This window comes from Tachypleus tridentatus, chromosome 2 (genome assembly GCF_004210375.1).
Source record: "Tachypleus tridentatus isolate NWPU-2018 chromosome 2, ASM421037v1, whole genome shotgun sequence".
Lineage (NCBI taxonomy): Eukaryota > Metazoa > Arthropoda > Merostomata > Xiphosura > Limulidae > Tachypleus > Tachypleus tridentatus.
In genome coordinates this window covers 12,655,779-12,766,961 of record NC_134826.1, presented here as the reverse complement: position 1 = coordinate 12,766,961, position 111,183 = coordinate 12,655,779, and the positions used below count along the sequence as shown (strand labels likewise).

The following is a 111,183-nucleotide window of genomic DNA, read 5'->3' as shown; positions in this document are numbered from 1 at the left end:
AGTATACTTTAATTAATGTTTTAAAGGAAAACCGACTAGTCTCAAAGTATGCTTTACTTAATGTTCTAAAGAAAACTGACTAGTCTCAAAGTATACTTTACTTAATGTTTTAAAGAAAACTGACTAGTCTCAAAGTATACTTTACTTAATGTTGTAAAGAAAACTGACTAGTCTCAAAGTATGCTTTAATTTAATGTTGTAAAGAAAACTGACTAGTCTCAAAGTATGCTTTACTTAATGTTGTAAAGAAAACTGACTAGTCTCAAAGTATGCTTTACTTAATGTTGTAAAGAAAACTGACTAGTCTCAAAGTATACTTTACTAGTTAATGTTTGTAAAGAAAACTGACTAGTCTCAAAGTATACTTTAATTAATGTTTTAAAGAAAACTGACTAGTCTCAAAGTATACTTTAATTAATGTTTTAAAGAAAACCGACTAGTCTCAAAGTATACTTTACTTAATGTTTAAAGAAAACTGACTAGTCTCAAAGTATGCTTTACTTAATGTTGTAAAGAAAACTGACTAGTCTCAAAGTATACTTTAATTAATGTTTTAAAGAAAACTGACTAGTCTCAAAGTATACTTTAATTAATGTTTTAAAGGAAACCGACTAGTCTCAAAGTATACTTTAATTAATGTTTTAAAGAAAACTGACTAGTCTCAAAGTATACTTTAATTAATGTTTTAAAGAAAACTGACTAGTCTCAAAGTATACTTTAATTAATGTTTTAAAGAAAACCGACTAGTCTCAAAGTATGCTTTAATTAATGTTGTAAAGAAAACTGACTAGTCTCAAAGTATACTTTACTTAATGTTTAAAGAAAATGACTAGTCTCAAAGTCTCAAAGTATGCTTTACTTAATGTTGTAAAGAAAACTGACTAGTCTCAAAGTATACTTTACTTAATGTTTTAAAGAAAACTGACTAGTCTCAAAGTATACTTTAATTAATGTTTTAAAGAAAACTGACTAGTCTCAAAGTATACTTTAATTAATGTTGTAAAGAAAACTGACTAGTCTCAAAGTATACTTTACTTAATGTTGTAAAGAAAACTGACTAGTCTCAAAGTATACTTTACTTAATGTTGTAAAGAAAACTGACTAGTCTCAAAGTATGCTTTACTTAATGTTGTAAAGAAAACTGACTAGTCTCAAAGTATGCTTTACTTAATGTTCTAAAGAAAACTGACTAGTCTCAAAGTATACTTTACTTAATGTTGTAAAGAAAACTGACTAGTCTCAAAGTATACTTTACTTAATGTTGTAAAGAAAACTGACTAGTCTCAAAGTATACTTTACTTAATGTTCTAAAGAAAACTGACTAGTCTCAAAGTATACTTTACTTAATGTTGTAAAGAAAACTGACTAGTCTCAAAGTATACTTTACTTAATGTTGTAAAGAAAAAAGAAAACTTACTAGTCTCAAAGTATACTTTACTTAATGTTTTAAAGAAAACTGACTAGTCTCAAAGTATGCTTTACTTAATGTTGTAAAGAAAACTGACTAGTCTCAAAGTATACTTTACTTAATGTTGTAAAGAAAACTGACTAGTCTCAAAGTATACTTTAATTAATGTTTTAAAGAAAACCGACTAGTCTCAAAGTATACTTTAATTAATGTTTTAAAGAAAACTGACTAGTCTCAAAGTATACTTTACTTAATGTTTTAAAGAAAACTGACTAGTCTCAAAGTATACTTTAATTAATGTTTTAAAGGAAACTGACTAGTCTCAAAGTATACTTTAATTAATGTTGTAAAGAAAACTGACTAGTCTCAAAGTATGCTTTACTTAATGTTGTAAAGAAAACTGACTAGTCTCAAAGTATACTTTACTTAATGTTGTAAAGAAAACTGACTAGTCTCAAAGTATGCTTTACTTAATGTTGTAAAGAAAACTGACTAGTCTCAAAGTATACTTTACTTAATGTTGTAAAGAAAACTGACTAGTCTCAAAGTATACTTTACTTAATGTTGTAAAGAAAACTGACTAGTCTCAAAGTATACTTTAATTAATGTTGTAAAGAAAACTGACTAGTCTCAAAGTATACTTTAATTAATGTTTTAAAGAAAACTGACTAGTCTCAAAGTATACTTTAATTAATGTTGTAAAGAAAACTGACTAGTCTCAAAGTATACTTTAATTAATGTTTTAAAAGAAAACCGACTAGTCTCAAAGTATACTTTACTTAATGTTGTAAAGAAAACTGACTAGTCTCAAAGTATACTTTAATTAATGTTTTAAAAGAAAACTGACTAGTCTCAAAGTATACTTTACTAGTCTCAAAGTATACTTTACTTAATGTTTTAAAGAAAACTGACTAGTCTCAAAGTATACTTTAATTAATGTTTTAAAGAAAACTGACTAGTCTCAAAGTATACTTTAATTAATGTTTAAAGAAAACTGACTAGTCTCAAAGTATACTTTAATTAATGTTGTAAAGAAAACTGACTAGTCTCAAAGTATACTTTACTTAATGTTGTAAAGAAAACTGACTAGTCTCAAAGTATACTTTACTTAATGTTTTAAAGAAAACTGACTAGTCTCAAAGTATACTTTACTTAATGTTGTAAAGAAAACTGACTAGTCTCAAAGTATACTTTACTTAATGTTGTAAAGAAAACCGACTAGTCTCAAAGTATGCTTTACTTAATGTTGTAAAGAAAACTGACTAGTCTCAAAGTATACTTTACTTAATGTTGTAAAGAAAACTGACTAGTCTCAAAGTATACTTTACTTAATGTTGTAAAGAAAACTGACTAGTCTCAAAGTATACTTTAATTAATGTTTTAAAGAAAACTGACTAGTCTCAAAGTATACTTTAATTAATGTTTTAAAGAAAACCGACTAGTCTCAAAGTATACTTTAATTAATGTTTTAAAGAAAACCGACTAGTCTCAAAGTATACTTTACTTAATGTTGTAAAGAAAACTGACTAGTCTCAAAGTATGCTTTACTTAATGTTTTAAAGAAAACTGACTAGTCTCAAAGTATACTTTACTTAATGTTGTAAAGAAAACTGACTAGTCTCAAAGTATGCTTTACTTAATGTTGTAAAGAAAACTGACTAGTCTCAAAGTATGCTTTACTTAATGTTTTAAAGAAAACTGACTAGTCTCAAAGTATACTTTAATTAATGTTTTAAAGGAAACTGACTAGTCTCAAAGTATACTTTAATTAATGTTTTAAAGGAAACCGACTAGTCTCAAAGTATACTTTAATTAATGTTTTAAAGGAAACCGACTAGTCTCAAAGTATACTTTAATTAATGTTTTAAAGAAAACTGACTAGTCTCAAAGTATACTTTAATTGTGTTGTAAAGAAAACTGACTAGTCTCAAAGTATACTTTACTTAATGTTGTAAAGAAAACTGACTAGTCTCAAAGTATACTTTACTTAATGTTGTAAAGAAAACTGACTAGTCTCAAAGTATGCTTTACTTAATGTTGTAAAGAAAACTGACTAGTCTCAAAGTATGCTTTACTTAATGTTGTAAAGAAAACTGACTAGTCTCAAAGTATGCTTTACTTAATGTTGTAAAGAAAACTGACTAGTCTCAAAGTATACTTTACTTAATGTTGTAAAGAAAACTGACTAGTCTCAAAGTATACTTTACTTAATGTTTTAAAGAAAACTGACTAGTCTCAAAGTATGCTTTACTTAATGTTGTAAAGAAAACTGACTAGTCTCAAAGTATGCTTTACTTAATGTTGTAAAGAAAACTGACTAGTCTCAAAGTATACTTTACTTAATGTTGTAAAGAAAACTGACTAGTCTCAAAGTATACTTTACTTAATGTTGTAAAGAAAACCGACTAGTCTCAAAGTATGCTTTACTTAATGTTGTAAAGAAAACTGACTAGTCTCAAAGTATGCTTTAATTAATGTTGTAAAGAAAACTGACTAGTCTCAAAGTATACTTTACTTAATGTTGTAAAGAAAACTGACTAGTCTCAAAGTATACTTTACTTAATGTTGTAAAGAAAACTGACTAGTCTCAAAGTATACTTTACTTAATGTTGTAAAGAAAACTGACTAGTCTCAAAGTATACTTTACTTAATGTTGTAAAGAAAACTGACTAGTCTCAAAGTATACTTTACTTAATGTTGTAAAGAAAACTGACTAGTCTCAAAGTATGCTTTACTTAATGTTGTAAAGAAAACTGACTAGTCTCAAAGTATACTTTAATTAATGTTTTAAAGAAAACTGACTAGTCTCAAAGTATACTTTACTTAATGTTTTAAAGAAAACCGACTAGTCTCAAAGTATACTTTAATTAATGTTTTAAAGAAAACCGACTAGTCTCAAAGTATACTTTAATTAATGTTTTAAAGAAAACCGACTAGTCTCAAAGTATACTTTAATTAATGTTTTAAAGAAAACTGACTAGTCTCAAAGTATACTTTAATTAATGTTTTAAAGAAAACTGACTAGTCTCAAAGTATACTTTACTTAATGTTTTAAAGAAAACTGACTAGTCTCAAAGTATACTTTACTTAATGTTGTAAAGAAAACTGACTAGTCTCAAAGTATGCTTTACTAGTTAATGTTGTACTTAAGTAAAAAACTGACTAGTCTCAAAGTATGCTTTACTTAATGTTGTAAAGAAAACTGACTAGTCTCAAAGTATACTTTAATTAATGTTTTAAAGAAAACCGACTAGTCTCATTAAGTATACTTTACTTAATGTTTTAAAGAAAACTGACTAGTCTCAAAGTATACTTTACTTAATGTTGTAAAGAAAACTGACTAGTCTCAAAGTATACTTTACTTAATGTTTTAAAGAAAACTGACTAGTCTCAAAGTATACTTTACTTAATGTTGTAAAGAAAACTGACTAGTCTCAAAGTATACTTTACTTAATGTTGTAAAGAAAACTGACTAGTCTCAAAGTATGCTTTACTTAATGTTTTAAAGAAAACTGACTAGTCTCAAAGTATACTTTACTTAATGTTGTAAAGAAAACTGACTAGTCTCAAAGTATACTTTACTTAATGTTGTAAAGAAAACTGACTAGTCTCAAAGTATACTTTAATTAATGTTTTAAAGAAAACCTGACTAGTCTCAAAGTATACTTTAATTAATGTTTTAAAGAAAACCGACTAGTCTCAAAGTATACTTTAATTAATGTTTTAAAGAAAACTGACTAGTCTCAAAGTATACTTTAATTAATGTTTTAAAGAAAACTGACTAGTCTCAAAGTATACTTTACTTAATGTTTTAAAGAAAACTGACTAGTCTCAAAGTATACTTTACTTAATGTTTTAAAGAAAACTGACTAGTCTCAAAGTATGCTTTACTTAATGTTGTAAAGAAAACTGACTAGTCTCAAAGTATACTTTACTTAATGTTTTAAAGAAAACTGACTAGTCTCAAAGTATACTTTACTTAATGTTGTAAAGAAAACTGACTAGTCTCAAAGTATACTTTAATTAATGTTTTAAAGAAAACTGACTAGTCTCAAAGTATACTTTAATTAATGTTTTAAAGAAACTGACTAGTCTCAAAGTATACTTTAATTAATGTTTTAAAGGAAACCGACTAGTCTCAAAGTATACTTTAATTAATGTCAAAGTATACTTTAAAGTTTTAAAAAACCGACTAGTCTCAAAGTATGCTTTACTTAATGTTTTAAAGAAAACTGACTAGTCTCAAAGTATACTTTAATTAATGTTGTAAAGAAAACTGACTAGTCTCAAAGTATGCTTTACTTAATGTTGTAAAGAAAACTGACTAGTCTCAAAGTATACTTTACTTAATGTTGTAAAGAAAACTGACTAGTCTCAAAGTATACTTTACTTAATGTTGTAAAGAAAACTGACTAGTCTCAAAGTATGCTTTACTTAATGTTGTAAAGAAAACTGACTAGTCTCAAAGTATGCTTTACTTAATGTTGTAAAGAAAACTGACTAGTCTCAAAGTATACTTTACTTAATGTTGTAAAGAAAACTGACTAGTCTCAAAGTATGCTTTACTTAATGTTGTAAAGAAAACTGACTAGTCTCAAAGTATACTTTAATTAATGTTTTAAAGAAAACTGACTAGTCTCAAAGTATACTTTAATTAATGTTTTAAAGAAAACCGACTAGTCTCAAAGTATACTTTAATTAATGTTTTAAAGAAAACTGACTAGTCTCAAAGTATGCTTTACTTAATGTTGTAAAGAAAACTGACTAGTCTCAAAGTATACTTTAATTAATGTTTTAAAGAAAACTGACTAGTCTCAAAGTATACTTTAATTAATGTTTTAAAGAAAACTGACTAGTCTCAAAGTATACTTTAATTAATGTTTTAAAGAAAAACTAGTCTCAAAGTATACTTTAATTAATGTTTTAAAGGAAACCGACTAGTCTCAAAGTATACTTTAATTAATGTTTTAAAGAAAACTGACTAGTCTCAAAGTATACTTTAATTAATGTTTTAAAGAAAACTGACTAGTCTCAAAGTATACTTTAATTAATGTTGTAAAGAAAACTGACTAGTCTCAAAGTATACTTTAATTAATGTTGTAAAGAAAACTGACTAGTCTCAAAGTATACTTTACTTAATGTTTTAAAGAAAACTGACTAGTCTCAAAGTATGCTTTACTTAATGTTGTAAAGAAAACTGACTAGTCTCAAAGTATGCTTTACTTAATGTTGTAAAGAAAACTGACTAGTCTCAAAGTATACTTTACTTAATGTTGTAAAGAAAACTGACTAGTCTCAAAGTATACTTTACTTAATGTTGTAAAGAAAACCGACTAGTCTCAAAGTATACTTTACTTAATGTTGTAAAGAAAACTGACTAGTCTCAAAGTATACTTTACTTAATGTTTTAAAGAAAACTGACTAGTCTCAAAGTATACTTTACTTAATGTTGTAAAGAAAACTGACTAGTCTCAAAGTATACTTTACTTAATGTTGTAAAGAAAACTGACTAGTCTCAAAGTATACTTTACTTAATGTTTTAAAGAAAACTGACTAGTCTCAAAGTATACTTTACTTAATGTTGTAAAGAAAACTGACTAGTCTCAAAGTATACTTTACTTAATGTTGTAAAGAAAACTGACTAGTCTCAAAGTATACTTAATGTTGTAAAGAAAACTGACTAGTCTCAAAGTATACTTTACTTAATGTTGTAAAGAAAACTGACTAGTCTCAAAGTATACTTTACTTAATGTTGTAAAGAAAACTGACTAGTCTCAAAGTATACTTTACTTAATGTTTTAAAGAAAACTGACTAGTCTCAAAGTATACTTTAATTAATGTTTTAAAGAAAACTGACTAGTCTCAAAGTATACTTTAATTAATGTTTTAAAGAAAACTGACTAGTCTCAAAGTATACTTTAATTAATGTTTTAAAGAAAACTGACTAGTCTCAAAGTATACTTTAATTAATGTTTTAAAGAAAACCGACTAGTCTCAAAGTATACTTTAATTAATGTTTTAAAGAAAACTGACTAGTCTCAAAGTATACTTTACTTAATGTTGTAAAGAAAACTGACTAGTCTCAAAGTATACTTTACTTAATGTTGTAAAGAAAACTGACTAGTCTCAAAGTATACTTTACTTAATGTTCTAAAGAAAACTGACTAGTCTCAAAGTATACTTTACTTAATGTTTGTAAAGAAAACTGACTAGTCTCAAAGTATACTTTACTTAATGTTGTAAAGAAAACTGACTAGTCTCAAAGTATACTTTACTTAATGTTGTAAAGAAAACTGACTAGTCTCAAAGTATGCTTTAATTAATGTTTTAAAGAAAACTGACTAGTCTCAAAGTATACTTTAATTAATGTTTTAAAGAAAACTGACTAGTCTCAAAGTATACTTTAATTAATGTTTTAAAGAAAACTGACTAGTCTCAAAGTATACTTTAATTAATGTTTTAAAGAAAACTGACTAGTCTCAAAGTATACTTTAATTAATGTTTTAAAGAAAACCGACTAGTCTCAAAGTATACTTTAATTAATGTTTTAAAGAAAACTGACTAGTCTCAAAGTATACTTTAATTAATGTTTTAAACTGACTAGTCTCAAAGTAACTTTAATTAATGTTGTAAAGAAAACTGACTAGTCTCAAAGTATGCTTTACTTAATGTTGTAAAGAAAACTGACTAGTCTCAAAGTATACTTTACTTAATGTTGTAAAGAAAACTGACTAGTCTCAAAGTATACTTTACTTAATGTTGTAAAGAAAACTGACTAGTCTCAAAGTATACTTTACTTAATGTTGTAAAGAAAACTGACTAGTCTCAAAGTATACTTTACTTAATGTTGTAAAGAAAACTGACTAGTCTCAAAGTATACTTTACTTAATGTTGTAAAGAAAACTGACTAGTCTCAAAGTATACTTTACTTAATGTTGTAAAGAAAACTGACTAGTCTCAAAGTATACTTTAATTAATGTTGTAAAGAAAACTGACTAGTCTCAAAGTATACTTTACTTAATGTTCTAAAGAAAACTGACTAGTCTCAAAGTATACTTTAATTAATGTTTTAAAGGAAACCGACTAGTCTCAAAGTATACTTTAATTAATGTTTTAAAGGAAACCGACTAGTCTCAAAGTATACTTTAATTAATGTTTTAAAGGAAACCGACTAGTCTCAAAGTATGCTTTACTTAATGTTGTAAAGAAAACTGACTAGTCTCAGTATACTTTAATTAATGTTTTAAAGGAAACTGACTAGTCTCAAAGTATACTTTAATTAATGTTTTAAAGGAAACCGACTAGTCTCAAAGTATACTTTAATTAATGTTTTAAAGGAAACCGACTAGTCTCAAAGTATACTTTAATTAATGTTTTAAAGGAAACCGACTAGTCTCAAAGTATACTTTAATTAATGTTTTAAAGAAAACTGACTAGTCTCAAAGTATACTTTAATTAATGTTGTAAAGAAAACTGACTAGTCTCAAAGTATGCTTTACTTAATGTTGTAAAGAAAACTGACTAGTCTCAAAGTATACTTTACTTAATGTTGTAAAGAAAACTGACTAGTCTCAAAGTATGCTTTACTTAATGTTGTAAAGAAAACTGACTAGTCTCAAAGTATGCTTTACTTAATGTTGTAAAGAAAACTGACTAGTCTCAAAGTATACTTTACTTAATGTTGTAAAGAAAACCGACTAGTCTCAAAGTATACTTTACTTAATGTTGTAAAGAAACCGACTAGTCTCAAAGTATGCTTTACTTAATGTTGTAAAGAAAACTGACTAGTCTCAAAGTATACTTTAATTAATGTTTTAAAGAAAACCGACTAGTTTCAAAGTATACTTTACTTAATGTTCTAAAGAAAACTGACTAGTCTCAAAGTATACTTTACTTAATGTTGTAAAGAAAACTGACTAGTTTCAAAGTATACTTTACTTAATGTTCTAAAGAAAACTGACTAGTCTCAAAGTATACTTTACTTAATGTTGTAAAGAAAACTGACTAGTCTCAAAGTATACTTTACTTAATGTTGTAAAGAAAACTGACTAGTCTCAAAGTATGCTTTATTTAATGTTCTAAAGGAAACTGACTAGTCTCAAAGTATACTTTACTTAATGTTGCAAAGAAAACTGTCTTGTTTCAAAGTATACTTTACTTAATGTTGTAAAGAAAACTGACTAGTCTCAAAGTATGCTTTACTTAATGTTTTAAAGAAAACTGACTAGTCTCAAAGTATACTTTAATTAATGTTTTAAAGGAAACCGACTATTCTCAAAGTATACTTTAATTAATGTTTTAAAGAAAACCGACTAGTCTCAAAGTATACTTTAATTAATGTTTTAAAGGAAACCGACTAGTCTCAAAGTATACTTTAATTAATGTTTTAAAGGAAACTGACTAGTCTCAAAGTATACTTTAATTAATGTTTTAAAGAAAACTGACTAGTCTCAAAGTATACTTTACTTAATGTTGTAAAGAAAACTGACTAGTCTCAAAGTATACTTTACTTAATGTTGTAAAGAAAACTGACTAGTCTCAAAGTATACTTTACTTAATGTTTTAAAGAAAACTGACTAGTCTCAAAGTATGCTTTACTTAATGTTGTAAAGAAAACTGACTAGTCTCAAAGTATACTTTACTTAATGTTGTAAAGAAAACTGACTAGTCTCAAAGTATACTTTACTTAATGTTGTAAAGAAAACTGACTAGTCTCAAAGTATACTTTACTTAATGTTTTAAAGAAAACTGACTAGTCTCAAAGTATGCTTTACTTAATGTTGTAAAGAAAACTGACTAGTCTCAAAGTATACTTTAATTAATGTTTTAAAGAAAACTGACTAGTCTCAAAGTATACTTTAATTAATGTTTTAAAGAAAACTGACTAGTCTCAAAGTATACTTTAATTAATGTTTTAAAGGAAACCGACTAGTCTCAAAGTATACTTTAATTAATGTTTTAAAGAAAACCGACTAGTCTCAAAGTATACTTTACTTAATGTTTTAAAGAAAACTGACTAGTCTCAAAGTATACTTTAATTAATGTTTTAAAGAAAACTGACTAGTCTCAAAGTATACTTTAATTAATGTTTTAAAGGAAACCGACTAGTCTCAAAGTATACTTTAATTAATGTTTTAAAGGAAACCGACTAGTCTCAAAGTATACTTTAATTAATGTTTTAAAGGAAACCGACTAGTCTCAAAGTATACTTTAATTAATGTTTTAAAGGAAACCGACTAGTCTCAAAGTATACTTTAATTAATGTTTTAAAGGAAACTGACTAGTCTCAAAGTATACTTTAATTAATGTTTTAAAGAAAACTGACTAGTCTCAAAGTATGCTTTACTTAATGTTGTAAAGAAAACTGACTAGTCTCAAAGTATACTTTACTTAATGTTGTAAAGAAAACTGACTAGTCTCAAAGTATACTTTACTTAATGTTGTAAAGAAAACTGACTAGTCTCAAAGTATACTTTACTTAATGTTGTAAAGAAAACTGACTAGTCTCAAAGTATACTTTACTTAATGTTGTAAAGAAAACTGACTAGTCTCAAAGTATACTTTACTTAATGTTGTAAAGAAAACTGACTAGTCTCAAAGTATACTTTACTTAATGTTGTAAAGAAAACTGACTAGTCTCAAAGTATACTTTAATTAATGTTGTAAAGAAAACTGACTAGTCTCAAAGTATGCTTTACTTAATGTTCTAAAGAAAACTGACTAGTCTCAAAGTATACTTTAATTAATGTTTTAAAGGAAACCGACTAGTCTCAAAGTATACTTTAATTAATGTTTTAAAGAAAACCGACTAGTCTCAAAGTATACTTTAATTAATGTTTTAAAGAAAACCGACTAGTCTCAAAGTATGCTTTACTTAATGTTGTAAAGAAAACTGACTAGTCTCAAAGTATACTTTAATTAATGTTTTAAAGAAAACTGACTAGTCTCAAAGTATACTTTAATTAATGTTTTAAAGGAAACCGACTAGTCTCAAAGTATACTTTAATTAATGTTTTAAAGGAAACCGACTAGTCTCAAAGTATACTTTAATTAATGTTTTAAAGGAAACCGACTAGTCTCAAAGTATACTTTAATTAATGTTTTAAAGGAAACTGACTAGTCTCAAAGTATACTTTAATTAATGTTGTAAAGAAAACTGACTAGTCTCAAAGTATGCTTTACTTAATGTTGTAAAGAAAACTGTCTAGTTTCAAAGTATACTTTACTTAATGGTGTAAAGAAAACTGACTAGTCTCAAAGTATGCTTTACTTAATGTTGTAAAGAAAACTGACTAGTCTCAAAGTATGCTTTATTTAATGTTGTAAAGAAAACTGACTAGTCTCAAAGTATACTTTACTTAATGTTGTAAAGAAAACCGACTAGTCTCAAAGTATGCTTCACTTAATGTTGTAAAGAAAACCGACTAGTCTCAAAGTATACTTTACTTAATGTTGTAAAGAAAACTGACTAGTCTCAAAGTATACTTTAATTAATGTTTTAAAGAAAACTGACTAGTCTCAAAGTATACTTTACTTAATGTTCTAAAGAAAACTGACTAGTCTCAAAGTATACTTTACTTAATGTTGTAAAGAAAACTGACTAGTTTCAAAGTATACTTTACTTAATGTTCTAAAGAAAACTGACTAGTCTCAAAGTATACTTTACTTAATGTTGTAAAGAAAACTGACTAGTCTCAAAGTATGCTTTACTTAATGTTGTAAAGAAAACTGACTAGTCTCAAAGTATGCTTTATTTAATGTTCTAAAGGAAACTGACTAGTCTCAAAGTATACTTTAATTAATGTTGTAAAGAAAACTGACTAGTCTCAAAGTATACTTTACTTAATGTTCTAAAGAAAACTGACTAGTCTCAAAGTATACTTTAATTAATGTTTTAAAGGAAACCGACTAGTCTCAAAGTATACTTTTTAATGTTTTAAAGAAAACTGACTAGTCTCAAAGTATACTTTAATTAATGTTTTAAAGAAAACCGACTAGTCTCAAAGTATACTTTACTTAATGTTGTAAAGAAAACTGACTAGTCTCAAAGTATACTTTACTTAATGTTTTAAAGAAAACTGACTAGTCTCAAAGTATACTTTACTTAATGTTGTAAAGAAAACTGACTAGTCTCAAAGTATACTTTACTTAATGTTGTAAAGAAAACTGACTAGTCTCAAAGTATACTTTACTTAATGTTTTAAAGAAAACTGACTAGTCTCAAAGTATACTTTAATTAATGTTTTAAAGGAAACCGACTAGTCTCAAAGTATACTTTAATTAATGTTTTAAAGGAAACCGACTAGTCTCAAAGTATACTTTAATTAATGTTTTAAAGGAAACCGACTAGTCTCAAAGTATACTTTAATTAATGTTTTAAAGGAAACTGACTAGTCTCAAAGTATACTTTAATTAATGTTGTAAAGAAAACTGACTAGTCTCAAAGTATGCTTTACTTAATGTTGTAAAGAAAACTGACTAGTCTCAAAGTATACTTTACTTAATGTTCTAAAGAAAACTGTCTAGTCTCAAAGTATACTTTACTTAATGTTCTAAAGAAACTGACTAGTCTCAAAGTATGCTTTACTTAATGTTGTAAAGAAAACAGACTAGTCTCAAAGTATGCTTCACTTAATGTTGTAAAGAAAACTGACTAGTCTCAAAGTATACTTTACTTAATGTTGTAAAGAAAACTGTCTAGTCTCAAAGTATGCTTTATTTAATGTTCTAAAGAAAACTGACTAGTCTCAAAGTATGCTTTACTTAATGTTGTAAAGAAAACTGACTAGTCTCATAGTATACTTTAATTAATGTTTTAAAGGAAACTGACTAGTCTCAAAGTATACTTTAATTAATGTTTTAAAGAAAACTGACTAGTCTCAAAGTATACTTTAATTAATGTTTTAAAGAAAACCGACTAGTCTCAAAGTATACTTTAATTAATGTTTTAAAGAAAACCGACTAGTCTCAAAGTATACTTTACTTAATGTTTTAAAGGAAACTGACTAGTCTCAAAGTATACTTTAATTAATGTTGTAAAGAAAACTGACTAGTCTCAAAGTATACTTTAATTAATGTTTTAAAGAAAACTGACTAGTCTCAAAGTATACTTTAATTAATGTTTTAAAGGAAACCGACTAGTCTCAAAGTATACTTTAATTAATGTTTTAAAGGAAACCGACTAGTCTCAAAGTATACTTTAATTAATGTTTTAAAGGAAACCGACTAGTCTCAAAGTATACTTTAATTAATGTTTTAAAGGAAACCGACTAGTCTCAAAGTATACTTTAATTAATGTTTTAAAGAAAACCGACTAGTCTCAAAGTATGCTTTACTTAATGTTGTAAAGAAAACTGACTAGTCTCAAAGTATACTTTAATTAATGTTTTAAAGGAAACCGACTAGTCTCAAAGTATACTTTAATTAATGTTTTAAAGAAAACCGACTAGTCTCAAAGTATACTTTAATTAATGTTTTAAAGGAAACTGACTAGTCTCAAAGTATACTTTAATTAATGTTGTAAAGAAAACTGACTAGTCTCAAAGTATACTTTACTTAATGTTGTAAAGAAAACTGACTAGTCTCAAAGTATACTTTACTTAATGTTTTAAAGAAAACTGACTAGTCTCAAAGTATGCTTTACTTAATGTTGTAAAGAAAACTGACTAGTCTCAAAGTATACTTTACTTAATGTTGTAAAGAAAACTGACTAGTCTCAAAGTATACTTTACTTAATGTTGTAAAGAAAACTGACTAGTCTCAAAGTATGCTTTACTTAATGTTGTAAAGAAAACTGACTAGTCTCAAAGTATGCTTTACTTAATGTTGTAAAGAAAACTGACTAGTCTCAAAGTATACTTTAATTAATGTTTTAAAGAAAACTGACTAGTCTCAAAGTATACTTTACTTAATGTTGTAAAGAAAACTGACTAGTCTCAAAGTATACTTTAATTAATGTTGTAAAGAAAACTGACTAGTCTCAAAGTATACTTTAATTAATGTTTTAAAGGAAACTGACTAGTCTCAAAGTATACTTTAATTAATGTTTTAAAGAAAACCGACTAGTCTCAAAGTATACTTTAATTAATGTTTTAAAGGAAACCGACTAGTCTCAAAGTATACTTTAATTAATGTTTTAAAGAAAACTGACTAGTCTCAAAGTATGCTTTAATTAATGTTTTAAAGAAAACTGACTAGTCTCAAAGTATACTTTAATTAATGTTTTAAAGAAAACTGACTAGTCTCAAAGTATACTTTACTTAATGTTGTAAAGAAAACTGACTAGTCTCAAAGTATACTTTAATTAATGTTTTAAAGGAAACCGACTAGTCTCAAAGTATACTTTAATTAATGTTTTAAAGGAAACCGACTAGTCTCAAAGTATACTTTAATTAATGTTTTAAAGAAACCGACTAGTCTCAAAGTATACTTTAATTAATGTTTTAAAGGAAACTGACTAGTCTCAAAGTATACTTTAATTAATGTTGTAAAGAAAACTGACTAGTCTCAAAGTATGCTTTACTTAATGTTGTAAAGAAAACTGTCTAGTTTCAAAGTATACTTTACTTAATGTTTTAAAGAAAACTGACTAGTCTCAAAGTATGCTTTACTTAATGTTGTAAAGAAAACTGACTAGTCTCAAAGTATGCTTTACTTAATGTTGTAAAGAAAACTGACTAGTCTCAAAGTATACTTTACTTAATGTTGTAAAGAAAACTGACTAGTCTCAAAGTATGCTTTACTTAATGTTGTAAAGAAAACTGACTAGTCTCAAAGTATGCTTTACTTAATGTTGTAAAGAAAACTGACTAGTCTCAAAGTATACTTTAATTAATGTTTTAAAGAAAACTGACTAGTCTCAAAGTATACTTTACTTAATGTTGTAAAGAAAACTGACTAGTCTCAAAGTATGCTTTATTTAATGTTCTAAAGAAAACTGACTAGTCTCAAAGTATACTTTAATTAATGTTGTAAAGAAAACTGACTAGTCTCAAAGTATGCTTTACTTAATGTTGTAAAGAAAACTGACTAGTCTCAAAGTATACTTTAATTAATGTTTTAAAGGAAACTGACTAGTCTCAAAGTATACTTTAATTAATGTTTTAAAGAAAACCGACTAGTCTCAAAGTATACTTTAATTAATGTTTTAAAGAAAACCGACTAGTCTCAAAGTATACTTTAATTAATGTTTTAAAGGAAACCGACTAGTCTCAAAGTATACTTTAATTAATGTTTTAAAGGAAACCGACTAGTCTCAAAGTATACTTTACTTAATGTTCTAAAGGAAACTGACTAGTCTCAAAGTATACTTTAACTAATGTTGTAAAGAAAACTGACTAGTCTCAAAGTATGCTTTACTTAATGTTGTAAAGAAAACTGACTAGTCTCAAAGTATGCTTTACTTAATGTTGTAAAGAAAACTGACTAGTCTCAAAGTATGCTTTACTTAATGTTGTAAAGAAAACTGACTAGTCTCAAAGTATACTTTACTTAATGTTGTAAAGAAAACCGACTAGTCTCAAAGTATACTTTACTTAATGTTGTAAAGAAAACCGACTAGTCTCAAAGTATGCTTTACTTAATGTTGTAAAGAAAACTGACTAGTCTCAAAGGATACTTTAATTAATGTTTTAAAGGAAACCGACTAGTCTTAAAGTATACTTTACTTAATGTTCTAAAGAAAACTGACTAGTCTCAAAGTATACTTTACTTAATGTTGTAAAGAAAACTGACTAGTCTCAAAGTATACTTTACTTAATGTTCTAAAGAAAACTGACTAGTCTCAAAGTATACTTTACTTAATGTTGTAAAGAAAACTGACTAGTCTCAAAGTATGCTTTACTTAATGTTGTAAAGAAAACTGACTAGTCTCAAAGTATGCTTTACTTAATGTTCTAAAGAAAACTGACTAGTCTCAAAGTATACTTTAATTAATGTTGTAAAGAAAACTGACTAGTCTCAAAGTATGCTTTACTTAATGTTCTAAAGAAAACTGACTAGTCTCAAAGTATACTTTAATTAATGTTTTAAAGGAAACCGACTATTCTCAAAGTATACTTTAATAATTTTAAAGAAAACCGACTAGTCTCAAAGTATACTTTAATTAATGTTTTAAAGAAAACCGACTAGTCTCAAAGTATACTTTACTTAATGTTGTAAAGAAAACTGACTAGTCTCAAAGTATGCTTTACTTAATGTTTTAAAGAAAACTGACTAGTCTCAAAGTATGCTTTACTTAATGTTGTAAAGAAAACTGACTAGTTTCAAAGTATACTTTACTTAATGTTGTAAAGAAAACTGACTAGTCTCAAAGTATGCTTTACTTAATGTTTTAAAGAAAACTGACTAGTCTCAGTATACTTTAATTAATGTTTTAAAGGAAACCGACTAGTCTCAAAGTATACTTTAATTAATGTTTTAAAGGAAACCGACTAGGCTCAAAGTATACTTTAATTAATGTTTTAAAGGAAACCGACTAGTCTCAAAGTATACTTTAATTAATGTTTTAAAGGAAACTGACTAGTCTCAAAGTATACTTTAATTAATGTTGTAAAGAAAACTGACTAGTCTCAAAGTATGCTTTACTTAATGTTGTAAAGAAAACTGACTAGTCTCAAAGTATACTTTACTTAATGTTCTAAAGAAAACTGACTAGTCTCAAAGTATACTTTACTTAATGTTCTAAAGAAAACTGACTAGTCTCAAAGTATGCTTTACTTAATGTTGTAAAGAAAACAGACTAGTCTCAAAGTATGCTTCACTTAATGTTGTAAAGAAAACTGACTAGTCTCAAAGTATACTTAATGTTGTAAAGAAAACTGACTAGTCTCAAAGTATGCTTTATTTAATGTTCTAAAGAAAACTGACTAGTCTCAAAGTATGCTTTACTTAATGTTCTAAAGAAAACTGACTAGTCTCAAAGTATACTTTAATTAATGTTTTAAAGAAAACTGACTAGTCTCAAAGTATACTTTAATTAATGTTTTAAAGAAAACTGACTAGTCTCAAAGTATACTTTAATTAATGTTTTAAAGGAACCGACTAGTCTCAAAGTATACTTTAATTAATGTTTTAAAGGAAACCGACTAGTCTCAAAGTATACTTTACTTAATGTTCTGAAGGAAACTGACTAGTCTCAAAGTATAGTTTAACTAATGTTGTAAAGAAAACTGACTAGTCTCAAAGGATACTTTAATTAATGTTTTAAAGAAAACCGACTAGTCTCAAAGTATACTTTACTTAATGTTGTAAAGAAAACTGACTAGTCTCAAAGTATACTTTACTTAATGTTGTAAAGAAAACTGACTAGTCTCAAAGTATGCTTTATTTAATGTTCTAAAGAAAACTGACTAGTCTCAAAGTATACTTTAATTAATGTTGTAAAGAAAACTGACTAGTCTCAAAGTATACTTTACTTAATGTTTTAAAGAAAACTGACTAGTCTCAAAGTATACTTTAATTAATGTTTTAAAGGAAACCGACTAGTCTCAAAGTATACTTTAATTAATGTTTTAAAGAAAACCGACTAGTCTCAAAGTATACTTTAATTAATGTTTTAAAGGAAACCGACTAGTCTCAAAGTATACTTTAATTAATGTTGTAAAGAAAACTGACTAGTCTCAGTATACTTTAATTAATGTTTTAAAGGAAACCGACTAGTCTCAAAGTATACTTTAATTAATGTTTTAAAGGAAACCGACTAGTCTCAAAGTATACTTTAATTAATGTTTTAAAGGAAACCGACTAGTCTCAAAGTATACTTTAATTAATGTTTTAAAGGAAACTGACTAGTCTCAAAGTATACTTTAATTAATGTTGTAAAGAAAACTGACTAGTCTCAAAGTATGCTTTACTTAATGTTGTAAAGAAAACTGACTAGTCTCAAAGTATACTTTACTTAATGTTTTAAAGAAAACTGACTAGTCTCAAAGTATGCTTTACTTAATGTTGTAAAGAAAACTGACTAGTCTCAAAGTATGCTTTACTTAATGTTGTAAAGAAAACTGACTAGTCTCAAAGTATACTTTACTTAATGTTGTAAAGAAAACTGACTAGTCTCAAAGTATGCTTTACTTAATGTTGTAAAGAAAACCGACTAGTCTCAAAGTATGCTTTACTTAATGTTGTAAAGAAAACTGACTAGTCTCAAAGTATACTTTAATTAATGTTTTAAAGAAAACCGACTAGTCTCAAAGTATACTTTACTTAATGTTGTAAAGAAAACTGACTAGTCTCAAAGTATACTTTATTTAATGTTCTAAAGAAAACTGACTAGTCTCAAAGTATACTTTAATTAATGTTGTAAAGAAAACTGACTAGTCTCAAAGTATGCTTTACTTAATGTTGTAAAGAAAACTGACTAGTCTCAAAGTATACTTTAATTAATGTTTTAAAGGAAACCGACTAGTCTCAAAGTATACTTTAATTAATGTTTTAAAGAAAACCGACTAGTCTCAAAGTATACTTTAATTAATGTTTTAAAGAAAACCGACTAGTCTCAAAGTATACTTTAATTAATGTTTTAAAGGAAACCGACTAGTCTCAAAGTATACTTTAATTAATGTTTTAAAGGAAACCGACTAGTCTCAAAGTATACTTTACTTAATGTTCTAAAGGAAACTGACTAGTCTCAAAGTATACTTTAACTAATGTTGTAAAGAAAACTGACTAGTCTCAAAGTATGCTTTACTTAATGTTGTAAAGAAAACTGACTAGTCTCAAAGTATGCTTTACTTAATGTTGTAAAGAAAACTGACTAGTCTCAAAGTATGCTTCACTTAATGTTGTAAAGAAAACCGACTAGTCTCAAAGTATGCTTTACTTAATGTTGTAAAGAAAACCGACTAGTCTCAAAGTATGCTTCACTTAATGTTGTAAAGAAAACCGACTAGTCTCAAAGTATGCTTCACTTAATGTTGTAAAGAAAACTGACTAGTCTCAAAGTATCCTTTAATTAATGTTTTAAAGAAAACCGACTAGTTTCAAAGTATACTTTACTTAATGTTCTAAAGAAAACTGACTAGTCTCAAAGTATACTTTACTTAATGTTGTAAAGAAAACTGACTAGTTTCAAAGTATACTTTACTTAATGTTCTAAAGAAAACTGACTAGTCTCAAAGTATACTTTACTTAATGTTGTAAAGAAAACTGACTAGTCTCAAAGTATGCTTTACTTAATGTTGTAAAGAAAACTGACTAGTCTCAAAGTATGCTTTATTTAATGTTCTAAAGGAAACTGACTAGTCTCAAAGTATACTTTAATTAATGTTGTAAAGAAAACTGACTAGTCTCAAAGTATGCTTTACTTAATGTTCTAAAGAAAACTGACTAGTCTCAAAGTATACTTTAATTAATGTTTTAAAGGAAACCGACTATTCTCAAAGTATACTTTAATGTTTTAAAGAAAACCGACTAGTCTCAAAGTATACTTTAATTAATGTTTTAAAGAAAACCGACTAGTCTCAAAGTATACTTTACTTAATATTGTAAAGAAAACTGACTAGTTTCAAAGTATGCTTTACTTAATGTTTTAAAGAAAACTGAATAGTCTCAAAGTATGCTTTACTTAATGTTGTAAAGAAAACTGTCTTGTTTCAAAGTATACTTTACTTAATGTTGTAAAGAAAACTGACTAGTCTCAAAGTATGCTTTACTTAATGTTTTAAAGAAAACTGACTAGTCTCAGTATACTTTAATTAATGTTTTAAAGGAAACCGACTAGTCTCAAAGTATACTTTAATTAATGTTTTAAAGGAAACCGACTAGGCTCAAAGTATACTTTAATTAATGTTTTAAAGGAAACCGACTAGTCTCAAAGTATACTTTAATTAATGTTTTAAAGGAAACTGACTAGTCTCAAAGTATACTTTAATTAATGTTGTAAAGAAAACTGACTAGTCTCAAAGTATGCTTTACTTAATGTTGTAAAGAAAACTGTCTAGTCTCAAAGTATACTTTACTTAATGTTCTAAAGAAAACTGTCTAGTTTCAAAGTATACTTTACTTAATGTTCTAAAGAAACTGACTAGTCTCAAAGTATGCTTTACTTACTGTTGTAAAGAAAACAGACTAGTCTCAAAGTATGCTTCACTTAATGTTGTAAAGAAAACTGACTAGTCTCAAAGTATATACTTAATGTTGTAAAGAAAACTGACTAGTCTCAAAGTATGCTTTATTTAATGTTCTAAAGAAAACTGACTAGTCTCAAAGTATGCTTTACTTAATGTTCTAAAGAAAACTGACTAGTCTCAAAGTATACTTTAATTAATGTTTTAAAGGAAACCGACTAGTCTCAAAGTATACTTTAATTAATGTTTTAAAGAAAACCGACTAGTCTCAAAGTATACTTTAATTAATGTTTTAAAGGAAACCGACTAGTCTCAAAGTATACTTTAATTAATGTTTTAAAGGAAACCGACTAGTCTCAAAGTATACTTTACTTAATGTTCTGAAGGAAACTGACTAGTCTCAAAGTATAGTTTAACTAATGTTGTAAAGAAAACTGACTAGTCTCAAAGGATACTTTAATTAATGTTTTAAAGGAAACCGACTAGTCTTAAAGTATACTTTAATTAATGTTTTAAAGGAAACCGACTAGTCTCAAAGTATACTTTAATTAATGTTTTAAAGGAAACCGACTAGTCTCAAAGTATACTTTAATTAATGTTTTAAAGGAAACCGACTAGTCTCAAAGTATGCTTTAATTAATGTTTTAAAGGAAACCGACTAATCTCAAAGTATGCTTTAATTAATGTTTTAAAGGAAACCGACTGGTCTCAAAGTATGCTTTACTTAATGTTGTAAAGAAAACTGACTAGTCTCAGTATACTTTAATTAATGTTTTAAAGGAAACCGACTAGTCTCAAAGTATACTTTAATTAATGTTTTAAAGGAAACCGACTAGTCTCAAAGTATACTTTAATTAATGTTTTAAAGGAAACTGACTAGTCTCAAAGTATACTTTAATTAATGTTGTAAAGAAAACTGACTAGTCTCAAAGTATGCTTTACTTAATGTTGTAAAGAAAACTGTCTAGTTTCAAAGTATACTTTACTTAATGTTTTAAAGAAAACTGACTAGTCTCAAAGTATGCTTTACTTAATGTTGTAAAGAAAACTGACTAGTCTCAAAGTATGCTTCACTTAATGTTGTAAAGAAAACTGACTAGTCTCAAAGTATACTTTACTTAATGTTGTAAAGAAAACCGACTAGTCTCAAAGTATGCTTCACTTAATGTTGTAAAGAAAACCGACTAGTCTCAAAGTATGCTTCACTTAATGTTGTAAAGAAAACTGACTAGTCTCAAAGTATCCTTTAATTAATGTTTTAAAGAAAACCGACTAGTTTCAAAGTATACTTTACTTAATGTTGTAAAGAAAACTGACTAGTCTCAAAGTATAGTTTAACTAATGTTGTAAAGAAAACTGACTAGTCTCAAAGGATACTTTAATTAATGTTTTAAAGGAAACCGACTAGTCTTAAAGTATACTTTAATTAATGTTTTAAAGGAAACCGACTAGTCTCAAAGTATACTTTAATTAATGTTTTAAAGGAAACCGACTAGTCTCAAAGTATACTTTAATTAATGTTTTAAAGGAAACCGACTAGTCTCAAAGTATGCTTTAATTAATGTTTTAAAGGAAACCGACTAATCTCAAAGTATGCTTTAATTAATGTTTTAAAGGAAACCGACTGGTCTCAAAGTATGCTTTACTTAATGTTGTAAAGAAAACTGACTAGTCTCAAAGTATACTTTAATTAATGTTTTAAAGGAAACCGACTAGTCTCAAAGTATACTTTAATTAATGTTTTAAAGGAAACCGACTAGTCTCAAAGTATACTTTAATTAATGTTTTAAAGGAAACCGACTAGTCTCAAAGTATACTTTAATTAATGTTTTAAAGGAAACTGACTAGTCTCAAAGTATACTTTAAATAATGTTGTAAAGAAAACTGACTAGTCTCAAAGTATGCTTTACTTAATGTTGTAAAGAAAACTGTCTAGTTTCAAAGTATACTTTACTTAATGTTTTAAAGAAAACTGACTAGTCTCAAAGTATGCTTTACTTAATGTTGTAAAGAAAACTGACTAGTCTCAAAGTATGCTTCACTTAATGTTGTAAAGAAAACTGACTAGTCTCAAAGTATACTTTACTTAATGTTGTAAAGAAAACCGACTAGTCTCAAAGTATGCTTCACTTAATGTTGTAAAGAAAACCGACTAGTCTCAAAGTATGCTTCACTTAATGTTGTAAAGAAAACTGACTAGTCTCAAAGTATCCTTTAATTAATGTTTTAAAGAAAACCGACTAGTTTCAAAGTATACTTTACTTAATGTTGTAAAGAAAACTGACTAGTCTCAAAGTATGCTTTATTTAATGTTCTAAAGAAAACTGACTAGTCTCAAAGTATACTTTAATTAATGTTGTAAAGAAAACTGACTAGTCTCAAAGTATGCTTTACTTAATGTTCTAAAGAAAACTGACTAGTCTCAAAGTATACTTTAATTAATGTTTTAAAGGAAACCGACTAGTCTCAAAGTATACTTTAATTAATGTTTTAAAGAAAACCGACTAGTCTCAAAGTATACTTTAATTAATGTTTTAAAGAAAACCGACTAGTCTCAAAGTATACTTTAATTAATGTTTTAAAGGAAACCGACTAGTCTCAAAGTATACTTTAATTAATGTTTTAAAGGAAACCGACTAGTCTCAAAGTATACTTTACTTAATTTTCTAAAGGAAACTGACTAGTCTCAAAGTATACTTTAACTAATGTTGTAAAGAAAACTGACTAGTCTCAAAGTATGCTTTACTTAATGTTGTAAAGAAAACTGACTAGTCTCAAAGTATGCTTTACTTAATGTTGTAAAGAAAACTGTCTAGTTTCAAAGTATGCTTCACTTAATGTTGTAAAGAAAACCGACTAGTCTCAAAGTATGCTTTACTTAATGTTGTAAAGAAAACTGACTAGTCTCAAAGTATGCTTTACTTAATGTTTTAAAGAAAACCGACTAGTCTCAAAGTATGCTTCACTTAATGTTTTAAAGAAAACCGACTAGTCTCAAAGTATACTTTACTTAATGTTGTAAAGAAAACTGACTAGTCTCAAAGTATGCTTTACTTAATGTTGTAAAGAAAACTGACTAGTCTCAAAGTATACTTTAATTAATGTTTTAAAGAAAACGACTAGTCTCAAAGTATACTTTAATTAATGTTTTAAAGAAAACCGACTAGTCTCAAAGTATACTTTAATTAATGTTTTAAAGAAAACCGACTAGTCTCAAAGTATACTTTACTTAATATTGTAAAGAAAACTGACTAGTTTCAAAGTATGCTTTACTTAATGTTTTAAAGAAAACTGACTAGTCTCAAAGTATGCTTTACTTAATGTTTTAAAGAAAACTGACTAGTCTCAAAGTATGCTTTACTTAATGTTTTAAATAAAACTGACTAGTCTCAGTATACTTTAATTAATGTTTTAAAGGAAACCGACTAGTCTCAAAGTATACTTTAATTAATGTTTTAAAGGAAACCGACTAGTCTCAAAGTATACTTTAATTAATGTTTTAAAGGAAACTGACTAGTCTCAAAGTATACTTTAATTAATGTTGTAAAGAAAACTGACTAGTCTCAAAGTATGCTTTACTTAATGTTGTATAGAAAACCGACTAGTCTCAAAGTATGCTTCACTTAATGTTTTAAAGAAAACTGTCTAGTTTCAAAGTATACTTTACTTTATGTTCTAAAGAAACTGACTAGTCTCAAAGTATGCTTCACTTAATGTTGTAAAGAAAACTGACTAGTCTCAAAGTATACTTTACTTAATGTTGTAAAGAAAACCGACTAGTCTCAAAGTATGCTTCACTTAATGTTGTAAAGAAAACTGACTAGTCTCAAAGTATGCTTTATTTAATGTTCTAAAGAAAACTGACTAGTCTCAAAGTATACTTTAATTAATGTTGTAAAGAAAACTGACTAGTCTCAAAGTATGCTTTACTTAATGTTCTAAAGAAAACTGACTAGTCTCAAAGTATACTTTAATTAATGTTTTAAAGGAAACCGGCTAGTCTCAAAGTATACTTTAATTAATGTTTTAAAGAAAACCGACTAGTCTCAAAGTATACTTTAATTAATGTTTTAAAGGAAACCGACTAGTCTCAAAGTATACTTTAATTAATGTTTTAAAGGAAACCGACTAGTCTCAAAGTATACTTTACTTAATGTTCTAAAGGAAACTGACTAGTCTCAAAGTATACTTTAACTAATGTTGTAAAGAAAACTGACTAGTCTCAAAGTATGCTTTACTTAATGTTGTAAAGAAAACTGACTAGTCTCAAAGTATGCTTTACTTAATGTTGTAAAGAAAACTGACTAGTCTCAAAGTATGCTTCACTTAATGTTGTAAAGAAAACCGACTAGTCTCAAAGTATGCTTTACTTAATGTTGTAAAGAAAACTGACTAGTCTCAAAGTATGCTTTACTTAATGTTGTAAAGAAAACTGTCTAGTTTCAAAGTATACTTTACTTAATGTTCTAAAGAAAACTGTCTAGTTTCAAAGTATACTTTACTTAATGTTCTAAAGAAACTGACTAGTCTCAAAGTATGCTTCACTTAATGTTGTAAAGAAAACTGACTAGTCTCAAAGTATACTTTACTTAATGTTGTAAAGAAAACCGACTAGTCTCAAAGTATGCTTCACTTAATGTTGTAAAGAAAACGGACTAGTTTCAAAGTATGCTTCACTTAATGTTGTAAAGAAAACTGACTAGTCTCAAAGTATCCTTTAATTAATGTTGTAAAGAATACTGTCTAGTTTCAAAGTATGCTTCACTTAATGTTGTAAAGAAAACCGACTTGTCTCAAAGTATACTTTACTTAATGTTGTAAAGAAAACTGACTAGTCTCAAAGTATGCTTTACTTAATGTTTTAAAGAAAACTTACTAGTCTCAAAGTATGCTTTACTTAATGTTTTAAAGAAAACTGACTAGTCTCAAAGTATGCTTTACTTAATGTTGTAAAGAAAACTGACTAGTCTCAAAGTATGCTTTACTTAATGTTGTAAAGAAAACTGACTAGTCTCAAAGTATACTTTAATTAATGTTTTAAAGGAAAACGACTAGTCTCAAAGTATACTTTAATTAATGTTTTAAAGGAAACCAACTAGTCTCAAAGTATACTTTAATTAATGTTTTAAAGAAAACCGACTAGTCTCAAAGTATACTTTACTTAATATTGTAAAGAAAACTGACTAGTTTCAAAGTATGCTTTACTTAATGTTTTAAAGAAAACTGACTAGTCTCAAAGTATGCTTTACTTAATGTTTTAAAGAAAACTGACTAGTCTCAAAGTATGCTTTACTTAATGTTTTAAATAAAACTGACTAGTCTCAGTATACTTTAATTAATGTTTTAAAGGAAACCGACTAGTCTCAAAGTATACTTTAATTAATGTTTTAAAGGAAACCGACTAGGCTCAAAGTATACTTTAATTAATGTTTTAAAGGAAACCGACTAGTCTCAAAGTATACTTTAATTAATGTTTTAAAGGAAACTGACTAGTCTCAAAGTATACTTTAATTAATGTTGTAAAGAAAACTGACTAGTCTCAAAGTATACTTTACTTAATGTTCTAAAGAAACTGACTAGTCTCAAAGTATGCTTTACTTAATGTTGTAAAGAAAACTGACTAGTCTCAAAGTATACTTTACTTAATGTTGTAAAGAAAACCGACTAGTCTCAAAGTATGCTTCACTTAATGTTGTAAAGAAAACGGACTAGTCTCAAAGTATGCTTCACTTAATGTTGTAAAGAAAACTGACTAGTCTCAAAGTATCCTTTAGTTAATGTTGTAAAGAATACTGTCTAGTTTCAAAGTATGCTTCACTTAATGTTGTAAAGAAAACCGACTTGTCTCAAAGCATACTTTACTTAATGTTGTAAAGAAAACTGACTAGTCTCAAAGTATGCTTTACATAATGTTTTAAAGAAAACTGACTAGTCTCAAAGTATGCTTTACTTAATGTTTTAAAGAAAACTGACTAGTCTCAAAGTATGCTTTACTTAATGTTGTAAAGAAAACTGACTAGTCTCAAAGTATACTTTAATTAATGTTTTAAAGGAATCCGACTAGTCTCAAAGTATACTTTAATTAATGTTTTAAAGGAAACCGACTAGTCTCAAAGTATACTTTAATTAATGTTTTAAAGAAAACCGACTAGTCTCAAACTATACATTATTTACTGTTGTAAAGAAAACCGACTAGTCTCAAACTATACATTATTTACTGTTGTAAAGAAAACCGACTAGTCTCAAACTATACATTATTTACTGTTGTAAAGAAAACCGACTAGTCTCAAACTATACATTATTTACTGTTGTAAAGAAAACCGACTAGTCTCAAACTGTACATTATTTACTGTTGTAAAAATACCGACTTGTCTCAAACTATACATTATTTACTGTTGTAAAGAAAACCGACTTGTCTCAAACTGTACATTATTTACTGTTGTAAAGAAAACCTACTAGTCTCAAACTGTACATTATTTACTGTTGTAAAAACACCGACTAGTCTCAAACTGTACATTATTTACTGTTGTAAAAACACCGACTAGTCTCAAACTATACATTATTTACTGTTGTAAAGAAAACCGACTAGTCTCAAACTATACATTATTTACTTTGTAAAGAAAACCGACCGACTAGTCTCAAACTATACATTATTTACTGATGTAAAGAAAACCGACTAGTTTCAGAGTAAACTTAATGTTAGAAAAAAAAAAAAGATTTTCAACTCGTTTTAATAAAAATGAAAAAGAAAACAGAGACAGTCAACTGTGATTATACAAATATATTGAATTCCCGATAAACGTTGTTTAAATATTGAATGTTTTTATCATAAAGAGACGCGTGTATTAATTTTATACCACATTATATGTTAAATCAGGAACGATTGTCGAAGTGAAATTTCCTAGAAGTTAACTATAAGTAAATAAATGGTTTTGTATTATTTTATAGCCGAACAATAGTTCCCCGTTAATACAGCGGTAAGTCTTCGGATTTACTACGCTAAAATCAGGGGTTCGATTCACCTTGGTGGACTCAGCAGATGTGGCTTTGTTGTAAGAAAACACACACACTCGAACAATAACTTCACTTTATTGTTTTTTTTTATTCATGTAATACACATTATAGAAATGTTTATAAGAAATTAAATACTCTTTGTCTAAACCTATTTATCAATGGGTTAATTAAGAAAGTACATTTTAATTTATAAATAAGTTGAGTAATAACACATTTGTAGAATAATGAAACATATGACATATACTCCTATTTCAACAGTTTTTCATAAAAGGTTTTACCTTGTAACAAAGACAAACTCTTAAAACACAAAACATGTTCCCTGATAAAATAATAACTCCGAAATTTCTATGAAATTCCAGCTTAAAATTGTGCCACCAACCGATAAAAAAACCGACATTATATTCAGACATAAACCTTTTCCCATCATTAGTAAAGAAGATCACTAGATGTTGGATGAATGTTACTCAGATGTAGCTTTGGAAACCGTTGTGAAATAACCCCCGGATCTTCGCTGCCCATATAATACCTGCCTTGTCGGAAAAGCTTAGTTCTTGAATTTATATCCGTGTTCTGTAATAAATCAAAGTTTTCATTTTGAATTACTGACTGCCGTTAAGTAGTTCTGTGGAGAAAATTTGACTGGCATCAAAACGTACATAGTAAGGTTTATTAGTATTTATTATTAATTAGTATTGTTTCAAAATAGAAATAATTCACCGAAATAGTTCGTATATTTGAGCTTTTTATTTACCACATAATTACACTGTTAATAATTTGGGAAACATATAAGGTAAGGTAGTAACTGAATTTCATGCACGTGAATATACAAACTATCTCAAGAATAGAACAGATCAAATAAGGAAATGCCCTAAACTTAAGCGTCTGTGCACTTTAATCAATAACTCAGTGAACTGGGAAACAAATCAAATAAAATAACGAAGTTGTTCAAATAGAGATGACTCATGAAGTTTTTACACAATGTTTCTATGTGTAATTTCGTTCACATTGTATTAAAACGTCTTCTCGAATATATAAGTAGCATTACTCAGATGTTTACATGAAATTAAATTTTATCCTTATATTATACTGTATTTCCGTCTTTACGAAACGTATTTTGTTTGTGTACAACACTACATTTTTATTGTTTTGTTTATATGTAATGCAACATTCATCACAGTTTAAATCAAAATGTAACATAAAGTTATGGAAAATGATAATTTGATTATAATAATAACAATAATTTGGTTATAATAATAATTTGATTCAAACCAACTATTTACACGCAAACATCGTAAAGCATGATTTCAAACACTGTTAACGTAACAGGTGTGACACAGTTAGGCAATCCGCTGATGGACTTTGTATTAACACGGAGGTTTAACTCATCCTCTATAATACTGTTTTCGTGGCTGATTGAAACGGATTCTATGTAGCTACATACAGTTTCTTTTATTTTTATACGGAAACAGTAATAAAATGAACTTGTATATTTTTAAGTTGTTATGACAGACTTGAAATACTTTCTAATGTTTGTATCTCAAGTCGGTCATAACAATTTAAATAGAGGAAACCAGACTGGTGTTAATGATATGTCATCAGATAAGTCAGGCCAGACTGGTGTGAATGGGATGACATCAGATAAGTCAGGCCAGACTGGTGTTAATGGGATGACATCAAATAAGTTATACCAGACTGGTGTTAATGGGGTGTCATCAGATAAGTTATACCAGATTGGTGTTAATTGGTGTTAATGGGATGTCATCAGATAAGTCAGGCCAGACTGGTGTGAATGGTATGTCATCAGATAAGTTATACCAGACTGGTGTGAATGGGATGACATCAGATAAGTCAGGCCAGACTGGTGTGAATGGGATGACATCAGATAAGTCAGGCCAGACTGGTGTTAATGGGATGTCATCAGATAAGTCAGGCCAGATTGGTGTTAATGGTATGTCGTCAGATTAGTTATACCAGACTGGTGTTAATGGTATGTCGTCAGATTAGTTATACCAGACTGGTGTTAATGGTATGTCGTCAGATTAGTTATACCAGACTGGTGTTAATGGTATGTCATTAGATAAGTTAGAAAAGAAACTTACTCGTCTTTCAGACTCAGCTATTGGGAAATTGAAATACGTCAGAATGTTGGATCGTTCTGTTCCGTGTTCAGTTGTCTATATAAAAAGAACAAACAATTATATAGTTAAAAACTAACAAGTGTTCATTTGACGAAATGGAAAGTTAATAACGCGAACTTCCTTTTAATAGATTACTTCTTTCCTCCACTCAATTTTCTCTTGTCATCTGTCTTGAAACGCGATAATTCAAAGATAAAAATCACAATATTACCTGAGAAACAGAAGTTAGGACTTTTGATTTTGAAAGTACATTTTTACATTGTTTTTTGTTCGAACAACCTACGGCACCAAACACCATTAATTTCTAAAATTGTATAATTTCTCCCCACGTTCCAGGAAATATCATATTCATGGCAGTTTCCAAACATTTTCTAATAGAAACATGAAAGCTATTACTTTGATGTTCTAAACTGCATATAATTTTGTTTCTTATTGTTTTAGAATGAGACAAAACCCTAATTTTACCTTACACATTTAACCGTTTTTTTTGTAACAGCTGCAGTTTGTTTTTATAAGTCAAATTATCAATGTTTCGGTTATCTTGTACATAACAATTCATACAAATATAAAATCATACGTGATGTGTTTACATAGGACGTTCATGTTTTTAATTTTCTTCTAGCGTAATAATATCACAATAATTTAACTTACTGAACAACAACCTCTTTGACTGTAGGTGTTGCTGTCGTCTGAGTCCAGATAATCAGGTATGGGCTCACATGGATAGGATCCAAAAGGCTACAAAGAATTATATGACCAAATACATTTAGAAACATAAAAATATGTAGGAAAAGCCCACTATATTTAAGATATATTTGTATGTAAACCAATACCGTACGGAATAAAGCAATAGTCTGAGAGAAATAAGACGTTACTTACAACACGAAGTTGAAGCAAACAAAAAGTACCACTACACTTATTACAGGGCTTCATGACACAAATCATTTGAATTCTGCTAGTTTAAAATACATCTTAAGTTAACTGGTTAGATATAATATTTTAAACTTACTTACAACAACAGCAAGTATTTATGATTCAACTTTTGAGGTTGGTCATAAAAATATGACTTGTAGAGATAACATACTGGATAAGGACTGGTTTGTATGTACAGTTTCTCAGTTATTGCAATTAAAATAATAAAACATTGAAAGAAACATTAAAAAAGAGATGTTCAAAATACGATAATGTATATTATATAAAAAGATAAGATTTATTCATACGTGTTCAATAATATTTACCAGTATGTTTCTAATGTCAGTTGCGGTGGGACCTAAGGTTACAGAATCATCATAATCCACCTCAGGAATCATAAGTTCCACGTGATCATCAGCTTCTGTTTGTAAACTGTCCTGTTACAGAAGACGTGGGAATACTGGTTGTTTAGAACACTGTTTTGTTGATTTTAAAACATATATAATACATTATCACGGAGTGTGCTGTCATATCATACCATAATTATCTCAAACCCTCTGATATGTCAGTTAAAACTATGGTTAGTTAACAGCTAAACAGGTCCAGAAAATATAAGAACTGAGGACAGAATATTACGTTATAAGCTAAGCGTGCTTGCAAATTATTAAGGCAATATAGAACTGTTTGTTTTGTTTTTTGAATTTCACACAAAGCTACTCGAGGACTATATGTGCTAGCCGTCCCTAATTTAGCAGTGTAAGACAGCTAGTCATCACCACCCACCGCTAACTCTTGGGCTATTCTTTTACCAACGAATAGTGGGATTGACCATCACATTATAACACCCCACGGCTGAAAGGGCGAGCATGTTTGGTGTGACGAGGATTCGAACCCGCGACCCTCGGATTTTGTATAAGGACCTGATTCTTTAACAGTAAGTGTCAGTGGCTTGTTGGCGGTAAATTTCAATGACAAATAAATAGCGCATAACCCACTCGTTTAGAAATAATATATTCAAACTGAGTTAAACGTATGTAGAAGAAAAAATACACTATTGGTTATCACAGTTGGATCTAGAGCTTTCAATAATTACCATTTTCGCCAAAAAGCACACACACACACACACACACACACACTAGATCAATTACCATAGAACCAGTTATTCTGGTTAATCTCTGTTGTTACTGTGAAACTCACTTAAGTTTTGTCTGTTACGACTTACCCGACAATCACAAACTTTACCTTTATTTTATCATATTTACTTTCACTAACTTACTGTTTTACTTTCTTACTAAGTTAGCGTTTAACTTCTTACATGCACTCTGTATCTGCACGTAATCTACAACTCGCGACGGAACAATCTATAAATATAGGTTCACGTAACGAGAAAAACGTAGAAGCCCCAAGTATGATGGCGTCAACAACATCAAAACTGCATGGACAAAGTACGACTTGTACATAGTTACGTAACGAAACTAGTCATAACAGTCTTGTTACGAAAACTAAACGACCATAAAATATTAAATCACTAAATAAACAAAACAATAAGTTTTCAACTAAACTGTCTCTTATATCCAATAATACCACTGGTTTGCTTTTTTGTAAGTAATATTGAGTTTCCATGTTGGATTGTTTGTTATTAAATGCTAAGGGCTCTTTTTAATGTAACCACCACGGATAACAAAACAAGGTTTTGAGCATTATAAACTGTTTTAATCGTGCATAAGTCTGTATACAGATAAATAGGAAGACGTACCCTTTTTATTCACGGGTATGTCTCTTTGCAGATAAAAAGGTGGTATCCTTCCTAATAATTAATATGTTTAAATGTTACATGTTTTGAGAATAATTTTGAACTACTTCTGCACGTTTGTTTGGTATATTTGCTACTATCACTTATTGTCACCAGAGGGGTCTGACACTATTAATTATTATTATTATCAGAGGATGACTAACATTATTAATTATTATTATCAGAGGATGAGTAACACTATTAATTATTATTATCAGAGGATGACTAACACTATTAATTATTATTATCAGAGGATGACTAACACTATTAATTAGTATTATCAGAGGATGACTAACACTATTAATTATTATTATCTGAGGGTGACTAACACTATTAATTATTATTATCAGAGGATGACTAACACCATTAATTAGTATTATCAGAGGATGACTAACACTATTAATTATTATTATCTGAGGATGACTAACACTATTAATTATTATTATTTGAGGGGACTGACACTATAAGTTATTATTATTATCAGAAGGGGATTGACACTATAAGTTATTATTATTATCAGAAGGGGGCTGACACTATACGTTATTATTGTTATCAGAGGGGGACTGACACTATAAGTTATTATTATTATCTGAGGGGTCTGACAGTATACGTTATTATTATTATCCGAGGGGACAGATTATTAGTTATTATTATCAGAGGACGACTAACATTATTAATTATTATTACCTGAGGGGACTGACACTATACGTTATTATTATTATCAGAGGGAGACAGATACTATCAATTTTTATTATTATCAGGGATGTTTGTTTGCTGAGCACAAATCTGCATAACTAGTTATCTGTGTTGTACTCACTACAGATTTTAAGTATCATAAACTTACACATTTATCCGCGAGTCAATGGGGACTATTTTCAGTGAGAAAGGAATATTATAGTGATAATATCACTTATTATCAGAGAGGAAATGATTATTTATCGTTATTGTTAAATAGAAAGTCATTTCACCATTATCACCTATTTTCATTATCATTATCAGAAAATCAGCATTAGAAATTATAATTACTAAACAGGAAGTGTCATTATGACTTATAATTATTATCAGAAATATAAACTTATCAGTTATGATTTATTATTATTAGATATGTTGTCAGTTAATGTTATTATAAAAAAACTTCACTTGTTTTCATTCGCTTGTTATTTCTTTCAAAGTAAAACCTGAAAATAAATAACCGTGAAACAGTTTTTAAGTAGATACCCTTAACTTGGCCCAGCATGGTCAAGCGTGTTGAGGTGTGCGATTCGTAATCTGAGGGTCGCGGGTTTCGCGCCAAACATGCTCACCCTTTCAGTCGTGGGGGCGTTATAAAGTTACGGTCAATCCCACTATTCGTTGGTAAAAGAGTAGCCCAAGAGTTGGCGGTGGGTGGTGATGACTAGCTGCCTTCCCTTTAGTCTTACACTGCAAAATTAGGGACGGCTAGCGCAGATAGCCCTCGAGTAGCTTTGTGTGAAATTCAAAAAACGAAACAAACAAAACCCTTAACTGATGAGAGCGCGAGTTTTATTTCTTTACTTCAATAATCCAACTGTACTTTATTTACCTTGACAAAGAGAGGATTAGATTGTCCACGAACTCCGGCGAAGTGTAAAGGTGGCACTTCATTATGATCAATGTCTCGACATGATTCTAAGTCCTGAAACGGTGTAAGGGAATCGTTCGGTATTGGATGAGATGGATCCCGAGACCGTAAATTCCAGTTGGAAACATGCGTTGGTAGTGGACTGGTTTCAGTTCTTCTTTCCTGTAGAGATGGTTGTTCAAAATATAAAATGACAAAACACGAATATTATTGTCTCGTGATCATCTTCTAATATGATGGCTGACTTGAAAGAAGAATTAATAAGCGATACTAAGTTTCTTGATATCAAAAACAGTTTATTTCAGAAGCACAGTTAAGACGAGTTTAAAATAAAAGGAACACATAATAAATTCAGATACTAACGTGTAGGCTGTCATCAGCCAATTGTGGTTCTCTGTTTGGAAGATCGTTCCTTCTTAGTCGCTTCTTAAGTCTGAGAAATATATAACTGGATTGTAACTTGATTTGTGTATTAAACACACGAAGATAAGAAAATATTATTTATTCACAATCGGAATAACTTAATCTTAAACAACTTTTCATTTCAATGAATAACAAAATCTTCAGGCGTGATTTTAACTGTTCAAATAGTTAAGAGTTTTTAACGATTATACACTTACCATACTGACATCAGTAACAGCGGGATACGGTAAGGCTTTCAGAATTTCTTCTGGACATGTTTTATCAAATTATAAGTGATATGAACTTCAACTAACAAACGTAAAATCAGCTTATTTTAAACTTAACTTGTTAGAGATGTTGAAATGTTTGAAAACACTATTACTATGTCAGCTTTTTTAAATCTTATGTTCTTAGAGACAAACTATTCACTACAAAGACATAACTTAAACCCAATGATCTAGGTATTTAAAGTTACTTAAAAAACTACACAAATCTATGAAGTAGAGAGTTCCAGGATGGTAGTGTATTTAGGTTACAATAGTGTAATTATTTTGTTAGAGAACTGGATATTTCTCGTACCTTCATATATGTTCATAACTAAATTCTTCATGTTATCATATTTTATAAAAAAAGTAATATTATATATTACCTGGAAGTGATGAGGAATATTAAAGCGAGGAATAGAACACAGCCAAGCACCACAACAAGTACAATAAGGACTGTAACATCTGGTGGTTAGTAATTTTACTTTATTAATAGTAAGAATTAGTAAAGTCATGCAATATACACAAAATTGTATATTAGGAAAACATGATTTTAAATACAATTAAAACAATTAATCTAAAAACTGAAGAGAATAAAATATACTTTCAGTTAAATATAATTTTAACTAATAGTTAATGTTTTAAGCTAATCAGGTTATTAACCATTAGTTCACGATCTGTATGTGCCAAATAGATTAATAATCACTAGTTTACCAGCTTTATAAAATAGATAGTTAAACACTACTTACTTATCTATGTTAAACAGATTGTTAAGCATTAGTTTACGCATTCTATAATTTAAACGGAATTTTAAATAATACTTAATGATTTTATTTTTTCTCATTCTTTCATAAATTTAACTCATTTCACTGTCCTTTTCTCAAAAAGTACCATATGTTCAGCTCATCAAAATTTAGTAGTATAATTTCTAACCACGTGGGCTTATAACGTTAAAATTCTGATTTCGATATTTGCGATGAGCATGGCTCAGATAGTCCAATGTATATTTCTCTGCTTAGCAGCAAAACAAAATAGAAGAACTTTATAATAAGTTGTATGTAAATAAGAAACATAATCGTTAAATATATTTGTTATCTTGTAATGATCAAACGTTACAACTTCGAGAGTTAAAGAGAAAACGAAAGGTTTGTAACTGTATCAGTTTGAAATCAAGAGTTAATGTCTATTACCTGTATCTTCAGGTTTTATTACTGAAATACTTTGTTCACAATGTTCTCCAAAATATCCATCTTCACAACTGAAAGAAAGAACAAGATAAAAAAATATATAATTTTAAATGTGAAACAATTCACCTGAAGATTGTCATATAAACTACTGCAGTAACCAAAAAACAACAACACAAATTATAAGTTACATTCGTAAAAAGAAGCAATCGGAAGATATGCTTATCTGATATGACACCCCGGTTACCATGATCATTTTTGGAAGAACCTTACGGAGCATAATACCCAAGATTCAAGGTAATATACCGATTACCTAATAACTTTGTTTACCAGGATAATTCCACATTATAACAATTATTAATTCTAATAAACCAGGAACGACTGACCTACAAGTATAAGCATTTGATCCTTTCACACTACAGTTTCCATTACTACCACACGGATCACCGTCACAAACACCTGGAAATATAAAATACGTTCTGAGAACATTGATAGTTGTTACTGAAACACAGAACCCAATTTACTACTACATTATAGATGCTATATGTTCTAATTCTGTTACATAAACATAATTTTCTTGACAATAAAGTCCAAATACTTTTTGGTTATGAATCTTTCATTTATGAAAAACGTTCTAATATTTTACCTATACACCCATCTCTCTTTATATCTGACGATTCATTTTTCTTCTTGAAACCTGTTTTACACTGACAAAGAAAATCTCCTGGTATGTTGACGCATTCCGTGCCGTTTGGTTGACATTGTCCTTCAAAATTACATTCATCTATGTCTAGAGAAAATGAAATTTAAACCACGTTAATTCTATGAATTATTACCGTCAAGAATAGCTACAAATGTGAAATGAAAATTTTACAACTCTTAAGGTAAGAAAAGTAAAATAATATGTCTATACATGTCTTGCTCAATGTTTATAGAACTATCTTTATTTTACATTCTTGCTCTACTTGTGTCTTTCTAGAAATAACAAAGTTTGAAACATACAGAATACATACCAAAGGACAATATACCAATGCAAATTTGTGTATTTTTTTTACTTTTGCTTCGCAAACATTGCAGATATAATGATAATGACAACCCACCATATGGACTTTTAAGTCGTGTAACCATGTTCAAACTATGCATACCTTTACAAATCTGTATTTCTACTTCGGGAGTTGAAAGTGGAACAATGTCAACAGCTTCATATCCACTGACACAACTACAGCTAAATCCCAGTTTGTTTGGATTTCTGCTACATACAGTTAAATCATAACAGTACATTTCAGGATATTTGCACTGGTCAACTATAGTTGCGTTAACTGTAAAAAAACAACAATCAAAAAACTGATGTCATTACATAGTGAGAAGAGTCAGTCTTGTTCTGGTAACATATGTTATAATTATGAGAACAGTTAATGTTAGATAATGTTATAAACTTATATTACTATGATAAGGACAGTTACACTGGTTCAGATAATGTTATAAACTTATATTACTATGATATGAACAGTTACACTGGTTCAGATAATGTTATAAACTTATATTACTATGATAAGGACAGTTACACTGGTTCAGATAATGCTATAAACTTATATTACTATGATAAGGACAGTTACACTGGTTCAGATAATGTTATAAACTTATATTACTATGATAAGAACAGTTACACTGGTTCAGATAATGTTATAAACTTATATTACTATGATAAGAACAGTTACACTGGTTCAGATAATGTTATAAACTTATATTACTATGATAAGAACAGTTACACTGGTTCAGATAATGTTATAAACTTATATTACTATGATATGAACAGTTACACTGGTTCAGATAATGTTATAAACTTATATTACTATGATAAGGACAGTTACACTGGTTCAGATAATGCTATAAACTTATATTACTATGATAAGGACAGTTACACTGGTTCAGATAATGTTATAAACTTATATTACTATGATAAGAACAGTTACACTGGTTCAGATAATGTTATAAACTTATATTACTATGATAAGAACAGTTACACTGGTTCAGATAATGTTATAAACTTATATTACTATGATAAGAACAGTTACACTGGTTCAGATAATGTTATAAACTTATATTACTATGATAAGAACAGTTACACTGGTTCAGATAATATTATAAACTTATATTACTATGATAAGAACAGTTACACTGGTTCAGATAATGTTATAAACTTATATTACTATGATAAGAACAGTTACACTGGTTCAGATAATGTTATAAACTTATATTACTATGATAAGGACAGTTACACTGGTTCAGATAATGCTATAAACGTATATTACTATGATAAGGACAGTTACACTGGTTCAGATAATGATATAAACTTATATTACTATGATAAGGATAGTTACACTGGTTTAAATAATGTTATAAACTTATATTACTATGATATGAACAGTTACACTGGTTCAGATAATGTTATAAACTTATATTACTATGATAAGGACAGTTACACTGGTTCAGATAATGTTATAAACTTATATTACTATGATAAGTACAGTTACACTTGTTCAGATAATGTTACAAACTTATATTACTATGATAAGAACAGTTACACTGGTTCAGATAATATTATAAACTTATATTACTATGATATGAACAGTTACACTGGTTCAGATAATGTTATAAACTTATATTACTATGATAAGGACAGTTACACTGGTTCAGATAATGTTATAAACTTATATTTCTATGATAAGAACAGTTACACTGGTTCAGATAATGTTATAAACTTATATTACTATGATAAGGACAGTTACACTGGTTCAGATAATGTTATAAACTTATATTACTATGATAAGGACAGTTACACTGGTTCAGATAATCTTATAAACTTATATAACTATGATACAAACAGTTACACTGGTTCAGATAATGTTATAAACTTATATTACTATGATAAGGACAGTTACACTTGTTCAGATAATGTTACAAACTTATATTACTATGATAAGAACAGTTACACTGGTTCAGATAATATTATAAACTTATATTACTATGATATGAACAGTTACACTGGTTCAGATAATGTTATAAACTTATATTACTATGATAAGGATAGTCTGGTAATTTTACTGCTGGTTTGATGAATTTCTAAACTAATTTCTACGGTAAAAATCAGAAGATCTTTCTAAAACTATATCCAGTATTAAGAAGGTAACGTGTGTCAACTTGTCGCAAGATGTGAGAGATAAGGTTTGATATTTACTCTATTTAGTCAGATAATGACTTTAATTATATCTCATTCTCTAAAGTGAACACCAGGACAGCATCTTAAGACTGAGAAATGATGACAGTGAACTAACAGTTTTGAAACATATGACGTTGTTGAAGTTGTAAGTTCTAATTGTGTGTATAAATGTCAAAACGTCTGTCTAAGTTGTCTTTTATTAAGCTAATTCACTTACAATCAGTAATGCTCTGCTTCAAAACAGTTAGGTTTGGAGGAAGGATGCACTCTTTGTCATTAAGATGTAAACATGAGTCGTTTGATTTAATCCTGTCCAGTTGTTTCTCTTCCTTTTTGAAATTCAATGAGAAGTCGACCCTAGAGTTACTGCTGTGAGTAAATCACAGTAAGACAAAGAATTAAGTAAATGAAAGATAATGATAAAACAAATATATCTTTAAAACAGTATTTCACTTTATCCACAAAACCTATATGTTTAGAGGTTTGTTTTCATTAAAAATATTCCTACACACAATAACAAAAGAAACACCTAGTCTAGTTACACTTCAGAATGATGAACTAATACCTGCTGTTGTTTAACATTAAGCACAGAGGTACTCGACAGATTTTCTCTGCTCTGCCTACCATGGATATGAAAACCTAATTTTTAAGATAATGAGCCTACAGATTGTGTCACTAGTAAACAGGTAAACTAATCGAAACTAAAGATATATCTAGCTTAATCAAACAGTCTAGATTATTTGAAAGCATTTCAATATTAATCAAATAAACAAAAGATTCTAATCATTTAAATGCCTCATTATTTAAGAAGCTAGTGGTGAGCTTTACCATATCGAATCAACCTAACAATATTCATTTATATATTAAGAGCTCTTCTGGAAACTGTTTTTTATGTTATTATTTAACTGACTGTAAGACTTGTTTTATTAATGAATTGATAGTTCACTGGTTTTGTTGTCTCAATAGCTTATCACATATAAACATTTCAATTAGAAACTACCATAATATGGACTGTCTCTTGTCATCTCTAACCTCTTCAACAGACGTAGTTATGTAGACTATATTATTGCTATCTGAAGTCAACAGTAATGGTAATGTGTACTGTTTCCTGTTATCTGTAACCCCACTCAACAGTTACTGTACTCTAAACTGTCTTCTGTTATCTGTAACCCCACTCAACAGTTACTGTACTCTAAACTGTTTTCTGTTATCTGTAACCCCACTCAACAGTTACTGTACTCTAAACTGTTTTCTGTTATCTGTAACCCCACTCAACAGTTACTGTACTCTAAACTGTCTTCTGTTATCTGTAAGTCCTCATAATTATTAAGAAGGTTTACAGACAGCAGAAGTCTACATGACTACTACTGTTGATAGGGTTTACAAACAACAGGAGACAGTCCACATTACTACTACTGTTGATAGGGTTTACAGACAGCAGGAGACAGTCAAAATCACTACTACTGTTGATAGGGTTTACAGACTGCAGGAGACAGTCAAAATCACTACTACTGTTGATAGGGGTTTATAGATAGTAGAAGGCATTATTTTTGCTACTTACAGTCTATCTGACAGTTTTAAAAACATGTTATCATATTGTCTGTTTGAGTCTACCATATGTTATTTTAAAACCTCCATAGAATTTCTCATCTCAACTATATCATAACTACTTTGACACGGGTGCTTTTTCGGTTGATTAAGCTTAGTATTCTACTTTTCCTTGACATCTTGAACAAAACTTGGTGGTAAAAATTCCCTTAGATGTATATTTTATTGAGAGTTAAATGCGTACATTCCATGTATTGGGTAAAAAGATTGTTTATACTTACTCGATATTAAGGATTGTTGCACTAACAAAATTCTCACCATACTGGATTTTCATCTGTCAGTAGAAATAAGAAACACCAGATAAATGTTGATAGTAAAGAGACAATGGAATTTATCGAAATATCTATATTGTAAATGTTCAAATGCTATTCATAAGTTGTATTAATTTTGCAATATGAATCTTACAGATACGTAGGTAGGTAAAATGAAAGTTTATTTTCACAACAACAGTAAAACTAGAACCATGTAGTTAAAAATGTGTATGTGAGACGTTTCTATCCCATACTGTGTTCTGTTGGAAGCTACAAAGAGTTTGCAGCTACAAAGCTACAAAATACTTTAACGTATATAAAGAAATAAAGTTACATTAAAAAGAAAAGGTGAGGTAGATTAAATATAGGTGGCAGAGGAAACAAACTGATACATAACGTTTATCAGCAAGACTAGGTTATCTTTACTAAGAGAAAACGTAACATTATTAAGCAGGAGGAAACTTGGTACATCATATTGTTGGATGTTGCCAGTGAAAGTAACAAATATTTTTGATGATGAGAAACCCACTTGAATTGAAAATGTATCTCAGAACTGCTGGTATGGGTATTAGCACTTTTATTGACAAGGAGAGAACAACGTTTTGATCTTTCCAGGTTATGATGACCTGAAGATTATCTAGAAAGGTCGAAACATTGTTCTCTCCTTATCAGCAAAATGTTTGCTATAGTGATTTTACAACGAAAGAAATAACAATAATAATTATTTTCAAATATTTTTTATAACATGAACAAAAATCTTAAACAATGTATGTCGTTAAATTTTCTTCATTGCACAAAAAGGTGTTTAGATTTTCTTACGATAGTCAAGTTAGGTTAGGTTACTCAACTAGTTCTTTATTCGTGAGTTCCCTAATCCTATATTCTACAGAAGGTATTGGTTCCCTAATCTATATTGTACAGAAGGTATTGGTTCCCTAATCTATATTGTACAGAAGGTATTGGTTACCTAATCCTATACTGTACAGAAGGTGTTGGTTACCTAATCCTATATTGTACAGAAGGTGTTGGTTACCTAATCCTATATTGTACAGAAGGTGTTGGTTACCTAATCCTATATTGTACAGAAGGTGTTGGTTACCTAATTTTATATTGTACATAAGGTGTTGGTTCCCTAATTTTATATTGTACAGAAGGTGTTGGTTATCTAATCCTATATTGTACAGAAGGTGTTGATTACCTAATCCTATATTGTACAGGAGGTGTTGGTTACCTAATCCTATATTGTTCAGAAGGTGTTGGTTCCCTAATCCTATATTGTACAGAAGGTGTTGGTTACCTAATCCTATATTGTTCAGAAGGTGTTGGTTCCCTAATCCTATATTGTACAGGAGGTGTTGGTTCCCTGATCCTATATTGTACAGAAGGTGTTGGTTCCCTAATCCTATATTGTACAGAAGGTGTTGGTTACCTAATCCTATATTGTACAGAAGGTGTTGGTTACCTAATCCTATATTGTACAGAAGGTGTTGGTTACCTAATCCTATATTGTACAGAAGGTGTTGGTTCCCCAATCCTATATTGTACAGAAGGTGTTTTGTGTAATAATTGCATGTTGTTCAATATTCTCTCTTCTAAGTATCGTATATAAAGTTATGTTTGTTTGCGAGAATTTCCTTAACAACAGAATATTTTTGACTTAATGGGAAGTTTTATAATTGTAGAATAAAGACATTCTAACGTAATCTGCACCTTTTACCTTTACTTACTACACACATTTTGTTTATCTGACAAGAATAATAAGTAAAAATAAACTCATGAAAACTGGGACAGGTATGGATAACCACTGTCCATCACCCAGAATTTCTGCTCTTATCTCTATAGAACCTCAATATATTCACTGTGAATAAGCCATAAGTCACTTTCTTACTGCATCATCCACGTCTTTCTTGAGGTTCGAAATGTGAATCTCAGGATCGGAGAAACCAGCTTCTCGTTTAACTCTCGTAGGCTTGAGACTCGGAAGAAATAGAGATATAGCATACGAAACGTTAGCTGTAAAAAGATGCAGACAACAGTTTTAAAATAGTACAAACTATGTGGGATTCAGAAGAATAAGACAGCTAATAAAAAAGGAAATAGAACACGAAACGTTAGCTGTAAAAACATACCTTTCAAAATTACAGAAGGGGTTATCTGTACATACCCTTCAAAATTATAGAAGGGGTTATCTGTACATACTCTTCAAAATTATAGAAGGGGTTATGTGTACATACCCTTCAAAATTATAGAAGGGGTTATCTGTACATAACCTTCAAAATTATAGAAGGGGTTATGTGTACATATCCTTCAAAATTATAGAAGAGGTTATGTGTACATATCCTTCAAAATTATAGAAGGGGTTATGTGTACATACCCTTCAAAATTATAGAAGGGGTTATGTGTACATAGGAGAGGTTATGTGTACATACCCTACAAAATTATAGAAGGGGTTATGTGTACATAGGAGAGGTTATGTGTACATACCCTTCAAAATTATAGAAGGGGTTATGTGTACATAGGAGAGGTTATGTGTACATACCCTACAAAATTATAGAAGGGGTTATGTGTACATACCCTACAAAATTATAGAAGGGGTTATGTGTATATACCCTTCAAAATTATAGAAGGGGTTATGTGTACATACCCTTCAAAATTGTAGAAGGGGTTATGTGTACATAGGAGAGGTTATGTGTACATACCCTACAAAATTATAGAAGGGGTTATGTGTACATAGGAGAGGTTATGTGTACATACCCTACAAAATTATAGAAGGGGTTATGTGTATATACCCTTCAAAATTATAGAAGGGGTTATGTGTACATACCCTTCAAAATTATAGAAGGGGTTATGTGTACATACCCTTCAAAATTATAGAAGGGGTTATGTGTACATACCCTCCAAAATTATAGAAGGGGTTAAGTGTACATACCATTTTGAAAGATTAAAGAATGAAAGCCGATATTTGTTAGCACACGCTGCCAAGTTTTGATTACTCATGTATGATCGAATATTGGAATTTAACGAACAATGTTATTGTCCCACAAATTCGAGGGGCGGAGCACGTTTTTTGCTAATTCTCTATATTACTGAATAGGTTAACTTGATCAAAACTAAATCTATAAATCTGTCAGAGTCTCTAGGATAACCAACACAAGTTTTATTACTATTTTATTAAATACATTATAGAGTTAATTGTCTCAGAAGCAGAACAACCTTTATAGAACATGATAGTATAGTTGAATAATTACATTTTGATATTATATGATGAGAACAAAGGATACGTAATAGAATGTTCTTAGAGTTTTAAAACAAGAATAATGTAAAATGACAAACATAGTTCATAAGAAATTAGCTGTTTTCTGTGAATAGCTAATAAAGAGGGACACCATTGAAGTGATCCTGATACAGATAAATTATATTTACCATGTTTCCTGTAAACTAATCCTTATAGACAGAAATTATACTTATGGCATTTACAATAAAAGTAACCCTGGTAGAGAGAAAACATATTACCATATATAGACTATGAACAATACGTACCACTTTTATGATAAAGTGATCCTGATAGAGATAAATTATACTTACCATGTTTATAATAATGTGATCATAATATTATAGAGTTGAACTATACATAACGTATTTATAATAAAGTGATCCTGACAGAGGGAAAGTGTTCTTACCATATTTACAAAGTTTCCCATTGTAGTCCAGGAAAGATGGCTTACACTGACATGTTGCTATACCATTCAACACAACACAATCTGCATAGTGTTTCTTGCACGGTTGCTTATGCTCTTCAAAATCACACAGCGCTGCATAAAAGAAAGAATGAATACTTAAGTACTGATTAAAACATGCATTTCATAATATCAGATTGGATAGACACAATCTGAAAATTAAGTGCTGATTAAAACATACATTTTATAATATCAGATTGGATAGACACAATTTGATAATTAAGTGCTGATTAAAACATACATTTCATAATATCAGATTGGATAGACACAATTTGATAATTAAGTGCTGATTAAAACATACATTTCATAATATCAGATTGGATAAACACAATCTGAAAATTAAGTGCTGATTAAAACATACATTTTATAATATCAGATTGGATAGACACAATTTGATAATTAAGTGCTGATTAAAACATACATTTCATAATATCAGATTGGATAGACACAATTTGATAATTAAGTGCTGATTAAAACATACATTTCATAATATCAGATTGGATAGACACAATTTGATAGTTAAGTGCTGATTAAAACATACATTTCATAATATCAGATTGGATAGACACAATTTGATAATTAAGTGCTGATTAAAACATACGTTTCATAATATCAGATTGGATAGACACAACGTGATATAATATTGATTTTTCATAATATCAGATTGGATAGACACAACGTGATATAATAATGATTTCATCATTATTCTTTGTACAAAGAAGTGAATAAATTAGGCGATAAAGAGTAGACATCGATAACGTTTAGATAATCTAATCTGGTACATAAAAAACTTTATACTTTATGTTAATAATAAATAACTATTTAACCTAATTCACATCACCTACTTGTTGGAGATGTTATTAGGACGTTTTTACTTTATAACCTACAAATTATCTCCTACTCCATTTAAAACAACGTTCGATTGTAAATTACATAAAATTGGTTCCAGAGTAATGTAACAATTATTGTGTTCCAAAAGAGACACAATTCGTACAGAGGTGTATGGAAGAACCTAACTAACGACTTATTTAATAAACTCACATTTACAATGCCCGGATGAGTCCACTTTCGTCCCTTTCGGACAGCGACACTGGTAACCTTTTTCATAGTTTTGGCCAAGTTCACATTCAGCGTTAAGAGCTGAACATTCCTTCTGACCATCTTGTCCTTTGTTACATAGAGATTTCACTGTGGAACATATAACAATCAAAGAATGGAGAAAACCATTTAGAGACAGTAGACAGAACTATAAACTCAATATACGTAAAGTCAACGAAAGTGTTTGAACTTGTGGTCAAACAAAGGATTCTTTCTAAGCATCTTGATTTTTGTTACCAAGAGGTCACAATGTGGAGTAATATCACAATTAAAGACCAAAGTAGACCCCCTAGAGACAGTAGACAGAACTATAAACATAATATACGTGAGGTCAACGTAGGTGTTTGAGCTTGTGATCAAACACAGCATTCTTTCTAAGCATCTTGATCTTTGTTACCAAGAGGTCACAATGTGGAGTAATATCACAATTAAAGACCAAAGTAGACCCCCTAGAGACAGTAGACAGAACTATAAACATAATATACGTAAGGTCAACGTAGGTGTTTGAACTTGTGGTCAAACAAAGGATTCTTTCTAAGCATCTTGATTTTTGTTGCACAAAGTCTCAATGTGCAGTAATATCACAATTAAAGAACAGAGTAGATCACCTAGTGACAGTAGACAGAACTATAGTGACCCTCAAAACTATCGTTCTTTTTAATGTTTGTTCTTTATGTTGTACAATACGTTTTGACACAAGTTAAGACACCTGATAGTAAACAATAGCGTTGAAAATCAAAGTAAAATATTAAAACAAGATTGTAAGTTTTGAGGCTGAAAATTAAAGACAAAATTACAAAACAATAGGGGCTTCACAAACTATTTATCCAAAATTTGATTTCTATATATATATTAGAAATAGCCCCTAGTTTATAAGTGAAAACGTTATTATTCTAAATACACTGCTTAAAAAAATTAAAGGAACAAATACATATTTCAGTATGTTTCTGTCGTAACTAAACTTATGTATGAAAAACATATCCATTCGTCCAGAAGTGTATTTTGTAAGCTTGCGAGTGAAGTTTGAAGCAACTCAAACGAAACTCACCTCACTCAAGGATAATATAACACAAGGTACCCTGTATAAGGTTGTTACGTGAAACTATGCATTTTTGATTAATTCTCGAAACAAACACCAATATGGATCTTTCGCAGCTCGTTTTGTCAGTGTGTACCTTCATCTTGTGTACTCAAGCAGTCAGGCACCATCTGACAGAGAACGAGGTGGCCAGGGTGGTCCAGATGCTGGAGGATGGCCAGGCCCAAAGGAGGGTGGGCAAAGCTCGTCGGTATGTCACGACAGTTTCATCAATCGACTTTGGCGATGCTAGCAGGAAAGGAGCTCTTATAGCAGGAGACCAGGTCAAGGCCTTAATCGCTGAATAACAGCCAAAGAGGACCACTACATCGTGATTACCGCTCTGCGGGACAGGTTAGCTATGACTCGGTCATTGCGAAATGGCCTTCAGCATTCCACTGAAACCCGTCTGTTGACCCAAACAGTTCGCAAGTTTACTCGTCAGCACCTGGACTGGGAACTTCGTCAATGGGCCACCATGCTGTGGACAGACGAGAGCAGGTTCACTGTGACTCGTGATGATGGACGTGTGAGAGTGTGGAGACACCGAGAAAAGCGATTTTCCGCCTGTAACTTTGTGCATGTCGACGCTTACGGAGAAGGTTCTGTAATGGTCTGGGCAGACATATGCTTGAGTGTCCGCACGGACTTACTCGTACTCGATAAGTGTGCTCTGAACACACGACGATACAGAGACGAAATTCTGGAACCCATTGTGAGGCCTTTTGTCGGTTCTGTCGGCTATGGGTTCATTTTCATGCAAGTTAACGCGCGAGCCCACGTTGCCAGATTGTGTATGGACTTCCTTGACCAGAAAGGAATAGAGACTTTTGAGTGGCTCACCAGATCTCCAGATTTAAATCCAGTTCAACATTGTTGGGATATGTTGTCGAGGCATGTTAGTGAACGCCAGCACCCTCCTTAGAATGTAAAAGAACTCCGACAAGCCCTGGTAGACAAGTGGGCTGCCATACCCCAAGATAACATCGGTAGACTGATTTGAAGTGTGCCAAATCGGTATCAGGACTGTGCCACAGCCCGTGGAGGTCACACTAAATATTGAATGTTTCAAACATTTCTTGAATAAATACATGTAAGCTATTTAAAGTATTGTTTCATATGTGATATCAGTTTTAGTGATTTTGGCCATTTTAAAAAATTTCATCTCTTCATGTTTTACCGCTCATCACACATTAAAAAATGGATACAGATAGAACTGAAATGAGGCAAGTTACCCAAAGAAATAAAAATATCAACACACTTTGAGAACTGAGATAAATTATATAAGAACACATACTTCTAACTTTAATGTTTATATATCAAACAAAACCACTCACATCTGCATGACATTTCATCATCAGTTTCTTCCCACTTACTTGAGGGCTCACACAAACACTTTATTTTACCTTCACCTGCTAGCTTACACTTTCCAGTAGGGCAAATGGCTGTCGATGATGGATTCTCTTTCCATTTCTTACTTTGACAATATTCTAAAATTGACATAGTTTCATTTTACATATACTATATTGGAAACATTTAAATATCCTGAAGTGTACACTAAACCTATTAATATATTAAGTTGAAAAAATAATAATAATGAAAAATCAAAACAACAAATAATAATAGATCATGAATATTCTTGTTATGTTTCTTTTAAAACAATATTTCTCCACGTAACTATAAGAATGATGTTTTCATATCTTATAAAACAATGTGGTTTAAAACTAGAGTATCAAAGTTATATCATAAAATTATAGCTGATATCGAAACCCTTAGGCTAATTAGTGAAAACATGGAAAACTTTCACAATACAAAAACAGAGACAAAAACATTATATATAACAAACCTTAACAAGCATAGAACACAAACCTTAGTGCTAACTGTATAAACTTTATCAAGTATAGAACAGGTACTTTAGTGCTAGCTCTATATCTAACCAACTTTATCAAATATATAACAAGTACGTTAGTTCTAACTACACATGTAACCTATTTTATCAAGTATGTAACACGTACCTTAGTGCTAACTCTATACTTCACGAAATTTATCAACTATAGAACACGTACCTTAGTCTTAATTCTGTATCTCACTAACTTTATCAGGGATAGAACACGTACCTTTGTGCTAGCTCTATATCTAGTCAACTCCATCAAGTAGAGAACACGAACATTAGTGCTAAGTTTATATCTAACCAACTTTATCAAGTAGAGAACACGAACATTAGTGCTAAGTTTATATCCAACCAACTTTATCAAGTACAGAAGACTGCCTTAGTGCTAACATTATATCTAACCAACTTTATCAAGTATAGAAGACTGCCTTAGTGCTAGCATTATATCTAGCCAACTTTATCAAGTACAGAAGACTGCCTTAGTGCTAACATTATATCTAGCCAACTTTATCAAGTACAGAAGACTGCCTTAGTGCTAACATTATATATAACCAACTTTATCAAGTATAGAAGACTGCCTTAGTGCTAACATTATATCTAACCAGCTTTATCAAGTACAGAAGACTGCCTTAGTGCTAACATTATATCTAGCCAACTCCATCAAGTAGAGAACACGAACATTAGTGCTAACATTATATCTAACCAACTTTATCAAGTACAGAAGACTGCCTTAGTGCTAACATTATATCTAACCAACTTTATCAAGTATAGAAGACTGCCTTAGTGCTAACATTATATCTAGCCAACTTTATAAAGTACAGAAGACTGCCTTAGTGCTAACATTATATATAACCAACTTTATCAAGTATAGAAGACTGCCTTAGTGCTAACATTATATCTAACCAACTTTATCAAGTACAGAAGACTGCCTTAGTGCTAACATTATATCTAACCAACTTTATCAAGTACAGAAGACTGCCTTAGTGCTAACATTATATCTAACCAACTTTATCAAGTACAGAAGACTGCCTTAGTGCTAACATTATATCTAACCAATTTTGTGCAGTAAAGAACACATACCTTTGGGCTAACTGTATATCTAACAATATTTATCAAGTAAACAAGACATAACTTAGTATGAACTTTATATTTAACCAACTTCATCAAGTATAGAAATGGTACCTTAGTGCTAACTTCATATCTAGTAAACATTATCACGTGTAGAACACGTACCTCAGGGCTTACTCTATATCAAAACAGCTTCATGAAATATGTAACACGTACCTTAGTGCTATTTGTATATTCAACCAACTTCATCAAGTATAAAAGACGTAACTTAGTGCTAACTGTATATCTAACCAACTTCATCAAGTATAAAAGACGTAAAACTGTATACGTATCACGTATGAAACACGTATCTTATCTTTATATCCAACCAACTTTCATATGAAACATCTTAGTACCATCTTTATATCCAACCAACTTTATCACGTATGAAACACGTACCTTAGTACTATCTTTATATCCAACCAACTTTATCACGTATGAAACACGTACCTTAGTACTATCTTTATATCCAACCAACTTTATCACGTATGAAACACGTACCTTAGTACTATCTTTATATCCAACCAACTTTATGAACTATATAACAGGAAACTTGGTTCTAATTTATATCTAACCAAGATTATCAAGTATAGAACACGTACCTTAGTGTTAACTCTGTATCCAACCAACTTTATCAGGTATATAATACGTATCTTAGTGCTAACTTTATATCTAAACAACTTTATCAAGTATAGAACACGTATTTTTGTGCTAACTTTATATCTAAATAACTTTATCAAGTATAGTATTTTAGTTCTAACTCAATATCTAACAATCTTCATCAAGTACAGACTTATCGTGATTCTTAATGTCGTACACTGACAACTCCGATCCTGAAACGGTTTGTCTCATAACGACGGAAGTAATCCCGTGTCTGTCAGGGGGGTAGAAACCCGACATTGTCTTCTTATTTGTGATGAAGCTTGAATGTTAAAACCAAACTGTTTGGTATTCTTTGTTACTGAGTATTTGATGTATATTTAACACAGAGCAGACAAACCTACCTACACATGTTCCATCTTCCTCTTCGTAGCCTTTCTTACAAATACAAGTCTCCTTTTCTTTAAATATTACACATTCTCCTCCATTTCCACACTTGTTAGGACAAGTTACTTCATGTTCTGGAACTGTTCGATTAATGAAAGATCGAAGTGAGTGTCATGTTTAAACCAGTTTTAAATAGTCTGAAACACAGGAACAGTTATTTAATGTTAACTCCACGAGCTCGTTCATTAACAAGTAAGTAACATTTGTAATCACAATTAAAGTAAGTAACCTTTGTAATCACAATTAAAGTAAGTAACCTTTGTGATCACAATTAAAGTAAATAACCTTTGTAATCACAATTAAAGTAAGTAATCTTTGTAATCACAATTAAAGTAAGTAACCTTTGTAATCACAATTATAACGTATACTCTTTAGGAATCAAGAAAATTACTTTTTCCAACCTTATTAACCTTTAGGTGATAAAGAGATCGTTGTTTAAAACTAGGACCTCTGGCTAAAAGAACCAGTGTGGATTTATATAACATTACAAATCAGTTTCGTATCCGATCACCCTTAAGGGTTTATTATAATTTTGATCATTCTATTAAACTGTTTTACATAGTCCTAACTATAAAAGCTGGGTCTCTCTTTCCAGTGATAACCATTGTTTTGCTCTGAGCTACAACAAGTTCTGGTCAAACAATTAGTAGACAGGCTGATTACAACTATAATAAACAATCTTTGTTGGTCAACTGGTGAATGATCATTGAATAATATTTCAAAGTAGGGAAATTATTTCCCGTTTCTTTAACAAGAAGACTTGAAAAAATGTTTTTATATACGCTGTCGGTGTAAAGGGATTTTCCTTTCCTCTAATATCAACGTTTGTTACGTCTCAAGTACTATTTATAAATAAACCTAGCTGTAGATATGTTACAGTCAGTTTTAGTTACACCACCAAAATGACACAGCGCTAAGTCTGAGGGCTTACAACGTGGAAGTTCTGGTTCCGAAATCCGTGATATTTAGGTCACAGACACCCTATTTAGCTTTCCCACTGACAAACGTTTTGAGTTACATCACATAAATATATTAGTGTAGTAAATACTATCTTTTGTGAACTTCAAAGTTTTATCTGTTTTATCAAATTTATTATATAAACGTGTATGTGGCCTAATTACACTAATATCATGTTTCATGCTCTTTGTTTCAACCAACACTTCGCCTTTCATACTATTTTCTTTTATAAAGTCATGAACTAGTTAAATAGTTAATGAATAGTTATCATTACCAATAGCAAAATTTTATCTGACGTTAAATACTATTTCAGTTTCAGTCATAAAAACAAGAGAAAATGTCACCGATAATAACCTAACTATTACATCCCACGTGTCATCTTTAATAACTCTGAAGAATCTCTAGGGTAGTTTCGTTTGAAACTTTTGGCAAGTGGCAGTTAGATCGAATTAAGACTGGTTGATTTTAGTCACGTGACAATATTTAATGTCACTACTCAGTAAAAGAGAGTGATATCCATTTACCACAATACCACATAAGTTATCCAATATGAAGTATAAAGCACATCGCTAGACCATGTCCCAATCGTAAGGGTGATGTAAAACTGACAAACTAGTCTCAAACATTAAATATTATGACATGGCATTTAAAACAAATTCTTTATAATGTTAACACATTTAGAAAACGTTGACACTTCAACGACAACCATGACAAGACTTCTTCTAAATATTGAGTATTAACGTAATATTATAGTATCCAAATAAGTAATAAGTTAGTACATATGACTTTACAAATAAAGCCAGATATAATTCAACTAAGTGTTTTTAAGTAACCTGATCACAAAATAACATACACTTACCACATGAATTTGTATTGCTTCACACACAACATGATCACAAAATAACATACACTTACCACATGAATTTGTATTGCTTCACACACAACATGGTCACAAAATAACATACACTTACCACATGAATTTGTATTGCTTCACACACAACATGGTCACAAAATAACACACACTTACCACATGAATTTGTATTGCTTCACACACAACATGATCACAAAATAACATACACTTACCACATGAATTTGTATTGCTTCACACACAACATGGTCACAAAATAACATACACTTACCACATGAATTTGTATTGCTTCACACACAACATGGTCACAAAATAACATACACTTACCACATGAATTTGTATTGCTTCACACAAAACCTGATCACAAAATAACATACACTTACCACATGAATTTGTATTGCTTCACACACTACATGATCACAAAATAACATACACTTACCACATGAATTTGTATTGCTTCACACACAACCTGATCACAAAAATAAAATACACTTACCACATGAATTTGTATTGCTTCACACACAACCTGATCACAAAATAACTTACACTTACCACATGAATTTGTATTGCTTCACACAAAACCTGATCACAAAATAACATACACTTACCACATGAATTTGTATTGCTTCACACAAAACCTGATCACAAAATAACATACACTTACCACATGAATTTGTATTGCTTCACACAAAACCTGATCATAAAATAACTTACACTTACCACATGAATTTGTATTGCTTCACACACAACATGATCACAAAATAACTTACACTTACCACATGAATTTGTATTGCTTCACACACAACCTGATCACAAAATAACATATATTAGCCCCATGAAGTTTCACGTGTTCACACATAACCTGATCACAAAATAGCACATACTTACCACATGAAGTTTTATTGGCATCCAGGGAGAATGGAGGAATACAGACACAACTATACATATCGGTGTTATCCGCCTCTGAACATTTTTGGAATTCACTACATGTGTTGTTCCCAGAGTCACATAAGACAACTAAGATTGATAGCCATAAATTAAACAGAAATCAGAGATAAGAAGTCACACCTGGTATTTAACAAATATTTTGTATAAACATCACAAGAGCGCTTATATTTTTATTATTTTTAATTCGAACATGATAATGATATACTATATTTATAAGCCTGTTAATAGTGACGTCAATTTAAAATAGTGAATCTCTATTGCTACTGATGAAATCACCAATATTTAAGCTTGGTTAGCAATCAAATCCCTATATAACACAACATTGACACTTAATCAATACAAAACACTACATCTGTAAGCATGTTAACAAAATTGTTATTATACAATTAATATCCTATATTTGAACCACGTAGTCGTTGTAAGACAGTAAATATTTCAACTTGTATACATTAAGATAATTGTTCCATTATGAAACTTCCCAGCTCCTACTTGCAGTTTACAACAGTGAAATACAAGCATGACAAAATTAAAATACTCACAGGTACAGATGTTATGTTCATTTTTTTCGTATCCACGTTTACAACGACAAGATCCACTAGGGTAGTTAACATCATAAAAACATTCCTCGTTTTCTGAGCAGATTGTTTTATTCTCACAAGGATTTATAGCTAAAATAATTCGAAACATTACTGTAAGATTACAATAAACAAACATTACTGTAAGATTACAATAAACAAACATTACTGTAAGATTACAATAAACAAACATTACTGTAAGTAAAGAAACGATAAGAATTTCAGCCTTCACATTAACATCGACTATTCTTTATAAATAACTCTGGATATATCTGTTTATATTGTCAATTTCAGGTACAGTTTAAAAACTAGATTTTCAAAATTAGTTTCAGTTTGCTGTGTTAGTAGAAAATAAACAATTCTGAAATGAACAAGTCAGGTTCTTTATGCCCACATCAACGCTAAGTAATCCCAGATAAATACTACTGTTCTCAACAAGTTAGGTTCTTTATGTACACGTCACCATTACGTAATTCCTGACAAAAAGATCTATTACCAACAAGTCAGGTTCTTTATGAACACGTCAAGGTTCTAAAATCACTATTACAGAATCCTATTATCAACCAGTCAGTTTCTTTATCTACACATCAACGTCCTAGAATGACTAAAACAGTCCTATTATGAACAAGTCAGGTTCTTTATGTAGACAACAACGTTCTAGAATCACTGATAAACAGTCCTATTATAAACAGACCATTATTATTATGTAGACATCAACGTTTTAGAATCACTGATAAACAGTCCTATAATAAACAAGTGAGGTTCTTTTTGTACACCTCAAAGATATATAATCCCTGATAAACAGTCCTATTATCAACAGGTCAGGTTCTTTAAGTCCACGTCAGCATCCTAGAATCACTGATAAACAGTCCCATTATCAACAGGTCAGGTTCTTTAAGTCCACGTTAGCATCCTAGAATCACTGATAAACAGTCCCATTATCAACAGGTCAGGTTCTTTAAGTCCACGTCAGCATCCTAGAATCACTGATAAACAGTCCTGTTTTCAACAGTTCAGGTGATTTAGATACACGTCAGCATTATATAATCCCTCATAAACAGTCCTATCATTAACAGAGTACATTCTTTAAGTAAACCTCAAAGTCCTATAATCCCTGATAAACACTCCTCTTTCCATAGGTTAGGTTCTTTATGTACGCATCAACGTCCCACAATCACTGAAAATCAGTCGCATGGTTATCTTTAAATCAGTTTTTTATATACACGTCAGCTATTATCCACCAATCAGGTTCTCTCTGTACACATCAACATCTTAGAATCCCTGATAAACAATCATATTATCAACAAGTCAGGTTCCTTATGTGCAAGTCAACGTTATATAATCCCTGATAAACAGTCCTGTTATCAACAGATTAAATTCTTTATGTACACTAAAAGTTATATAATCCATAATAAACAGTCTTATTTGGTATAGATCAGGCTCTTTATATATACATCAACGTCCTAGAATCACTGGTGAAAACTACTATTGCACTACGTAACAAAATGTTTACATTTTTTGTTCTTGGGCAGTAAGTGTTATTTCCTAATTGCTTATGCCTAAAGGGAAAAAAAACTATTTTTGTCTTCAAGCTTTGCTTTTGTGATCTGAGTAATGAAATTTTGAAATTTATCCATTGTTCTGAACATTCCAGACAGATTCAGTGGTTAGTAGCTGATATAGAATTTTCTCTAACTTACAAGAATTTTCAAGATCTCTCTTGAATGATGTAGAACTTCACTCGTCAAGATGAGCTCTGTTTCTGCCACAATGTATTCGCACTGTACAAGACAATGTAAGTTGCTTGTAACCAGAACTAGTGGCGCCTCTTCATTGATAGCTCATCCAGAAGCCTCAAAGCTGTGCTGCTCCATAACAGGAATAAGTGTCCGTCTCTTCCTCTGGCTCATTCAGTGCACCTCAAAGAGGAATATAACAGCTTCAAGACCTTGCTAGAAGCTTTGAAGTATGATGAGTATAGCTGGGAGGTTATTGGAGACTTCAAAATGGTGGCATTACTGATGGTTCTCCAAGAAAGCTTTACCAAGTTCGCTCCTCTTCATAGTGTTTTCTCTACCCATACCAGCCGTTTTTACATATATAATTTTCTTTACAAGTAGGTTTTCTCGTCATCACGGATTATTTACCAATTTCCCTGTTATTTTTGCCTTCGACACAGCAGGGACACTGCAGCAGACTATAACAGAAAGCACCAGCCACAACAAACCAACTTCTCTGTGGGGAGACACAAATCAAGTGTGAGCCACTAGTGAACCTCCAGAAGGTGTTGTTCCTACCATTACACATAAAATTGGGTCTTATGAAACAATTTGTCACAGCTCATGATAAGTAGTCTGCAGCCTTCAAGTACCTTCGAGACTTCTTCCCTAAGCTGTGTGAGGCAAAGGTCAAAGCTGGTGTTTTCGTTAGACCACAAATAAAGAAGATCCTGGAGTGCACAGAATTCCCCAAGAAGCTCAGTAGGAATGAATTAAAATAGCTTGGGACAGCTTTGTCTCAGTGGTTCGGGGCTTCTTGGGCAATCACAAGGACGAAAATTAGGTGGAACTGGTTGAGGCTCTGGTGGGGAACTAGGGCAAAATGGGCTGCATGATGTCCTTGAAAGTCCATATCCTTGACGCTTATCTTGATAAATTCAAGGAAAACATGGGAGCATACTGAGATTAGCAAGGCGAGCGCTTCCACCAAGATATACTGGACTTTGAACGCCGCTACCAAGAAGAGCATAATGAAAACATGGTGGAAGACTATATTTGGGGGATGATACGTGAAAGTGATTTACATTACAGTCGCAAATCTCGAAAAACTACTCACTTCTAGACATTTTTGTATATTTTTGTATAACTTTAGTATAGATACAGGTAAATATAGATTCATATGTTGTTTTATTCAGACCTCAAGTAAATGAAAATGTGCAAATTTGCCCGTTTTTACACAGAAAACAGGTTAATTTATAAATTTCATTATCCAGGTCACAAAAGCAAAGTTTGAAGGGAATAATGGTCATTTTCTATACTTTTACAACATAAGCAATTAAGAAATAACACATTCTATCCAAGAACAAAATTTGTGTTATACAGTGTTATTAAAAAGTCAGGTTTTTATGTACACATCAACGTCCTGGAATCACTGATAACCAGTCCTGTTTTAAACAAGTTAGGTTATTTATGAACACGCCAACATTACATAATCCCACATAAACAGTCCTATCATGAAAGTTACATTCTTTGTGTACAGATAATCACTGAAAAACAGTTCTATTATAAACAAGTCAAATTCTTTGTCTACATGTCACCACTATACAATTACTGATAAACATTCAGGTTATCAAAAGGTTATGTTCTTTATGTAGACGTCAACGCTATTGAATCCCCCAAAACACTCCTGTTATCAACAGGTTAGGTTTTTTACATATACACATCAACATCCTAGAATCTCTGATAAACAGTCCTCTTATCAGTTAGGTTCTTAATGTACACAACAAAGTCCTAGAATCACTGATAACCACTCGCGTTTTCAACAATTCAGGTTATTTAGGTACATGTCACCATTACATAATTCCTGATAAACAGTCCTAATAGCAACAAATTGGTTTTTTATGCACTCGTCAACGTCCTAGAATCACTGATAAACAGTCCTATTATCAACAGGTTAGGTTCTTTACGTATATATCAACGTTAAATAATCCCTGTAAAACATTCCTATTATCAACAGGTTAGGTTCTTTACGTATATATCAACGTTAAATAATCCCTGTAAAACATTCCTATTATCAACAGGTTAGGTTCTTTACGTATATATCAACGTTAAATAATCCCTGTAAAACATTCCTATTATCAACAGGTTAGGTTCTTTACGTATATATCAACGTTAAATAATCCCTGTAAAACATTCCTATTATCAACAGGTTAGTTTCTTTACGTGTATATAAACGTTAAATAATCCCTGTAAAACATTCCTATTATCAACAGGTTAGTTTCTTTACGTGTATATAAACGTTAAATAATCCCTGTAAAACACTCCTATTATCAACAGGTTAGTTTCTTTACGTGTATATAAACGTTAAATAATCCCTGTAAAACATTCCTATTATCAACAGGTTAGGTTCTTTACGTATATATAAACGTTAAATAATCCCTGTAAAACATTCCTATTATCAACAGGTTAGTTTCTTTACGTATATATAAACGTTAAATAATCCCTGTAAAACATTCCTATTATCAACAGGTTAGTTTCTTTACGTGTATATAAACGTTAAATAATCCCTGTAAAACATTCCTATTATCAACAGGTTAGTTTCTTTACGTGTATATAAACGTTAAATAATCCCTGTAAAACATTCCTATTATCAAGAGGTTAAGTTCTTTATGTAAATATAAACGTCCTGTAAAACCTATTATCAACTGATAAAACAGTAAAACATTCCTATTATCAACAGGTTAGTTTCTTTACGTATATATAAACGTTAAATAATCCCTGTAAAACATTCCTATTATCAACAGGTTAGTTTCTTTACGTATATATAAACGTTAAATAATCCCTGTAAAACATTCCTATTATCAACAGGTTAGTTTCTTTACGTATATATCAACGTTAAATAATCCCTGTAAAACATTCCTATTATCAACAGGTTAGGTTCATTATGTACAAATCAACGTCCTAAAATCGCTGACAAACACTTCTTTTATCAACAAGTTAGGTTCTTTATGTAGACGTCAACGTTATTTAATCTCTGATAAAAAGTCATATTACCAAGGTTTTTATGTACACATAAACATTATGTAATCCCTGATAAACACTGCTGTTATCAAGAGGTTAAGTTCTTTATGTACACATAACGTCCTGAAACCTCTGATAACCAGTCCTGTTATCAACACCTGAGATTCTTTATGTGCACATTAACATCCTAGAATCAACAAGTCAGGTTCTTTATGTAGACGTCAACGTTATATAGTCCTTGATAAACACTTCTGTTATCAACAGGTTACGTTTATTATGTACCCGTCAATATCCTAGAATCACTGATAAACATTCCTGTTATAAACAAGTCAGGTTCTTAATGTACATCTCAACGTTATATAATCCCCAATAAACACAGCTGCTATCAACAGGTTAGATTTTTATGTACATATGAACGTCCTAGAATATCTGACAAACAGTTCTGTTATCAACACGTCAGGATATTTATGCACACATGAACGTTATGTAATCCCTAATTAAGCGTTTTCGTGGCAAGTCTACGTACTTATAGAGTGTAACAAATTTCGAACTTTATTTTGTGTTTTATTTCTTAGTTTATGGAAACTGCTCTGTTAGGACTAGTTTATTTTGGAATATTATTGATGTTAAAATATCTTAATCTGATCCATTCAGTTTTATCACTTTATACAAAAAGCTGAACGTCTATTTGTTTTCAGTGATAACGATCGATTCCGATTTACCAAATGTGAAACTAAAATATTTTAATAACTATTGTTTTAAATAATAATATCTGAAGTTGTTTAACGTTATTAGCAAATTGTATTAATTATAATCTTTAGAATGAATATCCTTTTCTACATGATAATTAACACTGCAGTCACTGTGCAAGTACCGAGTAATGTTAACAGACTTCACAGAATTATTATATAAACCACACAGATTATAGTTACAACCGGAATTACTTGGTTGGTAGCCCGTTACTGAACAATTATTATATAAACCACACAGACTAGTAACTACAACCTGGCCATTTATCTTAACACACTTTGGTCGTTTTACCTTCACGATATTAAGCTTGTGGTGATCTAATGTATTAAGCAAACTTAGGCATTTAGTTATAGAAATAAGTTTTTTAAAAGAAATCGATTTATCACCATAAAGACAATTTTGAAATGTAAGGTTGAGTTTTCTTTTGGAAATGCCATATCTATTAGCTTATAGAGAGTGACTAACTGTGTATTACACCAAGCCTCGTGTAGGCTGGTTGTATATCACATTAATCGTTGTGTAAGCTGGATGTATATTACATTAATAGTTGTGTAGCCTGGATGTATATTACATTAATAGTTGTGTAGCCTGGCTGTATATTACACTAATGTACTTGTCTACCTGTGTAGACTAGATGTGTATAATATTATTGTTTGTTTAAGCTGGCCGTACATCACATTAATGGTTGTGTGAACTAGCTGTATATTACATTAATGGTTGTGTAGTCTGGCTGTATATAACTTTAATGGTTGTATAGACTGGTTGTATATTACATTAATATTTATGTAGCCTTGCTGAATGTCTCGTCAATGGTAGTGGAGGATGGCTGTATGTTATACGAATGACTTTATAGACCACTTGTGTTTACACTGAGATGCGTATATTTTGACTTATATTATCTTAATAATTCTATAAGCTACCAGATGACAACAATAGAACTTAAATGAAACGTTATATACGATAATGTATACATTACAAGGATAGCTATTACAGTACTTACGTTCACATTTCTCAGAGCCGTTAGTTTTATATCCATCTTTACACGAACAATTCCAACTGTTGTTCATTTCTTCACAAACTTCGTTAGTCGCAGTGCAATTTTTCTTATATAAACATGGATTAAGTTCTAAAAAAAAAAGGTTTTATATTGTTAATAAACATTTACTGGTTTTTGATGACTTATTATACCTTCTGTGTCCCTAAATATCACAAATAATTGTGCAACTAGACCAATGTATCGTTTTAACTTATAACTGAATGCTTAGCTGTTGTTATATTTATAACTGTCTCCCTAATTATACTGGTCTCTATCTTGTATAAACCTTACAAGCTGAAGTATTGGGTTTTATAAAACCACAAGTTCTCTAGGTCTTTAAAGATCTCATTATTTGGGTGAAAATACAATATAATATGAAGAAAAAAAAGATTTTTAAAACAAGTCATGTATTAGTACACGAAGGTAGGTTATAATCAACAGATTCTATATAAGTACAAAATGATAGGCTATAATTAATAAATTTTATATTAGTACACAAAGGTAGATTATAATGATCGGATCCTGTATCAATAAAAAACGGTGGGTGATAATTAATAAATCACGAGGTAGGTTATAATGATCGGATCCTGTATCAGTAAAAAAACGGTGGGCGACAATTAATAACTCACGAGGTAGGTTATAATGATCGGATCCTGTATTAGTAAAAAACGGTGGGTGATAATTAATAAATCACGAGGCAGGTTATAATGAGCGGATTAAAAAACGGTGGGTGATAATTAATAAATCACGAGGTAGGTTATAATGAGCGGATTAAAAAACGGTGGGTGATAATTAATAAATCACGAGGTAGATTATAATGAGCGGATCCTGTATTAGTAAAAAACGGTGGGTGATAATTAATAAATCACGAGGTAGATTATAATGAGCGGATTAAAAAACGGTGGGTGATAATTAATAAATCACGAGGTAGATTATAATGAGCGGATCCTGTATTAGTAAAAAACGGTGGGTGATCACGAGGTGATTATAATAGTAAAAACGGTGGGTGATAATTAATAAATCACGAGGTAGATTATAATGAGCGGATTAAAAAACGGTGGGTGATAATTAATAAATCACGAGGTAGATTATAATGAGCGGATCCTGTATTAGTAAAAAACGGTGGGTGATAATTAAGAAATCATGCATTAGTACACGACGGTTGGTTAAACTTCAAAACTTGAAACAGTAACTGAAATTCGAGTTAGAGAAATACATATAAAAATACTTACCTCTACATTTTGAATTATTATAGTCGAAGTATTTATATTCTCCACAGGAGCAGGTGAAAGTCTTGTGGGGCTTTTCGTTAGTACAATTAGCATATTTCTCTTTACATATTTCATTACCGGTTTTATTGTTTTCAAGACGGTATTCACAGTAATCTTCTGTGGTACAATTGTAATCGATGAAGCCGTATGGACAGTCACACGTATAATATGTTGAGTCCTGGATGCAGTTTCCGTTGTTTTCACAAGGATTAGGGTTACATGGATGAGGAGCTGAGCTCAAAAAATAATATTGAATTTTCATTAAAATAACGAACCATAAAACTTATAAATATATATTCCTAATATTTGCCGTAAGTACTATAAATAATGACAAGAATAGTTAAAAGCACTATCCGTTACACACAGTTTGTTTGTTTTGGAATTTCGCACAAAGATTCTCGAGGGCTATCTGCGCTAGCCGTCCATAATTTAGCAGTGTAAGACTAGAGGGAAGGCAGCTAGTCATCACCACCCACCGCCAACTCTTGGGCTACTATTTTACCAACGAAAAAGTGGATTGACCGTCACATTATAACGCCTCAACGGCTGGGAGGGCGAACATGTTTGGCGCGATTCGGGCGAGAACCGCGACCCTCAGATTACGAAGCGCACGCCTTAACGCGCTAGGCCATGCCAGGTCCAGTACACACACCTTTATAAACAAATATTCGTAAAAACAATATTTGTTTTAATTCAAAAGGTAATAAATTTATTGCAAAATGTCAGTTTCGGGAAATGTTTACATCTTTCCTGTAAATTATTAGAACACAATAAGTGTTGGTTGGTTGCGATTATTTATAAAATAACATTTATCGAATGAGAAGTACATTGTAGTTTTACTTCCGCTTACCTTCATATTTTTACTTCCGCTTACCTTCACATTTTCACTTCCGCTTACCTTCACATTTTCGTCCAATATATTTTTCTGTACAAACACAAGTAAACTTATTCTTCTCGTTTGTGCAAGTTCCACCATGCAGACAGGGATTTTCATCGCAAGGGTTAGCTGAAATTTGTAACAGATCAAGGTATACAGTTTAGTTTAACCCTAGTTGTTCAGTGTTTAATTATTAATATTAATCCACCAACAGTATATACACTTGAACAATGGGGTAGTAGATAACGAAGTGTTAGTTTGTATTGCATGAAATGTTTTTATAATATTTTAATGAGAAAGTTTTGAAACTTTTGTGTTAAGATTTAATTTAGTAAAAAAAAAAAAAACTATCCTGTATCTCTCTTCGCTGCTATGGTAAGCATAATCTGTAAGGTAATCAATGTATTTTAGAGATAAAGTTAAAAGTCTACCAGTCAGGACTGTTTAGCCACATATAAGTAACATCAAGTACAAAGTGATGACGATAGAGGGCAGGCATGATGCTCTCCACCACGTAAAGTGTGCTTTCAGATCACAGTGGGTTGAAGGGAATTTTAAGAGTCTATAGTGAATCCTTTATATCTGCATCCAGAGAAGGGACAAAAGTTTGCCCAAACGCAAAAATATGTGGGTAATAATACCTACTATTATACCACGACATTGTCCGTGTTACAGCCACATGTTGGCTGAGCCGCCATTGGAGATACTTTGTTTTCGATTCTCACGCTATCTGAGGGCGACGTGAAACATCTTTATATTGAAATTAAACAAACACCTAGACTGCTTGGATTGGATGGACCCACAGACAGAACTGAATACCCGTTGATGAAACCAAAAAGACTAATACTTGACTGGATGGAACAAATAGGATAAGGTTCTGTCTGTAGTTTTCTATAAGTACAAAAATAAAACAACAGCTAAGCGGCATCATGACTGTTCCAATGAACAGTCAGTACATGGTAAATACTCGATAATAACACACAAAACACAACTGGTGTTGGAAGATATACAGTTGAGACAACCGGTGTTAGAAGACGTATTGACACAACTAGTGCTTGAAATAAAAATGTGTCTCAGAACGGCTGGTACGTGTATTAACACTTATTGATAAGCAGAGAACAACGTTTCGACCTTCCTAGGTCATCTTCAAGTCAAGAAAGAGAGAGTTGTTCTTAACCTGAAGATGACCTAGGAAGGTCGAAACGTTGTTCTCTGCTTATCAGTAAAAGTGTTAATACACGTACCAGCCGTTCTGAAATGCAAAGAGAGAGTTTGCAACCGACTGTTGCTTGGCACATGTCTTAGGTACGAGAGTATAAACGGGTAGGGGATTGTAGGGGGCGTTTCAGCGAGATGTTAAGAATTTAGTAGTATAGGTGTAAAGGTGTTCATTTATATTGGTTTAATTCTGGTTTTAGTTGTTGTATAGGTAAAGTTACTTTGATATTACGTTTGTATATGTTTCTTTCCCTACTTTTAACTGGGTGTTTCCTATGATTGTGTTATGTATATTTGATTTGCAGAGTTCAAAAACGTGTAAAGGGTTTTTTTGTATATGTTTTGAATCTAGTTTCCATTTTTCTGTTTGTTCCTATGTTAGGAGGAAGAGGTCAAATGTACCTGACCCTCCTGGGTATTTAACAACATCAATACCCAAATACCCACACAGTCAAACTTGTTCCTATGTCTTTTAATACTATCTGTGTCAATCGTATTATATGTCTTTTTATGCTATATCTATCAATTATTTCATATGTCTCTTATTACTATCTGTATTAGTTGTGTTATGTGGTTTTAATACTATCTGTATTAATTGTATCATATGTCTTATAATGCTATGTGTGTCAGTTGGATCATATGTCTTCTAATACTATCTGTATCAATTGTATCGTATGTTATCTAAACATATCTGTATCAATTGTATCGTATGTTATCTAAACATATCTGTATCAATTGTTTTATATATTTTCTGATGCTATCTCTATAATTTGTTTCAAATGTTTTCTGATACTATCTCTATGAATTGTATCATATGTCTTCCTATACCATCTGTATCAATTATATCACACGTTCAAGACATATAACACTAATTTCAATTGAAGTAATCGCATTATTATTGTGTAGCTTAAAGTATTTTTATCCATCAACAACTCTAATAATAATTGAAGTAATAACATTTTTGTTATGTAGTTATAACATTATTATTTATCACGAACGTTAATTTTAACTGAAATAATAACATTATTCTTCAACAGTTTAAAGCATTTTTATCTATCAACAGCTCATTTGAATTGAAGTAATTACATTATTGTTGTATAATTTAAAGTATTTTATCCATCAACAACTCTAATGTTAACTGAACTAATTTCATTATTGTATAATTTAAAGCTTTTCCATAAACAATACTACTATTTACATTTGTAAAAATTGCTTTCTTTCCGAGTAGCTCAATCAAACGCTTTGATATAATTTTTATTTTGAATTTAACATAGTTTAAGTTCAACTTACCGTAACATCCTATATCTTCGTCCCACACATTGCTATCGTTACACGTGCACTTGTAGTTCAGTTTGTTGAGGTTATTTTCACATGTGGCGTTTTTACTGGCACAATATTCTTCACCTGTGACTTTACTGTCGGAGTTCTCGTACTTACAATAATCAAGTTTACTGCAGTTCTCGGTAACAAAACCAAATGAACATTTACACGTGTAGTTTGTGACATTTTTCATGCAGGAACCACCGTTTTCACACGGATTTGGATCACATGGATCATGGTCTGAGGAAACAAAACAGAAATTATTGTCTAAATAAAAATATAAAAAAAATTACTCAACTGTTTATTCTAATTTTAAGGTGAAGTGTTTATTTATTTATATTAGAATCCGCAGTTTGCAAACTCCGAATTGTAAAAGTTCACAGACGTATTACTGTCCCACTGAAGAGGAAAATTTTGAAATCACCCTTGTACTTCTTGTGAATCCAACGCTAAAATCCGGGTTTCGATACCCGTGGTGGGCAGAGGACAGATAGCCCATTGTGTAGCTTTGTGCTTAATTCAAAACAACAACAACTTCTTGTGAAAATAAAGTAAACTTAGCAAAATGAACTACAAATAAATAATATTTTAAATGTATTGTCTAGACGACTGGTATGGATATTAAAACTTTAATTAAAATAAAGTACCTTTCGACCTTCTTAGGTTATCTTCAGTTTAACAAAGAGTGTTTGCAACTGACCATTGCTGGACATGTCTTATAACCGACACTGTAAACGGGCACGAGATTTGTGGGGTGTTACAGTCAGATGTTAGGTTAATAATTAGTATAAGTAAAAAGGAGCACCTGGGTATCTGGGTATTTTCTATGGTTATCTTGTGTTTATTTGATTTGCAGTGTTTAAAAAAGGTGTAAAGGTGTGTTTTTCCCTTGGAATCTGGTTTCCATTTTTCTGTTTGTTTCTCCAATACAGAACTCGTAGCAGTAGTTGCATTGTAATTTATAAACTATGTTGGTGTTGTGTTTGTCAGTGTGGTTTTTACGTAGTATGGACTTTAGCTTTATACCTGGTTTTTGAATAAATTTAGTGTTTACTGAAATGTTGTGTTTTCTTATACGTTTTTTCTCTGATATCAGAAAATATGGTATGCAGCAGTGTAAGGTGTTGTTGATTGTTGTTTCCTGTAATTTATTATTGTTTGTTGTTGACTGTGTTGTTGATCTAGATGTGTGTGTATAATTGTTTCCGCAGTTTTTTGAGGAAATTTGTTGATGTTGATGAAGTGTTTTTTATTTTGTTGATTTCATCATTAATTTTATCTGGTGATCATAGTTTTGTGGCTGTGTTTATTAGATTTCTTTTCTAATATGTTAAGTTTTTTTGTTTCATGTGCTGAACCCCAGAAAATGTATAATACAGCATGGGTGATATTTCTGTGGATTTCTGTTTCGAATTGTTTATCGGTTCTTGTGATTATAAGGTTGAGAAATGCTTAAATGTGTTATCAGATGCAAACATATTTAAAGTAATAAACACAAATCACACAAACACAAATAAAACAAAATAATACTACGAATGAATCTCAGAAAACCTTTATTCTTACCTAGAAAGTCCAACCTACGCTCAACGCAACTAAACAAAACCCCAAACCTCACAAACCCGATTGTCCACTACGACCCATAATGTAGACCTATGAAGCATTTAACTACAACCTCGGTAAATATATAGCGTGAACACTTTCTAAATGTGTAACATCAACCAGATCATGTTTCAACGACTCTTTTAACTTTAAATGTATTCTTAATCAACTAAACCATAAAGCCTTAATGACAGAAGTCCCAAATATTGAAGCCTGCAATATAGCTGCAGAACTTTAAATCCAGGAACCAATTACCAACCCTTATAAAATTCATTACCACTAAAACTAACTTTATGTTAAACTACCAAAACTACCACAAATAAAGGAACTAAGATCTAGCCAACATGTTTATGATATCATAGATTAAATCTCAAGCGATCAATACAATTTATACAGATAGAATTAGAAGACATTCAAAACAATTGATACAGTTACTGTTAGAAGGTATATCATACAATTGATACAGATACTGTTAGAAGGTATATCATACAATTGATACAGATACTGTTAGAAGGTATACCATACAATTGATACAGTTACTGTTAGAAGGTATATCATACAATTGATACAGATACTGTTAGAAGGTATATCATACAATTGATACAGATACTGTTAGAAGGTATATCATACAATTGATACAGATACTGTTAGAAGGTATATCATACAATTGATACAGTTACTGTTAGAAGGTATATCATACAATTGATACAGATATTAGAAGGAGACATACAATACAATTGTATATATAGTATCAGGAGACATGACACAATTGCACGTATAATAATAGAAGATACATGATACAATAAGAACATCTGATATTAGAAGACACATGATACAATTGATACAGATACTATCTGAAGACATATGAAACAATTGATACACATAGCATTAGAAGACATATGATACAATTCAAACATATATCATTAGAAGTCATATGATACAATTCAAACATATATCATTAGAAGTCATATGATACAATTGATACAGATAGTATTAGAAGACATATGTACAGTTTATACAGATATTGTTTGAAGACACGATACAAATGACGCAGATAGTATTACAAGACATATGATACAATTGATACAGATGGCATTAGAAGACGTATGATATAATTGATACAGATGGTATATAAGACATATGATACAATTGATACAGACATTATTAGATAATATATATATGCACAGTTGATACAGATAGTATTAGAAGGCGAATGAAACAATTGTTACAGATATCATTATAAAACATATAATACAATTCATACACAGAAAACATACGAAACAACTGAAACACATGGCATTAGAAGATATATTACAATTGTATAACTTTAGTAAAAACACATGTAAATTTTGATACACGTATTGTTCTATTTAGACATTACACAAATGACAATGTGCAAATGTGCCCGTAAGAAAAAGTTTAATTTCTAAATTTCATTATCCAGGTCGCGAAAGCAAATTTTGAAGCGAGTTAAATAGTACTCAGAAATATAAACAATGAGTTCTTTGTAACTGGTATGGTAGAAACAACTTAAAAAGTACCCAGAAATATAAACAATGAGTTCTTTATAACTGGTATGGTAGAAACAACTTAAAAAGTACCCAGAAATATAAACAATGAGTTCTTTATAACTGGTATGGTAGAAACAACTTAAAAAGTACCCAGAAATATAAACAATGAGTTCTTTATAACTGGTATGGTAGAAACAACTTAAAAAGTACCCAGAAATATAAACAATGAGTTCTTTATAACTGGTATGGTAGAAACAACTTAGGCCTGTCATGGCCAAGCGCGTAAGGCGTGCGACTCGTAATCCGCGGGTCGCGGGGTCGCGCTCGCGTCGCGCTAAACATGCTCGCCCTCCCAGCCGTGGGGGTGTATAATGTGACGGTCAATCCCACTATTCGTTGGTAAAAAAGTAGCCCAAGAGTTGGCGGTGGGTGGTGATGACTAGCTGCCTTCCCTCTAGTCTTACACTGCTAAATTAGGGACGGCTAGCACAGATAGCCCTCGAGTAGCTTTGTCCGAAATTCCAAAACAAACAAACAAAAAAGAAACAACTTAAAAAGTACCCAGAAATATAAACAATGAGTTCTTTATTACTGATTTATTACAAATTACTTAAGAAGTACCCAGAAATATACACAATGAATTCTTTATTATTGATCTGTTACAAATTATTTAAGAAATACACTGAAATGTATACAATGAATTTGTTATTATTGGTTTCTCACAAACTAATTAAGAAGTACCCAGAAATACATACAATGAATTCTTTACCATTGGTTTGTTACAAAGTACTTAAGACTTATTCAGAAATATATACCATCAGTTCTTTACTACTGGTTTGTTACAAAGTACTTAAAAAGAACCCAGAAATATATACAATGAGGTCTTTATTACTGGTTTGTTACTAACCACTTAAGAAGCACCTATAAATATATATATACGAGTTATTTATTATTTCTAAAAATGTTATGGTTGTTCATTTAGATTATCATGATATCTGTTTGTTTTGTTTTGTTTGTTTTTGAATTTCGCACAAAGCTACTCGAGGGCTATCTGTGCTGGCCGTCCATAATTTAGCGGTATAAGACTAGAGATAAGGCAGCTAGTCATCACCACCCACCGCCAACTCTTGGGCTACTCTTTTACCAACGAATAGTGGGATTGACCGTCACATTATAACGCCCCCACGGCCGAAAGGGCGAGCATGTTTGGCGCGACGGGGATGCGAACCCGCGACCCTCAGATTACGAGTCGCATGCCTTAACACGCTTGGCCATGCCGGGCCACTTATACAGAGTCACGAATACCTTATGGTTGTGGTTAGGATTGACAGCCAAAGACACTTTCTTTTACATTTAAACATTTAGAACCAAGTGTAATAAGTTATTTGTAATAAATGATTAAGACTAGAATATCTCTAATCCAAAAAAGCAAAACTTCTCTGATTTGGATAGGTAAGATTAGTTAATCATACTGTAGTCACTTTTAACATATATCTCTATAGCAGATCTATTTAACTCTCAGTATAGAAAATGTGACAGGTGTAATAGCTAGTTACCGCATTATAGAAGTCTAACCTTCACAATCCAATTGTGACAGATTCAGACAAAGTGAATAAAACGTTCTACAGAATGAGGACAAGTCTTTAAATTGTTGAAGTGTTGCTAACAGTCATAGCTTCAGAAAACTATAAGTTAAATTTATTTATGTAAAAAACTAACATCTGGAAGCTCTGACGTTGGTATTTTTCATATAAATGACAAACAGTATGTTATTGAGGTAACAAAGTATTCTCGTATCAAAAGGTTTCAGTAACTACGAATCTCGAGGTCGATTCCTGTATGTGGTGGGGGATTGGTTTGGTTTGGATTGTTTTGGATTTCGCGCAACGCTACACAAGGGCTATCTACGCCAGCTGCTCCTAATTTAGCAGTGCAAGAATAGAGGGAAGGTAGCTTGTCATCACCGCTCACCACCAACTCTTAGGCTACTCTCTTATCAACGATAGTGGGATTGAACGGCATATTATAACGCTCCTACGGCTGAAATGGCGAGCATGTTTGGTGTGACGGGGATTCGAACTCCGACCTTCAGGCTACGAGTCTAGTGCATTAACCACCTGGCCATGCCGAGCCATGTGGTGCGGGAGCTCCCAGGAAAAGCTCCGTATTTTCAGTTTACCTTCTCTTGGATCTGAATATTCATCCATGTGTTTGCTGACCCATGAAAGTGAAGGGTAGATCTTGGTGGTTGAGGGTTCCATCATACCACTTTGGCTTGAATTCCTGGAGACGAGTGGCCCTGCTGCGCTAGGGTCAACTGAGTACTAATGTTGAACCTTCTCAACGGTTTTTGTGGATATTGTGTCTGATGCTGGTGTTTAGGTATAGTGCTCACAAAAATATAGCATTGGTGCAGGGTGATATTTTGTCATTGTAGTACATACCACCAAGAACTCCATGGTGGGTGGGGTCAGTTGTAATTGTAGTACATACGACCCTATGACTCCATGGTGGGTGGTGTCAGTTGTCATTGTAATACATACCACCCTAGGACTCCATGATGGGTGGGGTCAGTTGTCATTGTAGTACATACCACCCTAGGACTCCATGGTGGGTGGGGTCAGTTGTAATTGTAGTACATACGACCCTATGACTCCATGGTGGGTGGTGTCAGTTGTCATTGTAATACATACCACCATAGGACTCCACGGTGGGTGGAGTCAGTTGTCAATGAATATTCCTCTCTTTATTATGGATTCCCCAGTCCTTCAAAAATAAAATCGCAAAAAACAGCTAGCTGGAAACGACCATGCATAGACAACTCTATTACGAAATCACCACCACAACCAGAACCTATTCCAAGATTTTAAATCATTCTTTATTTGACATAATACTTGGGGCAAATTTCTCTCATTTTTATTTAAAAAGGGCTTGCTGATTCGCCAAAGCAGGTTAGGAAGTCGTGTTATGGAGACATTTTGGTGAAAACATCTATTCCTACATACATGTATAGCTAACTGCTGTTGAGGTTGAAGACCATTGGAGACATAACTATTCAGGTAACTCCTCTATTAATATTTCTCCAGCCAAGGAGTCTCTTCTCATATCTGCACTTGCAAATTCGGAATTTCCTACCTTCTAATGTCTTAATTTTGACGTTTATATCACCGCGTCCTCTGTTATCTGAACCGTTAGGTACGGCCATACATTCTTAACCCCCTCTCCAGTGTTTCCAGTGCCAGAGGTTCAGACATTCGAAAGCATCTTATAGTTTTTTTATGTGTACTCATTGTTGTCATTAAGAACATGACGAATATCAAACTGACCCTCACTACGTCAAGTGTGGTGGTTAACACCCTTATTATTACTGATCTTGGAGGAGAAGGAAATGCACAGTCCATAATACTTCTTACCCAGAGGCTCAGAAGTTATTGTCCCCAACTCCGTCATATTCTGTTGCACCATGTTTCACAGATATAATGGTAGTACAGACAATACTTTCCATGCCTTCAACAGCGTTACTGTCAAACCATATCAAGAATATTTTGTCGTCAATGAATGATCGAACTAGATAGTCAATATCTACTGCTCTCTGTTATTACTATTAAATAATATTACTATTACGTTATTTATCGGTTGCTTATCGGAAATAGCCTAATTGATTTGAACAAAAAAAAACAAGCAAAAAGCAACACACTAACAAATAATTACTTTTAACTTAAGGAAAGATTCTTAAAACTCATAACCAACTGTCGCACTAAGCATATCGACCTATCAGCCGTGGAGGCGTAATAAGGTGACGGTCAATTCCACTATTCGTTGGTAAAAGACTAGCCTAAGAGTTAGCAGTAGATGAATGATGACGAGATGCCTTGCTTCTAGTCTTACACTGCTAAATTAGGGACGGCTAACTTTGCACGAATTTCAAAACAAAACAAACCTAAGGAACTAAAGAGAACAATGAAAAAAATAGTGATCAAAAGACTAGTTTTCTATCTTGTGTAACGGATGTCTATTGAAAAACTTTAGTACAGTTAACTTGGGCTGCCACTAAATTCAATGAATCCATTACACACAAAGTACTACTGATAAAAACCTGTGCTCTGATTATTACACACAAAATATCAAAAATATTCATTCACATCAAGCAATAATATGAAATACACAGTACTTGGTTTTCATCTCTTTCTTTTACAAATGACAAAAATTAGATTATTCATAAAAATATAATAACAAAGACTGAACCCTAAGTATAATTTGTTTACGTTATGACTTTAATACACTAAATCTATTATAGTACAAAACAAAAGTTCTAGATATTTACCTGTTATCGTACTGGACATTTCTTCAGTAGTTACATCACCGAAACTTCCAGTTGTCTCTTCTTCACTGGTAGAGACAGTAATGGAAGGCAATTGATCTGATGAGGCAGTAGGGAACACAGTATCAATGGAAGTAGACGTTTCTGGTTTTGTGGTTAGAGTAGATTTCGATAAGGTTGGACGAGTTGATTTTATTGTATCTTCTTCACTGGTAGAGACAGTACTGGAAGGTAATTGATCTGATGAGGCAGTAAACGTTGTCGATCCAACAGAAGTAGACATTTTTGGGTTTATAGTAGATGCAGATTTAAATGAAGTTTCTGGTGTAGATTCGCTTGTCATTGTTTTACTAGAAGATCCACTACTAGACGATAATTGTTCTGATGAGGAAGTAGACGATGTCGTATCAACGGAAGTAGACCTTTGTGATTCTATGGTTGCAGTAGATTTAGAGAAAGTTAGACGTGTTGACTCTGTTGTCCCACCTTTACTGGTAGAGACAGTACTAGAAGGTAATTGATCTGAGGAGGCAGTAAACGGTGTCGAATCAACGGAAGTAGACGTTTTGGGGTTAAAGGTTGATGCAGATCTAGATGAAGTTCCCACTGTTGATTCGGTTGTCACTGTTTTTCAGAAGAATCACTAGTAGAAGGTAATTGATCTGATGTAGTAGAAGATAAAATAGTATCAATGGAAGTAGACGTTTCTGATTTTGTGGTTAAAGTAGATTTCGATATAGTTGGACGAGTTGATTTTATTGTCTCTTCTTCACTGGTAGAGACAGTACTGGAAGGTAATTGATCTGATGAGGCAGTAAACGTTGTCGATCCAACAGAAGTAGACATTTTTGGGTTTATAGTAGATGCAGATTTAGATGAAGTTTCTGGTGTAGATTCGCTTGTCATTGTTTTACTAGAAGAACCACTACTAGACGATAATTGTTCTGATGAGGAAGTAGACGATGTCGTATCAACGGAAGTAGACCTTTCTGATTCTATGGTTACAGTAGATTTAGAGAAAGTTGGACGTGTTGACTCTGTTGTCCCTCCTTTACTGGTAGAGACAGTACTTGAAGGTACTTGATCTGATGAGGCAGTAAACGGTGTCGATCCAACAGAAGTAGACATTTTTGGGTTTATAGTTGATGCAGATTTAGATGAAGTTTCTGGTGTAGATTCGCTTGTCATTGTTTTACTAGAAGAACCAGTACTAGACGATAATTGTTCTGATGAGAAAGTAGACGATGTCGTATCAACGGAAGTAGACCTTTGTGATTCTATGGTTCCAGTAGATTTAGAGAAAGTTAGACGTGTTGACTCTGTTGTCCCACCTTTACTGGTAGAGACAGTAGTGGAAGGTAATTGATTTGATGAGGCAGTAAACGATGTCGATGCAACAGAAGTTGACGTTTTTGGGTTTATGGTTGTTGTTGATTTAGATGAAATTTCTGGTGTAGATTCGCTTGTCATTGATTTACTAGAAGATCCACTACTAGACGATAATTGTTCTGATGAGGAAGTAGACGATGTCGTATCAACGGAAGTAGACCTTTCTGATTCTATGGTTCCAGTAGATTTAGAGAAAGTTAAACGTGTTGATTCTGCTGTCCCTATTTTACTGGTAAAGACAGTACTAGAAGGTAATTGATCTGATGAGGCAGTAAACGGTGTCGAATCAACGGAAGTAGACGTTTTGGGGTTAAAGGTTGATGTAGATCTAGATGAAGTTCCCAGTGTTGATTCGGTTGTCACTGTTTTTTCAGAAGAATCACTAGTAGAAGGTAATTGATCTGATGTAGTAGAAGATAAAATAGTATCAATGGAAGTAGACGTTTCTGGTTTTGTGGTTAGAGTATACTTCGATGTAGTTGGATGAGTTGATTTTATTGTCTCTTCTTCACTGGTAGAGACAGTACTGGGAAGTAATTGATCTGATGAGGCAGTAAACGTTGTCGATCCAACAGAAGTAGACATTTTTGGGTTTATAGTAGATGCAGATTTAGATGAAATTTCTGGTGTAGATTCGCTTGTCATTGTTTTACTAGAAGAACCACTACTAGACGATAATTGTTCTGATGAGGAAGTAGGCGATGTCGTATCAACGGAAGTAGACCTTTCTGATTCTATGGTTACAGTAGATTTAGAGAAAGTTGGACGTGTTGACTCTGTTGTCCCTCCTTTACTGGTAGAGACAGTACTTGAAGGTACTTGATCTGATGAGGCAGTAAACGGTGTCGATCCAACAGAAGTAGACATTTTTGGGTTTATAGTTGATGCAGATTTAGATGAAGTTTCTGGTGTAGATTCGCTTGTCATTGTTTTACTAGAAGAACCAGTACTAGACGATAATTGTTCTGATGAGGAAGTAGACGATGTCGTATCAACGGAAGTAGACCTTTCTGATTCTATGGTTGCAGTAGATTTAGAGAAAGTTGGACGTGTTGACTCTGTTGTCCCTCCTTTACTGGTAAAGACAGTACTTGAAGGTAGTTGATCTGATGAGGCAGTATACGATGTCGATGCAACAGAAGTTGACATTTTTGGGTTTATGGTTGTTGTTGATTTAGATGAAATTTCTGGTGTAGATTCGCTTGTCATTGATTTACTAGAAGAACCAGTACTAGACGATAATTGTTCTGATGAGGAAGTAGACGATGTCGTATCAACGGAAGTAGACCTTTGTGATTCTATGGTTGCAGTAGATTTAGAGAAAATTAGACGTGTTGACTCTGTTGTCCCACCTTTACTGGTAGAGACAGTAGTGGAAGGTAATTGATCTGATGAGGCAGTAAACGATGTCGATGCAACAGAAGTTGACGTTTTTGGGTTTATGGTTGTTGTTGATTTAGATGAAATTTCTGGTGTAGATTCGCTTGTCATTGATTTACTAGAAGATCCACTACTAGACGATAATTGTTCTGATGAGGAAGTAGACGATGTCGTATCAACGGAAGTAGACCTTTCTGATTCTATGGTTCCAGTAGATTTAGAGAAAGTTGGACGTGTTGACTCTGTTGTCCCTCCTTTACTGGTAAAGACAGTACTTGAAGGTAGTTGATCTGATGAGGCAGTAAACGGTGTCGAATCAACGGAAGTAGACGTTTTGGGGTTAAAGGTTGATGCAGATCTAGATGAAGTTCCCAGTGTTGATTCGGTTGTCACTGTTTTTTCAGAAGAATCACTACTAGAAGGTAATTGATCTGATGTAGTAGAAGATAAAATAGTATCAATGGAAGTAGACGTTTCTGGTTTTGTGGTTAGAGTATACTTCGATGTAGTTGGATGAGTTGATTTTATTGTCTCTTCTTCACTGGTAGAGACAGTACTGGGAAGTAATTGATCTGATGAGGCAGTAAACGTTGTCGATCCAACAGAAGTAGACATTTTTGGGTTTATAGTAGATGCAGATTTAGATGAAGTTTCTGGTGTAGATTCGCTTGTCATTGTTTTACTAGAAGAACCAGTACTAGACGATAATTGTTCTGATGAGGAAGTAGACGATGTCGTATCAACGGAAGTAGACCTTTGTGATTCTATGGTTGCAGTAGATTTAGAGAAAGTTAGACGTGTTGACTCTGTTGTCCCACCTTTACTGGTAGAGACAGTACTGGAAGGTAATTGATCTGAGGAGGCAGTAAACGGTGTCGAATCAACGGAAGTAGACGTTTTGGGGTTAAAGGTTGATGCAGATCTAGATGAAGTTCCCACTGTTGATTCGGTTGTCACTGTTTTTTCAGAAGAATCACTAGTAGAAGGTAATTGATCTGATGTAGTAGAAGATAAAATAGTATCAATGGAAGTAGACGTTTCTGATTTTGTGGTTAAAGTAGATTTCGATATAGTTGGACGAGTTGATTTTATTGTCTTTTCTTCACTGGTAGAGACAGTACTGGAAGGTAATTGATCTGATGAGGCAGTAAACGTTGTCGATCCAACAGAAGTAGACATTTTTGGGTTTATAGTAGATGCAGATTTAGATGAAGTTTCTGGTGTAGATTCGCTTGTCATTGTTTTACTAGAAGAACCACTACTAGACGATAATTGTTCTGATGAGGAAGTAGACGATGTCGTATCAACGGAAGTAGACCTTTCTGATTCTATGGTTACAGTAGATTTAGAGAAAGTTGGACGTGTTGACTCTGTTGTCCCTCCTTTACTGGTAGAGACAGTACTTGAAGGTACTTGATCTGATGAGGCAGTAAACGGTGTCGATCCAACAGAAGTAGACATTTTTGGGTTTATAGTTGATGCAGATTTAGATGAAGTTTCTGGTGTAGATTCGCTTGTCATTGTTTTACTAGAAGAACCAGTACTAGACGATAATTGTTCTGATGAGGAAGTAGACGATGTCGTATCAACGGAAGTAGACCTTTCTGATTCTATGGTTGCAGTAGATTTAGAGAAAGTTGGACGTGTTGACTCTGTTGTCCCACCTTTACTGGTAGAGACAGTAGTGGAAGGTAATTGATTTGATGAGGCAGTAAACGATGTCGATGCAACAGAAGTTGACGTTTTTGGGTTTATGGTTGTTGTTGATTTAGATGAAATTTCTGGTGTAGATTCGCTTGTCATTGATTTACTAGAAGATCCACTACTAGACGATAATTGTTCTGATGAGGAAGTAGACGATGTCGTATCAACGGAAGTAGACCTTTCTGATTCTATGGTTCCAGTAGATTTAGAGAAAGTTAAACGTGTTGATTCTGCTGTCCCTATTTTACTGGTAGAGACAGTACTAGAAGGTAATTGATCTGATGAGGCAGTAAACGGTGTCGAATCAACGGAAGTAGACGTTTTGGGGTTAAAGGTTGATGCAGATCTAGATGAAGTTCCCAGTGTTGATTCGGTTGTCACTGTTTTTTCAGAAGAATCACTACTAGAAGGTAATTGATCTGATGTAGTAGAAGATAAAATAGTATCAATGGAAGTAGACGTTTCTGGTTTTGTGGTTAGAGTATACTTCGATGTTGTTGGATGAGTTGATTTTATTGTCTCTTCTTCACTGGTAGAGACAGTACTGGGAAGTAATTGATCTGATGAGGCAGTAAACGTTGTCGATCCAACAGAAGTAGACATTTTTGGGTTTATAGTAGATGCAGATTTAGATGAAGTTTCTAGTGTAGATTCGCTTGTCATTGTTTTACTAGAAGAACCAGTACTAGACGATAATTGTTCTGATGAGGAAGTAGGCGATGTCGTATCAACGGAAGTAGACCTTTCTGATTCTATGGTTGCAGTAGATTTAGAGAAAGTTGGACGTGTTGACTCTGTTGTCCCTCCTTTACTGGTAGAGACAGTACTTGAAGGTAGTTGATCTGATGAGGCAGTATACGATGTCGATGCAACAGAAGTTGACGTTTTTGGGTTTATGGTTGTTGTTGATTTAGATGAAATTTCTGGTGTAGATTCGCTTGTCATTGATTTACTAGAAGAACCAGTACTAGACGATAATTGTTCTGATGAGGAAGTAGACGATGTCGTATCAACGGAAGTAGACCTTTGTGATTCTATGGTTCCAGTAGATTTAGAGAAAGTTAGACGTGTTGACTCTGTTGTCCCACCTTTACTGGTAGAGACAGTACTGGAAGGTAATTGATCTGATGAGGCAGTAAACGATGTCGATGCAACAGAAGTTGACATTTTTGGGTTTATGGTTGTTGTTGATTTAGATGAAATTTCTGGTGTAGATTCGCTTGTCATTGATTTACTAGAAGAACCAGTACTAGACGATAATTGTTCTGATGAGGAAGTAGACGATGTCGTATCAACGGAAGTAGACCTTTGTGATTCTATGGTTGCAGCAGATTTAGAGAAAGTTAGACGTGTTGACTCTGTTGTCCCACCTTTACTGGTAGAGACAGTACTAGAAGGTAATTGATCTGAGGAGGCAGTAAACGGTGTCGAATCAACGGAAGTAGACGTTTTGGGGTTAAAGGTTGATGCAGATCTAGATGAAGTTCCCACTGTTGATTCGGTTGTCACTGTTTTTTCAGAAGAATCACTAGTAGAAGGTAATTGATCTGATGTAGTAGAAGATAAAATAGTATCAATGGAAGTAGACGTTTCTGGTTTTGTGGTTAAAGTAGATTTCGATATAGTTGGACGAGTTGATTTTATTGTCTCTTCTTCACTGGTAGAGACAGTACTGGAAGGTAATTGATCTGATGAGGCAGTAAACGTTGTCGATCCAACAGAAGTAGACATTTTTGGGTTTATAGTTGATGCAGATTTAGATGAAGTTTCTGGTGTAGATTCGCTTGTCATTGTTTTACTAGAAGAACCAGTACTAGACGATAATTGTTCTGATGAGGACGTAGACGATGTCGTATCAACGGAAGTAGACCTTTCTAATTCTATGGTTGCAGTAGATTTAGAGAAAGTTAGACGTGTTGACTCTGTTGTCCCACCTTTACTGGTAGAGACAGTACTAGAAGGTAATTGATCTGAGGAGGCAGTAAACGGTGTCGAATCAACGGAAGTAGACGTTTTGGGGTTAAAGGTTGATGCAGATCTAGATGAAGTTCCCACTGTTGATTCGGTTGTCACTTTTTTTTCAGAAGAATCACTAGTAGAAGGTAATTGATCTGATGTAGTAGAAGATAAAATAGTATCAATGGAAGTAGACGTTTCTGATTTTGTGGTTAAAGTAGATTTCGATATAGTTGGACGAGTTGATTTTATTGTCTTTTCTTCACTGGTAGAGACAGTACTGGAAGGTAATTGATCTGATGAGGCAGTAAACGTTGTCGATCCAACAGAAGTAGACATTTTTGGGTTTATAGTAGATGCAGATTTAGATGAAGTTTCTGGTGTAGATTCGCTTGTCATTGTTTTACTAGAAGATCCACTACTAGACGATAATTGTTCTGATGAGGAAGTAGACCATGTCGTATCAACGGAAGTAGACCTTTCTGATTCTATGGTTACAGTAGATTTAGAGAAAGTTGGACGTGTTGACTCTGTTGTCCCTCCTTTACTGGTAGAGACAGTACTTGAAGGTACTTGATCTGATGAGGCAGTAAACGGTGTCGATCCAACAGAAGTAGACATTTTTGGGTTTATAGTTGATGCAGATTTAGATGAAGTTTCTGGTGTAGATTCGCTTGTCATTGTTTTACTAGAAGAACCAGTACTAGACGATAATTGTTCTGATGAGGAAGTAGACGATGTCGTATCAACGGAAGTAGACCTTTCTGATTCTATGGTTGCAGTAGATTTAGAGAAAGTTGGACGTGTTGACTCTGTTGTCCCTCCTTTACTGGTAGAGACAGTACTTGAAGGTAGTTGATCTGATGAGGCAGTATACGATGTCGATGCAACAGAAGTTGACATTTTTGGGTTTATGGTTGTTGTTGATTTAGATGAAATTTCTGGTGTAGATTCGCTTGTCATTGATTTACTAGAAGAACCAGTACTAGACGATAATTGTTCTGATGAGGAAGTAGACGATGTCGTATCAACGGAAGTAGACCTTTGTGATTCTATGGTTGCAGTAGATTTAGAGAAAGTTAGACGTGTTGACTCTGTTGTCCCACCTTTACTGGTAGAGACAGTAGTGGAAGGTAATTGATCTGATGAGGCAGTAAACGATGTCGATGCAACAGAAGTTGACGTTTTTGGGTTTATGGTTGTTGTTGATTTAGATGAAATTTCTGGTGTAGATTCGCTTGTCATTGATTTACTAGAAGATCCACTACTAGACGATAATTGTTCTGATGAGGAAGTAGACGATGTCGTATCAACGGAAGTAGACCTTTCTGATTCTATGGTTCCAGTAGATTTAGAGAAAGTTAAACGTGTTGATTCTGCTGTCCCTATTTTACTGGTAGAGACAGTACTAGAAGGCAATTGATCTGATGAGGCAGTAAACGGTGTCGAATCAACGGAAGTAGACGTTTTGGGGTTAAAGGTTGATGCAGATCTAGATGAAGTTCCCAGTGTTGATTCGGTTGTCACTGTTTTTTTCAGAAGAATCACTACTAGAAGGTAATTGATCTGATGTAGTAGAAGATAAAATAGTATCAATGGAAGTAGACGTTTCTGGTTTTGTGGTTAGAGTATATTTCGATGTAGTTGGATGAGTTGATTTTATTGTCTCTTCTTCACTGGTAGAGACAGTACTGGAAGGTAATTGATCTGATGAGGCAGTAAACGTTGTCGATCCAACAGAAGTAGACATTTTGGGTTTATAGTAGATGCAGATTTAGATGAAGTTTCTGGTGTAGATTCGCTTGTCATTGTTTTACTAGAAGAACCAGTACTAGACGATAATTGTTCTGATGAGGAAGTAGACGATGTCGTATCAACGGAAGTAGACCTTTGTGATTCTATGGTTGCAGTAGATTTAGAGAAAGTTAGACGTGTTGACTCTGTTGTCCCACCTTTACTGGTAGAGACAGTACTGGAAGGTAATTGATCTGAGGAGGCAGTAAACGGTGTCGAATCAACGGAAGTAGACGTTTTGGGGTTAAAGGTTGATGCAGATCTAGATGAAGTTCCCACTGTTGATTCGGTTGTCACTGTTTTTCAGAAGAATCACTAGTAGAAGGTAATTGATCTGATGTAGTAGAAGATAAAAATAGTATCAATGGAAGTAGACGTTTCTGATTTTGTGGTTAAAGTAGATTTCGATATAGTTGGACGAGTTGATTTTATTGTCTTTTCTTCACTGGTAGAGACAGTACTGGAAGGTAATTGATCTGATGAGGCAGTAAACGTTGTCGATCCAACAGAAGTAGACATTTTTGGGTTTATAGTAGATGCAGATTTAGATGAAGTTTCTGGTGTAGATTCGCTTGTCATTGTTTTACTAGAAGAACCACTACTAGACGATAATTGTTCTGATGAGGAAGTAGACGATGTCGTATCAACGGAAGTAGACCTTTCTGATTCTATGGTTACAGTAGATTTAGAGAAAGTTGGACGTGTTGACTCTGTTGTCCCTCCTTTACTGGTAGAGACAGTACTTGAAGGTACTTGATCTGATGAGGCAGTAAACGGTGTCGATCCAACAGAAGTAGACATTTTTGGGTTTATAGTTGATGCAGATTTAGATGAAGTTTCTGGTGTAGATTCGCTTGTCATTGTTTTACTAGAAGAACCAGTACTAGACGATAATTGTTCTGATGAGGACGTAGACGATGTCGTATCAACGGAAGTAGACCTTTCTAATTCTATGGTTGCAGTAGATTTAGAGAAAGTTAGACGTGTTGACTCTGTTGTCCCACCTTTACTGGTAGAGACAGTACTAGAAGGTAATTGATCTGAGGAGGCAGTAAACGGTGTCGAATCAACGGAAGTAGACGTTTTGGGGTTAAAGGTTGATGCAGATCTAGATGAAGTTCCCACTGTTGATTCGGTTGTCACTGTTTTTTCAGAAGAATCACTAGTAGAAGGTAATTGATCTGATGTAGTAGAAGATAAAATAGTATCAATGGAAGTAGACGTTTCTGATTTTGTGGTTAAAGTAGATTTCGATATAGTTGGACGAGTTGATTTTATTGTCTTTTCTTCACTGGTAGAGACAGTACTGGAAGGTAATTGATCTGATGAGGCAGTAAACGTTGTCGATCCAACAGAAGTAGATATTTTTGGGTTTATAGTAGATGCAGATTTAGATGAAGTTTCTGGTGTAGATTCGCTTGTCATTGTTTTACTAGAAGATCCACTACTAGACGATAATTGTTCTGATGAGGAAGTAGACCATGTCGTATCAACGGAAGTAGACCTTTCTGATTCTATGGTTACAGTAGATTTAGAGAAAGTTGGACGTGTTGACTCTGTTGTCCCTCCTTTACTGGTAGAGACAGTACTTGAAGGTACTTGATCTGATGAGGCAGTAAACGGTGTCGATCCAACAGAAGTAGACATTTTTGGGTTTATAGTTGATGCAGATTTAGATGAAGTTTCTGGTGTAGATTCGCTTGTCATTGTTTTACTAGAAGAACCAGTACTAGACGATAATTGTTCTGATGAGGAAGTAGACGATGTCGTATCAACGGAAGTAGACCTTTCTGATTCTATGGTTGCAGTAGATTTAGAGAAAGTTGGACGTGTTGACTCTGTTGTCCCTCCTTTACTGGTAAAGACAGTACTTGAAGGTAGTTGATCTGATGAGGCAGTATACGATGTCGATGCAACAGAAGTTGACTTTTTGGGTTTATGGTTGTTGTTGATTTAGATGAAATTTCTGGTGTAGATTCGCTTGTCATTGATTTACTAGAAGAACCAGTACTAGACGATAATTGTTCTGATGAGGAAGTAGACGATGTCGTATCAACGGAAGTAGACCTTTGTGATTCTATGGTTGCAGTAGATTTAGAGAAAGTTGGACGTGTTGACTCTGTTGTCCCACCTTTACTGGTAGAGACAGTAGTGGAAGGTAATTGATCTGATGAGGCAGTAAACGATGTCGATGCAACAGAAGTTGACGTTTTTGGGTTTATGGTTGTTGTTGATTTAGATGAAATTTCTGGTGTAGATTCGCTTGTCATTGATTTACTAGAAGATCCACTACTAGACGATAATTGTTCTGATGAGGAAGTAGACGATGTCGTATCAACGGAAGTAGACCTTTCTGATTCTATGGTTCCAGTAGATTTAGAGAAAGTTAAACGTGTTGATTCTGCTGTCCCTATTTTACTGGTAGAGACAGTACTAGAAGGCAATTGATCTGATGAGGCAGTAAACGGTGTCGAATCAACGGAAGTAGACGTTTTGGGGTTAAAGGTTGATGCAGATCTAGATGAAGTTCCCAGTGTTGATTCGGTTGTCACTGTTTTTTCAGAAGAATCACTACTAGAAGGTAATTGATCTGATGTAGTAGAAGATAAAATAGTATCAATGGAAGTAGACGTTTCTGGTTTTGTGGTTAGAGTATACTTCGATGTAGTTGGATGAGTTGATTTTATTGTCTCTTCTTCACTGGTAGAGACAGTACTGGGAAGTAATTGATCTGATGAGGCAGTAAACGTTGTCGATCCAACAGAAGTAGACATTTTTGGGTTTATAGTAGATGCAGATTTAGATGAAGTTTCTGGTGTAGATTCGCTTGTCATTGTTTTACTAGAAGAACCAGTACTAGACGATAATTGTTCTGATGAGGAAGTAGACGATGTCGTATCAACGGAAGTAGACCTTTGTGATTCTATGGTTGCAGTAGATTTAGAGAAAGTTAGACGTGTTGACTCTGTTGTCCCACCTTTACTGGTAGAGACAGTACTGGAAGGTAATTGATCTGAGGAGGCAGTAAACGGTGTCGAATCAACGGAAGTAGACGTTTTGGGGTTAAAGGTTGATGCAGATCTAGATGAAGTTCCCACTGTTGATTCGGTTGTCACTGTTTTTTCAGAAGAATCACTAGTAGAAGGTAATTGATCTGATGTAGTAGAAGATAAAATAGTATCAATGGAAGTAGACGTTTCTGATTTTGTGGTTAAAGTAGATTTCGATATAGTTGGACGAGTTGATTTTATTGTCTTTTCTTCACTGGTAGAGACAGTACTGGAAGGTAATTGATCTGATGAGGCAGTAAACGTTGTCGATCCAACAGAAGTAGACATTTTTGGGTTTATAGTAGATGCAGATTTAGATGAAGTTTCTGGTGTAGATTCGCTTGTCATTGTTTTACTAGAAGAACCAGTACTAGACGATAATTGTTCTGATGAGGAAGTAGACGATGTCGTATCAACGGAAGTAGACCTTTGTGATTCTATGGTTGCAGTAGATTTAGAGAAAGTTAGACGTGTTGACTCTGTTGTCCCACCTTTACTGGTAGAGACAGTACTGGAAGGTAATTGATCTGAGGAGGCAGTAAACGGTGTCGAATCAACGGAAGTAGACGTTTTGGGGTTAAAGGTTGATGCAGATCTAGATGAAGTTCCCACTGTTGATTCGGTTGTCACTGTTTTTCAGAAGAATCACTAGTAGAAGGTAATTGATCTGATGTAGTAGAAGATAAAATAGTATCAATGGAAGTAGACGTTTCTGATTTTGTGGTTAAAGTAGATTTCGATATAGTTGGACGAGTTGATTTTATTGTCTTTTCTTCACTGGTAGAGACAGTACTGGAAGGTAATTGATCTGATGAGGCAGTAAACGGTGTCGATCCAACAGAAGTAGACATTTTTGGGTTTATAGTTGATGCAGATTTAGATGAAGTTTCTGGTGTAGATTCGCTTGTCATTGTTTTACTAGAAGAACCAGTACTAGACGATAATTGTTCTGATGAGGAAGTAGACGATGTCGTATCAACGGAAGTAGACCTTTCTGATTCTATGGTTGCAGTAGATTTAGAGAAAGTTGGACGTGTTGACTCTGTTGTCCCTCCTTTACTGGTAGAGACAGTACTTGAAGGTAGTTGATCTGATGAGGCAGTATACGATGTCGATGCAACAGAAGTTGACGTTTTTGGGTTTATGGTTGTTGTTGATTTAGATGAAATTTCTGGTGTAGATTCGCTTGTCATTGTTTTACTAGAAGAACCAGTACTAGACGATAATTGTTCTGATGAGGAAGTAGACGATGTCGTATCAACGGAAGTAGACCTTGTGATTCTATGGTTGCAGTAGATTTAGAGAAAGTTAGACGTGTTGACTCTGTTGTCCCACCTTTACTGGTAGAGACAGTAGTGGAAGGTAATTGATTTGATGAGGCAGTAAACGATGTCGATGCAACAGAAGTTGACGTTTTGGGTTTATGGTTGTTGTTGATTTAGATGAAATTTCTGGTGTAGATTCGCTTGTCATTGATTTACTAGAAGATCCACTACTAGACGATAATTGTTCTGATGAGGAAGTAGACGATGTCGTATCAACGGAAGTAGACCTTTCTGATTCTATGGTTCCAGTAGATTTAGAGAAAGTTAAACGTGTTGATTCTGCTGTCCCTATTTTACTGGTAGAGACAGTACTAGAAGGTAATTGATCTGATGAGGCAGTAAACGGTGTCGAATCAACGGAAGTAGACGTTTTGGGGTTAAAGGTTGATGCAGATCTAGATGAAGTTCCCAGTGTTGATTCGGTTGTCACTGTTTTTTCAGAAGAATCACTACTAGAAGGTAATTGATCTGATGTAGTAGAAGATAAAATAGTATCAATGGAAGTAGACGTTTCTGGTTTTGTGGTTAGAGTATACTTCGATGTAGTTGGATGAGTTGATTTTATTGTCTCTTCTTCACTGGTAGAGACAGTACTGGAAGTAATTGATCTGATGAGGCATTAAACGTTGTCGATCCAACAGAAGTAGACATTTTTGGGTTTATAGTTGATGCAGATTTAGATGAAGTTTCTAGTGTATATTCGCTTGTCATTTTTTTACTAGAAGAACCAGTACTAGACGATAATTGTTCTGATGAGGAAGTAGACGATGTCGTATCAACGGAAGTAGACCTTTCTGATTCTATGGTTGCAGTAGATTTAGAGAAAGTTGGACGTGTTGACTCTGTTGTCCCACCTTTACTGGTAGAGACAGTAGTGGAAGGTAATTGATCTGATGAGGCAGTAAACGATGTCGATGCAACAGAAGTTGACGTTTTTGGGTTTATGGTTGTTGTTGATTTAGATGAAATTTCTGGTGTAGATTCGCTTGTCATTGATTTACTAGAAGAACCAGTACTAGACGATAATTGTTCTGATGAGGAAGTAGACGATGTCGTATCAACGGAAGTAGACCTTTGTGATTCTATGGTTACAGTAGATTTAGAGAAAGTTAGACGTGTTGACTCTGTTGTCCCACTTTTACTGGTAGAGACAGTACTGGAAGGTAATTGATCTGAGGAGGCAGTAAACGGTGTCGAATTAACGGAAGTAGACGTTTTGGGGTTAAAGGTTGATGCAGATCTAGATGAAGTTCCCAGTGTTGATTCGGTTGTCACTGTTTTTTCAGAAGAATCACTACTAGAAGATAATTGATCTGATGTAGAAGAAGATAAAATAGTATCAATGGAAGTAGACGTTTCTGGTTTTGTGGTTAAAGTAGATTTCGATGAAGTTGGACGAGTTGATTTTATTGTCTCTTCTTCACTGGTAGAGACAGTACTGGAAGGTAATTGATCTGATGAGGCAGTAAACGTTGTCGATCCAACAGAAGTTGACGTTTTTGGGTTTATGGTTGTTGTTGATTCAGATGAAATTTCTGGTGTATATTCGCTTGTCATTTTTTTACTAGAAGAACCACTACTAGACGATAATTGTTCTGATGAGAAAGTAGACGATGTCGTATCAACGGAAGTAGACCTTTCTGATTCTATGGTTACAGTAGGTTTAGAGAAAGTTGGACGTGTTGACTCTGTTGTCCATCCTTTACTGGTAGAGACGGTACTTGAAGGTAGTTGATCTGATGAGGCAGTAAATGATGTCGAAACAACGGAAGTTGGCGTTTCTGCTTTTATGGTTGAATTGGATTTGGTTAAAGTTCTTATTATTGATTCCGTTGGCAATGGTTGACTGGTTGAACTCGTACTTGATTTGTTTTCTGTAGGTGAAACAGATATATATGTGTTATTATTGGTTAAGTGATCTTATAGAAACGTAACGCGGTGTTATGTGTAAAGCAGGCTTTAAGTACAGTAGTTATTTATGTTTTATTATTGTCTTTTGTATGCTATGTTTTTATTGCAGAAATATTTTATGTGTATATATAGATATTAGATAGTAATATTTTTTCTTAAATATATTGTGTATATATATATTAAAGAGTGATAATTTGTTGTTGCTGAAACGTGTTATCTTTATATATTAAACTGTAATATTTTATTGTTCATGAAAGATCTTATGTATACACATTATACTGAAACATATTATGAATATCTTAAGCAGTATTGGGTCATTATTGTCTAAAAGATGTTATTCATAGATCAAACAATTATGTTTTACTATTTCCTTGAAATAGATCTGAGTTTTTGCATTTCTTTTATAAACTATCCTTTCAATGTAACCGGAAATGAAAAGTATCTATTGATGCAGTTCCTTTTCAAACTAAGTGGCATTAATTTACATTCAATTTAGGTGTTTTCAAAATACTTTAATATTTATTTCTGTTTCTGTTTCAAAAACGGTTTAATTGAAGTGATATAAACGTTTTAGGTCATTGTGCTTCTTATAAGTATGACTAATAATCTTACGTTTTCTTACTTGTAACTATGTTTTACAAATGTTTTCGTATCAGTTTCTTTGAAATAGAAATGTTTGATCGTATAGAATGATGAAAAAGACAGACAAACCTACTTACAGTGGACACACACACTAACAGTGCATGAAAGTATTGATAGATTTAGCTACAAACAATGTAAAATTCTAACGATCAGAAACACAATACAAATCTACTAACTGTAGAGACAGTGAAAATTGCAGTGTAAGAAGTTACTGACGCGTTAAAACTAGAAATACGAAGCGAAACTTCTGATAGGAGAAAGAATTCAACATTATACATTAGCTACTGTCAGTAGAGACAGGAGAAACTACATATAGTGTACTAAACTAATGACAGCAGAAACAGACAAAATGACTGAGAGAGAAGAGACAAAATTACTGGTATTACTACAGACACAACAGTGAACATGAGGGACAAGTGTATCTAAAAACATTAGATCTGTTTATGTGGCTGTTATTTTTTAAATATACTTTAGGAACTATTGTATATTTAAAACAAAGAGGAATTAGACAATTCTATGAATGAAAAGTACTTAGAATTAGAAATACAATATTTTACTAATGCTGTAGAAAAATAAACTCTATCTTTAGGACATTTTACAGCTATACAAAGAGAGATTTTGTGCATTCTTTTGTGCCTGTTTACTTTAAAACATGTTAAACATTGCTTTAGTACTATTTGAAAATAGATGTTACTTTAAAACACGTTAAACATTGCTTTGGTACTATATGAAAACAGATGTTACTTTAAAACATGTTAAACATTGCTTTAGTACTATTTGTAAACAGATGTTACTTTAAAACACGTTAAACATTTCTTTAGTACTATTTGAAAACAGATGTTACTTTAAAACATGTTAAACATTGCTTTAGTACTATTTGAAAACAGATGTTACTTTAAAACACGTTAAACATTTCTTTAGTACTATTTGAAAACAGATGTTACTTTAAAACATGTTAAACATTACTTTAGTACTATTTGAAAACAGATGCTACTTTAAAACATGTTAAACATTGTTTTAGCGCTATTTGAAAACAGATGTTAAACATTGCTTTAGTACTATTTGAAAACAGATATTAAAATCTGCTTTGCTGCTATTTTAAAACAAATGTTAAACACTGTTTCGTAGTTAGCTTAAAACATGTTAAACATTGCTTTGATACTATTTCAAAACAGATATTAAACATTTCTTGAGTACTATTTCAAAACAGATATCAAACATTGCTTTGGTGCTATTTTAAAGAGATGTTAAATGTTGTTTTGGTACTATTTTAAAACAGAGGTTAAATATTGTTTCATTGTTATTTTAAAACATATTAAACATTGCATTGGTGCTATTTGAAAACAGGTGTCAAACATTGCTTTGGTGCTATTTAAAACAGATGTTAAACATTGCTCTGGTGCTATTTAAAAACATATGTTAAACATTGCTTTGGTGCTATTTCAAAACACATGTTAAATATTGTTTCTTGTTATTTTAAAAACATATTAAACATTTCTTTGGTACTATCTTAAAACAGATGTTAATCAATTTTTAAAAACTGCATTTAAAAGATGTTAAAATGTTAGGAGTACTTCGTAGTTATATAAAAAAGTTAACATTTGTTAAAAATAGCTAAAATTTGTAAGATTTGACACTCAAAAAATTTTATCTCTGTGTTGATTCACTATTTAGAAAAAATGAAAATTACGAACTGAGAAGTGAAATGCTAAAGCTACAGAAAGTTACATTTGGTCATAATATCACTATGGCACGACATCACTTACATCACTATGGCACGATATCACTTACATCACTATGGCACGATATCACTTACATCACTATGGCACGATATCACTTACATCACTATGGCACGATATCACTTACATCACTATGGCACGACATCACTTACATCACTATGGCACGACATCACTTACATCACTATGGCACGATATCACTTACATCACTATGGCACGACATCACTTACATCACTATGGCACGACACCACTTACATCACTATGGCACGACATCACTTACATCACTTACAAATGACAATAATTTAACTCAAACTTGTGAACTGAGTTAATACAGGTTTTCATTTAGAATACGAAATTTGTCATTTGATAAAATTTTTATCAACAGAAATATTCAACAAACATAATACACATGAAATACTGTTATAAAAAACGTTTTAACAATGTCATATAACAACACAAAACTAGGTTGTACACAAACAGGTATACACAAGTGTACAGAAATATTTTACAAAAGTATACAGCTGGTCTTCATATTTCAAACTATACTGATAAACTGTAAATACAATGAGAGTCTTTAATGTGAAGTGTCTTGTCTAAAAATATCACAACTCACAACTAACTACCTTTCGATTATATCGAATTGAGTAGCACATGATTTAAAAGATACAAAATCAATTCACCGAGAGAAATCTAGCCTTGCTAATCTATTATTTGTTTTCAAAATGTTACTTACTATATATATGAGAGAGAGGACGTAACATTTCGTGTACACACAAAATGAGTCAATCCGTATTTGAGGAACGACTAGATAAAGTACTAGATAAAGGATGGTTGTACGAGAGAAAACTAAAATTAATTAAAATCAGATAATTAATCCTACGACACTTGCAACAGTGGTATATATTTCATTCTAGGATACTTGTAACATCGGAAAATAATTCGTTCAAGGACTCTTGTAACAATGGAAGATAACTCATTCTAGGAACCATCTAAAAGTAGTAGACAATTAATTTTAGGGACCTTGTAACAATGAAACGTACTTCATACTAGAAACCTTCTAATAGTGGTAGATAATTCATTGTTAGAACCATGTAACAGTAGCAGATAATTCATTTTAGGGACCTTGTAACAATGAAACGTACTTCATACTAGAAACCTTCTAATAGTGGTAGATAATTCATTGAACCATGTAACAGTGGCAGAAATTCATAACAATAAAACGTACTTCATACTAGAAACCTTCTAATAGTGGTAGATAATTCATTGTTAGAACCATGTAACAGTAGCAGACAATTCATTTTAGGGACCTTGTAACAATGAAACGTACTTCATACTAGAAACCTTCTAATAGTGGTAGATAATTCATTGTTAGAACCATGTAACAGTAGCAGATAATTCATTTTAGGGACCTTGTAACAATGAAACGTACTTCATACTAGAAACCTTCTAATAGTGGTAGATAATTCATTGTTAGAACCATGTAACAGTAGCAGACAATTCATTTTAGGGACCTTGTAACAATGAAACGTACTTCATACTAGAAACCTTCTAATAGTGGTAGATAATTCATTGTTAGAACCATGTAACAGTAGCAGACAATTCATTTTAGGGACCTTGTAACAATGAAACGTACTTCATACTAGAAACCTTCTAATAGTGGTAGATAATTCATTGTTAGAACCATGTAACAGTAGCAGATAATTCATTTTAGGAACCTTGTAACAGTAAAAGATATTTCCTAATAGAAACCGTATAACAGTGTTACATAATTCATTCTAAGCACGTTGTAACTGAAGTAAATATTTCATTCTAGGATCCTTGTAACAGTGGTAGATACTTCATTCAATGAACCTTGTAACAATGGTAGATAACTCATCTAGAATCTTTGTAACCATAAAAGATAACTCATTCTACGAACCTTGTAAAAGCGGAAAATAATACATTCCATGAAAGGTGTAATAGTTGTAGATAAATCATTCTAGGAACCTTGTGACATAGGTAGATAATGCATTCTAGGAACCTTGTAACATTGGAAGATAAATCATTCTAGACTCGTGTAACAAAGGAAGATAATTCATTCTAGGAACATTGTAACAGTAGATAGATACTTCATTAGATAGAAACCTTGTAACAGTGGAAGATAAATCATTCTAGAACGTGTAACAGTGGTAGATAATTCATTCTAGAAACATTGTAACAGTGGCAGATAATTCCTTATAGAAACCTTGTAACAGTGGATAGATAATTTATTAGTACACACCTAGAAACAGTGGTAGATAATTCTTCTAGAAACCTTCAAACAGTGAAAGGTAATTCATCCTAATAGCCTTGTAACAGTGATAGATAATTCGTAGTACAAACCTAGAAGCAGTGGTAGATAATTCACTCTAGGAAACTTCAAACAGTGAAAGGTAATTCATCCTAAGAACCTTGTAACAGTGATAGATAATTCGTAGTACAAACCTAGAAGCAGTGGTAGATAATTCACTCTAGGAAACTTCAAACAGTGAAAGGTAATTCATCCTAAGAACCTTGTAACAGTGATAGATAATTCGTAGTACAAACCTAGAAGCAGTGGTAGATAATTCACTCTAGGAAACTTCAAACAGTGAAAGGTAATTCATCCTAAGAACCTTGTAACAGTGGAAGATATTTCATTCTAAAACCCATGTAAAAGTGGTAAATAATTCATACTAGGACTCTTGTAACAAAGGAATATAATTCCTTCTAGGAACCTTCTAACACTGGAAGATAATTTATTGTAGGAAAGTAGTAACAGTGGTAGATAATTCATTCTAGAAACCTTGTAACAGTGAAACATGCTTCATACTAAAAACTCTGTAATTGTGGTAGTTACTTCATTGTTCGAACCATGTAACAGTAGCAGATAATTCATTTTAGTAACCTTGTGACAGTGAAAGATAATTCATAATATAAACCGTGTAACAGTGGTAGATAATTCATTCTTAGTACGTTGTAACAGTAGTAGATATTTCATTCTAGGATTCTTGTACCAGTGGTACCTAATGCATTCAAGGATCTTTGTAACAGTGGTATACAGTTAATTCTATTAACATTGTGACAGTGGTAGATAATTCACCTAGAATCTTTGTAACCGTGGAAGATAACTCATTCTACGAATGATCACTGATCTAGATCAGTGTAGATGTTTTATTATTATTAGTATATATGTTTCTTAACTGTATAATAATAGTGGTAGTATCAGATTAGTGTAAGTGTTCCTGAGTTATATATTAGTGCAGCATATCATTGTTATCTTTAATTGTGTTATAATGTTGTTGTTATAAGCGATACATCGAGATATTCTCTTAGTGAGTATTTACGTCTATTGGATATCATGATTTAAATGAACTGTTCAATGAGTTGTATAACATGCTATAAATACAATAAAACTACTCAAATGGTATAAGTGTTTCTTGTTTCTCTGCTAGTATACAAAATACAACTGTTTTAATATCAGAGAAATGAAACTAACATTCCATTTCGTAGAACATACAAATACCAAACACTCTTACCCACGTTTTGGTGATAGTTATTTCCCAGGATCAACGTAGTACCTTCGCAAGATCCAATGTTAATTACCCACAATAAGACACCCAACAACAGCAATGAGCGTAAAGTGTTCGACATTGTAAACGTTCGTTTCTGTATCACACTCTTTAAGAAAGGTGTAGCTCTCTACCATACGGAGAAAATAAAGTCACATGATGTGTTCTTAAAGCAAATCACGTTGGAAAAACTTATCGAACCTTGGATAACATGTAGCGATATTGTGTCACGTTTGATAATATTCAAACACTAGCTGTATAATAGCGATATTGTGCCACGTGTGATAATATTCAAACCCTAGCCATATAAATCTATTTTGTCTGAACAATATAGTAACTATAGTGTCTGAACTGTTCCACATTCTCAAGTAAAAAAAATATATAGAGAACAGAAAGTGAAAGTTTTTGAAGAATAAACATGAATTAGTGACTCATTTTAAATGAGAACAGAAGTAAAGTTTCATGTTGTGATTTAATTATCTAAGCCAGAGATTAATGATGGTTAATACTTATTTTAGTTAATGTTATTCTATGATATGAGATTGGAATATGTAAAATCAATGGTGAAGGATATTTTAAACTACTATGCAATTAGTTTTTATCAATGTGATTTGGTGTTTCTCTTAAATATACCAGTATATATTTCTGTTCTTAGACCCATTACTGAGTTCAATGTCAAATCGACTGTTGTGTTAATACAAATAAATGTTTAAAATGACGTGTTTTTGTCTACAAACATGTAATTAGGTCACTTTTATTGAAGGACCTCCTCATCATTTTTGATGTTTGTAACATGTGAAGACTATAAATAAAGGTTGTTCTTTCTACCATGTGAATACTGCAAATGAAGGTTGTTTACAGTGTCAGGAATACCACAATGCACTTGCAGGAACTCTTTATTGCTGTTTAAGAATGTTCTAATTAGTTTCCTGGTTAATAACTGGCGGATTGTAACATTTCGTATTTTGACAACGTTAGACGTATATTATCCTATATATTTTTTAAAACCACCTTTGTTGTCAAATTTCACTGCACGAGCATGTAATGTATCCAATCATTAGCGTTTTGGAAAATTTCTCTTTTTGGAAGCAACACATTTTTACCTCACTATTTTTCATGACGTTATGCACATCTATCATTCAGGTTAATGGTGTATTTGGACATGAAATTCTCTTCTTTACGTTCCGTTGTTTGTAAAGTCTCAGTATTAATAGTTTTTATTTCTACAGCAAATTCAATAAAATGGTTCAGGTATTACTTACAACAAATATTCATAAATAAATGCCTGAAAGGTTACCTCATATTTCTGATCAAAGACAGTATTTAACAAAACGGATAATACATTCCATTAAGTCAGTTAACGAACGGGTACATGATCTGATAGACTTTATAGTTAGATAATGAAATAGATTCCAATCTGAATTCCAGCAGTACAATAGACTTTACTTTTGACTGGTTTGAAGTGTCTGAAAATAGATAAGCATTTCATTCCGAACTCACAAATTTCTTCGATATAAACTAGTAATGGTTAAATTTGTTACACGTTGACTCTGATTAGCTACCAATTACACAGGATTACAAAAGTGTTACAATTGGTTTCATCTGCGCAAATAATAAATCACATTACACTTGTATTATAACAACACTCACTAAAACAGAGAACAGTACAGCTCCTCCACGTTTAACTAATAACTAACACCATTCAAGTAGAAAATCCAGGACAATTGTTCCGTTAACCGAAGCATTGAGGCTTAATATAAGTGAAACAGTCCTGGTAATCGAAGCATTTAATATAAGTAAAACAGTCCTGGTAATCGAAGCATTGAGGCCCAATATACTTGTAAAACGATCTAGTGGTAGCAACATTGCACTTGATTACAACAGGATACAAGAATCTGGAAGACTCACTTGATTACTACAGCACAAGTGAACTACATCAAATATTAGGTCATCACTTTCAGCGCGTCGTTTTAAGCGTTCTATGAGTAGTAAAAATGAATATTAAAACTCCTATATTTTTATAAATTATAATTAGTGAGATTTAGTACAAATTATCGTTTGAAGAACTTAAAGAATTATATTCTATCATTCAATTGTTGGAAAATCGCGGGATTTTATATAAAACTTGTCACGTATATCGCTGTATTTATTATTATTAAATATACATTTGTATTCAACTTTCTCCTACAATATTTTAATAATATATTTTCTTTTAAATACGCAATTGTTAGTTTGTTTTTTTTATTTAAAAAATTATTTTGTTTATTGCTAACATTTCACAATAGATTTAGAATATCGTAACGTTGGATATTATTCTGGTTTCGTTTATCATTCAGTAAGTATGTTAACAACGTTACCCGCTACTACATTATTTGCTCTTATCAACAAGGTGTACTTATCTAGGGTTGACAGACGCCACAGTATTGAAAGTTTCACAGACTTGGCGATTGTGATTTTCAAATAAAAGTGGTCTACAGCAATATCAGCCGTGTCTACTCTATATGTACATACTAATATCATTTGTGTATTAACATTCGTTAAGTACTTTCACTGTGTGCAGTCATCAGATCACGAGCCTCCACAGTTGTTTTTTTTTATTTTCATTTAATTTTTTCATTCTACTTGAATGTTAAAGTTAAATTTGTGGGAGATGCAAACAGCAACTTTAGAAAATTTGATGATATCCACCGAAGCAATTAACCTAATGTTTAAGTATTATAACACTTAAACAACGCTGTTTAACACCGGTATCTAAAGGGCTTATTTTAAAAATACTTTTTCTATTACTGACAACCCTGACATACGTTAACTATGAGTGTGTTTTTTACTCATTTAAATCATTTTCAAAACTGTTACCTAACTTTAGTACACGTTAACTGTTTAACACTTTGTCTTTCGTATTGTAGTACCAGACTATATTTTCTCCAATTTTTAGTTTGAAGTTTAACAAACTTTTCTTTTTATTTACAATTAGGCAGGAAGAAATACGTACTGTTTAATTGGCATGTCGATTTATTCTTGCTGGCGATTCCTGAAGTATTTGTGGGTGAACTTGCCTACTATCTTAGCAGTCCATTGACCAGCTGGGCTATCAAGCATCACTAACTGGAATGTACTCTTCGAATTCTCTTCTATCTTTAAATTAACTTTCACCACCATTTGTACATATGTCGTTTCGTTTTTGTCTATAACATGGCTAAGTATTTAAGCATCTGTTTAAATTTACCAGTGAGTGAATATTATATAATCTACCTCACAGCATATAAGAGCCTAGATTTTTATTTAGAGTATGCATTGTTAGTAAAATAGAATGGATAGTTGCATTACCAGTAGTGGGTCAGAGCACGCTCTGACAAAGGAACAGTAAGGCGCTCCTTCCCTCCGCTAGCCCATGGGAGGTCCTTGGGCAAGACCGAGTACCCATTTAGCCCCCCGTGTCAGGGTTACGATGAAGTCATGGAAGGCAGGTGGTGGATGAGTGCGAGGCAATTGACATAGTGTCATTAATGGCGCAACACTCAATCTGGCCAGGCAACAATGGAACAATGGCTGGGCAGAACGGTCCTATATGGACACTGCTCCTATAGCAAGTTATTGCAACCTACTATAAGTACCATTTTGCAAAGAAAAACCTCATCTGCAGGAAGAATGGGATAGAGAAACAGATGCTATGTGGAAAAATAGAAGGGAGGAAAAGCAGAGGGTGTCAAAGAACTAAATATATCGACAGCCTCAATAACTATGTCACCAAGAACTCAATGAGCAACAATGAGTTGATAAGGAGGATTGACAACAGAGAAGTCTAGCATGCCATGGTCGTCGATGTCTGCTGCAGATTTGACACATGAAGAAGAAGAAGTTGTCTTACTGTGTTACAGCTTAACTATGTTTGTAATTCTTTCATTATAAGTTACAGTAGGTGGGAAATACTTTTTTACAAAGTATTCATCGCGATTGATATTCAATACACTCAAAAATACATGATCATGTGACCTTCTTTGTATAATAATAATTTGTTGTTCATTTTTCTGTAAAGTGTAATGATATAAGTCAAAAACTGGTTCCATATGTAAATCTGCATGTCTTGTCTCGTTCTTTGTAGCCCAGCCATCACACCCGTCAGGATTCAAACCCACACACGAGTCAGGATTCAAACCCAAACACACGAGATCCACTACCGCTTGTTCTATCTCATTCTTTGTGGTCCAACTATCTCATCCGTCAGGATTCAAACCCACACACGAGATCCACTACCGCTTGTTCTATCTCATTCTTTGTGGTCCAACTATCTCATCCGTCAGGATTCAAACCCACACACGAGATCCACTACCGCTTGTTCTATCTCATTCTTTGTGGTCCAACTATCTCATCCGTCAGGATTCAAACCCATACACAAAATCCACTACCCCTTTCCCTGTCCCATTATTTGTGGCCCAACAAAGATACCCGCACACAAGATCTGCGAACCTTTTACTTTTGCGGGCTCGAAAACTGTTTTGCTACAAATCCTCCATATACACATTATTTAATTCATTTCAATATTATTACTTAACACTGATATCCGTTAACTATTCAATTATTATTATTATTATTGATGATTCTCGATTCCTTGAAGGAACATAGAGCCGCAATCGCTCGCGGATTCATTAACAGGCTGGTTTTTAAGTGAGTAGATTGTTAGCCTACCGCACAACCCCCAATCAGGAGGATAAACCTTAGCCGTCCCTAATTTTGCAGTGTAAGACTAGAGGGATAACTATTCAGTGCAATGTGTTTATTCTTCAAATTGTCTTTAATAAACTAGATAAATGATAGAGTTAACAAATGGTAGGTATATTAAAAACTAAAGGTACTTAAGGGTCTCGTCCCACCTTTTTCTGTCAATGTTCTGTAACTGTAGGGCCCGGCATGGCCAAGCGTGTTAAGGCGTACGACTCGTAATCTGAGGGTCGCGGGTTCGCATCCCCGTCGCGCCAAACATGCTCGCCCTTTAAGTCGTGGGGGCGTTATAATGTGACGGTCAATTCCACTATTCGTTGATAAAAGAGTAGCCCAAGAGTTGGCGGTGGGTGGTGATGACTAGCTGCCTTCCCTCTAGTCTTACACTGCTAAATTAGGGACGGCTAGCACAGATAGCCCTCGAGTAGCTTTGTGCGAAATTCTGAAACAAACAAAACGAAACAAACAGATATCATGATAATCTAAATGAACAACCATAACATTTTTAGAAATAATAAATAACTCGTATATATATTTATAGGTGCTTCTTAAGTGGTTTGTAACAAACCAGTAATAAAGACCTCATTGTATATATTTCTGGGTTCTTTTTAAGTACTTTGTAACAAACCAGTAGTAAAGAACTGATAGTATATATTTCTGAATAAGTCTTAAGTACTTTGTAACAAACCAATGGTAAAGAATTCATTGTATGTATTCTATGTATGATGACTAGCTGCCTTCCATCTAGTCTTACACTCCTAAATTAGGGACGGCTAGCAAAGATAGCCCTCGAGTAGCTTTGTGCGAAATCCAAAACAAACAAACTGTAACTGTAACGATTGTGTGTATACCGTATCTGTACATTAAAGCGTATTAAATTTATACATCTAATATTTGTTATTCTAAATTAATGTATTGCTCCAATCTTAGAAGTTAGATTTAAACTTTCACATTATGAAAAATTGTCGTAGTGTTGTTTAGATTTTTTTAAATATTTCATCCATACGAAACATATTTGGAATTGATGGATTTAATTTAATTGGACCTCAAAGTACGGTCACCTGACACGTAGTTAACTATTCAATTACATCCAATTACAAGAACGTATTGCGATATAATTTGCAACACTATCAGAAAGATTTTAAATTACACGCGGAATGAATACTTTCTTTCAGTTAACACACCAGTTTACCAACGGTGGCTGATATGTTATCTAAATGATTAAAGATATTTACATCATGTGGTACAATACAAATTTCCTCTTGTCAGTACAACAAAGCACTTTCATTAATTGACATTTATCTATAAATTTAGACTTTATCATTTACTGGCAATATCTCCCTCTGCACTTGTGTACTGTTACTACAAGCGTGCGATACTATAAGGTATTTCAAAGACAGATGCAGCTGAGTTTTAAAGGTTAAGCTTTCCCAGAAGTACTGTTCAAATAAAGACAAACAAGTTTTATTTAAGCCTATGCATGGGTGTATATTATAAATTATTAAGGTTTCTTTATTTTTAAAGCGTCTGTATAATGTTACTTCCCAGAAATTAAACAATGGCACACACTATTGTACAAATAAGTAGAAGTGGTAGTTCTGCTGCGACTGAATACCGGCACTTCTTTTTAAGGTAGTTATAATACCGGCACTTATTTTTAAGGTAGTTATAATACCGGCACTTCTTTTTAAGGTAGTTATAATACCGGCACTTCTTTTTAAGGTAGTTATAATACCGGCACTTCTTTTTAAGGTGGTTGTAGTACCGGCACTTCTTTTTAAGGTAGTTGTAGTACCGACACTTCTTTTTAAGGTAGTTATAATACCGGCACTTCTTTTTAAGGTAGTTGTAATACCGGCACTTATTTTTAAGGTAGTTATAATACCGGCACTTCTTTTTAAGGTAGTTGTAGTACCGACACTTCTTTTTAAGGTAGTTGTAGTACCGACACTTCTTTTTAAGGTAGTTATAATACCGGCACTTCTTTTTAAGGTAGTTATAATACCGGCACTTATTTTTAAGGTAGTTATAATACCGGCACTTCTTTTTAAGGTAGTTGTAATACCGGCACTTATTTTTAAGGTAGTTGTAATACCGGCACTTATTTTTAAGGTAGTTGTAATACCGGCACTTCTTTTTAAGGTAGTTGTAGTACCGACACTTCTTTTTAAGGTAGTTGTAGTACCGACACTTCTTTTTAAGGTAGTTATAATACCGGCACTTCTTTTTAAGGTAGTTGTAATACCGGCACTTATTTTTAAGGTAGTTGTAGTACCGACACTTATTTTTAAGGTAGTTATAATACCGGCACTTATTTTTAAGGTAGTTATAATACCGGCACTTCTTTTTAAGGTAGTTATAATACCGGCACTTCTTTTTAAGGTAGTTGTAGTACCGACACTTCTTTTTAAGGTAGTTGTAATACCGGCACTTATTTTTAAGGTAGTTATAATACCGGCACTTCTTTTTAAGGTAGTTATAATACCGGCACTTCTTTTTAAGGTAGTTATAATACCGGCACTTCTTTTTAAGGTAGTTGTAATACCGGCACTTATTTTTTAAGGTAGTTATAATACCGGCACTTCTTTTTTAAGGTAGTTATAATACCGGCACTTCTTTTTAAGGTAGTTGTAGTACCGACACTTCTTTTTAAGGTAGTTGTAATACCGGCACTTCTTTTTTAAGGTAGTTATAATACCGGCACTTCTTTTTAAGGTAGTTGTAATACCGGCACTTCTTTTTAAGGTAGTTGTAATACCGGCACTTCTTTTTAAGGTAGTTGTAATACCGGCACTTCTTTTTAAGGTAGTTGTAGTACCGGCACTTCTTTTTAAGGTAGTTGTAGTACCGGCACTTCTTTTTAAGGTAGTTGTAATACCGGCACTTATTTTTAAGGTAGTTATAATACCGGCACTTCTTTTTAAGGTAGTTGTAATACCGGCACTTATTTTTAAGGTAGTTATAATACCGGCACTTCTTTTTAAGGTAGTTGTAATACCGGCACTTATTTTTAAGGTAGTTATAATACCGGCACTTCTTTTTAAGGTAGTTATAATACCGGCACTTCTTTTTAAGGTAGTTATAATACCGGCACTTCTTTTTAAGGTGGTTGTAGTACCGGCACTTCTTTTTAAGGTGGTTGTAGTACCGGCACTTCTTTTTAAGGTAGTTGTAATACCGGCACTTCTTTTTCAGGTAGTTGTAGTACCGGCACTTCTTTTTAAGGTGGTTGTAGTACCGGCACTTCTTTTTAAGGTGGTTCTAGTGCAGGAACTTATTTGAGCTGTTTTCTCCTTTGTTTGTTTTTATATTTACACGAATATATATATACATATATTTCAAAAACAGGTCCATTTCACCTAGTTGAGTAGCTCTACTTCTATTTTCAAAATTTTTCTCTTGCAAATAAGTGTATTTTTAGTTAAGAGGGTGATGGTTCCACTAGTAGATAAAATTTTACTGTTAACCTGAGCTTGGAACCAGTTATGACGTTTTTACTTGTCTCCAACTCTCCGCACCAACTTATATTGGTATAAAATTTCAAAAATATATGACATTAATACAAATATATATTCATGATGACGAGAAAACCCACTTGTAGAGAAAATTATATATTTAAAAACGGCTGGTATGGGTAGATAAATCACTAATAGAGGAGCAAACAACGAAGGTCGAAACATATAGACAACCTTTAACAGTTTGACAGTAGACTTTTACCTATCCATCGAAGAATAAATAGCTAAGTGGTATAGATATAGATACCATTTAACAGTTTAATAGTAAAGTTTGAACTGTCTATCAAAAAAGAAATAGTTAGGTGGTAAACATATAAATACCCTTTAACAGTTTAACAGTAGAGTTTGATTGTCTATCAAAGAATAAATAGCTAAATGGTATTCATATAGATACCATTTAACAGTTTAACAGTAAAGTTTGAACTGTCTATCAAAAAAGAAATAGTTAAACATATAAATACTCTTTAACAGTTTAACAGTGAAGAAGGTGCAATAGAACAACATGTCAAAATAAGGCTGAGCACTAGATGTCAAACTATTAGTTATAATGGGTAATTATGCAGTTCAAACTATTAGTTATAATGGGTAATTATGCAGTTCAAACTATTAGTTATAATGGGTAATTATGCAGTTCAAACTATTAGTTATAATGGGTAATTATGCAGTTCAAACTATTAGTTATAATGGGTAATTATGCAGTTCAAACTATTAGTTATAATGGGTAATTATGCAGTTCAAACTATTAGTTTTAATGGGTAATTATGCAGTTCAAACTATTAGTTTTAATGGGTAATTATGCAGTTCAAACTATTAGTTTTAATGGGTAATTATGCAGTTCAAACTATTAGTTATAATGGGTAATTATGCAGTTCAAACTGTTAGTTATAATGGGTAATTATGCAGTTCAAACTATTAGTTATAATGGGTAATTATGCAGTTCAAACTATTAGTTATAATGGGTAATTATGCAGTTCAAACTATTAGTTATAATGGGTAATTATGCAGTTCAAACTATTAGTTTTAATGGGTAATTATGCAGTTCAAACTATTAGTTATAATGGGTAATTATGCAGTTCAAACTATTAGTTATAATGGGTAATTATGCAGTTCAAACTATTAGTTTTAATGGGTAATTATGCAGTTCAAACTATTAGTTATAATGGGTAATTATGCAGTTCAAACTGTTAGTTATAATGGGTAATTATGCAGTTCAAACTATTAGTTATAATGGGTAATTATGCAGTTCAAACTATTAGTTATAATGGGTAATTATGCAGTTCAAACTATTAGTTATAATGGGTAATTATGCAGTTCAAACTATTAGTTTTAATGGGTAATTATGCAGTTCAAACTATTAGTTATAATGGGTAATTATGCAGTTCAAACTATTAGTTATAATGGGTAATTATGCAGTTCAAACTATTAGTTATAATGGGTAATTATGCAGTTCAAACTATTAGTTTTAATGTGTAATTATGCAGTTCAAACTATTAGTTATAATGGGTAATTATGCAGTTCAAACTATTAGTTATAATGGGTAGTTATGCAGTATAAATTTAAGAAACAGATAAGGGTTTTGAAATATTTCTGTAATTTGAATTACTCTGTATTTTTACTATTGAAATCAGTACTTGACTTAAACTCAATAGACATGATACAGTGAAAGGAAAATACACAGTTTATAGCTTTCAGATCTTGATTTATTACTGAATGTTGGTCCATTTGATCCAACAGTTAATGATTCTTTGGGGATGAAGGAGTTTGGTTTTATAGACAACCTCTCTGTTGTAGAGTTATAAGAACTTTCAGATGTTGGGTCAACCGACACTTAGTTTTTAGTGGATATTGTGCCTGATGGAATTCCCGAAGATAAAACAGTGGTGTTTTAGTATTGCCTAAGTTACACCTTACCATAATGGACATGGCGTGTATATATATATCTATATAGGTGACCGAAATAATTAATACAGTGTAGCGCTATCTTCTGAAATGGATCACAAACAAAATTCATGTGTTGGGTATTGAAGGTTCAGACAGTTAGAAAAATAACTACGATACATGGAACAACCATTTATTTATAACAGAACACAACTGTCACTAGGACTGTAAGTAAAGGTTTGATTATATCTTTATTGATATAATTTGTAAATACATTACTGAAAATGGAGTCGTCAAAACCAACTATTGTTTTTTCAATAAAGGCTACTACATTTAATATATAAAAATATTATACTTTATATCAGCACAATCCATACATTTCCCGTGGAGTAATTTCCAGAAAAGTATTTTTTTTCAGAAAATGTCCACTCCTTTCTAATTTTTTAATATAATTACTAATACTAACAGCGACCTCTATGGCAACGTTTCTACTAGTTATAAGTATTGCACACCATATCGATTTACACTAAAGTTTATTATAAATAAAAGACACGGTAATATATTAGACTAAAGTGTATTACGAATAAAAGAGAGTGCTTTGTTGGTATTATATAATCATATCATTAATTAAACAGCGTATATCCTGCTAGCGCGAAACATATAAACAGAAGCGATGGTGACTTGTTAATACACAGAAGCATCACTGTTTTATTCCATGGTTAAATGTAATTTCTTGTTTATATATTACACTTCTTTAATAAGATTGTGTTTAAACGTAGTGGAAGTGTTTGGTTCTATGTATTCTCCGTCTTTCTATGTTTCATATTGTTTTTCCATGTAAGTTTAAATCTCAGTATTATTTTACGTTTTTTAACAACAGATTTATTAGTAGTGTTGTCAAACATTACACAGTTTATTTTAACGATGAAACAAAGATTTTTAGGTCGTAAGGTTTTTCTATAATCCTATGTCCACCAGTTAGCAAGTCTCCTGTACTTAAAATAGTAGCGTTTGTTTGTTTTGAATTTTGCACAAAGCTACTCGAGGGCTATCTGTGCTAGCAGTCCCTAATTTAGCAGTGTAAGACTAGAGGAAAGGCAGCTAGTCATCACCACCCACCGCCAACTCTTGGGCTACTCTTTTTTTACCAACGAATAATGGGATTGACCGTCTCATTATAACGCCCCCAAGGCTGAAAGGGCAAACATGTTTGGCGCAACCAGAATTCGAACCCGCGTCCCTCAGATTACGAGTCGCACGCCTTAACACGCTTGGCCATGTTAGGCCTTAAATAGTAGCGTCATATAAAGATGTAAAAGTGCATATATTTTTAATAAACATAACTGTAAATTTTGTGTTTCCTTTCTTCTAAGTATATTTCACAAAAGTTTACATTACAATCTGTTCCACACATAAACGTGGAACGTACATGGACAAAACAGACAGACTAAATTAAACAAAATATACAAAACTTAACATCTGTGTTCCAAAAACATTTAAAGTCCCGTCCGCGTGCTTCTATTATGCACACATTTTGACACCTGTGTTCCAAGAACGTTTAAAGTTTGGTCCACATGCTCTGATTATGCACATAATTTTACACCTGACTTCGAAGAATGTTTAATGTCTAATTATGTATATATTTTGATACCTGTATTTCAAGGACGATTAATGTCTGATTGAGTACACATTTTGATATCTGTATTTCAAGAACGTTTAAAGCCTAGTAAACACGCTCCGTTTATGCACATATGTTAATTACTGTGTTCCAAGAACGTTTAAAGTCTGGTCCACATCTTTCTATTACGTATACATTTTAATGTCTTAGAGAACATTTAATGTTTGGTCCACATGTTCCGATTACATATAAATTTTTATATCTGTTTTTCAAGAACGTTTAAAGTTTGGTTTATATATTCCGATTATAAATATTTTTTATATCTGTGTTCCAAGAACGTTTAAAGTCTGGTCCACATGCTCCTATTACGTATACACTTTGCTATCTGTGTTCAAGAACGTTTAAAGTCTGGTCCATATACTTCAATTATGTATACCTCTTGATATCTATGTTCGAAGAACGTTTAAAGTTTGGTTCACATGCTCTGGTTATGTGTATATTTTGATACCTGTATTCTAAGAACGTTTAAAGTCTTGTCCATTTGCTCCGATTATGCACATATTTTGATATCTGTGCTCAAAAAAACGTTTGAAGTTTGGTCCATATGTTCCGATTATACATAGATTTGGATATCTGTGCTCCAAAAACCTTTAAGCATTGGTCCACATGTTCCGATTATGTATATATTTTGATATATCTGTTCCAAGAACGTTTAAAACCTAGTAGACAGGTTCCGTTTATGCACACATATTGATTACATGTGTTCCAAGAAAGTTTAAAGTTTGATTATGCATACGTGTTAACATGTGTGTTGCAAGAACGTTTAATGTCTGATACATTTTCATACTTGTATTCCAAGAACGTTCAAAGTATGATTATGTATACACTTTGACCTCTGTGTTTCAAGAACGTTTAAAGTTTGGTCCACGTGTTTCGATTATGTACACATTTTGATACCTGTGTTCCAACAACGTTTAAACTCTGGACGACATGCTCTGATTATGTATACATCTTGATATCTGTGTTCCAAGAACGTTTAAAGTTCGTGTTCGAAATGTGTGAAGGTGACTTTTTGTGTTCGTTGAATCTGGTTTCCATTTTTCTACTTGTTTCTCCAATATAGAAGTCGTAGCAGTTATCACATTGTATTTTATAAATAATGTTAGTGTGGTGTTTGTCAGTGTAGTTTTTTACACAGTATATATCTTAGTTTTGTGCTTTGTTTTTGAATAACTTTGGTATTAACTGGAATATCATATTTTGTTATTAGTTTTTTCCAAATGTTGGTCATGTTTCTTCTGATATCGGGAATATATGGTATGCAGCCGTATATGGTTTCGTGATTTTTTAAATCGTGGGGTATATTTACTTTTGTTAGGTGTGTGCGTATAATGTTTTCTACGGTTTTTGAAGGAAATTGATGAAGTGTTGTTTTATTTTGTCTAATTCATTGTTAATTTTATCTGGTGAGCATAGTTTTATGGATGTGTTTATTGGTTTCTTAGTATGTTGAGTTTTTGTTTTGTTTCATGTGCTGAGTCCCAAGGAATGTATAGTCCGGTATGAGTGATTTTTCGGTGGATTTTGTTTTAAATTGTGTATCGGTTCTTGTAATGTTGAGGTTAAGAAATGATATTTGATTGCTTTCTTCCTGTTCACATGTGAAGTTCATGTTGGAATGTACAGAGTTAATGCGATTGCAAAAATTAAGTGTGTGTTCTGTAGATGTGAATCCCGCAATCGTGTCGTCTACATATCTGTACCAGTACAGTGGTGGATGTAATGCTGTGTTAATTGCTTGTGTTTCAACTTGTGTCATAAAAATATTGGCAAGAACTGGCGATACTGGGTTGCCCATGCTTAGGCCATTTGTTTGTATGTACTTATGGGTTGTTGAATATAAAGTTTGTCTTCAACGAGATGAATTCTATGAGGGTTGCTAATTGGTTGCTGGGAATGTCTATTGATGAGTTATGGTCTCAGATATAGAGTTCTAAGGCTATCTTGCAGGCTTTAGAGGTTGGGACTTCTGTAAAGAGGAATATGACATCGAAACTGGCCATTAAGGCTTTATGATGAAGTTGATTAAGGTTGCACTTGAAATTAAAAGAGTCTTTGATGAATGCGTTGGCTGATGTTACATATTTGGAGAATGCCCGTGCTATGTATTTACCAAGATTGTAATTAAATGATTCATATGTGGACATTATTGGTCGAAGCTTATGTTTGTTCTTTATTTAGTATTTGGGTGTTTTCTATGGTTATGTTGTGTTTATTTGACTAGCAGTGTTCGAAAACGTGTGAAGGTGACTTTTTGTGTTCGTTGAATCTGGTTTCCAGTTTTCTACTTGTTTCTCCGATATAGAAGTCGTGGCAGTTATCACATTGTATTTTATAAATAATGTTGGTGTGGTGTTTGTCAGAGTAGTTTTTACATGGTATAGACCTTAGTTTTGTACCTGGTTTTTAAATAAATTTAGTATTAAGTGGAATGTCATATTTTGTTACTAGTTTTTGCCAAATGTTGGTTATTTTTCTGCTGATGTCGGGAATATATGGTGTGCAGCAATATATTGTTCGCTCCCCTACATAAAAATTTTCTCAACCCAAACTAGCCGTTTTTTTTTTTTTTTTGGTGTGCACAGTTTAGGTCCCCCTCCCCATTTGTTGTAGTGTTTTGCTTAATAACAAACAAAGAAATTGCAGAGTGAGGTGTAAATTAATAGTTCATACGCTCAATTCACCTTATTAAGTTCTGACCTCAGCTTAAAATGAGTTTGTGTCCGTCATTAGTCTTGCTAATGGACAACCACGTCACTAGTTAACCCCCACCAGCGCGCGTTGCCGTCAGAGGGGCCACATGCAAGTCGACGTTGGGCATTATGGGGGAGACCATGATATCACCAGAGACGTTTAGACGTTTAGATTTAATTCCTTAACAAGTAAAATCATTGTTTGAAAGACAAATTTATTGTTTCACCAGCTTAAATGTATGCTACCCATATAACTACGTTCTTAAAATATTTCATATTACTCATATTATTTTATAACATACACATAAATTTTACAAAGACAATGTTACTAAACATAGTACTCGTATAGACAGATGGTCTTACAAGGTCGGTAGGGTTTAATGTGTACAGATTTCAACTTACATTTAATTACGTATGTTTTATAAAGTAGAATGGTGTTTCTTTGGGTGTATAATACTACTTAGGTCCTATAGGCGGATGATTTTACCAGACTTAAAATGCTTGTATTACCACGCTTTCATAAGGAAGCGTACATATTTCAGATTACATTTAATTGTGTACGTTTTTTTACAGGATTTAATAATAAATATTGAACATGACAGTCAACTGTGTTTTAACGTACTGATTATAGTTCAAGTTTTTATATATAATCCTACATTCGACAATTATCGTTCTGAAAGGGACGCTTGTTTAAATATCTAAATATACAGTAATTTAAAACTTACGCTTACATGATTTGTTTTTATACTACAATATAACTACATTCTTAATATCCAAATACAATTTTCAGAAATGAACATAACCCGAAATTGATCTTTAGTTATAAATCAAGTGACCTAAAAAACGTTTACTTTCTCTAATAACATGATTTTTCTTTAAATACAATATTTGTGGAATAATGAAAATTAAATATAATCATCGGCACCAAAATGTGTAAGCTCACTTGTATATAGATTGTACTTTATAAAACCTTGACTACTGTTTAGCCTCAGTTCGATAAAGAGGTAAATTAACATTGTACCGTGTACATTCTCCACATCAGCTTCGTCAGGACTAAACTATATTGTAGTTAATACTATCTATAAATGAACTTATAATGTTGTTTGAGAACGTAACTTCAGGTCTTAATAAAAACTTAAAGCTCCTAATGTTATTGTACTTAATGGTTGATAAATACTATTTATGTCCACGTTTTTTTGTTTCTACTTCACTTATATAGCAGTTATAATGATTTGGCACAGGAAGTTGCTTGCACATTTTCTGGGTAAAATTCTCACTGTGCATGCTTATAAGGCATATCAACAACAGAATTATAGTGTGCCAAGATTTCGGTGTCTGTGATTAAAATTCGTTTGTATTACTCTAGAAATCCTATAATTAAATAAATATGTTGCAAAAGACACAAACTAATCTGAGCTCAAATGTCTTGCAACTCTAAGTTTTAATCTGTCATGATAATGAGCGCGCACCTTATCTTGGAAGTATGTTTGCCGCGCACCTTATCTTGGAAGTATGTTTGCCGCGCACCTTATCTTGGAAATATGTTTGCCGCGCACCTTATCTTGGAAGTATGTTTGCCGCGCACCTTATCTTGGAAATATGTTTGCCGCGCACCTTATCTTGGAAGTATGTTTGCCGCGCACCTTATCTTGGAAGTATGTTTGCCGTGCACCTTATCTTGGAAGTATGTTTGCCGCGCACCTTATCTTGGAAGTATGTTTGCCGCGCACCTTATCTTGGAAATATGTTTGCCGCATACTCAATTTCCGTAACAGACACACGAACAAGCGTATTATTACATGGATTTATTATCATAAAAGTCCATCAAAATGGCGGGAAATCATTCAATTATTTCACCAGTCTTTTCTAATCAACATATTTAAGTTAAAATTATGCAGAAAAATAAAGTGTTGTGGTGAACAAAAGTATGTGTCAGCCTAAAAAGATTTAGATAGCACTTTTGATTCCTTTCACATTGTTCTAGATTACAAATTAGAAAACATAGTGCGGATATTTCGACAAAAATTTTCACCTTTTTGGATTGCACAATGGATAAACATTCGTTTCACTTTCTGTTTTCAGGCCAGGAAGACAGCTGATATGTTAAAATACGAAAATAATGTTTATTACTTAATATTTATTCACCACTTATTTTTTTTTAAACCTTGACTATAAAGTTAGTAAAAGCAGGAATATACCTTGTGTAATTAGTAATAGTAGGAATATATGTTATCTAATTTAAAACATGAAAGTAAGATAAGATTTAGCTGGAAATTGGTAAATTTTGTTTTACTTTTGTCATAAAACTTCTGAATTAGACTATTTTGCTGTTATATCATCGAAGTTATAAAAAAAATAAAGAACAAAAACAAACATTTCTAATGAATTAATACGAATATTGAGCATTCAACATAAACACCAAATTTGACTAAGAACAATCAAGTGATAGTTTTGTTGCTAAGCAACGATGTAGAATGTTGAGCATAACAAAAAATAAATAAGTAAAAAATAAGGGAAGCATGAAAGTCTTCTCAACTCATATATATAAGAACTTGTAGCGGATAAAAATCAAGCAAACAGGTTGATAAATTTTAATTTAAAATGTTAAAGTTTTAGTAATGTTAAACAAATGTATATGAAATGTTGTAGTATTGGTTATTTTATACTTAGTAATGAATTACTAAACCAAGGGTTAAGGTAGAGCTTCAGTTATCTGATATTGTCAGTCGGAAATGCTAACTCCACTGGTGAAATTCAGAAGTTTTCAAGATTTTTCAGACAAAAAATACACTGTTAAAATCTTAACACTTCAAAGACATCTGAGAGATCTCTAGCAGGTTAGTAGTAAGTTTACGGGCTTACAATAGTGACATTTGGTCAATCTATAATACGTGTCACATGGTTGTAATATAAGGTCTTTATTTATTTAAATTCTGCCTGAAGTATTTCTCCATTGGACGGAAATTATGTAAATATGTAAACCCATGATTAATGAAAGGTTATCTTAAGACATGAGAGTTGTTTGCTTTATATATAGCTCCCCAGTGGCACAACGGTAAGTATGCGGACTAACAACGCTAAAATCCGGGTTTTGATACACGTGGTTGGCAGAGCACAGATATCCCATTGCATATACTTGTGCTTAATTCAAAACAACAACAACCTTTATATGTAGTTCCCCCTTCCCCAGTGGCACAGTGGTTTGTCTGGGAACTTACAATGCTAGAAGCCATGTTTCTATACTCGTGGTAGGCAGAACAGAAGTAGACCATTATGTAACTTTGTTTTTAATTTCAACAAACCTTTATATATAATTGTAAAAAACGCTCATAAAATCTGCTAAACACAAAATGTGAAACCCTCAAATTTGCTTCGATGCAATAAATCTTTTTGCTAAATTTGATGAAGATCGATCATCGGAGGAGAAGTAATGG

At 32.2% G+C, this 111,183-nt stretch overlaps 3 protein-coding genes across 5 annotated transcripts; all 3 read right to left on the bottom strand.

The window, feature by feature from the left end:
• Window positions 1-27,545: 27,545 nt before the first annotated feature.
• On the bottom strand, window positions 27,546-73,168 carry LOC143238372 (uncharacterized). 3 transcript variants are annotated; one of them, XM_076478527.1, is made up of 25 exons: window positions 72,814-73,168; window positions 65,350-65,619; window positions 62,863-62,970; window positions 61,926-62,195; window positions 60,658-60,783; window positions 54,133-54,261; window positions 53,534-53,662; window positions 50,778-50,900; window positions 48,113-48,265; window positions 45,641-45,787; window positions 44,543-44,674; window positions 42,751-42,875; window positions 40,833-40,885; window positions 39,221-39,372; window positions 36,929-37,102; window positions 36,430-36,573; window positions 36,170-36,242; window positions 35,790-35,857; window positions 34,986-35,064; window positions 34,298-34,367; window positions 33,896-34,096; window positions 30,866-30,976; window positions 30,279-30,365; window positions 29,589-29,663; window positions 27,546-28,059 (listed from the first exon to the last, which is right to left on the bottom strand). In XM_076478527.1, exons 1-25 carry the CDS (start codon window positions 73,151-73,153, stop codon window positions 27,916-27,918), a joined length of 3,483 nt encoding a protein of 1,160 aa, XP_076334642.1. In that variant the 5' UTR covers window positions 73,154-73,168; the 3' UTR covers window positions 27,546-27,915. The 3 variants fall into 3 exon arrangements, with proteins under 3 accessions (XP_076334642.1, XP_076334648.1, XP_076334658.1); XM_076478533.1 differs by having other exon boundaries at window positions 39,221-39,369; XM_076478543.1 differs by lacking the exon at window positions 72,814-73,168 and adding an exon at window positions 72,261-72,383.
• A 9,661-nt stretch (window positions 73,169-82,829) lies between these two features.
• On the bottom strand, window positions 82,830-84,431 carry LOC143242899 (uncharacterized). Its single transcript, XM_076486507.1, has one exon. It carries the CDS (start codon window positions 84,429-84,431, stop codon window positions 82,830-82,832), a length of 1,602 nt encoding a protein of 533 aa, XP_076342622.1.
• A 1,538-nt stretch (window positions 84,432-85,969) lies between these two features.
• On the bottom strand, window positions 85,970-93,393 carry LOC143242470 (uncharacterized). The gene is made up of 2 exons (XM_076485893.1): window positions 93,234-93,393; window positions 85,970-87,282 (listed from the first exon to the last, which is right to left on the bottom strand). The coding sequence occupies exons 1-2, from the start codon at window positions 93,346-93,348 to the stop codon at window positions 85,970-85,972; spliced, it is 1,428 nt and encodes a 475-aa protein (XP_076342008.1). The 5' UTR covers window positions 93,349-93,393.
• Window positions 93,394-111,183: the final 17,790 nt, after the last annotated feature.

What these genes read in the sequence shown, in the direction of transcription:
- LOC143238372 (XM_076478527.1), bottom strand. Translation starts at nt 73,153, where the DNA reads ATGACAAGCGAATCTACACCAGAAACTTCATTTAAATCTGCATCTACT. An exon ending in TGGCTGATGACAGCCTACAC is followed by an intron (nt 34,097 to 34,297) that starts GTTAGTATCTGA and finishes CCATCTCTACAG; the next exon opens with GAAAGAAGAACTGAAACCAG. An exon ending in CTGACATTAGAAACATACTG is followed by an intron (nt 30,366 to 30,865) that starts GTAAATATTATT and finishes AATTCTTTGTAG; the next exon opens with CCTTTTGGATCCTATCCATG.
- LOC143242899 (XM_076486507.1), bottom strand. Translation starts at nt 84,431, where the DNA reads ATGACAAGCGAATCTACACCAGAAACTTCATCTAAATCTGCATCTACT.
- LOC143242470 (XM_076485893.1), bottom strand. Translation starts at nt 93,348, where the DNA reads ATGTCGAACACTTTACGCTCATTGCTGTTGTTGGGTGTCTTATTGTGG. An exon ending in TAACTATCACCAAAACGTGG is followed by an intron (nt 87,283 to 93,233) that starts GTAAGAGTGTTT and finishes TTTCACCTACAG; the next exon opens with AAAACAAATCAAGTACGAGT.